At 38.9% G+C, this 142551-nt stretch overlaps 9 protein-coding genes across 22 annotated transcripts in view; 4 read left to right on the top strand and 5 right to left on the bottom strand.

Moving 5' to 3' along the window:
- Positions 1-9215: 9215 nt before the first annotated feature.
- ptgis (prostaglandin I2 (prostacyclin) synthase) lies at positions 9216-16371 on the top strand. Of its 2 annotated transcripts, none has more exons than XM_026167483.1 (10): positions 9216-9393; positions 9806-9929; positions 10070-10245; positions 10344-10490; positions 10628-10740; positions 10854-11032; positions 14564-14729; positions 15040-15221; positions 15577-15728; positions 16094-16371. In XM_026167483.1, exons 1-10 carry the CDS (start codon positions 9323-9325, stop codon positions 16239-16241), a joined length of 1458 nt encoding a protein of 485 aa, XP_026023268.1. In that variant the 5' UTR covers positions 9216-9322; the 3' UTR covers positions 16242-16371. The 2 variants fall into 2 exon arrangements, with proteins under 2 accessions (XP_026023268.1, XP_026023267.1); XM_026167482.1 differs by having other exon boundaries at positions 10851-11032.
- A 480-nt stretch (positions 16372-16851) lies between these two features.
- kcnb1 (potassium voltage-gated channel, Shab-related subfamily, member 1) lies at positions 16852-52190 on the top strand. Of its 2 annotated transcripts, none has more exons than XM_026167481.1 (3): positions 16852-17005; positions 19299-19953; positions 47436-52190. In XM_026167481.1, the coding sequence occupies exons 2-3, from the start codon at positions 19354-19356 to the stop codon at positions 49350-49352; spliced, it is 2517 nt and encodes an 838-aa protein (XP_026023266.1). In that variant the 5' UTR covers positions 16852-17005; positions 19299-19353; the 3' UTR covers positions 49353-52190. The 2 variants fall into 2 exon arrangements, with proteins under 2 accessions (XP_026023266.1, XP_026023265.1); XM_026167480.1 differs by having other exon boundaries at positions 16852-17312.
- A 12597-nt stretch (positions 52191-64787) lies between these two features.
- On the top strand, positions 64788-70450 carry LOC113021672 (retinol dehydrogenase 10-A). The gene is given in 6 exon segments (XM_075410372.1): positions 64788-64846; positions 65229-65622; positions 66447-66543; positions 66791-66938; positions 69505-69636; positions 69767-70450. Coding segments are annotated over 6 exon segments (951 nt in total). The 3' UTR covers positions 69888-70450.
- Positions 70451-72155: 1705 nt separating this feature from the next.
- On the bottom strand, positions 72156-81080 carry stau1 (staufen double-stranded RNA binding protein 1). 2 transcript variants are annotated; one of them, XM_026167478.1, is made up of 15 exons: positions 80863-81080; positions 78026-78309; positions 77645-77766; positions 77405-77561; positions 77140-77296; positions 76861-77032; positions 76654-76749; positions 76293-76505; positions 76063-76206; positions 75790-75936; positions 75620-75695; positions 75222-75541; positions 74987-75109; positions 74382-74461; positions 72156-72959 (listed from the first exon to the last, which is right to left on the bottom strand). In XM_026167478.1, the coding sequence occupies exons 2-15, from the start codon at positions 78207-78209 to the stop codon at positions 72872-72874; spliced, it is 2079 nt and encodes a 692-aa protein (XP_026023263.1). In that variant the 5' UTR covers positions 78210-78309; positions 80863-81080; the 3' UTR covers positions 72156-72871. The 2 variants fall into 2 exon arrangements, with proteins under 2 accessions (XP_026023263.1, XP_026023264.1); XM_026167479.1 differs by having other exon boundaries at positions 77140-77293.
- A 115-nt stretch (positions 81081-81195) lies between these two features.
- LOC113022264 (protein polybromo-1-like) lies at positions 81196-95893 on the bottom strand. Of its 5 annotated transcripts, none has more exons than XM_026167473.1 (30): positions 95767-95893; positions 95298-95474; positions 95027-95124; positions 93434-93581; positions 93119-93265; positions 92730-92846; positions 92453-92521; positions 92258-92356; positions 92094-92179; positions 91869-91960; positions 91566-91782; positions 91316-91457; positions 91069-91154; positions 90654-90933; positions 90446-90551; positions 89197-89836; positions 88537-88751; positions 88262-88447; positions 87951-88108; positions 87633-87869; positions 86844-86989; positions 86560-86717; positions 86068-86251; positions 85336-85543; positions 85046-85244; positions 84793-84948; positions 83873-84034; positions 83458-83522; positions 82961-83174; positions 81196-81621 (listed from the first exon to the last, which is right to left on the bottom strand). In XM_026167473.1, exons 2-30 carry the CDS (start codon positions 95439-95441, stop codon positions 81458-81460), a joined length of 4923 nt encoding a protein of 1640 aa, XP_026023258.1. In that variant the 5' UTR covers positions 95442-95474; positions 95767-95893; the 3' UTR covers positions 81196-81457. The 5 variants fall into 5 exon arrangements, with proteins under 5 accessions (XP_026023258.1, XP_026023260.1, XP_026023259.1 ...); XM_026167475.1 differs by having other exon boundaries at positions 84877-84948; XM_026167474.1 differs by having other exon boundaries at positions 88262-88444.
- A 2967-nt stretch (positions 95894-98860) lies between these two features.
- On the top strand, positions 98861-118172 carry camk1a (calcium/calmodulin-dependent protein kinase Ia). The gene is made up of 12 exons (XM_026167472.1): positions 98861-99034; positions 100222-100340; positions 111364-111495; positions 112499-112573; positions 113030-113168; positions 113292-113418; positions 113697-113772; positions 113863-113975; positions 114075-114153; positions 114612-114699; positions 114867-115035; positions 115538-118172. Exons 2-12 carry the CDS (start codon positions 100255-100257, stop codon positions 115639-115641), a joined length of 1188 nt encoding a protein of 395 aa, XP_026023257.1. The 5' UTR covers positions 98861-99034; positions 100222-100254; the 3' UTR covers positions 115642-118172.
- A 253-nt stretch (positions 118173-118425) lies between these two features.
- On the bottom strand, positions 118426-123528 carry LOC113021671 (protein FAM107B). Its single transcript, XM_026166370.1, has 5 exons — positions 123227-123528; positions 121816-121867; positions 121381-121567; positions 121133-121292; positions 118426-119033 (listed from the first exon to the last, which is right to left on the bottom strand). Exons 1-5 carry the CDS (start codon positions 123248-123250, stop codon positions 118929-118931), a joined length of 528 nt encoding a protein of 175 aa, XP_026022155.1. The 5' UTR covers positions 123251-123528; the 3' UTR covers positions 118426-118928.
- Positions 123529-125494: 1966 nt separating this feature from the next.
- LOC113021670 (protein FAM3C) lies at positions 125495-128539 on the bottom strand. Its single transcript, XM_026166369.1, has 8 exons — positions 128324-128539; positions 128143-128241; positions 127777-127900; positions 127621-127679; positions 126348-126398; positions 126148-126232; positions 125940-126066; positions 125495-125806 (listed from the first exon to the last, which is right to left on the bottom strand). Exons 1-8 carry the CDS (start codon positions 128334-128336, stop codon positions 125714-125716), a joined length of 651 nt encoding a protein of 216 aa, XP_026022154.1. The 5' UTR covers positions 128337-128539; the 3' UTR covers positions 125495-125713.
- A 2017-nt stretch (positions 128540-130556) lies between these two features.
- cfap20dc (CFAP20 domain containing) overlaps positions 130557-142551 on the bottom strand; it is a 38404-nt gene continuing 26409 nt past the window's right edge. For 4 of the 7 annotated variants that reach the window (XM_026167465.1, XM_026167468.1, XM_026167466.1 and 1 more), the window contains exons 14-19: positions 140789-140850; positions 136805-136899; positions 134361-135929; positions 132425-132531; positions 132212-132323; positions 130557-132082 (exon numbers count right to left, since the gene is read on the bottom strand). In XM_026167465.1, the coding sequence (XP_026023250.1) occupies positions 135811-135929; positions 136805-136899; positions 140789-140850 (276 nt within the window). In that variant the 3' untranslated portion in view covers positions 130557-132082; positions 132212-132323; positions 132425-132531; positions 134361-135810. Of the gene's footprint in view, positions 132083-132211; positions 132324-132424; positions 132532-134360; positions 135930-136804; positions 136900-140788; positions 140851-142551 lie in introns of those variants that run through there. The other 3 variants (XM_026167469.1, XM_026167471.1, XM_026167470.1) reach the window with 3 other exon arrangements.

Raw genomic sequence — 142551 nt, 5'->3', positions numbered from 1 at the left:
GTTGCCCGATAGTTTGAGTTTTCTTTCATATTTTGTAAGGTCTTTACCCTACAGTGTAAGATGCCTTGTGAATTGACACTATTTAAATATAAATTGAACTGAAGTGAAAAATTTAATTAGTATACATTAGGCTACCCATTTACATATAAGCAATTAAAATAATCAACAACTAAAAAAACTAAAGACAATATAATATAATACAATGCACTTGATTCTGAAAGGTGGTATTCTATAAGGTATCTTTACTTTTGGCAATTCAGAGATATTGTGATTATACAACTTGTGCACTACTTAAGCTGCTCGAGTACAATTATACATTTTAGCTAAGTAAAAGTATTTATTCTACTTTGCAAAACAATTATCCAACACAAAATTATATTTAGTCTTGTGCACCACTTTTATAACTGATGTAATAGAACATGTTGTGCAGCCTGAAAATCACACCCAGTGTTTGCTACATGTGTGAAAATGTTCTTATGAAATATTCCGACTTCCTGCAACCACAGCCTTTAAAAAAAACCAGGTTCATAGCACTATAATCTCTGAATCTCAGTAAAAAAGAAAAACGAAAGAAAGAAAAAAAAGAAAAGCAAAGCCCTGCGTCATTTTGGAGCAGCTGCAATAAACGTGTCTTTGTTATGAGAAAAACTATATAGAAACAACTATGATAGGATTTCATCAGTTTGAGGGAACTTGGAAATGACAGAGTTAAAAATGTAATGTTGCAAAAGTTCCAACATTTTGCCAAAATACTGACTTTCTACTCGTGCAGCACAACAATATTCTTCTGTTTGGACACATCTCAGTATTAGGAATACTGTTCACTCAGCTCACTGGTTTCTGTTGTGTGGGAGCCACAGTGAGCTCATTGCAATATTTTTGTCATTAGTGTGCACCCATGACATCCATTCGTAGTTATGTAGATACAAGTGTGGGTGTTTTTGACATAAAATATTTGGAGGAGCAAATTTTTGATCTTCTTTCAAACAGTGCCTACAGACTCTGTCACTCAAAATGAAAAAAAATGTCAACATATTTTCCATTTTTATTTAATTCTATCATTTGAGCCAATAAAAACACAACTGCCATGTGAAAAAGTATATTCATACCTCAATATTTTATCACACCTTTAAATCCATAGAATTAGAACCGTGGATCCTTCATTTGGTGCCAGTGACTACAGGCTTCTTAAAGATTGACAGGTGAAACAAGTCTCATAAAATCTTTGACATATAAGGGTTGGTGTTCGTTTTGAAACTGAAGTGTGTAGAATCACCGTGGCACTATCTAAAGAGCTTCAGAGAAAAAATTGGTAACATATAGTTCTGACAAAGTAATAAAAAAAAGTCCAAATGATTTTAAATAAACTGTGCTCTACAATTAAAATAAAACATCTACAAGTAGTGTTCACAGTGGTGTTTCCACCCCAGCAAATTCAACCACAAGAGTGGAGTGTTTGATGCAGAAACAAATTTACAATAACAAGAAAATTCATCACAGGATCAGCAGGTGACTCTTGCAACTGTTGGTGTCAAAGTGATTTTGGCTACAATCAGAAAGCGACTGCAGAAATGTGACCTGCATGGGAGGTGTGCTTGGAAAAATCCTTTGCTGGCTAAAAATATCATCAGAGACCAGCTACAGTTTGCCAATAAACATATCTGTAAAGACCAGGTCTGTTGGAATAATATGCTCGGGACAGACACATCAAAGATAGTGTTGTTTGGCTACAGTAACAGCAAACATGTTTGGGCAACAACCAAAGGCAGATTTTTAGGAGAAGAAGCTCAGTTCACTTGTGAAGCATGGCAGTGACTATGTAACAGTCTGGGTTTGTTCCCCTGCCTCAAAGATTGAGGAGTTGCGGCGCTTGATTTGTATGTCTGAATCACAGCAAAGAGTGCTTAAAGATAATGTGAGGCCATCTGTCCAAAAGATGACGTGGAGCCTTCAATGAGACACTAGTGAATCCACCAAAGAATTGCTCAAAAAGAAGAAGAAATGCTGGATTATGTGGCGAGACTAGTGGCCTAGTCAAAGCCCACATTTGACTCCAGCTGAGATGTTGTGGGAGGAATTGGAAATAAGCTTTAAATGCAAGTAAACCCCCAAACATTTTGCATGTGACAGAATTTAGCATAGAAGAGCTTTCAAAAATTTTAGAACTGATGTCAGAGTATGTGAAATTATGCATACCAGTACGAGCAGTTGTTGTTGCCCAAGGAAATAATACTGTAGTTTCTGAGACCAAGCAGATCTCGTGTTTTCCACTTGAATTCTACACCTATTGTTCCTTATGGTTGTGTTCAAGTGCAACATCTCTATCAGACTCAGAATTTTTATTTATCTGAGTTTAATCAACTCCATCATCTCCATGTGTTGAGCTTTTTTCTTTCTTTCTTTCTTTCTTTCTTTCTTTCTTTCTTTCTTTCTTTCTTTCTTTCTTTCTTTCTTTCTTTCTTTCTTTCTTTCTTTTTGCATTATCAGTCTTGAAGTGTCAACAAAACAAGCTGATTCTTACTTTGTTTGTAATTGGTGAAAGTTGGGCTATAAGAAAAGCCTTCTGGTGTAACTAAACATGGTGTGCACTGCTGCGTTAACAGTGATAAAACACTTCCCCAGAGAAAGTGTGTTGCTCTGCTCTGCATTTCCCCTATGAGAAGTGCATTTCACACAATTTGCTGACACCTTCTGTCAAATGACTTCCTGTATGATCTCAAGTGCAAATGTGTGCAACGTCTTTCATCTTTAGTTCTCCCAAAATGTGTTTTTGTCTCAGAGCAATGTAAAGTGGTGTGTAGGACAGGGATAATCGAGCCTGTGAAAAAATTGCATTTTGGTATGTGACAAGAGATCCCCATCTTCCTTTGCCCTAAATTTTGGGGGAAATCTCTCAGCGAGCTCTTGGTGGAAAGCCCCTGAGAAATCTGCAGTCCCTATCATGCAATCTTAACAATCGCAATTTCTAATTTTTTCTGTGGAAAAGTTACTCACCAACTAACTGTGTACCTGTTAAAAGTTGGGTGGGTTTGAAAATAATGTGGAAAAACTTGTGTGTAACTTTGCTAAGGAAACTTTAATGACATCCAGGTCTTTATGGGCAAAATAATCATCCAGGTCTCCACCAAGGAAAGATTAGGGTCCTTCAGGAAGCTAATAAAGATGCCTAACTTAAATCATTATATGATTAATGCTTAATTAATGCTAAAGTTTCCCCAATCATCCCCCAAAGCAGTTCATAGTATTGGTCATTACAGCTCTGGTACTTTGGTATTACCAAAATCATGTTTTATGTTTCTATAATAGCTAATCCACCAGTATGTGGAAGCTCTTTAACTAAAATGACTATTTTAACGCTCAGCTATAATGTTTGTTTTTATAAATGAATTTCCACATTATTTTTTTTATTAGATTGTCAAACTACACTTGTTTACCTGCACTCCTGAACAGAAAAAAATATTTTTAGTGGCTAAACAATACATGAGATTTGCTCAAATTTGGGGAAAAACAAAAAGTTGAATTCAATTCAGTGAATTCACTATTTTTGTTTTTGTTTGTTTTAAATGTGGTTTTGACAGATTTGTAAAATATTAGTGTTTTCTTGTTATCACTTTAGTTATTACATTGCATCACAGCATTAAGAATCCAATGGCAAGTGTATGCCCACTGTGGGTTTTAATCAAGTTGTAATAGTTAGACCTTTTTACATGGACAAGAGTATTTTGTTGTTTGTTTTTTTGTTTTGTTTTTTTTGTTTCCCTTAATACATTTTGTTGAACATAACTTTATTTTGGTGTATGATAAGGTATTCTGCTGAGGTCATTATGGAAACCTTGATACATTTCGTTCATACATGTTTCTGAAAGGCAAGCAACACGAATGCATATTTGTTTTCATAGCTTAATTCACAGTGATTCAGATCTGCTCATTCGTGGACATTATACTTAAATGTTTGCCAACAGGAACTGAAGCTTTGTGTTGATTCTCCTCCCCTGTATGAGAAGGACGCGCACAATGCTACTGAGGAACGGTAAAGCTATGACTCCCTCTGCTGGTAAACAGTTTAATAAGCAAGCAACAAATTACCAGCTACCAGTGCCATAATTTCTTCATAATTAATTAGGTTCACCAGTTCAAAAATGTCGTGTTTCTTGCTGATTTTATTTTTATTTAATTTGTCATTTAGTAGTAAAATGATAATAACATGATGTCACCGAGAAAAGAAAAAAGAAGAAAAAACATACCTGAGCCATCTAACTCCAAAACAGGTCATCAATAATTAGTTTCGGTACACAAACACGTCATCAACAAAAACCACATGTTTCTATGACTCTTCATAAGTCATCTAAAGGACGCTAAAAATAAACGTTTCTCAATACCAAAGGGAAACTGAACTATGTCGTTGCTGACCTTAACTTTATGACATCCTCTTTAAAGTATGCTTCCTTTGAACCACGACCTGCTTTTTCTCGGTGATGCCACGGCTTCGAAATGTACGGACAAGCTGCTTTTCTTTGAAAGCGACACTGTCACGCTGCAGTCTCTGCGAGGTGTAACTACATTTGAGCCGAGGTGCTCAGAGTAAACATGGTTAATTGTCAGGCTAAATCATTTCTGTCTGTGTGGAGTCGGTGATGTGTGGTTTTTGCAGTGTCTGACACCGCTTATTGTGAGGTAGGCCATTGCGCAAAACTGTTTGTCACCGGCCACACCTTTTCCACACTGGTGTCAAGCCAGCCTCCAATTCGAGACTTGCAGTCAAGCCAGCCTCCAGTTTGTTTTACGTTCCCTGTGTATTCAAAGTATTACGGGAATGGATGTGGAAACCGGATTTCAAAATAAAAGCCAACTTCGAGTGAATTAACAGATATGTTAAGAACATAATAACATATAATTTAGGCTTCTTTTTTTTTTTACAAACTCTAATGTTAGATCTATATGACACAGCCTTGTACCCTAATTGTGCCCTGTCACTATCAAGGCCATCTTATTTTGGATTTCAAAGTAAAAGCCCTGTGAATCTTCATTTTTGAACTACTCTTTCAATGACTTAATAATGCTCTTAAAAGCAAAAGTCGTATTTCCAAATACTATTTGAACTTTATACCAACACTTTCCAACCACAGTCTTTTTACAGTGATACCATATCAATATCAAGTCAGTCTGATTTTGCCTTTCATAGTAATGGCCCTTTGAAATTGTCCATAATTGACTTAATCTTCTAACGATTCAAAATGCTCTAAAATGAAAAATTCTTGTTTCCACAGGGTAATTCCACCTTAGATCAACAGTATACAGCCCCACAGTGATACCATATCAATATCAAGTCATTCTGATTATGCCTTCCAAAATAAAAGCCTTTTTAAATTGTCCATAATTGACCTAACTTTCAGTGATTTCAAAATGTTTTAAAATGGAAATTTCCTGTTTCCACAGGGTAATTCCACTCCAGATCAACAGTATACAACCTCACGATGTTACCATATCAATATCAAAACATTCTGATATTGCTTTAAAAAATAAAAGCATTTTCAAACTGCCCATATCTGAGTTGCTCCTGGAACAATTTCAAAATGCTCTAAAATGGCACATTCCTGTTTCCACAGGGTAATTCCACTTTAGACCAACAGTATACAGCCCCACAGTGATACCATATCAATATCAAGTCATTCTGATTTTGCTCTCAAAAATAAAAGACTTTTCAAATTGCCGATATACGACCTACTCTTTTAAAGAATTCAGAACGCTCTAAAAATGAAACTTGCTCTTTCCACAGGATGAATCCATGTTAGATCAAAAGTGTACATCCACACCATGGTACTACTTCAATTTCAAGTCATTCTGATTTTGCCTTCCAAAATAATGGCCTGTTGAAAATGTCAATAACTTACCTAACTTTCAGTGATTTCGGAATGCTCTAAAAAGGAAATTTTCTGTTTCCACAGAATAATTTCACTTTAAATCAACAGTATACAACCCCACAGAGATACGATGTTAAGATCAAGTCACTCTGATTTTGCCTTCCAAAATAACAGTATTTTCAAATTGCCCGTAGACGACCTACTCGTTTAACGATTTCAAAATGCTCTTAAATTGAAAGATGATGTTTCCACAGGATAATTCCACTTTAGATCAACAGTATCCAACCCGACAGTAAAACCATGTAAATTTCATGTTGGTCTGATTTCGCCTTTCAAATTAATGGCCCGTCGAATTTGTCCATATGTGATATACTCTTTCAATTATTTCAGAATGTTTTAAAAATGAAAATTGCTGTTTCAACACATATTGGGTTTTCATTTTGAAAAGCAAAATCAGACTCAATTGATTATGACAGAATTGAATCATAAAGATGATGTAAAAGGAAGCTGAAATTGCCACTAGGTTGTAATTGATAGTAAGTTTATATTTTAAGTCTGTGGAAAGATGTCATTCTAAATAAAGAAATTACAAAACAGCTTGCAAACCAACCATGACATCTTTCCACAGACTTAAAATATAAACGTACTATCAATTACAACCTAGTGGCAATTTCAGCTTCCTTTTACATCATCTTTATGATTCAATTCTGTCATAATCAATTGAGTCTGATTTTGCTTTTCAAAATGAAAACCCAATATGTGTTGAAACAGCAATTTTCATTTTTAAAAAATTCTGAAATAATTGAAAGAGTATATCACATATGGACAAATTCGACGGGCCATTAATTTGAAAGGCGAAATCAGACCAACACGAAATTTACATGGTTTTACTGTCGGGTTGGATACTGTTGATCTAAAGTGGAATTATCCTGTGGAAACAGCATCTTTCAATTTAAGAGCATTTTGAAATCGTTAAACGAGTAGGTCGTCTACGGGCAATTTGAAAATACTTTTATTTTGGAAGGCAAAATCAGAGTGACTTGATCTTAACATCGTATCTCTGTGGGGTTGTATACTGTTGACCTAAAGTGAAATTATCCTGTGGAAACAGCAAAATTCTTTTTAAGAACATTTTGAAATCGTTAAAAAAGTAGGTCGTATATATGCTCAATTTGAAAGGGCATTTATTTTGGAAGGCATAATCAGAATGACTTGATATTGATATGGTATCACTGTGGGGCTGTATACTGTTGATCTAAGGTGGAATTACCCTGTGGAAACAGGAATTTTCCATTTTAGAGCATTTTGAAATTGTTCCAGGATCAAGTCAGATATGGGCAGTTTGAAAATGCTTTTATTTTTGAAAGCAAAATCAGAATGACTTGATATTGATATGGTAACATCGTGAGGTTGTATACTGTTGAACTGAAGTGAAATTATCCTGTGGAAACAGCAAAATTCTGTTTAAGAACATTTTGAAATCGTCAAAAAAGTAGGCCGTATATGCTCAATTTGAAAGGGCATTTATTTTGGAAGGCATAATCAGAATGACTTGATATTGATATGGTATCACTGTGGGGCTGTATACTGTTGATCTAAGGTGGAATTACCCTGTGGAAACAGGAAATTTCCATTTTAGAGCATTTTGAAATCACTGAAAGTTAGGTCAATTGTGGACAATTTGAAAAGGCTTTTACTTTGGAAGGCAAAATCAGAATGACTTGACATTGATATGGTATCACTGTGGGGCTGTATACTGTTGATCTAAAGTGGAATTACCCTGTGGAAACAGGAAATTTCCATTTTAGAGCATTTTGAAATCACTGAAAGTCAGGTCAATTGTGGACAATTTGAAAAGGCTTTTACTTTGGAAGGCAAAATCAGAATGACTTGACATTGATATGGTATCACTGTGGGGCTGTATACTGTTGATCTAAAGTGGAATTACCCTGTGGAAACAGGAAATTTCCATTTTAGAGCATTTTGAAATCACTGAAAGTTAGGTCAATTATGGACAATTTAAAAAGGCTTTTATTTTGGAAGGCATAATCAGAATGACTTGATATTGATATGGTATCACTGTGGGGCTGTATACTGTTGATCTAAGGTGGAATTACCCTGTGGAAACAGGAATTTTCCTTTTTAGAGCATTTTGAAATCACTGAAAGTTAGGTCAATTATGGACAATTTGAAAAGGCTTTTATTTTTGAGAGCAAAATCAGAATGACTTGATATTGATATGGTATCACTGTGGGGCTGTATACTGTTGATCTAAGGTGGAATTACCCTGTGGAAACAGGAATTTTCCTTTTTAGAGCATTTTGAAATCACTGAAAGTTAGGTCAATTATGGACAATTTGAAAAGGCTTTTATTTTTGAGAGCAAAATCAGAATGACTTGATATTGATATGGTATCACTGTGGGGCTGTATACTGTTGGTCTAAAGTGGAATTACCCTGTGGAAACAGGAATGTGCCATTTTAGAGCATTTTGAAATTGTTCCAGGAGCAACTCAGATATGGGCAGTTTGAAAATGCTTTTATTTTTTAAAGCAATATCAGAATGTTTTGATATTGATATGGTAACATCGTGAGGTTGTATACTGTTGATCTGGAGTGGAATTACCCTGTGGAAACAGGAAATTTCCATTTTAAAACATTTTGAAATCACTGAAAGTTAGGTCAATTATGGACAATTTAAAAAGGCTTTTATTTTGGAAGGCATAATCAGAATGACTTGATATTGATATGGTATCACTGTGGGGCTGTATACTGTTGATCTAAGGTGGAATTACCCTGTGGAAACAAGAATTTTTCATTTTAGAGCATTTTGAATCGTTAGAAGATTAAGTCAATTATGGACAATTTCAAAGGGCCATTACTATGAAAGGCAAAATCAGACTGACTTGATATTGATATGGTATCACTGTAAAAAGACTGTGGTTGGAAAGTGTTGATATAAAGTTCAAATAGTATTTGGAAATACGACTTTTGCTTTTAAGAGCATTATTAAGTCATTGAAAGAGTAGTTCAAAAATGAAGATTCACAGGGCTTTTACTTTGAAATCCAAAATAAGATGGCCTTGATAGTGACAGGGCACAATTAGGGTACAAGGCTGTGTCATATAGATCTAACATTAGAGTTTGTAAAAAAAAAAGCCTAAATTATATGTTATTATGTTCTTAACATATCTGTTAATTCACTCGAAGTTGGCTTTTATTTTGAAATCCGGTTTCCACATCCATTCCCGTAATACTTTGAATACACAGGGAACGTAAAACAAACTGGAGGCTGGCTTGACTGCAAGTCTCGAATTGGAGGCTGGCTTGACACAAGTTTTTCCACGCCTTCCTAAAAAGTGGTAATTACAGTTAAGCCGAGCTTAAACATATAAGCGAGACGCCAGGGGCTATGGACTGCATTGTTCACGGAGCAGCTCGAGTGCCAGACTTTACAGAACCATGTGGTGGACACTATTGTCAGTCATTGCTGGAGTGCTTATACTAGTTCTCCGTTTCTCCACTCGCAGAAGGTAAGATAAGTGTTACAGCATGTTGATTTTGCAGATAATAAATTAGTACTAAGGCTTGTTTACTGTGTAAATGCATATTTTGCAAATGTTATAGCTTTACCGATTACTTATTTATTTTGTTTGGCGCATTTAATCCTAATCAAAATTCATTAAAATAAAGGAAAAGTAGTTGATATTAGATCACTACTTTAACGCTGTATCACTAATTGAATATTTAGCAGTTGGGGTTGCTTTTAACGGCAAAATATAGTGTGATTTATACTGAAGACGACTTGCCAATTGCCTTTTTAACTAAAGAAATCCTCCTTTTGGCATTGCTTAATGCGAATGCAAACCTGTTGTGTCAGATTCATGTAAAGTGAAAGGAAGCAAACGCTAATGCTTTTGCGATATGAATTTCCGTGTATGACAGGCGGAGAAATGAGCCTCCTCTGGACGAAGGTTGGATTCCATGGCTGGGACATGCCATTGAGTTTGGGAAAGATGCCGCAAAGTTTTTGGCCCGGATGAAAGAAAAACATGGAGATATATTCACAGTAAGTTCTGATTAATTAATTTAATACTTACTCTTTGAATCCAAAAGCTTGAATGCAGTTTATTTTTTAATCGTAAAAAATATTATACTGAACATTTCGGGGATAGGTGAGGTGAGCAAACTAACAATCTGTCCTCACAGGTGCGTGTTGCCGGTCTCCGTGTGACAGTGCTGTTGGACCCACACTCATTTGATAGTGTGCTGAATGACAGAGATTCCTTTGACTTTACCCGGATCAGAAGCCAGGTCATACAAAAAGTGTTCAGTCTGCAGCCGACAAACATCGAGCCTACCTTGGAGAGGAAATGGATGGAACAGTAATAAATATGTCTTTATCGATTTTATAAGCAACAAAATTATATGACTGAAATCAGTGTTGCAAATCTTAATGCTATCTTTAATTTGCATTTCTTAGGCATTTTCAAGGTTGCAGCCTTCCCAAGCTCAGCAGCTCCATGAACACTCACCTTCAGACCCTGCTCCTGCATTGCCACAATGGGTCCGCCCCTTCAGAGTGGAAACAAGAAGGACTTTTTGACCTCTGCTATAGTCTTCTTTTTAGGTAAGGCATAATATTTTAACCTAGCAAAAAATACTCTAACATTTTAAAAAAGAACATGATAAACATGGTGGTATTCTTATGCTTTTACCTGTGACAAGCAAAAAGAGAGTTTTTACCGTTTTTGTTGTTGTTATCAGGGCTGGATATCTTACATTCTTTGAGAGGACAGACAACGCGGCTGTTGCTTACCAAGAGTTCCGCAAATTTGACAATCTTCTCACCAAACTGGCTCGTGGCTCACTCAGGCGCGGTAAGTTGCACTGCAGCTTAACAAAAATAAAACAGATGTTCGATGGACATATAAACTAAACTTGCATCTGCGCAGCACCATAATGCAAATGTCTGATGGTTTCATTACAGAAGAACGCAGAACAGTCAGCCACTCGCAGGAGCGACTGTGGGAACTGCTTTCCCCGTGCGGGCTGAGGGGAGGGTCAGAGTCAAGCACCTGGCAACAAAGTTACTGTGACTTCCTACAACAGGAGGGGATAAATGCAGATATGCAGAAAAAAGCACTGCTGTTACAGTTGTGGACCACACAGGTAAGAACGGTTTAATTGTCTGTATTGTTTCCCGTTCACACACAAACCATAAACATCCACAAATTCCTTACAGTGGCATCAATGCATAAAAACTCCTCCGCACCCATCGCTTGAATACCATTTCACACAACAGTGTTCAGCTTGCCAACATGAAATCATAGATGCTAGATTCCCCGTGGCTAAGTCACTCAGAGCTACCTGCTTCAACATGTAACTTGAACTGGAGTTCCCATGAATCAGTTTTCCACGTCACTCTGTATTCCTTGAGTGTGAAGAATTACACATGCAAACACTGAGAATGAGAACAGTGTTAGTCAGTTGAAGTTGCTTCCTCTTTTTCTGACAGTTTCAGGCATCATACCAGGCAGTTGTGCTGTCAGTCTTTTGTTTTTGTTTTTTTCTTTTGTTTTTATGGCTAGAGTCCAATTCCTCTGATAATGTTGTTTAACCGGTGTGCATGGATGAAAATCATTTTAAAAAGACTCACATTGATACTCCCATGGATACTTCCTCTAGTGCAGAACTCTCTTTTACACTATCCAGTAACACCAGTATCTTCCATGAAACCTTGCTGAAATATTATTAATTTTGTTTTATTGGGCTTTAATATAAAGTGTTTCCATTGTTAGCAATATTTACACAGGTGTGACTGTGGGATTTAAGGTTTTTCACTAGTTCAGACAGGTCTCAGTGGTGGAGCAATGAGGTCACTACTCATGCTGCCAGGTGGGGGGGATAGTGAGCTGTATTTGGTCTTTGTTTCTGCTGTTGCTCTATGCTACATTTTAGCTCTAATAGTTTTACATCATCGTTAACCTGTTATTCTCCCTGGAGAAAGCTTTGTTCACCCTTAAACACAGATGTATGTAATTCTAACAATGATGAACCTATCCACACTGCAGGCTCTCACACCTGCTGTGCATGTTTGGGAAAGCCCACCAGTCCCCACGTATATTTCTGCATTATCATGTCTGCTGGGATATTGGAGCACACAGTCTCTGTCTTGAATGGAAACTGGAGCACCACTGCAGTGAATAGAAGGATTAAATGTGAGACTGGCGAGAGGTGCCAGAGTGAAGCTTATACATGTGTTACAGGCAGATTGATGGGTTTTTTTTTTTTTTCAGTGTAAAGTGTAAATGCTAGGATTTCACTGAAGTCGCCTACATCGTCATGAGTCTTGCACAAGCTGGAGGTTGCTGTTCTTTTTCCATTTGCAAGGAATCAATATTATTGACTGAAACATACACCGATCAGCCGCAACATTAAGACCATTGACAAGCGAAGGGAATAACGTCCAGCTTCTCATCACATCGAAATGTTCTGCTGGGAAACCTTGGATCATGTCTTTATCACATACAGTGCACACAAACACTGATGCTGAACAAGCACACCCTATCAACACTCCCAGTCAGTCACTACCTTCTTCTGCCAGGACATTGAATGCAGCAGTAGTGAAAAATTGGGCATGAATAGGTGACGGAACTGTTAGGCGTGGCTGTGTGCAGGCAGGAATAGGACCCAAGGTGCAGACTCCGGAGACAGACGTGAACTCAAAAAAGGCTTTAATTCTGAACGCAACATGACATAACTTGAAAAACTCAAAATAAACTTACACCGGTGGACAGACAAAACACACAGCAAAATAAACGGTAGATCGCGACACGGACACAGAGAAACACAGGGCTTAAATACACAGAGGGAGCAATCAGGGAATGAGTAACAGGAGGGAAACACAGCTGGGACAAATCAGAACTGACGAGACCAAAGAAGCGTAAACTGAACACACTGAGAAAAGACAGAGACCTTCAAAGTAAAACAGGAAACACATAACACAGACTGAACAAAGACACAGCCTCACATGTAGGCACTACAGAGGGAACAGAGACGTGGGACCAGGGCAGACACAAACACTGAGTGGACACGGGGATATAGGAACTAAGGATACACATAGACGCGAACTAGACAAGGGGATGCAGGTGATAGGGGAGACAGAGCAACTAAAGAAGACAGAGACATAAACCATGAGACAGAACTCAAAGAAACCAAAAAACTAGAAAATATGAATAATATCATACACTCAAAAACCCTGGGTCAACGACCCAGGCATCCTAACAGGAACATGACAAAGAACCCAAGAAGCTGAATGAAATTTGCCAGATCCTAACGTGATCACGCATTTATGGGCTGCAGTGAACAAACCTGATCGGTCGCAGCAGATGGCCCCGCCCCTCCCTGAGCCTGGTTCTGCCGGAGGTTTCTTCCTGTTAAAAGGGAGTTTTTCCTTCCCACTGTCGCCAAAGTGCTTGCTCATAGGGAGTCATATGATTGTTGGGTTTTTCTCTGTATCTATGAAGCGCCTTGAGGCGACTTTTGTTGTGATTTGGCGCTATATAAATAAAATTGAATTGAATTGAATTGAATCAATGGCAACCTCACCTCCCCACCAACATCCGTAAAACATACCTCAAGGTCCAGTGTTTATAACCTGGCATGGGTCAGACCTATTTTTGCTGCACAAGTTGGGCCTAAACATTATAGCAACTGTGGTTTTAATGCTGCAGGTTATTCAACACCGCTTTCACATTTAGTCATATAGTCAAAGCCAATAGCTGGCCAGCAAAGCATTTTGGACCGTGAATAGTTGGGAAATGAGTGGTATGGGGGTCGTGCTGGTGAGCACTATTACCTCACAGTTAGAAGGCTCCTAGTTGGAATTTCCTGGGTTGTTGGGCCTTCCTGTGTGAAGTTTGTCTCCAGTAGTTTTCTCTGGATTTCAGTTTCTTCCTATAGTCCAAATCATGTTGATTTTGTATATTCGTTTTCTGCCTTTTCCACTATGTTAGCTGGGGTCTGCTTGAATTCCCTTGCAACCCTATAAGTGGGATAAGTGGTTGAAAAGATTGATGGATAGATTAATGGGAATAGCTATATAACTAAAATGACCTTCTATAACCTTTAATGCAAATTTCCATTTAAAAACTGCACTGTTATACCTGCTTTGTGTGCAAATGGAAATGTTTTTTTTCTTCTCTCTCTTCAGTTATAATTCCCAAAATGACAGGTATTTTTCCTCTAAGAATCTGCAGCTGTTGGGATAGACTCATATTACAACCTGAGGCATTATATAAGGTGATCTGAAGATCTAAGAGGGCAGAAAGACAGTGTGATGTACTTCTAGTCACTTTTGCTCATTTGCCCTGCCTGTCAATGAAAAGTTGACCTGAGATGAGCAGCAGTAAGAACAGCTCCCCTAACCCACAGCAATTACTGTCTGACAGGCTCAGGTGTCTCCCACAGTGGTTGACAGAGGTGCCTACAAAGCATGGGGTGACTTATTGGCTTCTCCTCACATCAGTCATATTCACACAGCAGCAGTACAGAGAAATTAGAGGAAAGCAAATAATAGCCATCATCAGAAGTATCTCTATTTTAGGTATATATTAGCTTTATACGTACAAAATGAATTCTGTTGTTTTTTTTCATCTGAAACTCGTGTAAAGGTTTGTGTGCGTGCAATGTTTGTTTCAGTGTAATGCTGGACCTGCTGCCTTTTGGCTCCTTGGCTTCCTGCTCACTCACCCAGAGGCCATGGAGGCTGTTAAGTCAGAGATCAGAGGCCTTTCCACTCGGCGGGATACTTCCTTTCAGCAGCCCCAGAACAACCCGCTGGAAGCGCACAGCACACCTGTATTTGGTACGTAACAGCTGCTAGCAGCCTTTTCTGTTATTCACTTGAGCCCTTCTACCTTGGGGTTTAATTGCTCCAGTGGGATGGAAACAAAAGCTCATTTTGAGCTGTTAGAAATAACTGCAGTGTATTGAAACAGTGACAGCAGCCATGGCAGTTTGAACTTTGAACCAATTAAATGTTGATTGCCTTTTTCATATAATCGTATCTGTGCAATGTTTGTTCGTCGCCAAATTACGCCTGAGGGCACCGCTGACTTAACTCACACTGACACCCCTCTGACATCATCCACTCTGCTGTCCTTTCAATTCTACAGATAGCATTTTGAGTGAGACCCTACGGCTCACTGCTGCAGTAATGATCAGAAGAGAGGTGGTGCAGGATAAGATCCTGGACATGGCCAATGGAAAGAGGTACCACCTCAGACGAGGGGACAGAGTGTGTCTGTTCCCTTTCCTCAGCCCTCAAATGGACCCACAGATACACCAAGAGCCACAGGTATTTAGTGTGTACATATGAAGTGCATTAATCTAGAATAGGATATATGCATTAACAGCACCAACATGGGCCCCTCTATACTAATTATATTATGGCAAATAAGCTGGCCTCGAGGTGGCATGATTAAACACTGTGATTTAAAACACAGGCATAATACTTCCCCTGGCATAAGCTGGTAAATGCCTACAAATTCTTTGTCAAGGACTAGGGCTTGGTTATTTATTAATGTTCATTCTTATTATTTGTCTTAATTCATTAGAGGTGAAATGTTATTTTATAGCCAAAAAGTCAAGCTTGTTTTCATGATATCATAACACACACAGCTAACGAAGCCCACATGTTTTGCTCTTGACAGACTTTCAAGTACGACCGCTTCCTAAATGATGATATGACAGTGAAGGATGAATTCTACAAGGATGGAAAAAAGCTGAAGTATTGCAGCATGCCTTGGGGTGCAGGGAAAAACAGCTGCGTTGGGAAAGAGTTTGCTATTTCAACTATTAAACAGTGAGTGTTAAAATCATTTGTAACATATTTCCATTATTTATCTGAAGTTGAAAAATAAATAATACTTTCATCATCAAAGAGTTCCATGCAATTTCAACCTGATTACTCGTTCTGGCCATCTTCACATAATATCCCCCCTTTTTATCATTTCAGTCCTGCTTTTATGTTCTCAATCATAAAGTAAGAAGCTGTTATACAGCCATTGCTTATTCTCTGTACGGACCTGTATGACAGAGGTGAAGGATATTAGAGAACAGTCACTCGTAACAGCCAATGTCAGACGTCCTGTACAAATGTTAAAACAGCCTCAGGTGCACTAATATGTGTGAAAAGATGTAAACAGTTTTTACCTCTTTTTTCTTTAGATTTGTCTTTTTGGCCTTGACCCATCTTGATCTGGAGCCGTGTGACCCTGAGGCTAAACTGCCTCCTGTTAATCCCAGTCGTTATGGGTTTGGGATGCTCCAGCCAGACGGAGACCTGCAGGTCCGATACAGACTGAAGAGAACATAGCACCTTACTGTACAAACTACTTACTGACATACTGTAATATTATTTATTGTATCTTATATTTGATCAGTCCACCTTAAATCCTATTTAACTTTTTGAATTTTGTAATTTTGTATGTTAATAAAAAACTAAAGGAAACACTAACCAGCTGATTTTGTCTCATTTTTAATGACTCCGATTTCTTATCTGTGTTCAGAAGTTATTTTCTAAAGGAAATGCAAATACAGAAGATGCAACATTAAAGATCAGTGCAACAGCTCGATTATATTGATTTTGTAATGGGTCAGGATTGATATCAGCTTTGAAATTATTTAAATGCTTGCACTGTAGTGCCGTGTAATATAAAATATTTCACCACACTCTTCATTGGAGGCCTGACCCCCGCCCGCTCCCCACAGGTTATGGTGGACTGCAAAGCAGACTAGTGAAACTGATCAATCTAGAAGTGATCACATCAGTCACACACCATACAACGATGCATCACTAGTGCCTAATAACGTAATAAATAGAGCTACAGTGTGTCTCTCCAGTCAGGTGGGAGCTGCGGGTGTGTTTTCAGATGCTAGGCTTTTGTGCACATGCACATTTACGCGTCTTTTTCTGGAGACATCATAGTCTGACGTACACGTAGCTGTGTGTTTTTGATGATAGATTTGCAGGAGGCGGTGGTGAAAGAGTTAAACAGATGTGAAAGAGAGCGCCGAGCTGCCATGGATCCACCTTCACAGAGATGCGGCGCCTCCTCACACAGCTGACTGGGAACACAGGTAGTCTGTCCGAACGAGCTTGTCGGCGTACTTGTTGATCTTCAGGGTGAATCAGGGAAGCAAGATGCGGAGCAGGAAACCGGCGGGTAGACAGTAGATCGTGCAGAAGATATCTCTGCCATGTCGGAGGCAGAGGAGGGGGAAATGGATTGGTTTAGACCCTGGCAATAGTAAACCAATAACGGCGCCTCAATTTTTTTTATTTTTTTTAAATGCTACTGCTTCCTTTTTGTTTGTGGCAGCGGATTGATTGTTCACAAGGCGGTACGTGCTGGTTTGATTCAGTGTAGGATGACAACTCACGAAGGTATTTTTGAGCTAATTTTCCATTTCTGGACTTTGTGTAATGTGCAACCTATCAATTGTAATAGCTTTCCAGTTGCATGGGGGGGAACACTGTGCGTTTAAGCTTGCACCATTATGGAGCAGGGAGCCTTTGAAAAACACGGGAAAAGATGGAAGATTTGCATTCACTACATTGCACTTTTAGATGGCTAGTACCATTCCCAATGTAGCTACGCAGATTGCCAGTGTGTACAAAGGTGGGGCTGATGTTTGTTTTGTGGTTTGTTTAATCTGTTTTGTCGAAGCTTTGACTTGGATAAAGCAGGAGGAGGGTGGAGGCGGCTTCAAATGAATATTTATTATTATTATTATTATTGTTATTGTTTTATTTATTCCAGCAATATCCACAACACAGATATAACAATATCTACATTTTGAATTCAGCAGTAGACTTTTGTGTTCAGTTTTTTCATTCTTTCTTTTTTCAAAATTTTTTTGCATGCGCATTTTGAAACTAGTCCTCAGGCCTATTCGTGCTTGTGAAAGATTACAAACTTTGTGAGACAGTGATCACATCTGCAGGCCCGATGTGTTGTGGACTTTTCCGTGCCCTCATCACACAACACACAAGCTCAATATATACGTTTCAATGTGAAGCTTGTGCCACGTGTACTGTCATAAATGGTCCATAAAAATATTGGCCTCTTCGTCACAAGAGGATGTAACGTAGGCTATATTTTCTTGTCAGATAGCCTGCCCTCCCAAGGGAGCTCGCCGTGATTCAGGGAGTGAACATTTGCTTCCTGGTGTTTCAGCACCATTGGACTGGACAGCGCTCACTTTGTACGACATTCATCACTGCGTGGTGTTCTGCGTCTCACCCACCCACAGCACTGCATGGGCGTCATACGGGCACAGATCGACCTCTGTGGAGGCAAAATAATAATAATAATATTAATAGTAAGAAAAAATGGGCACGATGACCTCTTTTGCCACCTTGTGCAGCCATCTAAGCCATCACAGCAGAAATAGTTGTTGTCATAAAGATAAATATTTCATCTGTTACCACAGAGGAGAGCTCTCTTCAGAATTGGTCAGCACAAATAGGTTGTGTAAAGTTTTGGGAACTTGTTATCATCAGCATTTTTCCCCCACACTGGCTTAAATTGATGATAGAACAGCATGGATGCATTTTGGTAAAGTTTCCCAAAATATCTTTTAACCCCCCAAAAGAAATGCATGACAGTGTGTGCTGGCTTTAGCCTTTTATCTTTCTGAGCATTTTTTTCTACTATTGGATGAGGAAACAATTTTAAAAAAGAAGATTGGACTGTTTTATTCATTTAAGTCACAACAGCTTTTTAGGTAGATTAGGATGATTTCATTTCTTTATTCTAAATGTATCTGATCTATAGCATCTGAGGCAGTTTTTCTTCTGTTCCTGTTGTTAGAAGTGTCAAAAGTGTTTTGTAAGATTTTAGAACATGAGGCTTTTTGCAGTATCAGTTTTAGATGATTGCAGCACTGGGATTCTGTTTTTTTTTTTTTTTGCCTTGTTTATATGTGAATGAGTCATCTTAATAACCCCCATCTGTTCACCAAGAGATTCTTGTGGTTTTAGGAAGAAATTAAAAAAAAAAATAGAATAATGCTGAAGACAACAAGAACAGCAGTAACTGATTGGGAAATATCATTAGAAATAACTTAATTTTATTGATTTCCAGTATTTTTGCATGAGCAGTTCAACCAGTGAACAGTTAAGAAAGCATTTTATGATTGTTGAACGACATTTTCAGAAGAAATATGGAAGAATTAATGTGAGTGAAATAATTTTGTTTTACTTTTATCATCATTTTAACAATAGTCAGGTTTGCCTTTCTGGGGTAATGTATCCCAGAGCCAGAGCAGCAAGGTGTTACGACTGTTACAACAGAAATCAATGGGCCTCTGACATTTGTATTAAGCTCTGTAACACTAATGGTTTGTTTTTATTTTGTGATTCCTTCAGATACGATAATGAATGAAGAGACAATCAAGTGTAGTCCATAGCCTCAGCGGTCCTCATGCTCTCTTTACCTAAAGTTATCATGGAGAAATCCTTGGCCGAGTTAAATAAAGCCGGCTCTCGGTCAACATCATCGCTGCCACCTGAACCAGTGGACATCGTTCGCAGCAAGTCATGTTTCCGCAGAGTCAGGCTAAACGTTGGAGGGCTCCCGCATGAGGTCTTGTGGCGAACGTTAGACAGGCTACCACGAACGCGTTTGGGAAAGTTAAGAGATTGCAACTCGCACGAATCACTGATGGAAGTGTGCGATGATTACAGTCTGGAGGAGAATGAGTACTTTTTCGACCGGCATCCAGGGGCGTTTACATCTATTCTGAACTTTTACCGCACGGGTAAGCTGCACATGATGGAGGAAATGTGCGCCCTTTCATTTAGTCAAGAACTAGACTACTGGGGCATCGATGAGATCTACCTGGAGTCGTGTTGCCAAGCAAGATATCACCAGAAAAAGGAGCAAATGAATGAAGAACTCAAAAGGGAGGCAGACAACTTAAAAGACAGAGAGGGAGAAGAATTTGACAACACCTGCTGTGCCGAAAAAAGAAAGAAACTTTGGGACCTCCTGGAGAAGCCCAGCTCATCTGTTGCAGCAAAGGTAATGCCACGGGATTTTGGGTGTGAGTTGATCATGGTTATGTTCACTTTGACCCCTGTCGCAGAAATACCTGCGGTGTTGTGCTTGAAATTTCAGTTTATTCAAGAAAAATCAAATAATAGGAAGTGCTCCTGTACCAAATATCAGCACAGCCAGGTGACCTTAGATTACTGCCATTGCACGGAGAGGAAACAGCTTATGATTACACAAAATGTATCAGTCATTACATTTTGATTGTTCAAAAGTTGGAACATGGAGTAAATGCTGGAAATCATAGAAAAAGCCTGTCAATGCCATTTGTTCACATGGGATTTGTGTGCTGTTGTCTGCAGTTATTGTGATTTGAAACCTGGGAACAAAACAGGAAGACGAATTTGGTAACAACATAAATGGCTGCCTTTATTTATCGCTAAAACATCTTTAAAACGTGACATTGGGCTCATTAGCCTTGTGTCCTGTAATGCTGCAGTTACAAAGGACCGTTGCTGTATTATTGCCATCATCATTATCATCAAAACCAAAAACAGACCTTCAAACAAACAGACCAGTGGACCAAATGGACCAGTTGGTAATAACTTGTTATTTCCACAATATTACTTAATTTTTTTCCACCTTATTATCTCACTGTTACCAAGCTGTAATATAAAGTGCAACTACATTAAAATAACTAAAGCACTTGCTTTTTTGTGACCCCCCCCCCCCCCCCCCCCAAAAAAAAAATCATTTTGAGATTAAGAGGTTTGAGATATTGAATTTTAGCTCTGTGCACATGAACAAGAAGCTGGAAATGACATGGAATTCTTTCAACCATAACCCTAACCCGCACCGTTAGTCAATGCATGTTATGCCATCAGCAGGTCTTTCACAGAGCCACACCTGCAACTGCAACCTGGGAGACCACAGCAGTGTTAAACATGAGCAACCTTTGATCACACTCTTCTCAGTTGGATTGGAAGGATCAAAGAGGGGGGCTGTTTCTTTCCAGCTCAGTTTTAAGGGGAGCAGCGTGCCTTGTTTGTCTTGCAGCTATTATTGCATGGGAAATGGAAATGAAACTATTAGCAATTTGTGCCGGCTGATGCTTTGCAGCGAGGATTTGTTAGAACTGTCAGCTCTAATCCACAAACAGAGTGAGATGAGTGCTGTGAGTCTGTCAGTGAAATGTCTTCTTCACAGGAATCAAAGAGATGTAAAATCGATGCTTATTGGGTTAGCGCTAAGAAAGTGCTGTAGCCTACAAAAAGGAGATGACCACTCGGAGTCGACCATAAGTTCTTGTCTCCGTTATCACGCCCCGATACCTGCAATTTATCAAAATATCAGCGACAAACTGTTGTGAAGTGCTCGACGAAGATGGGTACAGCGATTCACTTTGAATAATAACACAGAAAATTGCTTATGCAAAGTGGTTTCGGCGAATCTCTAGCTCTCAATGTCTATATATATCTATTATTCATGTTAAAAGAATTTAACTGAGCTGCTAATTCACATCACCTCCTGGCTTGGCATCATTATATCTTGATAGTGGAGGGTAGGGATAGACAGAAAAAGGAGCAAACTTGACATAGCAAGCAGCAGAGTTTATTAATTCCTAATTAGTTAAAAAAGGACCACATTAAACCACAGACCAAGCTACCAAAACCATTCAAGGGGTTCATGTATTGTCTTAGTTCTTTTATTTATTTATTTAACTGTGGGCTTGTTGAGCAATCCAACTTGAACCACAGACTGATCAGCTGTGCTCTCCTATCCTGGACCAAAAATGTGCAGCAGCCCATAAAAAGATGGTGAATGGTAGCGATTAGCACAAAACAAATGGTTACCAGGCAACAAAAGTACGATTTTATCATCGCCGAAGGAGTGGGTATTGAACAGGAGTGGGCCTGTTTGTGTTTCTGTGTAATTGCACTTCTGTTTAGTTCCTGTTTTAATGTTTGTACAAAACAAAACAAGAAGCTACAATTTTTAGATGTTCAGGGGGAAAATGTTTAAAAACAAAATCTCAGTGTTGCTGCCTGTGTTTTCTCTGCCCTGCCATCCTTCCTGGCTTTCTTTTCTCTGCATTGGCTCATATCTCTCCTCCCTTCCTTCCTTCTTGAGGCTCCTCTGGTATATACTTCTGACTAAATGTCAGGGAAATGTCACATTAATTATTCTCCAGGAGACTCTAGGCCCAATTTGAAGCTTCCCTCTCTCTGTTTACATTCTTTGTCAATGGAAAGTTGACAAAGCATTGTCTGTCTCGCACTCAGATCCCAGATCAGATTCCAGTCACCATAAAATGAGATTGTGTCTGACCGCTGGCAAAGCAGTGCCTAACACCAAGAAAAGCCTTTTTCACCTGCAGTAGCATTTATGTAACATCATGTTAGATCCTGCTGGTTTCTGCTATTCATAATATCACAAATATCTGTTTACAGATTAGGACTTTGACAATATTCTTAAAAATCACAATACTTATATAAATGTTTCAAGTTATAGTTTGAATCCCATAGTATATAAGTTTATATTCAGAGTAAAATTTGTAAGCATTTTCTTTTGTTCATTGCTCAAAACCAATTGTGTCCCACTTCCTCTGAAACCATTACTAAATAATAAAATCTTAAATAGATTTTATTTTGAAGGTTTTATTTAAAATCTGCTATTAATATGGGCTCGCCTTCAGACAATTTACAGAAGAAACCAAAGCCAAACGTGAGTATTGCTGTCATCTTTGTCCTCCATGCATTAATAAATGTGGAATTACCAGTTCCTGCTCCGTCAGTGGGTATTGTGCATCAGATGGCAGGCAACAAATTCCAATAATGCTACTCTCATGTCACAGTTAACATGACAAATAAATGTGGCTTGGCGATATTCCTACTCATAAATCAGTCTGCAGCAGAATCCAATACAAGCACCCAGACTAGAATCGGTCACTGTTTCTGACATCTGGACAGTCACAGCTGGTTAGATGATGTATAAGAAGCCATAAAAAAACAAGACTAGAATTCCTGTCATCAATCATGGGCTGGATCATCCAGAGCCTGCACTAAATATTTCATAGAAGACCAACGAAGGCTGTACAATATCTGTACTTGCCTATGATTGTATACATATGTAGAAATCTCACAAATTTGGAGCATTGTCCATCCTTCTCTATTTCTAGCTGTCGACTGGACAGACAGGGATATCTGAAGAGGGTGAACAAGTTTAGACTGGCCTTTTTGTCCATTTTAAGATGTAGCTTTCGAGTTTTTAACAGTTATTAGATGAGATTCATGAGCTTCCTATGTGACTATAACAGTCCAGGCCAAGATTGCCAATGTCCTTTTGACATCTGGGACTGAATCAACCTTTAAGATTTAATCCTGCTTTTGACAGGATTGATCAGTGTGAATGCTCATGTCATCTAGAAACTTGCGTAAATATAGAGTAGATGTTTTAAACCTGTGAAGTGTTTTTTGTGGTTTCCACTATATGTCCATTGTGAGTATGCTGTTGTTTTCAGTTTATATAATGTTCCCCAGTCAGCAGACAATTTTCCTTATATAATTTTCCTTACTCATTAGATAACAACTATATCCTCATCCTCTAGCTAATGAAATGACTCATGGTTATATGTTCCAGCATGCCTACTAATATAAATTATTCTACTTGCCTCTAATTAAACTCTGTCTATCCCTAAACCTTTTAAAACTTGATGAAGTTAAATTATTTAAACTGAAAGCTGGGCTCTCTGTCTATTCATTTTACATTTGGCAAGATGAAGCAATGCAAGTTTATTTGTAATAATTATGTCATAGATAACTCGTATCAAATAAGTATTTTGATACAAGGCAACCTAAGTTGTGAAAATAATGCATTAAATGAACAGAAGAAAAGCTGAAATATAAAAAAGGGTAAACTAAAATGACTAAAGACAGTTTTAAATCAGAATCTATTGAATAAGTATGAGTGTCAGGATCTTCTTTTCAGTTTCCTGACAGTCTGCTTATTAATCTCCAGTGAGTTTGCGTAGAAATTTGACTGTAGTTGCTCACACAGTATATTTATTGAATCAACTGCTAATGCAATGTTAATGTTACACATATAAATGGACATTTTGATTAAAGGCACTTGAGTAAAGGAGGTATAAATGTTGGGTCTGTGTTTCCACAAGCCCTGCTAGTTTAGAGACTTATTCATCATGAAGAAAACAAGACATAACAGAAGATCTTCAACCCGCTAGCAAGGGAAGTCTTTGGTCAAGAACCAGCTCTTGAAGCTCACGCTCCTAACCTGTCTCCAGCCCAAAGTCCTTCAAAGAGCAGCTCGCTGGCAGCTATTTATTGACAACTGTTACAATACACAATACAACACAAGCACCTCCCCAGCACAAAGTGGCTGGAGAGGTGGTCAGAGACAAAGGAATGTCTTGATCCTATAGATGGAAGAGTTTACAAATTTAAGAAGCACAATGACAACATTCAAAAATTAGACTTAACAGTACCTTTGTGAATATTTCCTTCTATGATGTTCATTAATATCTTAGAAAGATCGCCATCTCAACAGCAATTATACGTTTATCCTTTAAACTGTGTCGTTACTTTGCAAAAGACAAAAACAAAAACAAAACACATTCATACACAGACTGTGAGGCATTTTCCTATTCTCTAAATGCCTCATAACAGTTGCACAGGGCACTGATGAATATTTTAAAGCCCTTTGTCAAATTTGTTTTTATCCAACTTTGAGGAGAGAGTGCTTTGGTGTCTACTTTGAAGTTGCTGCTAGCGGATTGTTAACATCAGAGCACGCGTGGTACAGTCCTAGTGAGAAGTAATGGGCGAGTACCTCCAAACCTTTGATTGGCACTGTATGTGTTGATGAAGCAGCTGTAGAAAGAGAGAAGTAAATGAGAATCACACGCTTCACTGACAGAAAGCTGTTGAGTAACCATGCAGCACTAAAGTTACTAACTGTACTTGAGGAGTAACATCCTTTTCTTGGGTTATTTGTCCATCTTATCTTGGTCTGTTCGGTGCAGAGATTTAGGCTGGGATCATGTGTGCTAGGAGCTTGAGCGCTCCAGAGATTGCTTTCACGGCAGTCGCTCTCTGCCTGTCACACTGTCTCCTCGTCAACATCTTCTGAGTGTCCCTTCTAACTTGCCCTCAAGTCAAAGTCAAAGGCAGCCATTCAAAGTCTACTGCAGCCTCTAAAGGTTAAAGTTGAAATAAACTGAAAACCTCAACCACAGTGCTTAAAATATGGACTTACTAACTACAGGAATTGATTAACCACGCTCACCTATCATCGATTTTGTCATCACTATTTCCTACACAAGCAAATACACACTCATGCTCACATATGACTGTATTTGCATGGTTTCATGTTTAGAATGCAGTAAAACCGTATCTCCAGTGTTCATTATGAATTTTAGAATAAATTTATTTAAATGTAAGAAAACTGACATTTTACTTCCTTTTACTCAAGCTCCACCCTCCCCCATTTTTACACACCTACACACACATCACACACTCACACATATATATATATATTTATATTGAGACAGACAGAAAGCTTCAGGAGGTTAATGCTGACATTTAGAGAAAAATGTTCCTTAGACTATTATAATTAATGGTGTTGCTCTATTTCATTATTGAATGTGTCAGATATGTAGAATGGAAGAACAGAGACAGTAAAAATAACTAACAGATCATGTAAAGGTACACCGAAAGGCCTGAAGGGCAGGAATTGAAGCAACCAATTAAATCATAAGTGAATTGTTTTGACAAAATTCACAAAAACATATTTTTGGCGTTGTTTTTGTTTTGGGCTTTTTTTTTCATCCAGTAAATGGATGATCTTTAATGATTACAGCTGTCAACAGACCATCATGCCATAACTAAGTAATCACAGCTCCATGTGGAAGAAACTGCAGTACAAGATTATATGAATTATATGAACCAGTTTATATGAATCCTGGTATAATTTTATTGGTTTTAAGGAAACTTACACTCATTTGCTACTTTTTTTTAGCTATACCTGTTTAGCTGCTTATTAATGCAAACATGGTGAAGACAGCATGCTGAATTCAAACCAAGCATCAGAATGGGGAAGAAGATTGTTCATTTCAGATGTCAGAGGACAATGGCAAAGCTGTTTTGAACTGATAGGAAGGCAACAGTAACTCAAGTACCCACCTATAGATCCACAGTATGCAGAAGAACATCTTTGAATGTGCAGTATGTTGAACCTTGGCGTAGATGGGTTATAGCAGCTGAAGGCCAAACCTGGTCCCACTTAAGTAAACTAAGAACAGAACACTGATGTTACAAAATACAAGATTGGAAAAATATTGCCTGGTCTGAGAAGCCTCAATGTCTGCTGCAGGGTTAGAATAGGGGTTTCAAACATTTGGCCTGCAGGCCACATCCGGCCGCGATACAATTATATCCGGCCCACGAGATAATTTCATATGTCAATCAATAATGACCCGTCGATATGTCGGAGCCCAGTCTTCAGCCTTTTTGCTGAGAATCCATGCAGGCAGGTGTGGGACTTTAGCGAAAACGTAAAACGAGGAGCATCTGGCTGCACTTCAGTGATATTGGAGACTGAAACGCTGAATGCAGAATTTATACAATTAGGAGCTGGATATTTTCAGCCATTTTCCATTATGGAGGACAAAAGGTTTCTAACTTGTTCAGGCCCTAAACCTCATGTGTGTTCTTCCTAGTAGTAGCTAATGCATAAAAATACGGCTTTTATGAAAACACTGAATAAAAATTGTTTTATTGAAAAAGGCTAGATTTACAGTTCAGTGTTGAATATTATGTAAACTATATGCAAAGTGTCTTTGAATGGTAGAGGTGCAGAAACGTCTGCATGTACCACAGAGCCATGGCTCAGTGCCTGAGTGTCTAAATGAGTCTCACAGGCCTGAGTTTGCGCTTGAAGCCATTTATAATTCTTAACTTGTTTGATCTGCTCACCACAAACAAGCACAAGCATACATTTTGGACTTTTACATGTATTTTCATAAATTTTACAGCTTTTCCTACTGATGAAAACCTCCCTTATGAACATTCATACTACACAAAGTAATTTAGCAATAAACAATTAACCTCTTGAACCCCAATGCCCGTGGTACCGGACGCAAGAGAGGGAGAACATCTGGTTTAACAGGATGTACTCCCAGATCTTTTATTTAAATGTAGACATGCATCATACCCACAGACACGCCAGAATCTCAGCGAAGTGTTCACAAAACCCTTTCAACAGTCACCCAACAGCTAGAGCAGGTAAACAGATTCCACAAAATGATGTAAACACAACACACAACAACAAAAAAGTGGACAGCCTGGCCAATGAGCTACCAGAAGAGTTTCTGTAATTTTACACATAATTGGTTTACGTCCAAAGAGTTTTGTTGCCACATTTCTTTCTTTGTCACAGCAGCTTTTTCTTTGTCAGGTACAAAAACAGTTGAATACGTCACTTCTTTACACAGACAGTTTCACCGGTCCGGGGCTGTATTCGACCCGCGATGTAAAATGAGTTTGACACCCCTGGGTAGAATTTGGTTAAAACAAAAAAAAAGCAGGGACCAAAGCTGCCGTGTATCAGTGGTTCAGGCTGCTGATGGTGTAATGTAGTATGGGATGTTTTCTTGGCACACCTTAGTACCGATTAAGCTTTATTTAAATGCCCCAGCCTACTTGAATATTGTTAATGATCATGAATGTGGCAGTCGGTTCATGATTCTCAAATGTCCCCCACAATCACCAGATCTCAATCCAGTAGTGGGCCTGTGGGAGATTGTGCAAACTGACACCATTGATGTGCGGCGATCTGCAGCAACTGTGCGATGCTATCATGTCAACATAGTCCGAAATATCTGAGAAATGTTTTCAGCATCTCATTGAATCTGTGCCACGAAGAATGAAGACTGTTCTGAAGGCAAAAAGAATTCCAGCTCTGAACTAGCTACACGTAGAAGTGTCCTGTGGGCGTATATATATATATATATATATATATATATATATATATATATATATATATATATATATATATATATATATATATATCTAAATGGTGGGATTCTATCTTTTTGCATCTTATTTGGGCTGATGAAAAGAATAGAAGGAAAGGTCAGTCCTGTTTGGAGACTGAATGTTCTTTGCAAATTTCCTTACATAGTCAGTGGTAAGTGCAGTAGAATTCATTATATAATTATCATGGCATTGGTTGTTTTAATTTTGTGCATTACGGATACATTAGGTTATCTAATTGCTGACCACACAACAAACAAAAGAAAGATAAAGCCGTGCTAAAGATTTTTGAAATTGTAATATATTGATCAGTATTATTAGTTAACAATGAGTATTATTACCGGTAGTTAACTTCTGCAGTAGCTGTTTCAACAATGTGCTGCATATTTCATGTTCATTCACTGTTAATGTGCAGAGGGTCTGGCAGAGTTGTGTTTGTGAGTATTTCATAAGTCATGTCATGCATTTTGTAGTGGATAGATCTGAACTGGTGGTGTCATTTCAGTTCCTCAGGTTTACACCGGGGCATAACAAGTTTTAGTGAAGGTGGTTTGTTGGTTTGCTCAGTTTACTAATTTCAGTGGACATGTTCTGTCTGTTTCTGTGATATAAATTATGTAACTATGGTCATCAGAGTAACAGTTGTGGACCTTATTCTAAATTTTTAATTGTTGTGCAAGGATATGTTTAGAAAAAGTCGATTTTTGTTTTGTTTTGTCAGAAGTGTATTTTTACTGATGAAGAAAAATCATGACTTTCGTAGAATAGTAGAGTGTGAGGAGGTGGTCAGCTGCAAGCGCCTTTCATTCAATTTGGAGTTAAGCTGTTACATGAGCTAGGGAAAGACATTAAGACATCACATTTCCAAAGAGGAATGAAGCCTCAGGGCCAATGGCTGTAAGGGGAAACAAATTAGAGATCAGGAGATCTGGAAAACTGAAGACTGAAACTATGAAAATTATTTGTGTGACATGTAGAAATCGAGTCAGGAAAACAGAATAATAAAGAAGCAGATTTCTCACTTAGGGTAAAAAGAAATCAAGTGCTTCTCTTAGCCTGGGGAAAGAACACTTCAAATTCTGGGTTGTCTCTATATGGCGATGTATTCGTTTAATATCTGCCTCTTACAGATATGGAAATCATGTGGTCATAGCATTGTGTCTGTAGGGCCTCAGATGACAGCAATCTTTCACTTCACAATATAAACAAAACTTCTCTTAACTGAATACGTATAATTAGGGTTAGACCTTCACAACCTTCCCACCACAGATGAAAATTGCTCTATTTATGAAAAGACACCACCTGTCTCTCCTGATGTGGTTGGTGTTCAGTGGGTTAAGCAAACAACTTTCACCTATTAAATGCTGAAATGCTGTGTGAAACCCAGAAGTATCTCTGGTTTATTCTTTAGCCCACCTGTATATGTCTGTGCTTTGTGTCTCCCTTTTTTCTATTCAGGTCAATTTTATTTTATTTGTATAACTCCAGTTCACAACGACAGTTGCCTCTTACAGTCATGCTTTATATTGTAAGGTAAAGACCCTACAATAATACAAAGAAGACAGAGACCCAACAATTATATAACCCCACTTGAGCAAGCACTTTGGCAAAAGTGGGAAGAAAAAAACAGTGGCAAGTTTGAATACAAAAATTTCAGCTACAATGCTCATGCTCAAACATCAAGGTAAGGAGATCTCAGAAAGCTGATCTTTTATCTGGAGTAGGAACCTTCAGGGATATACTCCAAGTAATTTTAAGTAGTGGATAATTTCTGGCAATTTCCATGTTAAACTATAAATATGATGTACTTTTAAGTGAGTGATGGCTGCATTATGTGGTGGTTTAACCTTGCCTTTTTTAATTATTCTGCATAATATTGGCGTGGATCGTACATATTCTACTATTCATTTGTCCTGTTTGAAAATGGGGTATGTCTACAAAGACATATGTATTTACATAGACAGTAAAGACTCAGTTCTTTAACTATTAAGGTAAACCTGGATAACATTACTTGAAAAGCTTCTGATAATCACTTTTATGGAGAGAATTTTATTTTATTATTATTTTTTCCTTTACATTAGATTAGGTTCGAAAGGATGGGGCTTATCCTTTAAAACAAAGCAAAAAATCACAGGAAAATTAGTCAACAATTAACTCTCGTCTAACAGTTCCTCCGTAGATGTAGTTTCCAGAAAAAGTCATTCTGGGACACAGCGGCTCTGGAGAAAACACGTGTGTGGTTGCATTAATCATAAAATATTTAGCACAGCTAGGAAGGAAAAGCATCAACGATTGGCTTCACTCTTTAACATGAAGACATATACACTATAATATGTGTTCCCTACTCTTTAATCTATAAAAAACAAAAAACAGTCTGGTTTATGGTAAATTGAAAGACATTTTTGATTTGGTACTTTCATTATTGCAGTTGGTGTCAAAAAGAGAGTGTACTGTGCACTAAAGTTTTGTCTCACATGTAGATGTAACAGTATGTGTAGTGATTAATATTGAAACTCCTATGTAAGTTATTCCAAGTAAGTACTAGCCCTGAAGGAGCGAGCCCATCAAGGACTGGCACAACTGCTGAATCATGATATTAGTGTGTACGACATGCTGCTTAAGCAACATTGAAAATTTGAAACCTCTGAGCAACAATGTTCCCTTTTTGGAAAAGTGGTGAGAAATTTAAGAAGAATATGCAAGATGTAAAGATTTTGCAACTCTGGAGAGTTAGTGTGGCAGTAATAGTTTTCTCTGTTGTGTAAGTTACCGTGTGTGTAACTTCCAGGTTATACTTGAAGTTGTGCTGGGAAATCCTATTTTTTGCTAGGGCTCCTTTTCCTAGAGGTTTGAAGAATAAAAAGCGTCAAAACGAAGCTGAAGGACTAAAACAAATTGAGCTTATCAAGTCCTGAACATACCAGTCATTCATCTGTACATTTTTTTTTTACCATCCAACATGGGGTCGTAGGCAGGCCATCACTGAGATTTATGCCTGAACTTCAAATAAAATACATTTAGTTGCTTTTACTCTTACCATTTACTAATATCTGAGCAATGTCTGAAAGTCTGAAATAAATCCTAAGAGAATCACTGGTAAATAATAAATTCATACTTGCATATCATATGCTCATATGTATTTAATGTGGAAACTGTCAGTGTCATCTTTCTACACTGCTCACTGTCCAGTGAATGAGGAGCTAATTAATTGGTCAGCTAGCCCTAATGGATTAGATTTATTTCACATTAATACAGATAATATGTACCCTAAGCAGTCCTCACAAGCCTACAAAAAGCCTACAAAACGGGCTGGGATGGTTAAGAGGTGTCAGTAATAAACTTTTCTAGAGTCATTTAGATTTACCCTGCAGATGGAGACAGATTGAGCAGCAGCAAGAGTAGCAAGTGTTTGCATCACTGTTACAGGAGCACAGCAGAGCAGATGAGTTGATGTTGTGGGGCATTGGCAGTGAGATTTAGTTATTGCAAGGGGGCATTAGATATACAGCATCTTGCATCAGGTACAGTTTGTCATGTGCCTTATGCATCAGAACAACTCGGCATGTTTTCCCTGAACTAACTCACAGGCTTTGATCCATTAAATAAAATATGCAGTAAACAGTATTATGTGTTTGCTTAAAAGCTGATGTATACAGCATATCAGCATATCATTGTATGATGGCATTCAGTAATTTATACAAACATTTATTATTACAGATAATATAGAACTGTTTGTTCATTTCCTGTCTTCTTCATTTCTTACACACAATACAGAAAAAAGTAGCATGGCGTCATAGTCTGCTCACGGTCCTTCAGTGAGGCTATTTCTCTATTACCTTTGAATGCAACCTCCCTGCACTTCATATCCAATTCTCAACATAACATATATGTGCTCAGATCAACAGAATCACTATAAAGGTTTCACAGGAACAAGCTGATCTGATTCTGGTGGCTTTTGCTGCTTTCTTCATTGGTGGATTTCACTTCACTGTGCAGGTTATTTTGAAAGGCAACTGAATAGAGTGAAGGCCACTCTACTGTGGTAAAGGAGACATATTTATCAAGGGAATATGGAAAGGAGACTTGACTATTAGTGCAAGAGGCTTTTCACCGAAAATAACACTTTCACTTAAACTTTGTTCTGGTTCCAGGTTACAACATGTAAATCCAAATGAAGAGACACACCGTTTTGTGCAGAAAAAACACAAGTAGTCAGTTTACAGTACTGCTTTTTTCTTCTTCGCAGGCTATGTCTTTTAGACTGTTTGCTTACCCCAAACAGGGATTAACCAGTCACAGTGAATGTAAACAGGCTGTTGCCTTTGTTCAAAATCAAAAGTACAATTTTAAAAAGTGCTATGTAGTGCTATGAAAAAACTTATCACGTTTTGAAATGAAAGCATACTCACTTCCAATGCTAAGGCTTAACATATTAGGATATGGTACTTAGCACATCTTAAAATATGGTAAATAAAACCTGTGCCATTAATTATCTTACAAAGACTTAAATCAAAACACAGAAGCCCTGCACACTTTAAATTAAGAGAGTATATGTTAGTCATTAATTGTTCATCCACAAGTGTGAGCACATCTATAAAAACAGACGTTTTGGCAATTTTCAGGTCTGAAGCATTCAGTGTCATGTGGAGAAATGTGACAAGTGAGGACCTAAAATGCAGGGCACAAAAGGCAGGCAAGGCTCCATGAAATTTTGATTGGGACAAAAGAAATAGCAACAGGGAGAAGGAGAGTTCAAAAAAAGCAATTCTGGGAATTGGCTGGCCATGAGGCTAAACAGAGGAGATGTAGCAGTTTTGGGGGCAGGCCAAGCCACAGAGCTAGATATAGGAGCTGAAGCCAGCAGTGAAGCTGATGCGGCCAGGGATGCAGGCTCAGGCTGAGGGCCATTGTGGACTGTGGCGAGGAATGCCTGCTTCCTCCTGGAGGAAGGACCAGGGAGTGCGCCGCTGGAAGGCCTCTCATCCTCAGACCACCGTTCCAACAAAAAGAAGCACTCGGGTGCTGGGCAGCTGGACTCCCAACAGGCTGGGCTAGTTAGGCTAACGAGGCGTAAGAAGTGAGGACCCAAAATGCCAGCGCGAAGGCAAGCAGAGTTCAGCGAATATCAAGCTGTTTCTTTAGGCTGATGGCCGGTAATCCAAAAAAGACAAAACATAAAGTTAAAAAAGGGAAAACTGAAAACTATAAACTACCAGAAAATACAGTGTGAGCTAAAAAATAAAAACACTAAAGCAAGAGGAAGAGACACTCAAAGAACTAGTGGGAGGACATACAGAAGGACAGTTGGGGAAGTGAACACAGCTGGGGAGAACGAGACACAGGAAACGACTGAAAGTACAAGACTGGACAAGTATGGCTTATTTGAAAGTGTTGTTGGAAGAAAGTCTCCTCTCTCTGAACAAAATATGGCAGCACAAATTAGGAAAACAGGTTAGAGATGTTTAGCCATGCTGCACAGCAACATATTTGGTGGATCACGAAGAAATCTCAACAGAAACACCTCATACCAATGATCAAGGACAGCTGTGGAGGGTGGTAAATTGCTGCTTCTTATATAGCGCTTTTCTACTCATACCACTCTTTATACAGCTTGCATGATTCACACATTCAAAGCTGAAGTGCTTCCTACCTAACATTCACACACATTCATAATCCAAAGTATGCATCGGAGAGCAATTTAGGATACCTGGCATGCAGACTGGAGTACCCAGGGATTGAACCATAAAACTAAATGACTAGTAGATAACCTGCTCTGCCTCTTGAGCTATAGCCACTAGATAATTACAGCCACCCTTTGGGATTGTTTCTAGCCACAGGACCTGTCACGTTGCAACCATTAAGTCAACCACAGAGTTTTCTGTGTACCAAAGTATTTTAAAGGCATATGTGAGGCTATCTGTCCAAGGTTTTCTGGCACTGGGTCATGCAACAGGACGATGATCCCAAGCAGTAGATCTACAATAGAATGGCTAAATAAAAAAAGAATTAGTCATGTTGTAGTGGTTCAGTCAAAGTCCAGGTCTCAACTAAATTGAAATGCTGTGGTGGGATCTCTGCAATGCCTAATGAACTGAAGCAACCTTGTAAAGAAGAGTGGGCCACAATTCCTCCAAAACTTTGAGACTGATAAAGTCATACAGAATGATTACTTCAAGTTACTTCTACTGAAGGTGTATCTGCAAGCTGCTGATGGGGTACACTTAGTTTTTAACACACTGCTTCTGCATTTTGGCTTAATTCGTTTTTATTACATAAATAAGGGCACAGTCTAATGTGTCATGTTCTTCTTCATCTGAGAAGTGTATTTACCTAATTTCAAGTCTGGCTAAGGACCTTTTTTTTTTTTATTATATCCTAATATGTACTAAAGAGTGTGATTTTTTTTCCACCTGAGCTAGTTTGTTAGAACAGGGTGAGTGGTTTGATGTTAATTTAGCAGGTAACCAGTTACACATGTGAATAAATGATTAGATACGGCTACAAAATGTTTTAGGATTTTTTTTGTTTACTATTTTGCCCTGTTGATTGATTCCACAGACTAATGTTTATTCTCTGTTCCAATAAAGTAGTTTGATTAAGATTTGCTGAGGAAATTTGGTTTAATGTTCTATAATAGATCTACTGTAAAAGGATGCATAAAAGCTATTAAACTATTATAATTTAATATGAAATTATGGAAGACATTATTATTGGTGTCCCTTTTATAAACATATTTTTTAATGCAATAACAATATAATAATTGTCAGCTGAATTATGCTAATAGAAACCCTAGGTTGGGTACAGTGTGTATGTATACTGTAAAGATTTACATATTGCAAAGTGTCTTGTTTGGAGGTTAATGAATGGAGCTGACTTCTGTTTTATTAGGTTAAAAAACAAAACAGTAGGCTATTTATTTCATTTTTTACCATTACTGTATTGTTTTACTGCTACTGTTAAATTAGATTAGTCTGTCTGATGCTGTCCTCAACTCCACTGAGCTAACTGAAATCCAGATAAATGGGTGAGGGCGTGCAGATTTTAGAGTAGGAACACTAAAATAAAAGCATTTTAGACAACAGCTAACAGTAGTGTCCTGTAAAGCTTGTACAGCAAAAAAAAAAAAAGCTATTGTTGTGGATTATAGCCCATGCACTGTTAAATTAGAGTTTTGTGCTCTGCCAGTACTTTTTTGTCACTAAACCAAAACATTTGATATTGTGCTCATCCTGGTGGAATGATACATTATTTTACTGGAAATGACACGTGGTTTCGTCACGGTCTGACACTGAGTTGTTGGGACAAATCAAAAGAGATTTTTTTAAGAGCAAAATCAAGTGCTCATAGCTGTCCAATTACCAAAAACTTTAAGGATTTGCATGTTAATTTGAGGGTAACACTCAATGGGATTAACAGCACTCAGACTGAATGGCCGCTGATTTTGGTGCTCTCAAACTGTGAAATAAGGACCGTTATGCTGTTAGCAAGTTGAATATCTGCAGTAAGCGTGTTTGAGTGTAGGATTAAGAGCGATCTTGCTTTATATTGCTCTCGCTCTGCGAATAGAATACATGGCATCCACATCTTGCAGGCTAGGTCATGCATAACTTGCCTTTGTGTCTGTGTTTTTGAGCTTCTTTATTTCACTCTTTCACTACCAGCGCTGAAATGTTTAAGAGTTCACTGTCACTATCACCATGGTAACTGTCATTTCTGTGAAACATGCAGCTGCCTTCTATTCAAGCATCATTGTTGATTGACAATGTGTGTGTGTGTGTGTGTGTGTGTGTGTGTGTGTGTGTGTGTGTGTGTGTGTGTGTGTGTGTGTGTGTGTGTGTGTGTGTGTGTGTGTTGTTGTGTGCATTTCTGTAAGGGAGTTATGTGTGGGTCTTTTGCTGCCTACATCTATCTTTGCGTTTCAAATCAGTGTTTCACTCGCTTTTAACTTTTCCTTCTGTTCTGATGTGTGCGGAGTACTTCATGATGTTCTCTGATTTGGTAATAAATAAATCATTGTAGAATGGCACACTGTGTGAACTGCATTCTATTAGACAATATAGCAGCGAAATATCTCTGAACGATGTAATAACCTTGCCTCTTTGTTTTGTTTTTGTTTTTGATGAGAGAAGTTCTTAAGGTGTTATTTTTATGCATTTCATAGACAGAAGGAACAGGTGAAGCTTCACCACACATTGCATTAATTACCCTTAACTGTCCTGTAAAATCATCAGTCTACACCCATACCCACTGATTAATCTTTTAATTCCCTGTGAATGTTTTAAATGCTTTGTAGTTCACGTTACACTGTTATTTCTGATGAGAACAGCTTTCTTTGGTGTATCAAACCAGACTGTATACTGTTTCTATTTATATAACCACCATGGACCAGTCAGAGTTTAAATATAGATGCTGAGTCTGGATTCTCTTCTTCATCTGAAATGCATGAATAATTGAGAGGGAGAGGCGATGAGGTGGGATTCATTCAGGAGATGGATGGGGCAAGCATAGATTTCCTACCTACTTTAGTGGTTTACTGAATTGGGTTCTGGTGCACTTTGTGCATGTAAGCACTGCATGAGTTGGGGAAAAGTTTGCTGAAGATCCCAAAAATGGCCTGTTTCAGACTTTTCTATTCCCTCAAAGCACATATTTTTAAAAGGCGAAATTATAAAACGGAGAAATAAATACAAGCTCATCACATATACAACCACTCAAAAGTTTGGGGTTGCTCAACAATGATGAGGATTAATGAAATCTTTCACCATCTATAATTTATATGCATACTGTTGTATGGCTTTTTGGGGTATTTCCCACTTAGATAAGTTGTCGTGTACTGCAAATGAGCCTTTCTTAGTCTGAGAATATGCTGATAAATTTCTGAAGAAAGTGCTTTATTTGAAGAGGATTAAGACATTGTAATCAAACATTGGCAAGCTGTGGACCCATTAATAGCCAAATGTATGTGTCTTTAATCAACAGCACAGTTTTTAGCTGTGCTATCATATTAGGTATCAACATTAGGTAACAAGATGCACCACTGGACAAATGGCTGCTTTTATGGTTGCTTATGTAAATATTTTATTAAAAACTATAAATGATGAATGAAAATGATGAATTTCCATTTATAGCATTTCTTAACTTATCTACTAAAAACAACTGTGCTTTTCTTTCAAAAACAAAAGGTTTTTTTGAGTGGTATAGTATAAAGGCGCACAACTGCTATTAAACATAGAGAATCACATAATTACATTCCTACATCTAATCTCGAATCAGTTCAAAAAGGTTACAGTTTGAGCATGAGATGTGATTTCACTACATTTTTTAAAATTAAGTGGTCTGAAGGAAAAATAAATCGCGTGCATGTGATATCCAAACATTCAATAATGTGCTATTCACCTTTGCCTCACTAAGCCACATACAAGAAGGCTAAGAGTACAGTAGAATGAATGTCACGGAAGCAAGGTCACGATACTGGCAGGATCTCCCACGAAGGGCCATGAGATATAAGTTATTCATTTTGGCAAGATGTGGGAGGTTAAGATAAATGAGGCTGTGCTGTTCAAAGTTAAGAAGCGATGTCTGCTGGGGAGACTACAGCTGAGCCACTGCAAATTGTGTGTGCGTATTTCAAGCTATCATGCTGGGGGAAAATGTGGAAGACACAGTCTCCTCCCGTCTCCATGGAAACCCCATCTCTTTCACAGGCAGCGAGGAGGCAGAGCCATTCTATTCGAAACAGGAGTGTGAATTATTCCACATTATTTAGCGCTCACATTATTACTCACATACTACTGACCACTGATAATAACATCCTGAAGAAAACGAAGAACGATGGCTTGGTTTTATGATTCCTGTTCATCCAGTCAAATAGTAGAAGACCTAGCATGTGGCACGTGGTGCAAACATCTGCAAGTAAAGGTGGTGTCTGGCACACTCATGTCTGTTTCCTTTTTAAATAATGATGGGGGCTTTTAGTTTTATTTAAATATTGAGCCACAGTGCCATAGAAAAATATTAACCAACTGCCTATGCTACTGCAGTTGAAGCTCTGCTAAAACGCAAAAAGCGATGTGACACAAATACCAGAGAAACCTGGACACAGAATAGAGACAGAAGCAGATGGTTTAAAGCTTGGTGAGCTCTCAGAAAGGTACAAATCAGGGACAGAGGGAAAGAGAGAGGAAGAGACAGAGAAGGAGACTCTGTCAGACTTGCTTTTCACAAGCAGGTCCACGTAGCCACCTCCTGTCGAGCTTCAAGGGGGTTGTCATGGTGACAGTGGCTGGCAGTCAAGGCTGGGAGAGTGTTGCATGGTTTCCCAGTGGCCTCCAATGTGGCTCATGGGATGATGGGAAAGCAAGTCAGTTGTGAGTGGATCTTAGTGAGCAAGCAAGACCTGAATTTACTCAGCCAAAAATAGAGCCCGCTCACCTACGCTTCAGACCATGCTTGTTCAGGTGTTTAAGTTTAAGGAGAGCGTGTCATTATAATGTAGGTCTAACGTGTTTCCCTGGGTGAGTGCTGGCAAAGGTAACAGACAGGGATGCTGGGACTCACAGGCACACTGTTAAAGCAGAAGAGTCTGTTGCTCCTGTTGCTGCTAATGAGACAAGGTGCCAGCCAGAGCACTGGGAGTCAGGGAGTTCCTTAACTGTCACTTGGGATGCCACCAGACTTAGTGCGGAGTGAGAATACTAACCTGAATTCAGTTGCGTTTAACAGTAATACTATTAATGCAGTAATACATTTCCTCTGCATAATTGCATAGGAGCACCTTTGTAGTAAGAACACAGCTGGAAAGTATGCTTAACTCTTTCTCCCATAAAGATGAAATTTAATGACCTCTCATGTACCTTTGATGAAAAGTTTTGAAACCTCACTAATTTCTGACACACACCCAGTAAATTTGTTTCTGGAAGCAGACCTGAACTGCTCAATTCAGAAAAGACAAACAACAGTTCCTCCTATTTGGTGTCCAAGGGAAAAAGAGTTAAAGAACACAGTTTAACCTTTTTATATATCCTGTAAACAGACTTGTTGGGGTTGGGTAGGTTTCATTTCCAGTTGCTCTATAAAAAGCTTTACTCCACCTGTTTGAAACCTCTTGATACTTTAGTTTCAGGCAATGAGGGAATTGGAAATACAGTAATTTAAAATCATGAATAACAACCTGTTTTTTGTAGCTGTTCATATTCTCTAAGGAAAAAAAGAGGTATGAAATAAAACTACAGTTTTAGAGAATTACTATAACTGTAATTTCAATGTTGCCATGGTTTGTTTCCAGAGCTTTACACATATATATGTATATATATACACATATATATGTGTAAAGTTCAAGGTTCTCTCCTTGCTGTATGAGAACTGGGTTGATAGATGAATGAGCCTGACCCTGGCAAAGCCAATGCAGCGCAAAGAAATGAATCACAGCTGCTGCGACACAGCCAGCATAAAAGCAGGCTGTTGTATCTGAAAGAGAGTGGGTAGTGAAGCACGCCCAGGTACAAGCACAAGAAGATGGGCAAAAATAATTTGACAAGGAGTTTGCCCTGTTTCGAGTCCCAAGTGCTAAGGATAGTGTATGAGACAGTATTCCCTCTGCAGAGAATTCCATTTATAAAAACTTACTCTTTTGGATGACATTTGAGGGCATCCTTCATACCAGTTATGTCCAGGACTTCTTTTTCAAGCACACTAATGAGGGCTGGTGTCACCTTGTCCAAAAAGATGGTGTTGCTGCAGACTATTGTGTCTGCACAAGTGTGCCATGAGGGACCAGTGTGATCTGGCTTTGTTTAGTGTCACGGTGGGATTTCCTGTCACTCTGCACTTGCTCACATGTAGTCTTCTCCTCTCCTCTAGATATTAATATCTCCCTCCCTTTGTCCTTTATCCCCTTTATTAGACCATGGCGCATTCATCGGTAGTTGCTGTCATTTTTTATTTTGGTTAATATAATGAAATCAATTATACAGTATCCACCACAGAAAAATTGCAGGGTAGGATCTCGGGTGTGGCTGCTATTTACATCCGTTTTGTCATGTGGACAACTGAGAGTCTAAAAATAGTCGGTTATGTTTGAGCTCCATTTAACATTTTCCTAACATGCATATGCTTGCGGTCTCTTTTTTCTAGTAAGCTGAAAGGTTTTATCACAGATTTGGGGTTCAGTAATCTTATGAAATTAGCACCCCATGACACTGAACAATTTAAGGAAGTAAGAGATAAAGACAAGTCAGGCAGGGATAGAGAGCGAGCACAGTTTGTAGAGGCAAGGCCATCAGGGACAGAGGCTACTGGGAAATGTTCAGGGTTTCCTAGTGGAACTTAACCTCATAACCATAAGACAGCAGCACCAGTGTGCCTTCATTAGCGACCTTTTTATAGCTTCTCAATCTATTACCTTCTGCCCGTTTTTGTCCTCCTGTTTCTGTATCTTTCCTGACTCGTTACGATTCTACTGTATCGAGTAATAAGTGGGCGAACTTTAATATGTTGTGTTATACTTGTAACACACCCTGTTACAAGTATAACATGTCGAAGTTTTCTCTTTAACGGCATCGTGTTTTTTCACTGCATCATCTCCACCCCTTTACTTTCGTGCTGGCTTTGTCAGCTCCACCCTCACTCTCCAGTCCCAGCACCTCTCTTCTCTTCAAGTGTTTGATTCAAACAGATTTCCTCCAGGGCAGGAGGGAGAGGAGCACAGAGGGAAGAAAATAAACAGATAGGGTCATTATTCATGTCTGCCACGATGCTATGGCAACAGTCTCCTCCTGCTCTGATTGGTCGTAGATAAGGTTGTTTTTTGAGCCGTCACTTTTACTCTTGGGAGTCCGAATTGTTAGACCATGTCAAGGCCCTCGCTGTCAATCATTGCTGTCAGTCACCTTCTAACAACCTTTGTTTTGTTAAAACCCTTCCTTTTTTTGCCTGTAAGTTGTGATTTCTTCTAGATGATTTATACAAAAAACAATATATCAAGTGCTCCATGTGAGGCTTTGGTTCTTTTGTTGATGCATGTATTACCCGCAGATTCAGTTTATCACTGAGGTTTTGATCAAGGAAGGAAGTCACAGTGAAATATTTCACTTTTTACTGTTAGCTATGTTAAACTGCTGGACTGAATAGTATATCTCACCCCCTATGCGGCATTTTGGTCCAACACTGCACTCATTTTTGGAGTATTTTAACTATCCTATGATTGATTTCATCATATAACATCCTAACCTCTTTTGTGTGGGCTATTGCCAAAACAGGCTCAGTGTTCTAGCTGCAGCCTCCTACTCATCCTCCAAGTTGTGCTGTTTGGAGCTGGAGTCATTTAGGGTTAATATAACAAATGCGGACTGAAGTTCATGAAGTAAGGAACTAAAGGAATCAGATGTAACATTACATTCATCTTGAAGCCTCAAATCATTTAATATAGTAATAGACAAAGATGTAAGTCATCAGTAAACAGTATGTGATACAGTCCTGTGCAAAAGTCCTGAGCCACACCTTAATTTTTCATATTTTGCCCAGGAAAGTAGGAAATTGGTTTAGCAATTTATTGAAATGTTTATGTTTTATTGCAATGGCAGTGTGTTTTGGAACCTTTTTTTTTTTTTTGCATATTTTCTGTTTGCCGAGTCTTTGATTTATGATTATAGCCAGCAGATTATTTATTACCAGTTATCGGGCCTGGGAATATTTTGGAGGAAGCATGTCAGCTGCAAACTAGCTTGCAGGTTACCAGGGTAAAGGAGCTGGTGATTTCATGGTCTCCCCATGTTTGTGTGGGTCATTGTTTGTGTTCTCACAGGGCACTCCAGCTTCCACCCACATTCCAAAAACACCCAGTTAGTGGGGTCGGGTTACTTGGTGATTCTAAACTGTCCATAGGTGCAAAAGGATGTCTGTCTGAGTTACCCCACCTCTTGCCCTGTGGCAGCTGGGATAAGCTCCACACCATGGATGGATGGTCTGGCTCCTTGGAAGCAAAATATAAAGAAATGAGGATTGGCTGAAGACCTCTGCACAGTACTGTATATAGTATGTGACATTTTGTATCAGTCACTGTAAACTAAAAAAAAGCAGCATACAGTATATTAGTTTATGATAAATACACAAAATATACACCACTGGATTATGTTGACTCTGTGATTCATCCTCACTCAAGTCAGACAGGGACAGGAGCCCCTCTCTTTTACCTCAGCATTAAGATCACGAGAGACCTGCTGGATTTGTTCCCTTTATTCCCAGTTATAAAGGAAAGCTGGAGAGTTTTTTAAGCTGTTATCACTGAAATGCACACAGGGATAGTCAGTGTCTGACTTGGATATTTTTTTTTATAACAGGTATGAAGTAGAACCATAAAAAAGAATGAGTATATTTTACACATATTCTAAGTCAGTGGTTTTCAAAGTGTTTTGCCTTAGGCAACCAAAGTGTGAGCCAAAATTTCAAAGCATATTTATTTATATCTGTAAAAGATAGCCTCTGTAATTAGATCTTCGTTTGAATTTTATTTTGGATAGTCTATTTGCAGCTTCTAAAACTAGCTTACCACCAGCAATTATACATGTACTGAGTTGCAAAGACCTTGTTAGACACTTTCACATAATCCAGGTCTTTCTGCTTCTGGTTCAGAATAGGTTATCTTCTGCGGAAGGCCAAGTTTCTTTTACAAACGTTTACATGCACCCATTTAGCTTGTTGCATCAAAAACTAAAGCATTAAGATAAGATAAGATAAGATAAGATAAGATAAGATAAGATAAGATAAGATAAGATAAGATAAGATAAGATAAGATAAGATAAGATAAGATAAGATAAGATAAGATAAGATAGAACTTTATTAATCCCTCGGGTGGGTTCCTCTGGGAAATTCGACTTCCAAAAAGCACAGCAACGACCGAAGTTACAGTTACAGAATTGTTATATATATATATATATATATATATATATATATATATATATATATATATATATATATATATATATATATATATATATATATATATATACACACACACACACACACATATATATAAATACAGAGACAAATATAAATAAAATATACAAAGGGGATAAATAGAATAAATAGGAATAAAAAATAAAAATACAAGTGAATTGCACATTTCAAGTATTGAGTCTATTGCACTGTTGACTATTTACAAAAAGTATTGCACAAGGTATTGTACAGTGAGGTGAAGAGGCACTACAGCTTAGTTGTTCCCCCCTCCTTTGTCCTCCTGTTTCCCCTCCCTCTCCCCTCCAGAGAGGAGTTAAACAGTTTGATGGCGTGTGGGACAAAGGAGTTTTTAAGTCTGTTAGTTCTTGTCTTGGGGAGAAGCAACCTGTCACTGAACAGACTCTTCTGATTGTTTATGGCCGTGTGCAGAGGATGCCCAGCATTGTTCATAATGTCCATCAGTTTCTTTAATGTCCTTTTCTCCGCCACTGTCACCAGAGTGTCCAGCTTCATGCCGACCACAGAGCCAGCCCTCCTGATCAGTTTCTCCAGCCTGGATGAGTCCCTCTTTGCTGTGCTGCTCCCCCAGCACACCACAGCATAGAAAAGTACTCCAGCAACCACCGACTGGTAAAACATCCTCAGGAGCTTCCTGCAGATGTTAAAAGACCTCAGCCTCCTGAGGAAGTACAGTCGGCTTTGGGCTTTTTTATACAGGTGCTCTGTGTTGCATGACCAGTCCAGTTTATTGTCCACCCACAGCCCGAGGTACTTGTACTTGTTGACCACCTCCACCTCCTCCCCCTCTATCTGAACTGGCAGTGGACCTTCTCTGGACCTCCCGAAGTCCACAACCAGTTCCTTAGTCTTTGAGGTGTTGAGTTGCAGGTGGTTTGTGTGACTCCATGCGACAAAGTTCCTCACCAGACTTCTGTACTCCTCTTCCTGATCATCCCAGATACACCCCATGATGGCCGTGTCATCTGCAAACTTCTGAATGTGGCATAATTCAGAGTTGTAGCAGAAGTCAGAGGTGTACAGGGTGAAGAGAAGAGGGGACAGCACAGTTCCCTGTGGTGCTCCTGTGCTGCTGACCACAGTGTCAGACGTGATGTCCTTCAGCCTGACGTACTGTGGTCTGTCGGTGAGGTAGTCGGAGATCCAAGCCACCAGGCAGGGGTCCACCTCCATCCTGTTCAGTTTTTCCTGAAGCATACAGGGCCGGATGGTATTAAAGGCACTGGAAAAGTCAAGAAACAGGATCCTGACCGTGCCTTTTCCCTCATCCAGGTGTGAGTGGGCTCTGTGTAGGAGGTACAGGATGGCATCCTCCACTCCGACACCCGCCTTGTATGCAAACTGTAGTGGGTCCTGGGCATGTTGTACCTGTGGTCGGAGGAAGTTGAGGAAGAGCCGCTCTAGAGTCTTCATAAGATGTGACGTCAGTGCCACCGGTCGGAAGTCATTCAGCTCATTGGGCCGGTTCCTTTTAGGCAAAAATATTCATCTACAGTCCTGTTTTATTTCCTGTGCCTCTCACTTGACACCATAGCTTTGTTACAGATCAGCTGGTAAGCTATGCAGCTGCCGTTTTGGTATAGTTTCCTCAGCTTCACTGTTTGCCCTTAAGAGAAAAATGTCAGACACAAATAATCGTGTTATCATCATACAAATGGGCATATTAATGTTATCATTTTATAATTAGCCATAGCTGTTAGCCACTATCTTGTGACAATAACCAAACAAACAGCTAATGTAGATAACTGATTATAGCTAAATGGTTATGTCAATGTGTGCACTGGCCAGGTTAATGCTTATGGTAATTAATACTTAAATTTTGTTGAAACAGGAGTTTTACTGACCTCACAAAATGTTCCATAAAGGCTAAGGTGTCCGTGTTCATCAAGTTTGTTCTGCTGCTCTTCACGTGTTCAGCTGCTAGTGAGGGGAGGGGCGGTGTGTCTGTCTGTCTGTGTGTAAATGTGTGTGCGCTGAAGGAAGTGAAGATGACACTGTTGCAAAAGAGTTTCTAATCTGACAGTAATTTTTAGAATCCATTGGTAGTAGATTATAATTTGTGACAAATCTTTTAGGTTTTTTATGCTGATACATTATTGAAAACCCAAAAACAACGGCCACTGTGTGTGTCAAATGGTACTATAAGTATCAGTTCTGGTGACAACCCTAATCAGACTAAACACTGTTGAATCAATGGTCAATATGTGATCTGCCATTTTTGTTTGACTGCATTAAAGGCGATTTAAGGCAACAGGAAGTTTCCAATGCTATTTACACTATCTACTGTTACTATCATTTTTTTCCTAACATTTAAAAAAATTATTGAAATTCTGTGCTGCTAAATTTTCCAGTTAAAACATCCTTGTAATGGTCAGGTGTTGAGGACAAGTATCTTTCAGCCAGAGAAAAGAACGACAAATAGTGAACTCAGCTGTTTTTCTTCTTCAAAAGGTATAATTTGCCCAGAACTCATTGAACTCATATGCTCTTAAACCTTCTTTTATCAATGTGTTTATTTCCTGTTTTTATGCTTGTCTTTTTTGCTCTGTACAGTATCCTTGGGTGTTTTGAAAGGCGCTTTTAAATAAATTGTATTACTATTATTATTAAAAGTTTTTCTTTTTAGACTAGTTAACAACTAAAGTTCTTTGTGCAACAGATAAATTTAGACATCTGTCTAACTTAGTAGGAAATGAGGTAAAAAAGAGAAAAACTCTTTGCTTTATTTACATCATAGTCCATCTGTCTTTGTTTATCTAACCCCGATATTATTTTTCGGCACAGTGTTCCTTATTAGACCATTTCGGGAGCTACTGTTCCACATGACAGCTCGAGGACTAAAATTTTAAAGTGTCATACTAAATCAAATCAAACCTCAAGATTTCATTCAAGTGATTTTTGCAAACTAACCTTTAATATGAGGCATAACTAAGTTTTTTGTCTTCTACAAAGTTAGATGTAAAATCATTCTAGCTATTTTTGTTTTGTGTGTGTGTGTGTGTGTGTGTGTGTGTGTGTGTGTGTGTGTGTGTGTGTGTGTGTGTGTGTGTGTGTGTGTGTGTGTGTGTGTGTGTGTGTGTGAGAGCTGGACTTGATGGTATATCGCAAGCTGGATGGCACTGCAACATTTTCTCAAGTATTTTTCATACAATATTACGCAGTCATTTACTCAGATCAAACAAACTCAAGAATAACATTCTTCAAAGCAAACGCAACCATTTTTTTGTTTACACAATGAATCCTGGTTGATGGGGGTGCTGTCAGTGCTCAGAGAGGTGTAGTCTGCCACCACGTACGTGCTTGTTAGCATGATTGGTGGAGAGTGGGTGGGGTAGCGTGTGTGTGTGGGTCAGGGTGCTGTTTTTTGACAGACTTCCCAGTTCTGTGTACTGCGTAAAGTGAATCATCAGCATCATCAAGTGCAGTAGATTCTGGGGACATTCTGCTCCTATGTGGTTATTGCAGGTTCATTTTCATTACATGATGGTGTCAAGTGACGGCGAGTGAGAGGTCTCTCCTCAGTAATTCTAGAGAGACCATAATGGGAGAAAACAGTGTAAAACTACATGTGGATTATGTTTTACCTTTATCCTACTTTTAAATAGAGAGCACCGAAGCCTTTCAATTAGTCACTGATTTCGTGGCTAGCAAGTAGGTTCAGCACTCTGTGATAATGGTAGGCTCATCTTAATTATCTTAACATGACAATTTCAGCGCAGGGGTAAGTGCTCAAGAGCCCATTTGAGCTCTCGAGGGCTCTGTCCAACCTCCAGTTTGGAAAATGTCATAAAATATCATTTAAAAAAAACTTTCTACACCAAAAATAAGCATTTACTGTTTTACCCAGTTCCCAGTTTTATGTTTTAGAAAATTATTCAGTGAGTCTGATATGTGTTGCTGTGATACTTTTGTTTTTGTTGATTGGTGCTAAACATAATTGTCCACTCAAGCACACTCACTCATGTGGATCAGCCTGATAAGTGAGTTATGAATAAATAAGTGGTCCAAGTTTGTCTAATCCATTACCTCTCAGGCAGTCACACTGTCAGTCAAGCATTTATAGAAGGTTTATTTAAACTGTTATAGTTTAATTACTTGCATATAGCTTAATTGTGTGATCAGGTAATAAAAGTATGCTAAAGTGCACACTTGACGATGATTTCAATTTCATAGTTCCCACTTAATGCAGCTTTCAACTTCAAGTTTAAGTCATTAAGGCGAAAAAATGTTTTTCATGCAATATCGTACACAAAGCTGTAAATAGAAAAAGGTAAATTATACCAAATTTGTTTTGTCTTTAAAATAGTACCATTTCTTCTAAATACACCTGAGTGCAGTTTTCAAGGTTTTTAGCAGGTTTGCTGTTCCCAACACCTTGAGCTCGCTGAGTGTCTTCAATGTCTGCAACAAAACCTCTCAAGTGACCAAAGTTTTAATTACTGTAAGCCATTCTCTGATGCATAAAATCTCATATTGACTAATTTTGTCTTTCAGATACTTGCCATCATCTCCATCCTCTTCATCGTGCTTTCCACCATTGCCCTGTCTCTGAACACCCTACCAGAGCTACAGGATACAGATGAGTTTGGCCAATCCACAGACAACCCTCAACTTGCCCATGTGGAGGCTGTCTGCATTGCCTGGTTTACCATGGAATACCTGCTCCGTTTCCTCTCCTCCCCGAATAAATGGAAGTTCTTTAAGGGTCCTCTAAATGTTATTGACTTGTTGGCCATCCTGCCCTACTACGTCACCATTTTCCTGACAGAATCCAACAAGAGTGTATTACAGTTTCAAAATGTTCGGCGTGTGGTTCAGATTTTTAGGATCATGCGTATTCTACGTATCTTGAAACTGGCTCGTCACTCTACAGGTCTTCAGTCTCTGGGTTTTACCCTTAGGAGGAGTTACAATGAGTTGGGCCTACTTATTCTTTTCCTTGCCATGGGTATCATGATTTTCTCCAGTCTGGTATTTTTTGCTGAGAAGGATGAAGAGGATACAAAGTTTAAAAGCATTCCAGCTTCTTTCTGGTGGGCTACAATTACTATGACCACAGTGGGCTATGGTGACATCTACCCCAAAACTCTCTTGGGAAAGATTGTCGGGGGGTTATGCTGCATAGCTGGAGTACTTGTGATCGCTCTACCTATTCCTATTATTGTAAATAACTTTTCTGAATTCTATAAGGAACAGAAGAGGCAAGAAAAGGCCCTTAAAAGAAGAGAAGCCTTAGAAAGGGCAAAGAGAAATGGCAGCATTGTCTCAATGAACTTGAAAGAAGCATTTGCACGTAGTGCAGAGCTGATGGATGTGGTGGTGGAGAAGAGTGAGAGGCCTCATGACAACCACCTCTCACCCAGCCGCTGGAAATGGACTCCCAAGAGGGCTGCATCAGAGACAAGCTCAAACCGTTCTTTCAATGCCCAGGAGTTAGGCTCTCCCAGCAAGGCCCGAGCCACCAGTCCCCAGAGGTTAAATGTTCAGAAACTAGAAGAGATGTACAACCAGATGGCAAAGACACAGTCACAACCCAACCTCAATGCTAAAGAAAGGGCCTCCAGAGTTGGTAAACAGAGGGATGAGATAGAGCTGGGGGCTATACATGACCATGGTCAACAAGCCCTAGGAACCAGGGATGGAGTTGGAGACATGAAAAGCTTATCCAGCATTGACAGCTACATTAGTTGTGCAACAGACTTCCAGGAGAATCCACGCTTCTCCCACAGTCCTGCAATAGATCTTGGTCTTCAGGAAAGCAACCGCTTCTCATACAGTCCAGCGACAGCATTGTCCCAGCACACCAATACAAAAACCGGCCAGCAAACAACAGGGGACCGTGAGCCCATGCTGACCCCTGTGTCTGTCACAAAGACGGACAGCACAAGGAAATTTTTCTTTTCTGGAATCTCCTCAAAAAGCCTTATTCCCAAAGGAGGCTGCCGCAGTGACGGGGAATCAGGACTTTCCCCACTTTCAGACAGCTCAGTTGTGTCAGATCACTCTCTGTTAAGCCCCGAAACCTCTGCGTACACTACTGCCAGCAGCAGGACCCCACCAAAGTCTCCAGAAGGCACTCCCCTGGCCCCAACTGTCTTCACCTTCCATGACTCCTCCATCAGCAAGTACATTGATGCCGATACAGACGATGATGAGCACCTCCGTGACATGTCTGACACCAGTCCCTCTGAGCGTCTCCTGGCTGATGCAAGCCCGAAACGCAGCATTAATATAAATTACCAGAGGGGCACTAACCATTTAGAAGCAGCCCAGAAAATGCTGGGTCAGAATTGTCTGTTCCCGCTAGAAGGGATTCGTGGGCTAGCTCATGAAAATCACATAGGACCAGAGATGACACGTAGACCAAAGGCTGAGAGGGGACGTCAAAATACTTTGGATAAAGGCCTCTGAGGTGCAAGTGAAGCAAAAACTAACAGCAAGTTTGGGACAGAGTGTTTTTGGTAGAGACACCTTAAAGGCTAAAACACTCCAAGCCAGAGACAAAGGAAGGCGAGACAACCGGTCTCGCTAAAACATTTCACAAATTACCTGAGCATGCCACTGGGCAATAAGCCTTGGGTGAACATGTGTAGTGAATACTCTGGGAGAAAAACATTTCTTAATTGAAGAATGTCACTGCCCCTCCTTCAGCTCATTCCTATAAGGAGATATTCCACACACACAACAAAAGAGCAATCCCAAGTAGCCAATGGGTCTGTTCAGAGATGTAGAGTCATCAGAGAAATAAAGCTGTAGTTATAAGTGCGAAACCCAGCTAAATGATGGTTTTAGTCGCAGGGGGTTATCTCTAAAAAAATCCCCGCAGCCACTTTCCAGAACTAAGTCCCGATTGATTTTGTAGTCTTGAAGATACAGGAGAGGACCTAGAAGCCTATAAGCTACTTACTTGTGCCCTCCATTCCCAAACCTGGCCTTAGTCATTTACATTCGTAGGGGTGTGTATGTCTGCTTATATGTGTGCCTGTGTCTATAAGAGACAGAGCAAGAGAGAGTGAACAGTAATGAATGGCCAAATGATAATTCATGTACACACACTCTTGAGATTGTCTAGCCTGATTTATTTTTCTATAGATAAGAGAAAGTTCCTATTAGAAATAAGTACATTTCTGGTCTGCTGTGTCATAATCACATGTGAAGAGTTATCTCGTATGAGGTTCAGTGTTTTGGCACAGACGCTGCTCCAGCTCATCATGCATTATAATGACCACTTTTCCTGTTAACAGTGTTTTGCTAACTCATGTTAACCTGTCTTGGTGAGAGTGAATGATCGAATGACGGATAGATTTCCTAGCACATTAGAATCTTTTTTTTGGATCAAGAGGTTTCTTTTTGACATGGGCTAACAAAAGAAAGAATTATGCGGATTGCTGCATAAAATGCACATTATGAAAGCATGCGTGTACCCAGTCTCATAACATAAAATAACATGATGATTTGCTTGTCCATCATCTCTAAATAAAAAAAAACATATATAAGGAAATCCTCCTAGCCTACTGACATGATGTTTAGAGCAGTTGTTCAGCATGCATCAGCCTTCGTTTGACCAACATAAAAGCAGCCAAATTGTTCACAAATGCATGAACGATATGTGTATAAAACAGCAAAAGCAGGGGAGTTATCCAACCCCTATTTTGTTTCTTAAATGATAAAAAAAATATATATATATATATAAAACAGTCCGCAATCTACCCAGCTTACCATTAATCGGGTGCAAATGCCAGAATTGATAAAACTCATGCATGAGTGCACACACACACACACCGGCAAACTATACATCCAGGTACTGGAGACAATTTTCAGGATACCATAGATATGTTTAGTTTCCATGGTGATAGCTGTTTCCCTCAAATGTTGGCAACAGCTAAGCAGTGATTTGTTAATTGGAGTGGCGAAGGTCGACTTACATGTAACATATGCTCACACACTTTTACGAATCACACACGGAGACACGTGAACCCATAAAGCGACAGTAGTTGCATGTTAGCTGAGCCACTCCTCACTGTGCATATTCATGAGTACTGTGTAAATCTAACATTATAATATAAGGACTTTGTACTTTATTATTTATGTTCATGAATTCAGTTTTAATATATGTTCTGTTATCCCCTGGATTGGCAGACACAATTCTCCGTATGCCTGTGTGATTACACTGCTACATAGTATAGTGAGGACCAGTTGCTTAACAAGAATTGCTGCACTCTTCATACAGATTGTAAATGGTGAGAGAGGCAAAACAGAAGTGGTCCTCGTGATCTTAAAAATATATTAAGTGCTGCTTTACACGCCAGATTGTATATGAAACATGGACTTAGCCAATGTGAAATCAGCCACTGGTGCCTGGAGCATTTTAGCCTCTGTTCCACTAGTACCTAGTTAGTTTGACTCGACTCAGTGGTTCCTGTTATCAGGTACTTTTTACCCTTCAACCGTAAAAGGCTGATATGGTATTGATGTCACTGGCGGGCGAGCAGTGTGGTCACCTAAGTTGTGAATGCGACCACTCAAAACGAGGCGATGTTGACATTCATACCGTAGGTGCACCTAGCAAAAATCTCAGACGAGTTGGAATGTCATGACCTCAATGTCAAGGTCAAGTTTAGAGATTAAGTTTTCTGAAAATCTTATGAATGTGATAACTCCAGACAGACCCCACCTAAGATATTCCAGTTTATACCATATCTGGATCTACTGGCTGAGGGGTGTCCACCAGTATTTTTAGTACGTTCCCAAGTGAGCTGAGTTGAGCTGAAAATCTGACGTCAACAGACTGCATGCCACTGATTAGGCAGGTAGTGATGTCACTGGATGAGTCATGAGAGCGACTCCTTCACGAGAATCAACCAAGAGTCCACCACAGGATTATCACCCTGTCCCTAGCATTCTTTTCTGCCACGCCAACTCTTCTCATGTCCTTCTTTACTACATCTATGAATCTTCTCTGTGGTCTTCTTCATTTTTCCTCCTGCCTGACCTGTCCATCCTGGTCACTCCCAATGCTTCCACACTTCTCTTTCACATTTTGCTGTCACAAATCACCCATGTTACTCACCTTCACCCTGCCTGCACTCTTCTCTTCTTCACCATCCATTGCTGTGAATGGTTGACGCCAGGTATTAGAACTCATCCACCTTCACTGCTTCTGCTCGTTGTACCTTCACTGTTACGCCTGTCTCCATCGCATTCACACACATGTATTTTGTCTTGCTTCTACTGATTTTCATTCCTCTTCTCTCCAGCGCATACCTCCACCTCTCCAGGCTCTCTTTCACCTGCTTCCTATAAAAAGAAAAAAACATGGTTAATAAGACTTAGAAGACGGGATTGCAAACATGAACTCAACAGAAAAGTATTTACCATGGTCCTAAACTAAGAGAGCAATGGAATAACTTTCTGAAAGACTTTCTCTTTTGCAGCCATTGGACATCAGAAATATTAAATGTTTCAGCACTTATGTAAGGGATTTACTTTAAAGCTAAGTCCATCTTTTATATACAAGATTTCCACTCATTAACATAAGCTGAGTTACAGTATCAAGAGTCCTTCCACAATCTCTTGAAATCTAATTTCTAGTGCAAAAGTACAAGGTTTTTGTAACGTCTTTAAAAGTCTTTTGAGTAGGTACAGTACGCCTTCTGTCATCACATCTTTCACAAATGTTAACAAGATGAGCAAAGAACCTCAGTGCCAACAAAATATACTGTCAAAAGAAAAAAGAATAACTTTAAAATCTTTCTCAGTCTTTTCCTGACACAAATATACTGGCAAATGATGCACGCAAATAAGAGCATTGCACTATTATAAATCTATTTTTTCAGAATTTATCCAACCTAAGTTGATTGACACATATCGTTTTAGTGTTGTAGTTTAGAGTCTAATCACAAATCCTGATTTCACTTCCTGTTTTAATCACAGAGTTGGACCATTTCATATTGCTCTCCCATAGTGAGAGGAGCTGAGGTGTGAAAGGAATACCAACGACTGCGAGAAGCAGAGGGAACTGTGTGTATGTGTGTGTGTGTGAGAGAGAGAAAGGGAGACTGCTGTAAAGCTGGGGCATTATAGCAGTGTGGCTGCTGCTTAATGGAAAAGAATGAACTGTTTCCAATATGAATGTGCGGGCTGGGGGAATCCTGCCTTTTGTTTTCTCTCTATTCCATCTACAGTCCTGACTGTAACATGCAGCAGTAATGCAGATTGCAACACAAAGAAAATATTAGAGTTGTGTGAGAAAATAGGATTATTTTTAGTCGATGTTTTTGAAGTGCAGCTTTATTTATAGCTGGGAAACGAGATACGGGAGGAGCATTTTATGAATCATGTTTAGTATAATTAAGCAGATAACTGTACTGAGAATAGCTTCATCTCATTGACTCACGTTGTATTACACCTTTACATTTTTCCTGTGTGTGTAGATATTTTTTTTTATTTAATGTCTTTCTTTATTTGAAGTACCAAAAAAACAAAAACAAAAAAATCCCCCACAATGATAAAAAATTACAATAATTACCCACAAACAGCTGTTAAATAGATTTTTGTTATAAGAAAATATCCTGTTGCACAACAGTTGACTGTGGGTATTGAAAACGATCCAGATGGTCTCTGGTAATGTTCTTTGGTTACGTTCCTACATGTATACTGTCCAGTAAATGTCTGTAATTCTTCACATTTTCCTGAGGTTGAAGTCACAGGTTAAATCCCAAAGGAATTCATGACAAATTTAGTCAAACAGATTTTATTTTCTTCAGTTTCAACAAGAAAAAATACAGTTCAACTTATTTCACCTGATTATACCTTACTGTCCATTTTGATTTTGTTACTTGAGTCAAGAAAAAACAAAAAGCAGCCAGACAAATATTTTAGGGTGAACTAAGAGATAAATATGAAATATGAAGGGCATTGAGCTCACACAACCCCTCCTTAAGCACCACGTGAGCTTCTGTCCTATCATTTCGGTTTTCTATATTATTGTAGTCAGGGACCATTTTTCACTGAAATATCTCTCAACAATGATGACAATCAATATATCACGAATGGGCAGCAAGCACTAGTGTAGAGACCTGAGATTTATCTTGGAAAAATATTACGCAAATGCACAACCATGTGCGCACACACTTACAAGTACTGAAATCCTGACACTAGCATTCTTAGAATTAAGCTTTTAGAAAGGAGAGAGCAAAGAAACATCAAGTATGATGTTTGATTTCATATTTAGACTGTGATACTGTGACACAATACCACCATAATAATAATAGTAAAAAAAAAGTGTCTTTCATTTCTACATTTAGCTTCATTTCATTTTATTTGGACGCTTAAATCCACTCCATTTTCAAGGGAGCCATTCAAATTAATTGAATCTAATAGTATAGCAGACCTTTTAATTTCACCGAGGTTCCCTGTGGAGCAATCCGATGTGAATCAAAGGACTAAACCATGACTCTTTATCAAGACAACACAATCTAGTGACTTCTTTTACCTCTTCTTTATTGATACCAATTAAAATTAAGAGCACAAGTTCTCTAAGATTTTTATAAATACAATTCCTAATCATCCCATATGACTCCCAGCTGTACAGTATTAGGCATTTAGTTAAAATCTAAAAGAGAATTGAATTGTTTAGCTAGCTGCTAAATTTTAAAAAGAGGTTAAAGGAGTTTCCGTTCTTTTGTTTTCTTATTTCTTTAATTTATTCTTCAAACCCCACAGGACTTTTTCAAGGACGTGATAGTTTCCAAAACCTGGTGAGAACTACTGCTTTAGCAAGTAGTCCAATTCCACATTCTTTGAATCTAACACTGTATTACAGGGTTGGGGTCGATTCAAGGTGGTGCACAAGACACATCACACGTGGCGCTATAATAAAAAGCAGTATTAAAGCATGAGAAACGGACAAATTCAAACATAAACTATTTTTTCCCTATATTTTAACCTCTCAGTGGAATTGACCCCAACCTTGCCTAAGCCATCAGTCTTTGTAAAGTACACTGTTTCCAGGGAATTGAAAAAAGATATTTGAATGACCTTAGCCAGCTCTTATACAATGTTGTTTGTAGGTCCCGAGGCTGTCTGTTTTGTAAAACAAAAACAAAAAGAGAAAAACATTTTTACCTGTTGACTTTCTATGCTGTTGTTTCTGTATAAATGTTCTATTGTTCAGTGCATGTTGTAACTTTGGCGTTGTAACTGGTTGTGATTCACACAGAGCCAGTACTTTACATGTTAAAAGAAAGTGTCTCAATGTCCCAAGATATTTTTATTTCTTAATAAAAAGCAACGTTTCCCTTAAATGAATCAAAAATGAAATAAATCAGATCACTTTACATTTTGATTAAGAATTGTTGGCTTTGATTTCACTGTTTCCAGCACATAATAGTTCAACTAATGTTATTTTCTGACATATCGAAATTTATACTAAGCTGTTTGAGAAAGCTACAGTTGTGCATTGATCAGCACTATTCATATAAACAGGTTTAGTAACCATTATTCTGGCTGGGTGGATCAGGTGACCTCTTTTAGTCACGCTGCAGTAGACTGCTAGGGGCTTCCCATGATGCACTGAGTGCTTCTTCTTCACTCACTCACTCTTTCACTGTGTGTTTATACAGGCTCAGGCCCCTCCCTGAGCCTGCTGGAGGTTTCTTCCTGTTAAAAGGGAGTTTTTCCTTCCCAATGTCGCCAAGTGCTTGTTCAAAAGGGGTCGTTTGATTGTAGGGTCTTTACCTTACAATATAAAGAGCCTTGAGGCAATTACTGTTGTAATTTGGTGCTATGTGAATAAAACTGTAAATTTATGTAAGTAAAAATCACATGAAAAGTGATCATTGTATGTACAGAATGCAGGCCATCAGAAGAAAGCAGGACGAGGTTAGATGAAGAGGAAGCTGTTGACTGTTGAGCTGGAACAAGCTTCCAGCCTCCCCACACGTCTCCACACTCCCCTGCATCTAGGGTTTCCCACTGCCTGCCACTGGAGAGACTGCCTTCTGCAGGGGGGGAAGGGAGAAATTATTTAGTGGTCACAGGTCTTTGCCTTAAACTCAAGTGATAAGCAATGTTGCCATCTAGTGGCAGTGGTCACTGTTAACCAATTAGGCTGAAACGATAAGTTTCAGATCAGAAATCTGAGATGAAAAACAAAACAAAGAAACAAAAAACCTGTGTTATTACAGTACAGCTGCACTTAAGCTAACCCTGAACCTCTCAAAATGCAGACGTGCAGATCAGCAGATGCACACGTATTGGCTCAGATACATGTATAACTATGTGCTCCAGCAGGTATGGACAGGATCCTGTATGCACAATAACTGTTAGCCAGGTTTACAGTAAGTATGTTCACTGGTATGTTAAATTAAGGAATATTTGTGTTTTTGGAAGACTTTTTAAAATTATGTTTTATGCAATATACCAATATTTGTATTGTCTTGTCTTTATGTTATTAGGGCTGATCCTAAATAAGATTTGAAAACATTTACCGGGTTCTTAAATCATAATTTTAGTTAATGTATTTTAATTACTTTTTAAAATTACTTTTGGCATTAGTAAACTGCCCCCTCATTCCCCACAGCAGATTAATCTCCTTATTTGTTTTCACACCAGATGCAACCCTCCCATCTATCCAGCTTTGGGACCAGCAGTGGTTGTTCACTAGCAACAAATGGACCAAATAAAAATAGATATGGACTAGTGCAGTGTGACTCAAATAGAAATTAGATCAGGGGTATTTAAGATAACTCTGCAGTGGCAGAAAGGTCACATTGGTGTAGTGAACTTAAATTTTTCTCCTTCACATCAAAATGATTAGTTTCTGTGCTGCATCAACCAGAAGGTAGCCACGACCAGAAGAACACTCGGTTTCATTCATCAATTTGACCCTACACCGGATCTTAGTTTAGAGATTAACTATCATGCTGTATTCAGTCAAATTTGAAATGCAGGTTTAGGGCACCTAATAGCTTTATCTGGAACCTGTAAGTCCATCTCTTATATACAGTCTATGGGTCAAGGTATGCTTGAATACCAGAGGTGTGGACTCGAGTCACATGACTTGGACTCGAGTCAGACTCGAGTCATTAATTTTATGACTTTAGACTTGACTTGAAAAAATGTTCTAAGACTTGTGACTTGACTTGGACTTTTACACCAATGACTTGGGACTTGAATTGGACTTGAACCGGTTTACTTGAAAAGACTTGATATTTTACCCCAAATATAAAATTTAACATGCATATTATATAGAGATTGAAAATGTGATGTCATTCACGGGTAGAACCGCAAAGGATTCTGGGAACTCGTGGCAAGCGGTACTAGGCTTTCAATTAAAATCAGTTATACAGCGATAAAAAGAAACACAAAAATGTCAAGAAGCTGTTGTGTTATTAACTGCAATAGCCGGTCGCATGACAGCCACGGGAAGCCGACGGGTAAAGAGATCGGTTGTTATCGGATTACGTCGTTGAAGAGAAATTGTTCGAGCCATGTTTTCAAAGTAACAAAGAGGCGACAGGTGTCCTGGATTGCAGCCATTCAAAGACCAAATATAACGTCCCAGAACCCTCCAGCTCACAGGTTAGTCTGCTCCAAGCATTTACACAAAGGTCAGTCTGCTGTTGTAGTTAACATAATTGGTGATATAGGTTACAAGCAAGTCTGGCGCTGAACAGAAATTGTCGTGCTATGCTCCTTTATTTATTGTGCATAAATAGTGAATTGTCCTGACACAATATTGCGTTTCGCTTCTGTTATTATGGTACATTGACAAAAACATATACTTTTATTCACAGGATAAAACAGGTTTTTTGTATCACTAATTGCCCAGTACGATTACAGCATACAGTATTATTGTCACTGCTACATTTCTGTGATGGGTACCAGAAATTATTTCCACTACTAATTAATTACCGTTGAGCTCAAAGGTCCTATTAATAAACGGTTAAGGAATGTGTATTTATGACGACAATTTGTGAGACTGGTAAACTTATGATATGTACGATGGTCTTTTGTTCTACACGGTGCATTTCAAGGTCCTGCACCCATCCGTCGGTAATCTGTACCTGGGCTTGTTGCAGTGACCTGAAGTTACTAAACTTCATGAGTGTATGCACTCACTCCAACAACCGTATGATTATAAATATGCATATAAATATGCTACGATGAGATAGCTGACTTCATCTAACTAGCAAATGTTGTCCAGGCTACGTTGGTGATACAGTTTTTTTTAATATGTATGATATTTTTGTCATGCGATTTTAAAGCTGGTCCTACAACCGCATCCAAGAATAACATGCAGCTTATCTCAGAACTGTCGGTGAAAATTATTCTTGGAGCTAGGTTTAATTGAGCTGCATTTTAAAGAGGTGCAATTTTACAATTTGTGTATATTTTCTAAGTTCACTATTTTGTCATGTGTTGAGAAAAACACAGATTTTAAAATTACATGGTCTAATATTTACATTTAGCATAACTGCAACATGCTTTTTTTTTTTTTTTTTTTAAAGACTCGAAAGGACTTGAAATTCAAAGTTTCAGACTTGAGACTTGACTCGGACTTTTACACCAGTGACTTGAGACTCGACTCTGACTTGCCTGACATTACTTGAGACTTGACTTGAGACTTGAGGATAAAGACTTGAGACTTACTTGAGACTTGCAAAACAATGACTTGGTCCCACCTCTGTTGAATACCTTACCTATCTCACTTGATTATTGATATTTTCTGAACAACTCAAATCTAAATTCAGTGTTGCTGACTGTCAAGCACATCCTGGTGAAACAAAGCAGATAATTAGCTTTGATGTTTCCATGCAAAATACTTAAACTGTCTTCAGCCTATCCGTGTTGTTTTCCTCTTCGTGTTTCGTCCGGCAGCACCAGCAGGTGGCTGGCACACGACACACACAGTGCCCCTCCTTCAAGTGCTACATCCACCTGGTATGTGGGCCCTTACTCTGCTGGCAGCCTTCTGTTAGAAAGGTCAACCGAAAGTGGACACATTGCCTATTTTATACAAACAGACATAGACATGCACACAGGTCCGCACATGTGCACGCAGTTAACAAAAAAATATACAGTGAAAAAGCTAAAGAGTATAATTTCACATTTTTCTAGGTTGTCTCTAAGTGTTAACCTATCACATTGCTGCTGTGAGGGACACCTCTCTCTTGCCAGCGTTGCCATAGTCACACAGGGTAATAACTGCTGGAACTACAGCAAAAGCATTTATGATAAGAACATTAGTAGCACCATATGTTCAAATACGCTTTTAACCCTTTTACATTGTGCTAGGAAATTTTACATGAGTGGACCTGCAAATGAAGTAATTTCTGTTTCATTGTTTTGACTTGTACACGCCATTGTCTGTCATTTATACTACTTGCAGTATACTGAAACTAGGCTATAAAACAAATCCTGCACTATGTAGTAGCTTCTTCCCACTTTTCCTTTCCAATATGATGATAACCAAAAATGTTTCTCATATGAGTGCTTTAATGCTATGTAGCATATATAAAATGACTACAGTCTGTAATTTGCAAGACTTTTACTGATACATATGAAATGACAATACACATAATAATAAACATATAGATCATACCTTACGTTTGATGTGTTAGGTATTATCTTGGTCAGATATAATTCTTCAAAGGGAACTGGTGATATTTTGTTTTTCATTACAGACACTACAGAATGGTTGTCACAAACACCAGCTGTTGCAGTTTACCCCTGAAAACGTCTTTATTTTGGCAAATTTCAAAAATTGCCTTTTTTTCACCCTACATCCAGATAAGTGTTAACTCTGTACAGAGTGTACCATGAAATAATTACAGGAATTTGACATTTGTTTTTAAAAAGAAAGTAAAAATGAACATTTGACTTTAAAGGGTTAAGTAGCACACCCTCAATTTGGATATTAACTTTGGGATAATGGAGATGGGTTGTTCCACATCAAATGCATATGTTTTTATTCAAAATACGTACATGCTGTGGAGAACAAGAAGAAAACATTATTTGTAAAGCACTTTAAAACGTTACAAAGTGCTACATGTTCAAGCATGAAGTCAAACATATGGTCATACATTAATTCCAACATGCACACTTTGAATTTTAAAGCATGGCCAAAAATAATGGGAGTGAGATCAAGGAAGACCTATCCTATAAAAATGAACAAGCTTCCAGCCAAACTTGTAGTCTGAGGAAACCCAAGTTTATGTGTTACAACCTCAAAAGTGTTGTCATTTCTGGATGTAAGATAAGAGACAGTAACAGTTAGAAGACCCAGTCTGAAGGCCAAAGCAAGCCATCAAAGATTTCCTAAAAACAGGTAGCTTGTTATGGTCTTAGCAGTATCAGCCCCCTTATCCATCTGTCAGGATCCCCTCTTTCTGTCTTTTCCCTCCATACTTCTCTTTCCTCTCAGGTGGGTAAGTCCCGCTGTTCCTCTGGGACTGGCAATCTCCTCAGTCAAACGCCAACTGAGCTTCATGAAGCACACCTAACCATTTCCTCATCAAGCTTGCTGTGTATTTAACAATCCATTCTTCCACCGATTCCTTTCCAGGCTGTACAGCTACTCAGTGGCAACACAATGATCTAGGTAGACAAGATTTTTTTTTATGCAATATGTTCTTGCTTACCTTTTTGACTCACCTCTTCTCCTAGTTTTGCTCTCAGTGTGTTGTTTCTATATATCGCACTCATTTCCCTGTGTCTCAGTAGGTGGGTTGGAAAAATTATCTTGTCAAAATATCTCTGCTCAGTACAATTAAAATTATGTCTGCAATAAAGCTTCTAAACCCGCCAACTGTCTCTGAGTCAAAATTTGCTAATTTGGGAATTTATGACACAACTTCTCAAATTTTGCCTGTTGTGAGATTATTAGATATGAATCAAAAGGAGGCCTCACACTTACAGATGCTCCTTTTTTCTTAAGAAGTAAATTAAAAAATGTATGACCCCCCCCCCCCCCCCCCCCCCCCACCCCACACACACACACACACTTGTACTAAGTAGGTTTTTACAGTGTCCTTGCTTGGAACAGCACTCTGCACAGAAAGTGCCCTTCTCAAAACTGGGACAGGGATTGCATAAACTGAGTGGCTCCTACAGGATTGTCCTGCTCCTGCTGCAGACCTCAGCACAGCCTGACCACTCTGTCTACTCACTCGGCACACGGGACACTGCTGAGGTAAAGAGTATATTGCTGAAAGCGGCAAAGACCAAAACGAGTGTATTTAGAGAATCGTGCATCTGCAGGTCAAGTTGCAATTTGAGTGTCATAAAATCCAAACATTATAAATGAAACAGGCACATAAAGGTGATTTTTGGATACACAGTACTATGTACTGCACACCATAATGTACTGGGGTCAGACACTTCATTGCCTTCTGGCTTTGTAATAATGTAAAACATTCACAAACCCTAAAATTTAGACATTAGTCTCATAAATACTGAGAAAATAATATTCCTCTTTTGAAAAATACCTACCTGGAGATGCAGTTTGAAAGTCCTGGCAACAGTCTGCAGTGATCACAGTAGTATAATCGGTCAGATCTCCATCCTGTACTAATTCATGATGGATCCTGGCCGATGCATCTCAGACCTCCATTAGGACAACCCACTTGGCATACGAGAAATAAATACGCTTGAAGAGAAAAATCAGTGACACACAGTGTTTATGGGAAATGACATCACAACTCCACCCAACACAGCAACAAATTTAAAAAGTTTAATGTACTATGCAATACTTTGAATGACTTTGAAAAAAGGCCAGTCGCTGTTATTCACTCGGGTAGCGTAAAGTAGGACTATTGTCCTGTCAGACTTCTTATCGTTAAACTCAGATTTCCAATTTGCTGCTACAGCGAGAGAAGAAGGAAGGGGTAATGTGTGGACATGAAATATTGGTTATAATCACAACCCCACAACTTTAAGACTCGCCCTGCACTGAAACAGGAAACGTAATGAAAAACAAAGACATGACAGCGTGGCTCATTTTTCTTCTTTTCTTGACTCTAACTTCCTCTATATGTATCCATAAAACTCCAGAGCTCTCAGAGGTATGACCTCATTTATTTGCTGCTCGAGTAAACAGAGAGACAACTCTCGCAGAGTACAGCACCAGGCCAAATAAGTATTATTATCGTTGCAATGCATGTCATAAAAAACACACATTACAGAACTAAAAGATTTTCAAAAGAATATGTTTTATTTTCTAAAGAATGCTTCTCAGACCAAAAGGTCAGATTCACAATGAAATAAGAGGAAATGATATCCATTTGGGAACAAGAGCAGATTTCAGTCAGTTACAATTTCTCCAGTTAGTTTATGATTTTATTGACACAGTGCTGTGAAAAAGCGTTTGCTCCCTTCTTGATTTTTTTCACTTTTTTTGGCTTAGTTATCACATTTAGATGTTTCGAGTAATCAAACAATTAATAATATGAGACGAAGATAACATGAGTGAAAACAAAATGCAGTTTTTAAATGATTATTTTATTTGTTATAGGGGAAAAAGCTATTCAAACCTACCTGGCTCTATGTGGAAAACCATTTGCTCCCTAAACCTATTAAATGGTCATTGCAGCAAGAACTACAGTCAAGTGTTTCCGATAGCTGTCAATGAGTCTTTTACATCACTGTGAGGGAATTTTGGCCCACTCTTCTTTGCAGAATTGTTTTAATTCTTACACATTGGAGATTTTTTTAGCATAAAAAATCCATTTAAAATTAAACTAATGTGCTCTTGGAGGTCATTTTTTGTAGGTCGGCCACAATCCAGGTAGGCTTGGATATCTTTTTTCTCATAAGAAATTAAATCATCATTTAAAAACAGCATTTTGTGTTTATTCCGGTTATCTTTGTCTAATATTAAATTGGTTTGGTGTGAAAGATCTAAGTGTGATAAATATGCAAAAAAAAAAAGAAATCACAAAGGAGGAAAGTACTTTGCTCTGATCATTTTAATAAATTATTGATAAATTATTTTCATAGTGATTTTTATATTACTCTACTTATTAGGATAGTAATTATGAAATAAACAACATCTCAATGTTGCCACCCTGTAAAAACCCGACTGGTCATCATTTCCAGTTTTGAAATGTGCTCTGTAAATATACTGACTTGACTCAACCTGTCTAACGTCTGCATGGAGAAACCCATGAAACAGGTTTTGCTTGTTATGGTCATTCATCCTGTCCATGCCAACCGGTTATTACTTCATTATATTTGTCTCCATTTCACAACAGGGAACAAAATCTGCTTTACTCAGTTTGTGCTAAAATATATTATATTCAAAGGTTTATTTGCAGTTCACAAAATATTGAAACAGCCCAGTTTTAAATGGCTCACAACAGTAAGGATGCTGAATACTGTTAGAAAATGTATCGTTATCCATGCATGTCCACCAGAGGAAGCAAGCAATGATACACAGCTCTGTACTGGATTGCTAAACCAGCACACTTGACAGAATTTAACATGTTAAATGCTTGTTAGACACAAACTAGTACCAGCTTAAAAAGCAGATTTGCTGTTTAAAAAAGAATTTGATGTAGAAACACATGCACATGGATTTTATCTTACCTTAATTTTGTTTCATAATTTACCCCCCACCACCTCTTTAATTCACATTTCAATATGAGAGCAAATTATGCATAGATTCAAACTGGGGCCATCCATCACAACTAAAGCACTGCTGTGGGATATGCATTGCCTCATGGTAAGTAAATGTTCTTTGTAAATCCTATAAAAATACATATATTAACATTACCTATAAAAAAATGACAAGAAATGGGTTAAAATGGCTATTGGTTGATAAAAGTGGCTCACATGCCAATGCTGAAAGTAAACAAGGCTTGCACTGCTCACCTAGAAAACAAGAACGTGATACACAGCAAGCAGGCTTCATGGGATATAAGTAAGAGTGCAGAGATTTATAGTTCATAGACATTATCTCCTTATGTTCACATTTAATATGATTCTTGCTGCTCTACTGAGCAGCTGTAGAGCTGGGACCAAATCTTATCACTGAATCGTATCCCTTCACTGAACCAAATTAAGATCTATCTTGCGAGGTAACTGTAACTAACCCTCAGAGCCACTGCTGTCCTTTTGTCTAAGATCTGTGGGAGTTTAGAGGGTTTAGAATATGTTCCTGGACTTTCAGTAAGCTCTTCTTTCTTGTTTGACTAAATCTGTATTATTTCAAAAATGCTAACTACGCCGCACTAATCTTTCGGGTTGCTTGACTCGGGTACAGGTGGAACTGAAAAGTTTATTAACCGAGCTTCTTGTTTCCCCATCACAAATATTTATTAGGATACAATTTAATTACTGATCACTTTGCCTGAAAGCTATATTAATGGAGCTCTGTATTAATGTGAACTAATGATGAAAAATCACCTGTCTCTATTATCCATTTAATAATTTGTCTCCATCATTTAAAGCAGTGCCTCACCACCTCTCACTTTCAGCCAATGTTACTGTATGCATACATAAAAAAAAGATATTTTACATAAAGTATTCAAAGTATTTACTGAGGTGCATCTGTTAGTATTTGTCAGCTGTGAACTTTAAAAGGTTAAACCTGAACTCGCTGCAAAGCTGTTGGTCCACATTTTTCATCTATAATAATTCATACATTTACAGCTTAGGAGCTCAAGTTATTTCCTCTAATCTGGGAGGAGAGTATTTAGCCACAGTTGAAGACTGAGGGTCACAGGAGGAGGAAAGCACCAACTTGGTTGTAGGACAGGTAGGAAAATACACCTTTTCAGGTAACAGGGGTAAAGTCTGAGCTTCTGTAGGGTAAAAAAACAACAAAAAAACAAACAAACCAAAATGATCTTTCTAATGGACCTCCAGATGATGCTGCTGGATGTCATTTACTTCATCCTGAGAAATTCAAATTCAAATTCAAATTCAAATTTTATTTGTCACGTACACAGTCATACACAGTACGATATGTAGTGAAATGCTTGGACAACTACTCGTGACCTAAAGAAAACAAAAAAAGGAAAGGCTATGAATAAGATAGGAAATAAATATGAAAAATTATAAAGGGTAAATTTAACTAGGAAGGAATAAAATATAAATTAAGGTTAAAAATGAAATAACTGTACAACACAAATTAGAATGAAGGGTAAATTTAACTGGGAAGAATAAGATAAAATATATAAATTAAAGTTGAAAATAAAATAACTGTACAACAAAATACACAATACACAATATAGAACTATATAAGAATGTATGAAGAAATCTAAATATAAATAAATATATACACAATTCTTTGCGGGTTATCTTGCCTCCATGCACCAAGCCCATTGATGGCGAGCTGGTGCTCATAACCGGATCAGGCAGTGGCCTGGGCCGTCTCTTTGCTCTGGAATTCACCAAGCAAGGGGCAGAAGTGGTGCTGTGGGACATTAATAGCAATTCCAATGAGCAGACAGCCAAGCTGGTGCATGAGATGGGGGGAAAGGCGTACACCTACGCAGTGGACTTAACCAGCCGGGAAGATGTGTACCGCAACGCAGAGCTTATGAGAAAGGACCTTGGCCGGGACGTTACAATACTAGTGAACAATGCTGGAGTGGTGGCTGGGAAGCGCATCCTAGACTGTCCTGATGAGCTGATTGAGAGGACTATGAAAGTCAACTGTCATGCTCTGTTCTAGGTGAGAACTCAATGTTTAAAATCAAATGTATAGAAGACATTTCCCCAGTCACATCTGAAGCAATGAAGCTTCTTATTTGAGTGGTTTAACAGTCCAGATTTACTTCATCTTTCCAACTTTCTTGTTAGCTGGATATACTTGTAGATGCCAGTGTATCACAAAATTTTAGATGCTAAGCTTTGGGGCTTATCATAGCTTCTTTTCTTTTCTTTTTTCTAACTTGATTATCCAGAGCAATACTGTGTTTTTTATGAGTATGGTCAAAAGAAAATGTGTTCCTGTCTAAATATGCAACTATCATTGCAAACTACTGATCAGAAATCAATCAAGGTCACTAACCATGCACATCCAGAAGATAAATGCTGAAAGTTAATCAGCTGTGAAAATGCCAAACGCTGGAACAAAAGGCAGAATGGTTTAGCAGCACATCACAGACAATACGCATTACACAATCAAATCATAGCACATCTTTGGCCAGTAACTTTTACCGACTAAGAATCAGAGAGCTGGAATTCTTTCTTTTGGATTTCATACTGGATAATCTTTTTACAGTCGGCTGTACACAGAGCATGTTATTGAGGGACACTTGAAATGTAAAATTGCTTTGCGTCAAGAGCATTATCCCATTCACCCTATGGACTAGCAACTTTGACGTCAATCCTCTTATTAACAAGGTGCTTGTGCAACGTAAGCTACACATAATAACCTACACATCGAACAGTATTTAAGTCACATTTAACAACACTGCACAGTTTGTTGCCTCATTCCATTTTGCTGCTATGACAATGCATGTTTGTCTGGTTGTTCCTATGTGTGGGCCTCAGACAGTGAAGGCTTTCCTCCCCCAAATGAAGGCCCTGAATCACGGACACATCGTGACCATTGCCAGCGTCCTCTGTCTCTTCAGCACAGCTTGTGTGGAGATGAGCCAATGCAGGAGAAATACCGCTACAATAAGTCTATATGAGAATATAACTAATAAGAATATGGCAGCTTTATTATTGTGTTTTACACTGTTCTCTCACAAAGTCCCAAAATCAAGTAACACATTAAAATGCATATAACGGCACTGGCAGTCAAAGCAGGGCTGGCAAATCACAAATAATGAATATTCAGCATCTTTAAAAGCAGCGTGAATAAGCTCTGATGGATAGATTTTCTTTGTGGTAGGATTACTGTGCCAGCAAGTTTGCTGCAGTGGGCTTCCATGAGTCTCTGGCCCACGAGCTGCTGTCTGAGGAGGTAGAAGGAGTGAAGACAACCCTTGTGTGTCCCTACATCGTGGACACGGGCATGTTTGAAGGCTGCAAGATAAGGTATGCCAACATAATAATCATATACAGTTAAGGTCCAAAAACTATGGTGAGTGAAACAATTTTCATAAATTTGGCTCTCTTTCATGAAACAGTGACAATGTGACAAGAGTGCAGACTCAACCTTAAATCAAGGCATTTAACTAAAACATTGCATTAACTGTTGAGGAATTACTGCCATTTTTATCCAGAGTCCCCTATTTTCTGTTAATTGGAAATATCACTGAAGACAACAAGGCTATTTTTCTGTAATTCTTTATTTCTTTTCCTTTTTTCCCATTAATTAGATGGTAAAAGGTCTAGCGTTGACTCTCGAGGTAGTATTTTGAATCTAGAAGCTATATATGTGAACAAGTAAAAGAGAAATTAAAAACAAAACAAAAATCCATCACAGGCCAACTCAACAGTTTGGTACACTCAGGAACATTAAAATAAGATAAAACACACACAGGTTTATTTTTTAGGTTTATCTCTATCCATCTATGTAGAAGACTACAGCAAAGAGATATGAGAGACCATATGATTGTTGGGGTTTTCCCTGTTTTCTTTGTATTACTGTAAGGTCTTTACCTTAGAATATAAAAGTAAAGGGTGTTGTGATTTGGTGCTATATAAATAAAACAGGACTCATTTGAACTGAAAATTGAATTGAACTGAGAATTTAATTGGTTATTAAAAATTAAAGGTCTGTATTTCAGTTGTAGCTTGCCATGTGAAAAATTATGAAAACTGTGTCACTGACAATCCTAACATGTTTACTCCTAACTCTAAATTTGTTTTGAGTGTCATAGTTTAGACACAAACAAGGAGAGTTTAGTCTGTAGACCTGAATATACCTCACTCACATACACATACAGACTGATCATTCTTTGAGGGTCCATCATACAGGAAGTGCAGAATTATTAGGCAAATGAGTATTTTGTCCATATCATCCTCTTCATGCATGTTGTCTTACTCCAAGCTGTATAGGCTCGAAAGCCTACTACCAATTAAGCATATTAGGTGATGTGCATCTCTGTAATGAGAAGGGGTGTGGTCTAATGACATCAACACCCTATATCAGGTGTGCATAATTATTAGGCAACGTCCTTTCTTTTGGCAAAATGGGTCAAAAGAAGGACTTGACAGGCTCAGAAAAGTCAAAAATAGTGAGATATCTTGCAGAGGGATGCAGCAGTCTCAAAATTGCAAAGCTTCTGAAGCTTGATCATCGAACAATCAAGCGTTTCATTCAAAATAGTCAACAGGGTCGCAAGAAGCGTGTGGAAAAACCAAGGCGCAAAATAACTGCCCATGAACTGAGAAAAGTCAAGCGTGCAGCTGCCAAGATGCCACTTGCCACCAGTTTGGCCATATTTCAGAGCTGCAACATCACTGGAGTGCCCAAAAGCACAAGGTGTGCAATACTCAGAGACATGGCCAAGGTAAGAAAGGCTGAAAGACGACCACCACTGAACAAGACACACAAGCTGAAACGTCAAGACTGGGCCAAGAAATATCTCAAGACTGATTTTTCTAAGGTTTTATGGACTGATGAAATGAGAGTGAGTCTTGATGGGCCAGATGGATGGGCCCGTGGCTGGATTGGTAAAGGGCAGAGAGCTCCAGTCCGACTCAGACGCCAGCAAGGTGGAGGTGGAGTACTGGTTTGGGCTGGTATCATCAAAGATGAGCTTGTGGGGCCTTTTCGGGTCGAGGATGGAGTCAAGCTCAACTCCCAGTCCTACTGCCAGTTTCTGGAAGACACCTTCTTCAAGCAGTGGTACAGGAAGAAGTCTGCATCCTTCAAGAAAAACATGATTTTCATGCAGGACAATGCTCCATCACACGCGTCCAAGTACTCCACAGCGTGGCTGGCAAGAAAGGGTATAAAAGAAGAAAAACTAATGACATGGCCTCCTTGTTCACCTGATCTGAACCCCATTGAGAACCTGTGGTCCATCATCAAATGTGAGATTTACAAGGAGGGAAAACAGTACACCTCTCTGAACAGTGTCTGGGAGGCTGTGGTTGCTGCTGCACGCAATGTTGATGGTGAACAGATCAAAACACTGACAGAATCCATGGATGGCAGGCTTTTGAGTGTCCTTGCAAAGAAAGGTGGCTATATTGGTCGCTGATTTGTTTTTGTTTTGTTTTTGAATGTCAGAAATGTATATTTGTGAATGTGGAGATGTTATATTGGTTTCACTGGTAAAAATAAATAATTGAAATGGGTATATATTTGTTTTTTGTTAAGTTGTCTAATAATTATGCACAGTAATAGTCACCTGCACACACAGATATCCCCCTAAAATAGCTAAAACTAAAAACAACTTCCAAAAACATTCAGCTTTGATATTAATGAGTTTTTTGGGTTCATTGAGAACATGGTTGTTGTTCAATAATAAAATTATTCCTCAAAAATACAACTTGCCTAATAATTCTGCACTCCCTGTAGAAGGCTAAATCCAATTTTGCTCTTAAACGGACAAAAAAATGTCCTCAAATACTCAATGACACAACCTATGTATGAGTCTATTGCTAATGTTTCATGTTGCTTGATATTTTAAATGTTCCTTGATGTTAGGGAGGAAGTGGAACTGCTCCTGCCCCCTCTGGAGCCCCAGCATTGTGTTGAGCAGGCTATGAACGCTATCCTGGTAAACCAGCCATTAGTGTGTATCCCTCGCCTCACCTACCTGCCTGTTCTTTTCAGAGCGTGAGTCTCACAACCTTCACATTTTCCAGATACTAAATAAAGATGAATGCTTTTCGAAAATGTCCTTTTCTATCCATTTTCAACAGCTGATTACGGTATTTAAGCTTCTACTGTCTTTGTTCTTTTTCAGGTTGTTGCCATGGGAATCTAACGTGACCACTTATCGCTTCATGGGTTCTGACAAGTGCATGTACCCCTTTATTGAAACCACGAAAAAACAAGTGACAAATGGCTCTGTTGCAGTCGCCTAGTCATACATTTTTACACAAAGAAACAACTTTAGGAGTACAAATGTTAACAATACCTTCAAAGGTATTTCAAAGGGTCCACAATACATCAGACAGGACAAAAAAAAAGAAAGAAAAAAATGTGGGTTTTGTGAACAACAGGCCAAATTGTCCATCTGCAGCCATGACTCAGTCAAATGGATATAATAAAACAGACTTTACATTTTCAGGCTGATCATTTGGAAGTCTGTACTGGATGACAACTCAGCCAAGTAGTCATCAGCCTCCAAGAAGATTTCAATAATGCTCATATGAAATGTAAAGTGCCCTTGAAATGTTTTCACCATAAATCTGTGAAATGCCCAAACAGTGATTAAATCCTACACTGATCCAAATGGGAAAGCTTCTTTAATAGCTGTTATGCAATCCTCTATACTCTGTTATATTCACATATAATAAAATGACCTAAAACAACACCTACAAATGCTGTTAGAACACAGCAAGCGACGCGTCTGGTGCATTGTTTTCCTGTAAAGATCATAAACTGTAAGCAAGAAAAAGTAAGTAACACTGCAAAAGGGGAATTTTATTAATCTTTCTCTATGTAGACCAAGAATAATAACTTTAATAATAATGTGTCTAGTATTTATGACGTTTAACTTACATATAAAAATATGTAATCAGAATCAGAATCAGAATTGTCAGAATAAGAACTGTCCCTTCTAGAAAAAAGATGCTTAGCTCCACTGACTGAATGCTAATATGGACTTTTGAGTGGAAAATTCTGGACAAACTGCACTTGCAGATCATGCATGTATGAGTGCACGTGTAGTTTACGTAGCAGAAGAAGGCTAAAAAGTATTGCTAATCTCACAAGACAGAAGTGACACTTCTGTCTTGTGAGATTAGCAATACTAATCACAGTCACTGGACAAACATTCTCTAATTTTATGCAAGGGAACGAGTATGACTAACGATGAAACATTTCCTGCAGCACAATGTGGTGTTGTAAATGTCTCTGGTCATAATTCCCAGAATGAGCTCTTGTTTGTGCACTCAAGGAAGAACAACTGAAAAGTCTTGGATGAGAAGATTCAGATCATACACGTTTGTTTTTATGAAGCAAATATTTGGTTATAACGCAACAAACGATTGCGTACGATACTGTAAAACTAACCCTGAATTCAATTAGCAGAATCAATATTTATTCAGATATAGATTTACTGTAATGATACCTTCAACCACTGAATGGGACATTAAAGGTGCAATAAAAGCAATTTTAAGTATTTTCTATAAAAATGTTAGCAAGCTATAGCCATGTTTATTGTAACCTCAGTTTCCTGCTCATAGTGTCTTAGTCTTCTGTTGTCGTAGCCCATCTGCTTCAGTGCTCCATGTGCTGTGTATTCAGAGGTGTCTTTGACGCATGCAGAGCGATCCAGCGTTTTCAATGGAGCAAATGTTTCATCAGTCATCCAAGTGACTTCTTCAGTCTCAGCAGCGTACAGGTTGCCGAGAACTTATTTGCACAAGCTTAGTTTCTTGATTTGCATATTAACAATCATGAAACTAAGCCCATGGCTCATTGTTATGCAATGGTGCTAGTTTTGGTCATTATGCAAATGCACTGTTTATAAGGTTTGGGAAACCTGCAGTCAGCTGGGACTCAAGATGTCATTTGGATGAGTGATTAAACGCTCCTCTGACTGAAAACGCTCTGTTGTCATGAACAGAATCAACTTTCAGGCAATATGTTCAGACATGATCATCTGCATGTGGTTATTTGAGTTACTTCCGCTGGCCTATCAGCTCCGAGAAGTCTGGCCATTTTCACCTGACCTCTGGTATCAAAAAGGCTTTTTCACCCAGAAAACTGCCCCTTACTGGATATTTTCTCTTTTTCAGTAAACAACTTGCTACGAAATAGTTATTTGCTGCAGATGATGTTGACAGTATCATAAACAGTTGAATATTGAGTCAATTTTATGTTCTACCTAAATAAACTGTCCAATCAGGGCATATTAGACAATATATACCCCCTTGATACCAGTTTATGAAATGTTCACTCCGTGCGTGCTTGCTGCAGGGGCTTTATTTACATTTTTTTAAACATCAAAAAAAATGAATCACCAAAATATGCAATCTGCCCAGAGATTCACAAGATTTAGCATATGTGAAGGATATTAAAGAGTTAGTATATCTGTAACAACTCTTAAATTGGCCAACATCAGTGCAAAATCATAATCGAGCACACCTCTATACATTACAAAGAAAGAGACAAAATGGCAAATCTTAGTTTTGTGCATGTAAGCACATTTAATTACCATGGGGAGCAGAAAGAGTAGGGAGAGTTTGACATAAGGGAGGAAAAGGGATTTTCAAGGAAACTGGTGCAACAGGGAAACATCCCTGCCATACACAGATTCGACAAGATCACATTACAACACGCTACATTTAGTCACAGATTCTTCCCAGCCCTACATGGTAATGTTGATAACACTTCACTTGTGGTTGTTGATATAAAGCACTCTAGGAAAATCAGAGGTTCGCCAGCTGCACCCTAGACAAAGATCTAAACCATATTGAGAATATTCTTTAATGAACTACCTCTGCAGGGGACAAAACGTAAAACACTTAAAAACAAGAGTTAGCAGTTCTCACAAAGAGTAAACAAGTTCTATGCAAAATAAAGAGTTCACAGTAAATCACTTCTTCCTTTTTCTCCTCCCCTTATCAAGCACCCCTCCTCCCAATTGATTGGCTAGGATGCAGCTACTTTTTTTTCCCTACAAAGCAACAGAAAAATAATGTGTACAATTAAACAACATCAAGGAGGATAGTCTATTTTTCCTATTAATCTTGTTTAACTGTGAACATTTTGTAACGGTGAATATGAACAGTGATGGTTTAGAGTCTACAGAGTCCAAAGTTTCCTGTAGCCTTCTAAATCTGACTAAGAACACAGTGTCTGAGTTTTCTCTAGTGCTTTTACAACCAAACCTCATAATCTAAACAGTGCCATCCAGGGTCTGTGCCAATGTGCTTGAGTTAGCCTGTTTGATGTGCAAGTCCCCTTCAATTTCTTGTTTGCCACACCTGCGGAAAATAAAAAATTATTAACTTAGCTGAGCTCTCACAAAACACTCTTTTTTTTGTCTCCATACACAAGTGTTTATTGAAGTGGAATATATTCACTTCATTTTTAAAAATAACATGGAAGAATTTACATGTGACAATTCTGTTGTGTTTACAGAGCCCCGCATCATTTAACATCTAACAAGATGTGGCGTTTACTTCTTTCTACACCCCTTATAAGCTCAGTAACACAATAAAAGACAGAAACCTCTTTGTGACTTGCATTTGCTGCACAACTAGCAGTTGCGGCACCACTTTCGATCAGAGGGTATCGGCACAGGTTGCCTGATGAGAGGCAACCTGTCTCCAAAAATTTGTGGTGTGATTTTGACTGTGGTCACTCTCAGAGAGATGTATTATTTGTTATTTGTCACCAAAGCCTAATTTAAAAACATAGAAAGATTGCTAACATGTTGCAATCAGAGTCAGTCTGCACCGACTGGACTTAACTACTTGCCAGTTGGTGTATTCTGGTTATACTCTGATCTAAAAGCAAAGTTGCTGAGCGTCTATGTAAGTTTGCATTTAAATCCCCATCCAAGTTATTTCTGCATTTCTATTTCAAATTTATAAGGTTCGGGCTGAATATAGACAGTTAATGTCAATTTCTATGCATGTATAAAGGGATAGAGTTGCAAACATTTTCCATTTTCACCAATTTATCACAGTTAATATTGTATTATCACAGACAGATTGCACGTAATTGCCAGCTTGACCCTGTTCAACTGAAAACTGATCGCAGACTGACTCCATACTCACACACCAAAATTGCTTTGAAGACCGCAGCTGACTAACAAGTGGCTCAAACCTGGTCCTGGGTTTCAAACCAATCATTTCCAAGGTAACAAGGTCACAAGTTCATCACACATAATCTTTGGTTGCATCTCCAACCACTGTTTAGTGTCACTATTAGCATAAAAAAAGCATCAGACGTCCAGATTTTCTTCTTCTTTTTTTTTTGAACCATCCCACACACACTCTTCCTCCTTGAACAATCTAAATACACGAACCCCAAGGATGTATTCTCGTGCCATCTCAAACTTCAACCTCACATCATCTACAATGCAACTCAACTTAATCAGAGAATCAGGTGTGTTATATTGTTAGTCCAATATGTAGATATAGGTAAAGTTCCCTTCTCTATAACACTACACCACCAAAACCTCTTTTCACTCTCATTTTTACTTTTCAGATCTAACAGACATCTATGCAAACTGACATCACTGTATGTGATTCATCAGATTTTGGACAGCTGCATTTGTCTGAAGGTTTTATTTAACTCTTTCCTGACTGGAACAAGAGAAAATGAGGTTTTTAAAGACGTAACAGCAATGAAAATGTAAATGTTTTACAAGTTGAAAGGCAGTGTTTCTCATAGCTTACCCAGAAACTGGTCCATTTCCTGTCCTTTCGTTTGACTGCTGGTCCAACTCTGAGAGCAACTTCAATATGTTCAGTGCAGCCTAAAAAAATAAGCAACAGTATGCGTTATCTGAGCTGTAACCTGAAAAGTATGAGTCTTGGAAGTCTTACTGTCTTGGAAGAAGCAACAAAAAGGAATGGGAGTGCATGAAGCAGCTGGCTTATACAGCCCCTATTTTGGAAACGGCTGGCCTAAAGCCTTTGTAATGTGTCATCATGACATTAACAGCAATCGTGTGCCTTTTGGTCACACTTGCACGACTCCACACAAGATTTATTCCAAATCCTCTTCATGGAAAGTTGCTGGGATAAAGTTAGGAATTATTAAACGTGTTTTTCTGTTAGTAGCAAGGGCTCGGGACTTGCACACTGAGAAAGAAACCCGTATTACCTTTGAAAGCTCCCTCTTCCACTCACGAAATAAATATTTAACAAATGATTATTATACATCAACAGCTGACTATACCCCCCATCACTGAAAATATATTTCCCTGATCACTATTGTGGCTCACTCACAAAGGGCGTCAATGAGTGTTAAATCTGTAGTTTCTGAAATAAATACTCACCATATCATGACAGGATTCTACATCTTTCCCAATCCCATGACTGATGAGCGGTGGCTGGGAGGAGCAGTTAATCAGTGACACAAACTCATTCTTATTGTTTTTGGGAAAATCCTTGTATTCCACCTGCAAGCAGATGATACATTTTAAATTATTTATACTAATTTGTACCATAAAAAACAATTTATACAATTCAAACTGAATAATTAAGCTCATGAAAGTCAAACCCATTGTTTACCTGTAGACCCTGCACAGATGCCAGATAGCCGAGCTGTTCCGAGGGCCTGGTTAGGGGGCCGTGGGGCAGTTGATTCATGTTATTTTTAGTCTTCAGGATAGTCTCTGCAGTCAGTGATGTCCCAGCATAAAGCAGCTCGTTGGCAATCATGGCAGTGATCGTGGTCTTGCCTGGGTTGGGTATACTTCGACTGTAGTCCTTGGCCTGGGATCCTTGGCAGGCCCCAACTGCTTGTGCCACCTCAGGCATCATGGGCAGGATCCCTGCAGGCAGCTGCTGGTGGCTCAGGTAAGGCAGGCGGAAGTCCTCCTCCTTGGAACCTTTTGAACAAAAGGCTCCAAGGTTAATGATTTTCTTCATGATTGTTAATAGTTTTTTATTTTCCCATCAAGTCTTACCCAGTGTCCCCTCCTCTACAGAACCAGGTTCGTAGAAGGTCACTTTGCGCCCATCACCTGGCTTTTTCACTGGGGTCTAAATATAACAACAATTTTACTATATAAATATAATATAAACATTGGCCACCTAACTTATTTATGAGACTTTCCTGAGAAGGTCTAAGCAGTACCTTTTCATCAGTTTTGAGTGCCGGTTTTGGGGGTTGAGGCTGAGGCACTTTATACCCCAAGAGCTCCAGCATTTTCTCTGCTGCGTTCCTCTTGGCCACCTTCTTGCTGGGTCCCATTCCCTCTGCAGACTGCCCACACACAGTAACCTGGACCAGAATAAACAGATGGAAAAGATGAACGAAATGAGAAATTAACAAGCGGAGACAGAGGAAAGCAGAGACAGATGTTGCATAAGTGCTGCTGCCAGCATGCCTCGGCTGCAGCTGACTCACCTGCATGACAAACTCCCTGCGCCGTGGCAGCCCTCTCTCTGTCACCATGCTATACTCCGGCTCCTTCTCCTTCTTGGCCTGCTGGATCTGAGCCAAGCGGCTGATGGGATTCATTCCCTGTCCATATTCTGGACTGGTCTGCAGCTGTTGGCACGACAGGTTAATGATTGCTTAAGGAAGCCGTTAGGTGTGTAATCACTATCCCAACTCTAGTATAAAACTTGCACTACCTTGATGATAGATTTGGTTTTCTTTTTGATGCGGGGCTGCGTCTTTTCTACACTGGGTATATGGGGTAGTCTCTTCAACTCTCCCAGCACAGCTGCTGCTGCTAGCTTCTTTGCAATCTTTTTACTTTTTCCCTCGCCCTCTCCTGTGAACTCGCCAACTGTAACACGCACTACAAAAGTCTTCATGTGTGGAGGGCCCTCTTCTTTTAAAACCTGAAAAGCAAAAGTGGAAACACCTGATGTAGGGGAGCATTTATTCTATTAAACTCAATAGATTATGGGCAGAAGGAACATGCAGTGGAGTACAAATTGGTGAATGACATAAATCCCCCCCTAAATGATAAATAAAATCCATTTAAACCTCAAAGCTGACAGGTAAGTTGCGTTTAAGTGCAATTTCAAAGACTTGACTGATTTCTGATTTGTTCAGGTTCTCCTCCTCGGGCTCTCCATTCACCTGTCAAAAAAGAGGACATGTTTTAAAAAAAAAACAAAACAAACAACAACGACAAAAAAAACCCAGAAGCAATAAATATCACAGATGCCGAGTGTGGGCTTCTTTCCTCACCACTGGCAACTGTTGCAGTATTGGCTCCTTCTGCAGTACTTTCAAGGCCTTGGCAGCAGCATCGTGTTTGGCTAACTGCCGCGTTCGTCCTTTCCCAAAAAACTGCTGGCCTCCAATAGAAAGCTCCACATGATATATCATTGGTCCCACAGGAGGAAATGGGTAGTAGTACCTGGATGACAATTGAAGTTAAATACAACCCATTTCCCCCCCATTTCCTCAAAAAAGAGAGAGAGACAATAAGATTTCTGCTCAGATTTCTAAATGATGCAAACTCACTGTTGCATAGAGCGCTGGTAAGGCCCTGGAGCCCGCACATTGTAGTTGAAGTTTGGTGGTCTCATCCCCGTATATGCGTCGATGGGTTTATAGAGAGGCTTTTTACCAAGTTTGATGCATAGTGCACTCAGCTCTGTAATATGCGTCATGCCATCTGCTTTGAGATAAACAAAAAAAACCAAAAATGAATTCACTGCTTCTATTTTACAAGGTGTTAGCAACAATTAGAAAAGAGAATACAATAAAACCAGTGGGAAGAGCGTACCTTGGTGCTTTCCTGTGCTGCGGGGTGTCCTCACAGTGGGTTTAGGGAGTGTAGTCTCAGCGAGGGCTGATGCAGCAGCGGAATGCTGAGCTTTCTTGATACTGGTCCCCTCTGCCTCCCAATGCTGATCTCCCAGCGTGAGCCTCACTGAGAAAATCTAAAATTGATTCTCCATCATTAGCACAAAGTTGCAGCAGAACAGGACAACCGTAATAATAAAATGATGTGAGCAACTCGTACCTTTGAGTGAGCTGGCCCTTGCTCACAAAGCAGCTTATATTCAGGTTGAATCTTGTTAAAACGGGCTAACTCATTCACCAAACACATAGGGGTCTTCTCTTTAGGGTTTGCCATGTTAGATACTGTTTATGGAAAAGAAAGATCCAAAATTCTCTTTATAACTATCTACAGGAACCATCATAAAGTCTCACAATCTCATACACATACTATCTGGCAAAAGCATTCCAGGTTCTAACAAATTTTTTAACAAAACATTGCAATAAAAGGGGTGTGAGATGCATAATGTGATCATAAAAACTAAACAATAAATCCCAAACTAATTAATTTAAATGCCATCACCGATAAGTAAGCTTTTTGACCAAACAAAATCAGAAAACCTACCTGTGGTGCTATTGTAGGGAGTGGCTGACCCTGCGGGGAGAGCGGAGCTCCTGATGGGCTGGCTGGCGCTCTCTGACGGTAGGGTGCCTGAGGCACAAGGGATGCTGTAGCTAGGCTGTGGCTGCAGGGGGGCAGAAGCAGCGGGCATGGGGCTAGCTGGACACTGAAACTGGAGCTGAGACATCCTCGCTGCTATAGCTAAGTTAACAGTAAGATGAGGTCAAGAATATAAATTTACAGTGGGGGAGGACTGCTGATTGAGGTGATCTGAATGTAGGGTCTACCTGGAAAAAGAGGACATAAGTTTTCAAATAATAAATAACTAGAATATAAGAAAATCTTCATTTTGAAAAAATAAAGCAGCATCAAAACCTTCACAAGAGCAGAAATCCTAGAAGTCAAAGATAAAAGGTGTCAATTGCAGGACTGTTAAACAAAGACTTAAACACCTGAACAATTTACTTACAAGTGCAACAAAAACAGATAAGGGAACCAAGAGTAGCACCGTCCAGCAGTCAATCAGCACTGCTGTACACTAAGCTTAAGTCAACCTAATATTATCAGCTACACTAAAAAAGTAAACAGCACTATGTGAATTTACTATTTATTTTTCTGCATTTTGAAGTTGCCAAAAACAAAATGTTCTTTCTAGCACATTCAATCAGTCAGGAATGCAATGAAGAAAGCCTGGCTTTTTTACAAAACAATTTTTCTTTTTATTCAAGATGTAGAAGAATGTGTTTTCTTTTGATTCAAACTAATGTTTCAATACAGTCCACAGATCTCAAATGTAATGGTAGTGCATTCCATAGTTTGAAGCTGCAACTTTGAAAGCACAGTCTCTCTTTTTTTTAGTCTGGCAATAGGTGTCGAGCAGAAAGACTTGAATTATCTGCACGTTATATAAGGACGAAAGAGTTCACGAATGTAAGCAGGCATTTGATAATGCACATCTCTGAAAGTGATCGCCAAGATTAAAAAAGCAGGATCGCACAAGACTATTAATACTTTCCCCATAAAGACATCATTTGAAAACTTTCCCTGTACCATTAATGACAAGTTTTGAATCTCTGTATATATCAATAAAGATGTGATCTTGGGGCCTTAAGAATAGTTTCGGTAGCTGCCCAGGTAGAGACCACCTGCACCGACTTCTGCCAAACACGCACAGTCATTTTGTTCCATAAGTACGCCTGAAATATGACACAAACTGCTCAGTTCAGAAGAGCTTCAATGGTTACTTCCAGTAATAACTAAAATGTAATCAGCAGCCATGCAGTGCTTTGTGGCATCATTAAAGTCATGAAGGATAGATATTTTTGGAACATTGTGAGGTGAAGAAAAAGAAATTTACAATCAAATATCATCTGCATAACAATATGAAACCCATTTAAGGTGGTTTAAGGGTATAAATACATTTCATTGTAAGTAACAGACATTTGACAGCATAGCATGAAAAAAAAAAATCACTCTGGTAGTTAAATACAAATTTTGTGTTCATTTGAGCACTACAGACAATTTGCCAATTTAAAGAAAAGCAGGACAGAAACAGTAATATGTGTTGGTCCCAGCACAGGTCACCCAGTTTGTCTATACTGGGGAGATAACTTTATCAATCAGCCTATAAGAACAGTGTTGTGCCCAAAACGGATTAACAGCCTTTGCCAAAAAGCGATTGGCTGTATTTAAACTGCTAAAAATAACTTGTTGGCCTATACTGTGTAAAACATATGTCAAATGTATCCCTCATGAATGATATCAAGTTATCTTGAGCCACAAACAACATTCCTATCACATGGTAGAATCAGTTTATGGCTATTATATATCCATTTTTAACAAGTTAAAAAGTTTCATTGACAAAACAAAAATGGCTTTTTAAGAGTAATCTGGCCAAGAGGACACCAGAAACTTCAAGAAATATAAAAATAGTTATTTAAAGGTATTTTAAATGGCCAAAAAGGACTGGAAACATGGGAAACAAAAACGCATGGAATCACTGGAAATCACTTTTTGTGCCAAAAAGTGATAATCTGCCAAGTGACCAAGGGAACACTGTAGCCATATAGTGCCTATAATAATACAGCACAGTAATGTTTATTAACAGCATTTTCGCTGCCTTGATCTCACAGTAAGGATGCTGCTGATAAAAACTCAAATCACTTTTTGTTCTCATTCAAACCACAGCTGGGAGGGTCCGTGCTGTCAAAGGGGCCCTGGGAGCCTTCACTAACTGTGATAGAGCAGAACCACCATTTACATGCAACGACTGTAACCTGCATCTCATGCTAAGCATGGTTAAATACAAAAATAATACTAATAATAACTAATTTGTTTAAGAAAAAATGTTTACTATTAGCTCGATTTACAACACGAAAAACTGAGGCTAGGTGGTTAGCTGATACAGCCGCTTGCAAACAACCACGATTACTAACTGGTAGGCTTTCTGGACCTGTATATTCGTCAATGATTTGACTAGCTGTGAGCAGCACAAGCTACTGGCAGATAATTCCTAATTAAAATCAGGCCGCCGGGTGGATGTACAAGCTTTACAGGGGAAACATGCTCGCTAACTAGCATATTCGCTACGAAAGGCAGGGGTGGACATGATAGGACAATCTTTGCAAAAAAACAAGACTCGTTGCTGAACAGGTGCTGAGAACAGCAAGACAACGCCCACAACTCACTGACAACAGCACTTGACATGTGTTTATTAAATTAATACATCAGAAAAAAGGGGAGGAAACATCTTGTGTTTAATTCAAAGCGAGTCTGGGAGCACCCGGTGTCACCGCTAGCTAGCTAACGCCGACAAAGTCTGAGCACAAAGTAAAGCTCACCTCGTCGCTCCTTCTGTGCGGTTTTTAGTTACTCCATATGACACGCTGATTTACGGTCGTTTGCTTTTGTTAATGGCCAGTTTGGAGAATCACAGTGCGTTATTTTGATATCGAAATGCGAGCGGTGAGGAGGTGGACATTGGGAAGACAGGGCAAACACTAAAGAGAATGGCACTATCTCGCTTCACTCTGCAGGAAGTGACATCGACTAGGAGGAAGTACTTCCACGATCTCAAATATTATCATTCAGGACCGAGAGGCTTGTGAAGCACAAAGGAGTAAAACAAACATGTTGAGGTCAATCACATTTAAAAAAAAACCAAAACAAACACCATCAACAAAAAGAGGACACAGTCTATTTGGGGTATTGACAAATTTATTTGCACCAATAAGCCAAAAATCACAGGTTTAGCAGAACTATTCATCCAAATGGTATAAAAAAAAATGAAATGCAGCACACAATTAACTGTTAGCTAATAAATATAAAATTGCTCATGATTCACTATAAAATATTACTTCTAGGGTCTACAAGCTAAACTCTGTGACTTGAGGATAAGAGCAGTGACTGAGCAGAGCGGTCTGTAAGTTCAACAGGTTACAGGTTGTGAGCCTGACAGATGTTCAGAGAGTCTCTTAACATCAGGTCACGCAGACGCCACAGTGCATCCACCATGGTGGTGTGGGCTCCTTTGCTCTTCAGCCAGTGAGCTGGCAGCCGACTCTCTTGTTCTTTGGTCAGGTGAGAATCTCGCCTTTGCGCTGTTAATGGAAACGCATATTTCTCCTTAAGTGTGATTATTCAAAAGGCAAATAATGTTCACTATTGCCTTTGAAAGCAAACAAAAACAAAGATATGCACACACTCAAACTGGTAAACATGCTGGGAAATGACAATTTGGGCTTAATGCAAAAATTAAGGCAACACAGTCAACATTTTAGAAATATATTCCTATCATGTAAGGCCAGCATCACATATGGGGGGAAAAAAGTATTGTGTAAGCTCCTGCTTGAATGCCTCAGAGCTAATTAGGCTGATTGGAAGGAGGTCAGCAACATGACTGGCTCTAAAATAAGCTCCCCATAGAGGTCAAATCTTTGAAAGGTGGAACAATTCATAATATCATCAATGTAAAATGTAAAAAAAAAAAAAAAGGATTTGTGGATTTCATCATCTACAGTGCATCAGAAGCTATCATTTAGCTATTTCCCCTAAATGTACCCATGAAAGGGTTGATACTGGTAGCATGTAATCATTTACAATTACTGATAAGCAGAAATATCACTTATCAGTAAATAGCACTGGAGAGTAGCTGATTTTTTTTTCTTGGTTGAAAGAACTTTATAAAAGTTATACTATAGTAAAAATATGAATAGGTTAAACATACAATACAAAATGAAAGCATTTGTATGAGAGTATTAACATATTAAAAGTGTGCCATTTAAGTGTGTTGGTCAATAAGACAGGAAAAAAAACTGCTCGGTTAATTAAATGTTGCCCATTTGAACCCATATGAAGGAAAGCTGGCAGCAATGTAGGACTGAGAGAAGTTACCATACTTATAATCACAACTCTTCTCATTAAGACATGACTGAGTCTGATAATTATAATTGAACTTTTAATTTAAATATTGTTTTTACTGCGTGTCTTTCCCCACTCTCTCTCCCCTCTTGATTTCATACATGTTGACCTCTAATCAGGAACCTAACCTAAGTTACCATGGCGCTCTACCCCGGTAGGAGGTGATCCACCTTCGTTGCACTGAAAACCCAGTGTCAACCCTCAAGTTTCTCAGACAAGCCGAAATCCTGCTTTGTATTACAGGAATCTGGTCCTCTCAGTTTTCCAACCTCTTACAGAGGGGTGTTATTATGTTGCTTTAATTTTTGTGACAATGACTTAGACATAATTTTAACATAAGAAAAAAAAAAAACTTCAGAGCAAAATGCAGTCTTTACAGTTGTTGCAATAACTCTTCAGAGCTTAAAAATACAAAAATGTTAAAAAAAAAAAAAAAAAAAAAAAGACAAAGCAACTGAAAAAAAAAAAAAGCAGTGATGGAGAGTTTTCTAGAAATAAAAGTAAAAACAAAGAACCTACCTTTGAGTGCTTGGTCCCACTTGCTAACAGTGCTGGAGTCTGAATTTAAGCCCTCTATGTACTTCAGGTAGGCCTCTGAGTGAAGCACTCTCTGAGTCTTTGGTGGTGGAGCCACAAACATGGGAGTGGTGGGCTGCAAATGTGAGGGTTGGCCTAACTGTCCTTGTCCAGGGTAGGGTGGAGGAGCATGCTGTCCTGGGCTAAACATCCCAGGCTAAGGTCACACAATGACAACATTTTGTTAGTATGTAGATGATACATAGAATGCATAATTTAAATTATCATTTTGATTATCATTATTTGCAAACAAAAAAAAAAAAAAAAAAAAATAGGCCTATATATACACTTGCTAGTAAAACTGAAGCAGGTGATGTCTGATTATGCAGGAAACAAAACAAAATCCATATTTTCTTGAACAGTTAAAAACACCAATATAAACTATATAGAAATATGAAATAACACCTATACAGCCAGGGTTTTTCTGCACTCAGGCTCACCTGCTGAATAAAGTTTCCTTGTGCAGGACTTCCCGCCATGCCATTCATACCAGTGCCCATCATCCCTGTTGTAAATGAAAATATTTAGCTTGTGTGCATTTTGTAACTGTGGTAAACTCTTGTTTTTGTTCATTTTATGTTAAGCTTTATAATGACTCATGGAAATGTTAGTTTTTTTAACTACCAGTTGAACGTTAGTGGTTTGGTATCAGTTTTGCATGCATTCCATGTGTGAATTTCATATATTTGTTTGTATATTTTAAGTGTGAAATGTGAGAGCACTTTAGAAGAGACTGCTTTGACTGCTCAGTGTGTAGATCAGGCTTTGCAGCCTGTGGACCAGGTAAACCCCCTCCAGCAGGAGAGACACGACTGGATGTGACTGAGCAGGTGCGGCTAGGACAGTGGCCCTTACCCTGATGAGGCATGCCAGGGTACCCGGGCATACCTTGCTGGAGATGGTGAGGAGGCAGGTGAGGACCCCCTGTAGGGTGAGGTGGCATTGGGGCCACACTCAGCAAACCCTCATGGGGGCCCTGCATTGGCATGTAAGGTGGACCGTAAGCTCCCATCATGCCTTTGGGAAAAGTGTGAGGAGAGGACAACATATCCATGCATAAGTGACATGCAGCTGACACCAAAATAACATGCACTACTACTGCACACAGTGGCCCCTTTCACACAAGTACCTTAAACCACAAGGGCTGTTAATTTAAAAGTTTTCGCATGTCTGCAGACTTTCTACCATTCATGCAACTACATTTTTTCCTCATTTGTGAGCTCCAAACGGCAAAGATGACCGTATGGGAGATAAAATTCCACCACTGTGTGAAATGTTGTTGTTAGCATGGGAATTCCTGAGATAAGATCACAGTGACCTTAGACCACTGAAATCTAGTCAGCTCATTCTTGCACTGATTACATTTCCAAAAAAAGAAATGTTGGCCTCCAGCCACACATGGTCATCGGCAAAGATAAATAGACACAGTTGATGGTTGATATTGAAGGTTTCGTGTGAAAGGGGCAGACAATACATATGGGTTTGAGAATGTTAGCAAAACAAGCATGAATGGGAAATGAAATATTAACAAAAGGCATTCATAGTTAAAAAAAATAATATTCATGCAATTCACGTCATGCAATATAAAATATGAAGGTTGATGACAAAACTACAAACAAATAGCAGCAAATAAAGAGGAAAAACTGCAATAACAACATCGTTTTGAGATAAACTTCTTTTCAAGTGTTAGAAAATTACAGGATTACTGTCTTTAATTCAGTCCAGCCTCATTTTTCCTGCTGTCAAACACTCGTGCTGTCTCTGAGAGGGGTTACCTGACACAGGTGTCATGGTCTGGTTTATCATTCCCATAGTGCTAGGCGAAGGTACCACCCCCATCAGTGCCCCTACAGGGGTACCTGCTCTTGGGGAAGCTTGCTTCTGAGGTGGCCTCTCACGCTCTTGCTGTTCCACTATTTTGGCTGCACGCTCTGAAACATCCAAAGATGTGATTTTATTTTTTTTTGGTTTTGCTAGCACAAGTTCAAATAGATTCATATTTGTATTCATTTAATTATTTTATCTGACCTTCATACTCTGCCTTCTTGGAAGCTTCGAGGTTCCTCCACTCGGTGCCTACCAGTCGACTCAGCTCCCCGAAGGAAAAGTCTGGGTGACGAGCTTTTATCACTGCTCTCATTTCACTGCTGAAGAGGATATAACCACTCATGTTGATCTTTCTCTTGGCCCCTTCCTTCTTTGACAAGCCTTTAACCTTAGGAGTGGTCTAAATGGAAAAGCAAAGACACAAGTTTATATATATAAAAAAAAACATCAACATTTTCAAACAAGGAACAGATGGTTTAAAAAAATTAGACCTGCGAGGGTGTGTATGGCATGACATCCATGTCGTTTGTAAGTGGGGTTTGCATCTGAGGCAAAGAAGGTGTCTCTGGAGCTTCCTCATCCTCATCCATGTCTTCCATGTCATCATCTGCATCCTCCATATCTGCCAGTTTAACCTCAAGCTCATCTATCTTCTTGTCCAAAATTGGTGATGCTTCCTTCTGTGGCACTATTAATTTTCTACATGGAATAAAATAAGCAGACATCATAGCACCTCAGTGCTAATCGTTAAATTTAAATCAGAATCATAGAGAGCATAAAAGATGGCTGTGGCTTCAGGTCTGAAAAGAGAAGCCCATGTGCCTCAAAGCTAACGTTCTACTCAATTCCCAGCAGGGGGCAACTTCACCAGTGCAGTTTCAGGTCATCCTGAGTAAAACATAAAGTCCATTATGATCGTTATTCGTGTCAGAAACGAGAATCAGCCAATGAGATCAGACCGCCCCTCACTCATCAGCTCCAGTTTTACAAGAACAGCTTTACTGAATGGGGCAAAATAGAGTAAGTTCAATCCCCACACAGTGCTCAGAGGTTTGGTTAGTTTTAAAGTTGATCCAAAAGGTTGGACTGTTTTCTAACTATAGGTGTAGTCAGTTAATTTCAATATCAAGCACAAAAAAAAGCTTATTGGCAACTTCCTGTTGGCTACATCCATCCTTTATACCATCTATGATCCTAATAAGTGCTCTGTTTAACCAACAGACCTGAAGTAGAAGATCTCATCCTCGACCACTTTGGAAGAGTACGAGAAGCGTTTCAGACCCTTGAACTTTTTCATCATCTTCTCACTCTCAATGTAACGGCTCTCGCACAGCAGTACATCGTCTTCTGAAAGCTCGGTGGGTCTGCATGACAGGTAGTCCTTAAAGGAAGACACTACACATTTGCCTGGAGAGCAGACAGGCAGAATAAAAGATTAGAAAAGACTGCTGATGAAAAACTTGTTCTGAGGTGACTCAAATGTTTAAAATTATAGCTTTAATGTTCATTTAAACATTAATACACGAAATGGCCTTCTGGGAAATGCACTTTTGTCTGTCTTATCTAAACCTATTTCTCAAGTCCATTTAACCAATTTGTTTTCTGCTAGAAAAACAAAATTATTTTTTTCTTTAGTGCACAATTCATTTAAATGCATTACACGAGGAGTAAATGAGCTGACTCAAGAAATCTTTGGTAAGTTTTCAAAATCATACCTATGACACAAGTCATGGGCAGCGTCTCCTCCAAATGACTCAGAAACACCTCCCTCTTGTAAAACATCTTCGTGGGCTCGTGCTCCGTTTCCTCAGGGTGAATGAAGATGGGTCCAAAGAAGAATGTAGTTCCATTCTGTAGCCACAGCTTCTCTATCCTATAGCCCAGCACAGGAAGTCATGTTACTAACAGCTAATAACTCCATCTTATCTAAACACCCCCAATCAACACATAAGGCCCTATTTCAAAAGGTGTCAATGTAGCATAATATATGTCAACCAACCTGGCAACCCTAGGTTTTGATAATCCATGAGACTGAATGTAAACACAGTCTCCCACTTTAAACCACATGTTTTTGTAGCATAACTGTTCATAGTACTGGCAGCCGGGCTCAGCTCCACTCATCTCCGTAGGGACATCCTCTCTCTCCTAAACAAACACAGACAGAGGATTCAGGTGTTTATTATATGGAAAACAATCAACAGGCTCCTTATCAGTGTGCTAATAGTTTATGAGTTCATGCTTTCAAATTAACGCCAACTGTTTCGTTTTTTTGGAGTAGTGAACATAGGGCGGGGCGGGTAAAGCTGGGCTGGCTTCCTCCGAGGACTAAGTTTTTATATCTATTATCCGTTATTATTATTATATATAATAATAACGGATTGCATTTATATAGTGCCTTTCGAGACCCTCAAAGCACTTAACAATTCCACTATTCATTCACTCTCACATTCACACAATGGTGGAGGGAAGCTACAGTTGTAGCCACAGCTGCCTTGGAGCAGACTGACAGAAGCAAGGCTGCCATATCGCTCCATCGGCCATCGGTGTCTTGCCCAAGGACACAACGACCAAGATAGACAGAGCTGGGGATCGAACCGGCAACCTTCTGGTTACAAGATGAGCTTCCCAACCCCCTGAACCACGGTCACCCTGATAAATATATCTATATAGATATATTTGAAATATATCTATATAGATATATCTATAGAGATATATCTCTATAGATATATATTCTTCTAAAAGCAACATTATATATGTTCAAAGCCTAGAATATACAATCTCACCTTACCTTCTCTACAAAGCCATTGACTGTATATGCCACCGGTTTTTCCTGGTCAGGCTTCACAAACATTGAGGCTACACGAACAACAGGAAGAGGCGCCTCCCGAGGGACTAATTTAAAGGAACTCTCCGGCATGGCCCAAATCTTGATCTTTTTGAAAAACTTGTTCCTGGCAGTGTAGCGGGATTCACACACATAAACGTCCTCAGGTCTGAAGCCCTCGGGTTGCATTCTGAAATAATCCTACAGAAAGATTCGTAATTAGACAATGGACTTTTGGCGGCTTAAATTAAACCATTTTCAATATGTGGTTCACTTTCTCACCTTCACAAAAATGACCACACATTTGCCCAAAACCTTACTGATGGACACTTTGTTGTAGTAGTCACTCTTGAAGACTTCTTTTTCCAGAAACTTGCGTGTGGCCAAGTGAAAGGTTTCACTGGGTCTGTAGAACCAGCAGCCATAGAGCCACTTCTCACCTGCATATATAAAACACAATCTATTTTTAGCAAAATATACTGACTAAATGGAAACAAAATCAAGATGTTGAATCAGCTAACTTGCAGAAACAGAAGTATTTAAAATCATGATGTAATTCTATAATTCTTCCTATAATTTTCAAGTTAGGCTACCTGCTTCATCCTCCCAAAGACGTTCTATACAGACAATGTGGGGCTGGAGGTTTGGTTCTGACGGCTCCACATAGACGAAGTCCCCCACGTGGTAGGTACTGTTTTCAAATCTGCAGTCTTGACTGTACACATGCTCTGGCTTTGACTGCCACGCCTCTCCCGCCAGGTCCTCGGGCTTCTCGTCTTCTTATGGTGAGAAACATGTCATGATTCAATGCCACAACCACATTTAATATTCTTCACACCTCCTGCATGTCTTCTATAAGTTTACACACCTTGGTTTTCATCCTCATCCTTCTTTTGTTTGTCCTCTTCAATCTCTTTGGGAATTTTCTCCCTCTTTTCCTGGTCTACGTCACTGTGGAGGTGTTTTAACGTGTAGTTGAGTGCAACGGACAGTAAAATCTCGCCATTCTTGCACAGCTCATCCCTGATTTTGATGAAAAACTGTTGTAGCTCCACTGCATCCTCAAATATCTCAGAGTCAGTCCTGTCAACATGAAAAACATTCATCATAAGAAAACACTGGCACACATTTGAGTTGTATCACCTAGTGTAGCAAAGCAAGTAAAAACAGGACTCATTTATTAGGAAGAGCCACATATTTAACAATAAACATTGATTTGCTTACAATAAAATTGATTACATTTAATGCATATACATTTTTTTTATTTCTCCTGAAGAGCAGCACACAAACAAAATGTTTGATCTTTACAAAATGGAAAATATAACAAAGGCAATGTTTCAAGGTAAAAATGTTCTAACCACTTAGCATTGTCAGACATTTATTTATGTTGTGAACACCCATTTTCATTTGCCATTTCTCTGGTTTTTGAAGCCTTGGTGAACCGCTCAAAGCAAATGCACTTTACTTTAATGGATAAACAATTAAAGAAAAAAAAAAAATACACCAAGCTCATAATAATTTCCCATACCTGTGTAACCTTCTTGCCTTCTCTAGCACTTCAAACGTGTGTTCCTGGAAGACATCGAGTCTCCTGTAGCGACCGCGCTCCACATTCATTCTGATGACATCAAAATTAAGCGGCGGCTTTTCAGGGGCAGCTGGATCAACAGCAGGAATCTCAGCCAGTGAGTCACTATAGCAGCGACCCTCTTCATCCTGGTGACCCATCACGGATACAAACAGGTTCCTGATCAGTTCTCGCACCAGAAGACCCACAGCTGGAGGGCCAAACTCCTCCCCTCCCTCTTGCTGTTTCCGTGTCTCCAACAACACTCGGTGCAACACTAAAGCATCCCGATAAATCAGAGACTCAGGCTCGTTGTATATGCAGGCATTATTGAACATCAAAGCAAAGTCCTCCACCAGGGCGTCGACATCTTGGTAACGGCCTGCAGCCATGTGGCTTCGCACACGTTCCATGTCGATTGGTCTCTTGATTGTAGCGTAGTAGTCAGGCAACTCGGCACGAGAGGGTAGACGGAGGAAGATTGTGCTTAGGCGCCGACCTCGGCGGTCAGTGAAGTTTCGCACAGCATCATACAGCTCATTTAACCTCTGCTGAAGAGGGGTGAGGTATTTGGACTTCTTTGGAGAAACACCACTCTTTCCTTATCATAAAAAATGTATGTTAGTTTTAAAAAGCTTTTAAAAGAAGAAAAAAAATGTGAAACAGAAGCTAAAAAGAGCCAGAAAACAAAAGAGCAATACAGCTCAAACTGTCCGAAATACTTAAAAATGCCTTTCTTGTTCTTTTTTTTTAAGTTGATTTTTGAACATTTTTGCGCTATTAGATAGTCACAGCAGATACAGACAAGATGCAGGAGAATAATATGCAGCTACAGTCCGACTGGCTGGGAAATGAAACAACTCGTTACTAATGGCATTTGTTCACATACTGTGCAAGTCCAACCACTAAGCCATGTAACTTTCCAGCCAGCCCTGATTTCCACAGCTGCTGTTTTAAGCGAGACAGGCAGCGCTTTGGCTGATAATAATTTAAGAGGAACAACTATATAGTAGGTTTAGTAGGTTACACCCCCCCCCCCCAAAAAAAGTGCAAAGAAGTAGTTCAACAAATTAATTAATTTTTGAAAATTAAAGACTAACCAATTAGTGAAAAACGGGTCAAGGACACACAGACCTCAGTGTTATTACATGGTAATATTTTACAAGTGCAGAAGTATTTTCAACCAACATGCACAAGCATTCCCACTTACTTAGTTTCAGTTTGGGAGATCCCACATCCTCCTCCTCAGGTGGAGGACCCATCTCCTTGCGCTTATCTTTCAGTATCTTTTCCAAAATGTCAGCATCATTATATACCTACATAAACCAGAAATTGGGGAGTCAGAAGACTTAAAATCGTTATAAATTTGACTATAAGAAAAATTTAAGTTTTATCACAGAAGGAGTCAAAGTCCCAACCTGAGATCCCTCTTCGTTGTAATGCCGGGCATTGCGGAACATTAGCTTCATGTCTTCCATCAGAGCTTCCTCTGTGGCATAGCGCTCATTGCGAATGTTATGTTCAATTGTTTTCAGGTCCATCGGTTCAAGGATGACGTTATAGTAGTCAGGGTAATCCTTCTTGGATGGTTTAACCATAAAGAGATCACACAGACGTCGATTTGTGCCTGCCTCCCTGGCCTCGGTCACGGCAGCATAAAAGGCTTTCATTCGGTTCTTTTTCACATTTTTTTTGTGGCTGGACAAAAATTAAAAATAGATAAAAGTATGACAACACTGAGACATTGAGAAAACATAAACAAATTATAAACAACGTTTGCAATTTTAATACTTTATATTTCAAAAGCATTAGTATCAATAGAAATAATAATACCTTTTTCTCTTAACGCTCCCTGCATCAGAAGACAGAATGCTGTCCCCATCTTCGTCATCTCTCCTTAGAAGTTCCCTCTTTTTTGCCTACACAGAACAGGCAGATGGGTACATTGCCTTGCCTATTATTATCCATTATCTACAGTCTGCTTCAAATATTGTGCTTTTATAATGTGCTCTTTGACTTTTAAATGTACAGGTAAAACTGTTTTAAGCACAACCTGACAGAATGATTGACAAGGTGCTACCTGCATGATCTGCTGAAGCCTGAAAGCCCGTTTATAGATGCTTGAGTTAGGCATGTTGTAGCGCTTTGCATTCTCAAACATCAGATTGAGGTCAGCCTCAATTTGTTCCACGCTTTCATACTCGCCATTCTTCATCTTTGCCCTAAGAAGGAGAAAGAAAAAACTTTTTTTAAACTCCCCCCAGGAATGTAATTTGGTGGGAAAAGGGTTCATTTTTAAATACCATATGGTATGAATATCTGGTTCTTGCCTGATTTGCTGGAGAGAAGTGGGTTGTTTTATCTGCTGATAATAGTCAGGGTATTCCCTGCGAGAGGGCAGCTGCTGAAAGGGTTCAGAGAACATCTGGCCCTGGTTATTTCTGGCACCCCTCACAGCTTCGTACAGTTGGAAGATTGGGTTGCTCATCTCCATACTTGAACTCTGACTCTCAGCTTCTGACTCTCCCTCATCATAGCATACAGAACCTGCAAACATCGACAACACAAAGTGTTACTTTTTTCTGCACAGCCACAAAGTAAATTTGTCTGCTACATGAATTGATAAGAATTACCTGAGAGCACAGGATCGTCCTCACTCTCAGAGCCATACTGTAGAGCTACGCTGACACCAGAAATTCGATCTCCCTGACCAGACCTGCGATTTCTAAATAGTAACACAAGATACACAATTCACCATATATATCTTAAAGGTATGAGATTTTTCTGTTGGTATAACAAGCATATTTAATTTGACACAAAGACAACGCTAAGAGCAATGTTATACTGTTGTTTAATACCTGATACGAAGACTAGATTTAGTAGGTTCTGCGTGCTCAAGCTCTGTCTTACGTTGGATGAAGACTTTCTTTATGGTGTTGGCGTCCTATAGAATAAAAGAGCAATTGTTAATATTCAGAGTATTAAAACTCATAAAGAAGAAAACTGAGAAAAGGACTTTTACCTTAAAAACCTGAGATCCTGGCTCATTGTAAGTTTTAGCATTTTTGGTCATCAGTTCAACATCCTTGGCCATAGCATTGACATTTTTATAGTATCCAATCTATGCAAATTAAATTACATTTTGATGGTTAGAAATGCAACACACTGAAGCTGTAAAATTAACAAATGGTTAAAGGTCAGGAAGCAAAATGACTACCTGTATTCTTTGAGCGATTGTTCTCAGATCTATCGGCTCCTTTATAATGGCATAGTAGTCTGGGTAATGCTAAAAAAGAAAGAACAATTCTATAACGGACTGGAGTTGGTACACAAAACCACAAACACAGGAAAACAACTGGACTTTACACTCCTAAAGTGGCTTGAATAAAAAAAACCTATATGTAAGAAAATCGCAAAGTGAAGCTTTGTTCAACCTGTCTTATATTATTATGCTTTGTGTGAAGAACAGTTAATCAATTTCAAGTGCAACTTACCACTTTGGAAGGCAATTTCTGGAACAGTTCACTGACCAGACGCCCTGAGGGATCAGCATGTGAGACTATAGCCTCCAAAAGTTGCTCCAGCACTTCCTTCAAACTTCCAGCTGAAGTCTAAAAGACAAATATGTATAAATAAGTTCTGACCCCACACAGTGGTGCTATTTCTTCATAATACAAAGGCAATATCCTGAAACAGATTTTAATATTTTTAAATTCAATAAAGAAATATGAACCCTTTCTTATTATTGAGCTAATAATAATTGACAAAACAAATTTCCCACGTGTGGGACTAATAAAGGTTATCTTATCTTATCTTATCTTATCTTAATAACTGGCAATCATACACACAGGGCAACTCAGTCTTACATGTAATGAGGACTTACCTCCTCTTCAGTTGCCATTCCTGGGTTATCCATATCATCACCATCTTCATCATCCTCATCTCTGTCTCCAGGTTGCACAAACTCATTCCTTGTTTGAAAATACACTTCCCAAAGCTTGCATGCAGCTTGATACTCCTCACTGTCCCTCTGAATCATTAAACATGAGGCAAAATAAACAATCACATAAGGTTTACATTAGGAGATGCATACCTAAGTAAAAGCTTATATAATGAAGCTGAAGTAATAGTGTATTTATTATAACCTTAGAGGCTACCTGTAGGAAAAAAGAAAGCACTGTCGTTCTCCAAAACCTACCTTGTAGAATGATCTGGCATTGTTGAACAGGAGCTGAAAATCTGCAGTAAGCTGCTCAACATCATTATAATCCTCAGACTTCAGTTTATACTGAATCTTCGTCATATCAATTGGCTGGGACACCACTTCATAATAATCAGGCTGATTCCTGAAAAAGAAAAAAAACAGGCTAATTGAAACACTTTCACATTATCCAACATTATTGAGTATGTTCAATAAACATTATTCATTCATTTTACAAAAGTGTGAAAACATTTCTTTTTTTTCCTGCATATTTGTCACATTAACACATTTCACATCAATTTAATTTTAAAAATAGGCATAATAACATAAAATAAATATATAATAATCAGAGTAAATACAAAATTCAGTTTTTACATGAAAATGTCATTTATTAGGGGAAAAAACTGTCCAAACCCATCTCTGGCCCTGTGTGTGAATCAAGAAATTATGGGGAGAAATTTGGCTCAAAAGGGTTGCAAATGCCAATCAAATAATCCACAAGCATAACTAATTCTTGCAAATGTGCACAACGAGTACAATGATCAGTATTTATTCAGGTTTGAATGTATGAATGTGTATAATTGTTTTACATGTGGTCAGAGTGCTTTGTATTTGTGTGTGGATTAAAACACATGTTTGTGAGTCCTCAAACGTTACACACAAATCATTGTACACATTTGTAAATCTTAGTTTATGCTTGTGGATCATATTTTAGGCACTTTTGAGGTAAATTTCTCTCCATAAGTAGTCAATCAAACTGAACCAAATTGAGTAGGAAAAGATGTCAAAAACCAACATTTCATGCCACAAACTAAACAAACAGATGAAAAACAAAGTCATTGACATCTATCAGTCTGAAAAGAGTTACAAAAGCATTTCTAAGGTTTTGATAATCTAGCAAACAACAGTGAGAGTCATTATCCACAAATGGCAGAAACTTGGAAGAGCATTGAACCTTCCCCGGAGTTGCTGACCTACCAATATTACTTAGAGAAACAACTCGTCCAGGAAGTCACAAGTTCATGATGACTTCATGATTCAACAATAAAAAAGAGACTACAAAAATGGGAGAATTCCAAGCTGGAAACCATTGCTGTATAAAAAGAACATAAAGGCTCACATTTACCAAAAAACATCTTGACAATCCCCGAGACGTTTGGGAACACTTGATTGCGTTTCCCACAGCTTGCAGCTAACCGTTGCTGCCAAGGGTGGCACAACCAGGTTTTAATTTTTTTTTTTTACAATATTAAAAGTTTAATTCGTGTTTTAACAAAGGGTGACCAGTTATTTTTTTCTAACCTTCTTCCCCATAATAAATGAAATCTTCATTTTTTTATTTACTCAGGCTTTCTTTACCTAATATTAAATATCAAACAATGTAATTGTGACAGATATTTAAAAAGAATAAAACAACAAAGGGGTAAATACTTTTTTCATAGCAACGTCCATTATTCCATATATTCAGTACACATTTTGTGTGTTTGTCTTTTGCAGCTTCTAAACATTACTATGTAGGGAAGCTTTAGCTTTTCTGCAAAGATTACCTTAACTCCTCTTCAGTATTGTAATATCAAACAGATACAGTACCTCCTCTTTGGCACCCTTTGGAAGACTTCACTAAGCTGCCTCCCTTGATCATCCTTGTAGTCTCTGATAGTGTTGAACAATTCATGGCATACAGCAATCTAAGAGGGGGTGGGAAAGCATTTAAAACTCCAATATACTTTTACTATGGTTTCAAAGGCACGTACAGATCACATCGGCCTTGCTAAAGTCAGGTCATGTAAAATATACACACACACACACACACACACACACACACACACACACACACACACACACACACAGGCGCATTTACCGTATCCACAGGAGGGACATTGGAGACTCTTTTTCTTTTTCTGCCACTTCCAGGAGTAGAGGAAGAGACATCATCGAGGTCTCCCCCTCCGCTCACACTGCTGGAGGGAGAAGTAGCTCGTCTCCGCTTGGAGCTCGCTGACATCGCTGGCTGGTTAAACAACAGGCTAGCCCACGGCTACAAAAACAGAGAAAGAAATAATAACGCCACTGTAAATTTATTTTCAATCAACTTAGTATAAAGAGGACAGTCGGTTTTTTATTCATTTATAAAGTCTAAAATGGAAAGTAGTACTTAATCAGATAACGTTAGCGTCGCTTGGATGTATGAAACAAAGCAAACAAACGAGCGGCAGTTAGCATGCTACTGCAACACGAGTAAATTAAAAACGATAAAGTTCTCCCCCAATAAAATACGCGCAAGCTGGGGGAAAATAACAAATAATTTAAATTTCAAAAACAAGTCTTACCAAAATCTCAGAAAAGTTAGCCGTAATTCCCTGAGCAAAAATGTTTAGCGGCTAACCGGCTAGCCAGTGTTGTTTGAAAACTCCTGCCCGGATGTTGAGGTTGTGTTTGGAAGGCAGAGGCAAAAGTGCCAACCGATGCAGTGCTGACCCCTAGAGTCCAGCTGTAATACTGCACCGTGTACTATATTCAACGAACATTTTTACACGAATATGATTCATTGATTGACTGATTTCTAGTTCACGCCGATTTAAATCACAAGCCATACATTTATATGAATCAACACTGAAATACTAAAAGAAATTTCATATGGATCAAGTGGTTTTTCATAGTGGAGCTTCTGGAAGCATTACATAACAAGAAGCACATTCATGGGAAACAAATAACATTTAAAACAATCACAGAATTTATATTAAAAAAAATTGAATAAGAAATCACAATTGACCCAGGTGGGGGGTACACCCAGGACAGGTCACCAGTCTTTCACGGAGACAGACAACCATTTACACTTAGAATCATAAATTAACCTAACTCATGTCTTTGGACCGTGGGAGAAAGCCAGAGTACCCAGAAGCAACCCATGCAAACAGGCCCCAGCCAGTTAGGGATTCGAACTCAGTACTTTCTTGGTGTCAGGCAACAATGGTATCCACACCACTTCTTTGTGTTTTGACCTAAAGATTTGGTCAGGTTGAACCTTTTTCATGACTTTTTTTTTGGGGGGGGGGGGGGGGGGTGTCAGAGACTGCAAACCCACCCAGTTGTGTTTCATCACAAACTTGGCAACCAAAAAAATTAAAGAAGATTAAAGAAATGCACAGAAATAAAACCAGGCAATGTGGTGATTTATGTGGAGAGGACACCTCCACTCCAATCAAAGTCACCTGAATCACCAGAGTACAAACATCATAACATGGAGTGGTAATGAGAACTAATATCTCAGAAGTCCCAAGCCCAAGAACCAGTGGACACAATGCATTCTGAGCTAGAACCATTGAGCAGAGTCTTCACCCTGTATGTTGTCCCTGTATTTTAACAAACATATGACATCAACTACAGAGGGATCAAGTTGATGAGCCATACTGTGGAGACAGAAGGGAAAGAGTTGTTAAAGCTAGGTTAGGAAGAGAGGTGATGATCAGCATGCATATATATATATATATATATATATATATATATATATATATATGCTTGCTTATATGCTTCATGCTAAGAAAGAGCAATCCAATGTTTGCTTTGAGAGTGTTGATACAGAAGAATAGAGAACGTCAGAACGTCAGAGGAGAGTCTTGATAGGTGGAGGTATCCTCTGGTGAGAAGAAGAATGAAAATCCATAGAAGAAAAACAGAAAATGTGTGTGAATAAGAAGGAGACAGGCTTAACAGTAAAGCTGTAAAAAGCAGATGTAGCGAAGGTAGATCATTTAAATACATGGGGAGAATGATCCAAAGCAAAGGGCAGTCCACAAGAGAGGTGAAGAAGAGAGTGCAAGTAGGTTGGAGTAGGTGAAGACAAGTCTCAGGGGTGATCTGTGACTGAAGGATAGCAACAAGAGTGAAAAGAAAGGTTTATATGTTTGATTGCAAAACCTGCTATGATGTTTGGTTTGGAGATGGTGGGATGTGAAAGAGCTAAAGATGCTAAGATTTTCATTAGGAGTGACCAGAGTGGACAAGCTTAAATATGAGAACACCAGAGGGACAGCTCGGGTTCAGACAAAGTTAGGGAGGGAAGGCTGAGATGTTTGGACATGTGCAGGGAAGGGAGAATGGATTTATGGGGTAAAGGATGTTGAAGATGGAGCTGCCAGATTCATGGATGTAGTGAAGGAGGACATGAAGAGGGCTGGTGTGACAGAGGAGGATGCGGGGGATACAGTGAGATGGAGTCAGATAATCTGCTGTGGTGAAGAGCTGAAAGAAGAAGCGTAACATATGACAAATCACATCTATGGTTACTGTATCCACAAGAAACTGAAAAAAAAAACTGTACAAAAGTATAATGTAGTAGTTTGTTGTGAAAATTATAAATGGGAGTTAAAGAAGAGTTTTTTTCATTATGGTAATTATGATTACTATAAGAAGTTGTGGTAATGGCATATTACTTGTACTTCAGCATCACTTTGTTTGAAAAGCACATTTAAACAAGTGCTTAAGACAAAAGAAAGGAAATAAAAAACACATAAAGGAACGGCACTCAGTGATGGTTTTTATAGTATTGGAGTAAGTGTTCAGACACTAGAGCTTTTTATGAGAGAGAATTTCACTTAGCTTTTCTGTGTTATTAAGGACATTTGTATTATAATGTATTGTGCTTGGATTTACAATGTTGGCTATGCAGTACGCCCAACCAACATTTATTTACAATGATACACTGAGAAGGACAACTCCCTGCCTTTTCCCAGAAATGGCGGGCTGTGTGCTACCATCCCTGTGGAGCTTTTTCTCCCTGTGATGTTCCATGGAGACTGGTTGGTGGAGTTCTCCGTATACGTTTACCAAGAATATACATTTAGATACTCAGTGATTGTCTTCTTAGTATGTGGACAGTATCCTGCAAGTGGTGATAAAAATAAAGGAATAACAAGCACTGAATTACGACATAAATATTAAACTAAAAAAGAAACAATAATCAAACTTCATTCAAGGGGGAACGATAAACTTTTAATGAGTGAGTGAGACATTTTATTTCTTCCCGGATCTTCTCACCTGCTTTTTGTTTGTCCACACCTTTGCATGTCACTTGGCTGCCAGGAAATGGTTTAAGTGTGAGAGTGCACAGAGCTGCAAAAGAAAGATGCTTGGTGCGGAAGGGAGATTTAATCCTCTGATAATTCATGCGTAAAATAATAATTCATCCTGGGGCCATTTTGCGTTTAAAATGTTTAGTCTGCTGTAGCTAAACCGGCTTCTCTGGCTGTGATTGATAATTTATTCAAACTGGGTTGTTATGACTTTCAAAAACTCTTGAAAATTTGCCTGAATCTAACTCGCACAGTGCTTAAGGAGGAGAATTATCTGCGCTATAGTATCGCCAAAAATAAAAACTCTTCAGCTGTAACAGACAGTCGCTCGACAGTCATAAGGTGAATCGCAGATCGCGTTGTTGAGGGAACAGATAGTGATTTTATGGTGCACTACGTCCATAGACGTCTGGCTTTCTTGACGTCAGGAGAAGTCGGAGCGGACCCAGCGCTGCGCACAAGCACAGCAAGCACACTCGCTCCCAGAGGGAAGAAGAACGCATCACAGCCACAGATCGCCATTTAGGTACGTTCCCTTTTCAGTTCAACATTCATTGCAGGCTTGTTTGCGTTGTGTTATTTTTATCTGTGAGACAAAGTGCCTTTGCTCCACTTCCTTGTCGCATGTCCGCAGCCTCCTGCTTAAACCTTAAGATGCTGTCTTGATTTGACTGCCGTACCCTTGAGCACTGCAGTATGGTTCGCACACCCACATCGTCTATTCTTCCTGTAGTCTATGATAGTTGCATGTTCACCACGACCCACGAAAAACGAGCTCGCTGTGGCATTAGAAGCATATCGCATCGTTTTTAATTTCCATTCAAACTCCTTGCTTGCTTGCCATTCACGCCCTGCAGCCCTGCAGCCTCTATTGTCAAACCCTAATCACTGGAATAGCCTACACTTTCCACTTCAAAGATCTCCAAGGATTTGTATATTTGTAGATACTCATTCTTCAGAGAAACCCAATTGTTTCAAGCGAAGTGTTAAATATAGCACAGGTCCCCCAGCTAGTGTCTGCCTACAACCTACTGACCATGCGTTTGTTTTTGCCACGGTATATGGTCGCTTTCTTGTGACAGCCTCTGCTGCACTGTTTGCCCTACTTTATTAGTGGTTTTTAGAACTGGAGAACTGTCATTTTTAGTGGTTTGTGGTTTCTGTTTGTAAACTTGTCCTAGGTTTGTTGCTAAAGGTTTGTTTTGTCGTGATTTATTTCTATTTCTTATCTCATTAATGTCTACATCTTAATAAGACATACCTTGGTCATCTAATTTGTCCTGTTTAATAAATTCAAACACAAGAGCTGTTGTAATTTTGTATTTTGTCATCATGCGCTTACTTCCAGCTTTTTTTCTTGTCATTCAGTGCAGCACACCATATAACCAGAGTGTAATCTAAAACAATTAAAAAACACTGAATATTTTTGTTTAATTTTCAATATTAAACACTGTAGGAATGCACAGATTGTATACAAATTCCTAAACATGTATATCTCCACTTTGCATTTAAATCTTTGCAAACATAAAAGTAGAAGAGAAAAAGTGGATGTTTTTTCCTTAAGAATTAAAAAAAAAAAGTCTTAGAATGTAACCAAGTCACTAATTCCCCGAATTGATCATTTAATTTGTTTCTCTATTGAAAATCAATGCAGTTGATCTGAACTTAATTGTGTATACTCTGAGTCTTTTCCTTGATTATTTTTTTCCACAGCTGTAGTGTGGCGTTTCCCATCAGCATTGTAGGATGCCTCTTGGAGAGGATGGAAATGGATGGAAAAAGAAGACATCAGACATCAAAGAACATTACGACTTCAAAGAAGTGCTGGGAACGTAAGTAGTACTTACTGTTTAGTTGACAGATTTCGACTCGATGGCTGACTGGCCGAAACTTGCAAAGGCACTTCCACACCTTTTGGGAATATTTGGATGTCACGCTCCTTTTTGCTGTGTCTGCATTACACCAATACTGCTGAAATCTCAGCAACGGGAATGCCTCTATAACACTATGGATAACTAGATACAAAAACAACCATGTATGTTTAGAATTTGAATTAAATTTCCCTTCATTATTGGAGAGTCTATCATCACAAAGATAAAACCCATACAAGTACTGGTAGGTTTGTAAAGTCTGAGACATCATATAGTGAAGCTGGCATTTGTTGTCCATGCGCATTGTAACTTATGAGTACTTGCAGGTGACAGAGTGCATACGCATGTTGCATGATTTAATGTGGTGAAAGCAAAATAATGAGGATTAACACAGCCTGACATAGCCATTCTACCATATATTTCCACACCATTTAACGACTGTGTAGCACCTATCACTGATCTAAACCATGCTCTCAGGAAGGCAGCTACCATGGCATCACCAACTGATTTGCAACTGCAAGCTTCAGTGTTTTTACTATCCTCATTTTTTGCTGTTGTTGTTGTTGTTATTTGTTTGTTTTGTTTAGGTAGCAATGACCATATTTCAGCAAGAGGGTGGAGTTGTCATGGTAACAAGTAAACCATGTTAGTGCATTTGTTAGTTGTCAGATAATTCAATTAAAATGCTTCAAAAGGTATCAAAAGCAGAAGCACAGTGTAGTGGTCCAGTTCAGTGACTCCAACTAGTGGAGAAAGGGACCAGCAGATACCAATCGACTGCAGCTGCCTGTGTAAAAAATACAATTAAATGCAATAAAAAAAGCAAAAAGCAAATGTACTCTCTCGAATTGTTATGAAGGGAGAAACTATCCATAGAGATGAAAACACTTTTCGTACCAGAATGTAAAACAGACTGTTTAGTGCTTTAAATTTTGTCATTTTAACATGGAGTCTAATGGGACTGATTTGTTTTGGGAACTTGCCTCCAGTGGTCAGCAGAAGAACTGCAGTTTTCAACACAAACGTAAAAAAAACTTTTGGCTCCAGAGGTTAGTGCTTGAGGAGGATGTGAAATACTTGTAGGCTGTTTGTTCTGGGTTTCCTCTTTCCTACAGTATACATAATACATTTTCTCCTTTTATGAAAACTCTAAAGTAAAAAAAAGAAAGAATAAGAACACATTTCATACTAACATAAAATCAATGTAACTGGATAGATCCCTTTTATTTAAACCAGTTATGAAATTGTAATTTTCAGTATGACTTGTTACTCTTTATCCTTTTCATATGTGTCTGTGGAAGCTACTCCATCATGGCTGACAGGAGGATATAAGACTGTTGTATGAACTCCAAACTTGGGTAATCAGGAGAAGTTGGCTGTAACTGCTGACTGCAGTTTGCCAGAAAATCTGTTGAAGCTTGAGTCCAACCAGTCATGTAAAATCTGGCGGTGAATCATATTTCCCGCTGCCCTCATATTGACCCTGATTACATTTTGTTATTGCCTCATAGTCTGGAATTTGAAATACATTTTAAATCTTGATTTAATAAGTCTACCAAATTAATCTTCAACCAGCTGGGTTCAGGTTGCCTTGCAGTCTGTGATGGTGAAGCATGGGTTCATGCAGACCTGCATCTGCACCCTCCAGGGGGACAGGACTGAGCCCAGATGGTCAGGTGGGCACCTCTCCACCCCTAAACTGAGTACAAGTGACCTAGCACACATCCACCTGTGATGACACGGGTGTGCCATATGTAGTGTGGCTGTTTTCTCTCCTCTTGGAATCACACCTGCTTCCCCAGAGAGGCAACACAGAATCAGATATTAATGACTGCACAACTCTGGTCCCCATCCAAAACTGTGAGATAGCAGTGGGTAGATGACACTGTCTCGTTATCTAAAACACTGTAAGAGACAGAAAATCTGTCTCTCAGAGCTGTGCATGCTGTCTGTAATGCACTTTGACTGTATGTTTCAGATTTCATGACTGCTGCTTAATGCTCATAACTCCTGAAATGATTCTACCAGGACTCCACAGCAACTTAAAACAGTGACTGTTAAAGTATGATATTAAAGGTTATATAACTTGGATTGAAGTGAGTAAAATGCCAGGATGCCATGCTCTCTTATTCCAGAAAAAAACGAGAAAAAGAAAATGCTGTAGTAATATTCTTTCCCTCCTGTCACTATAGCTGGACCTAGCAGAGGGTAGAATTAATGTGTTGACGGAAAGCTCCTTATGCTCAGAGAAAAGATTACTGGGGAGCTTTATCCAGGAATTCAGTGTGTGAAGTTAATTGATTTATGTTGAAATATTATATTCAGATCCGAATAATCCTCACAGTTCTACCTCTGTTTGAAGTCCACTGGAGAACAAATTGTCCTCATGGTAGTGTTAGCAGATGGGGGAAAAGAAATCCCCCCTCTACAATTAATATACCTGCCTTGCTTTGGAGACTGTTTTTCACTTTTGTTATTGTCATGCTTTTCTCCTTCAACACTGTGAATTACCAAGAATGAAATGAATGAGACAGAGTTGTAGGGCACTATAGAGTCTTGGGATTCTGTTAGTGTAATGAAATTGTACACAAAATTGTACTTTTCCCAAAACAGAATATTTGGGTGTCATGCTCTTAAAAATTTGCCACTTTTTAGCCTCTTGGTGTGTTAAACTATTCATCGGTTTATTTAGGACACCTCCTGAAAACAGACAACTTGTTTCTGTCCAGAGGTAATGCGTTCAATCTACCAGTTTCTCCAGAGCACATTCACTCTAATCCTCAACACACTTTTTTTTTCATTTATTGACAAAACCCAAGTGTCATCGGATGATTAGATAAATTGTGTCAGGCAACCAAGTGAGACTCCATCAAGATACAGTTTTTAACACCTACTTAATCGGGGCTGGTTGGGGCTCATGTGGTGGCACGCTCTATCCCCCTCCCTGTTCCTAATGTATGACTGTGAGCCTAATTTATTTATGGGTCAATATTATCAGCTATTATTAGATATTTGATGATCTATTGGAATGTGTATTCATAACAGTTGATAAATTAAAATGTAAAAAGTGAGAAGAGACATGAGAAACAACTTTCAACCCTGTGATGAATGCTGACGTTGTGTTCTCATTGGCTCCATTTTTAGTCACCACCATGATTTGTATATGCACCAGCATATACAAAGACACTACATTTGTGCAAATTAATTGCATGCTGTGTGTTCAAATGTTTGTGCATGTTGGATGTTTTTCCCCCAGAGTTGGGGTCATTACTCAAAAAAGTAATGTATTACACATATCACACAGAATATTTTTAAATAAAGCAGTATGTTACTTAATTACTCCAACATGAACAGGTAAAAACGAAGCCTGCTGCCTGACTGCTCAGCAGTTTGTTTCCTGTTGAAGTTCAGGGTCTGGCTGCTGGGGTGGGATCAGCATTCACTCAGCTTTAACATCACTCTGGGGTCTTCGCTAGCTTACCGTTAGCATGCTGTCTGTGCAGGTGATTTCTAAGAGCAAAAGGTGCGTTAGCAGCATAATGTAGTTGTTTGCAATTTATACTTTACCATTGCACTCTTCTCCTTTTGTGCAGTCAAAACAAAATGTCCATAGCTCCACTTTAGACTGCACAACAACGTCCCTCCTCCAGCACACAAACTGAAATCAACTGATTGTAGCGTATTTGCTAGTAGGACAGATAGAAAAGCCGACAATGCATTCCAAGGAATCAAACTACTCAAACTGGTTCTTCATTCCCATCTCTAGATATATCAGAGTATCACATTTATAAATCATAAAGTGTCATGAAGTATCGATATCCATCTTAAAGAGCTTATATCAGTCAACCTTTACTTTGTGGAACTACTAATGTTAAAAGGAAGTACATGAATGCAGAACGTGTTACCAAAGGGTCAAGGGTCAATCTCAAAGGGTCAAGGGTAAATCTTTCATCATGAAAAATGCAGTAAACAAATACAGATAGAATCTTTTTTGTTTGTTTGTTTGTTCCTGGAATTAATAGTCATAACTAGTAGACAAAAGTTCAGATTATATTTTGATACTTGTTATGGAGGTGTAACATGCGATGACAGTCTAGCTGACTCAAGTTTCTTCTGTGTTGGCCCTCTTTACCGAGAGTGTTTGTTTAAGACTTTAAGATGGAAGGAGAGTCCAGGGACCGAGGCATTGCTGTAGTTACTGTGGTTTATTACTGCCATTAATACTGAAAGCCTTCGCTTTTCTGTATCTCAGTTGTCCAAATAGATGTCTTTTTGTTTTACAGTGTGGATAAATGTCCTCTGAAATCACTTAATTTACTGTGTTTATTTACAAAACAGAACGCTGCAGCTTGACTTTAATCATGAACAGTGATAGTGTGCAGGAACATAAGTTCAGTTTATGAGTGCTGTGGACAGGGATTATACCCATGAGCTGGTAGCTTGTCTAACAGAAATGAGCTACACAGAGGCTACTTAACAAATCATTTAAACCACAAAACAGTAGTAAAATCAGTCTTAAGCTTCCACAGCAGAGTGATTCTGAAGTTTACTGCTGATGCCTGATTCTTCTTTTAGAGCCCCCGGTTAAGGAACAAGGTAATTACATGATACAGGTTTTAGAGGAATAATGCAATAAGTTCACAATCATAGTTTACACCTAAGCGATGGTATCTGACTCACTTTTGGAATACCCTTTGTTTCAATTAGTTTTAACATCAAGACCTAACTGACATTTTAAAAGGGAAGCTATTTGGCATAAAGTATGACTCATAAAGACAGGATAACAATAAAATGAGCCTTAATTTCAAATAAAACAAAGAGATGAGGCAGGTCAGCTTTAAGAACTACTTGTGCTGTAAAGGTGGATGATGAGTATAAATATTGTGACTGTGCAGTACTCAGAATCACTGGAAAGCACTTGTGCTGGTTAGTTTGTTTGAAGAGAATAGGAGAGGAGTGAAGAGGTTCGACTTACACATAACTCTAGCAGTGTGAAGGGAGAACGTACAGTTGTACAATTGTTGGTGAATAGTCCACTCCACTCCCAAGCTTTGGTGGTGTGAATGTATAAAGATATTTTTGCAATGCGAAAAATGGATCTAGAGATAATTTTGAATTGGATTGTACTATATATCCACAGAGATGCAGTCTTCTTTTACACTCTCTCAAGCCCACACACACACACACACACACACACACACACACACACACACACACATTATGGATTGGACTAAAACGGGAATGGTTTTTTTGGGACTTGGAGGCGTGTTGGGTTTGAAGTGAGTATTTTGTATCAGGTGAGATCGATAGGCTTACGGGTCCTTGTAGATGTTTTCAAAAAGGGCAACAGTTTTTACTGATTGTGAAGCTATCACCTAAAATAAAAAAAGAACCTGATAAAAGTAATTGCCACAAAAAATTATATTTTTGAACTAAGGAACTCTCAGAACTTAGAAAAAGTATTCATTCTTAAGTAGCAAATACTTAGACCCGTATGTGACAACCTGTGTTCAGTGAATATATAGTGTTAGGGTTACCATCTATGATACTTAGAACCCAGGGGGTTAAGGCTGCAACTTTATGTTGCAACTGTATGAAGTCACTGGCTTAAGACTAAAACGGTGCAAATACACTCACTGGCCACTTCATTAGATACAGCTTGTTAGAAGCCTTGGTTTTAACAAGGGATTATTTGAGTTATAGTTACCTGCATATCAGTTCTGCCCATTGTCCTCTGACCTCTGGAAACAACAAGGCATTTTCACACAGAGAACTGAGGGTCACTGGATATTTTATTTTTCCTGACCAGTCTCTGGAAACTCTGTTTTCAGATTGTTGTGTGAGAAAATCCAACTAGATCAGAAGTTTTTGAAATATTCAGATCAATCAATCACCATCAATTAGACCATGTTCAAAGACACCTTTCTCCTCCTTTCTGATGCTCGATTTGAACTCCTGCAGGTCTATATGCTGCCTATGACATTTGTGTTAACAAAGTATTGAAAAGGTGTACCTAATGAAGTGGCCAATGGGTGTATATATGTGCAAAAGCCTTCTCTTGAAACCTGTGTAAAAATACATAGAAATAGCATGTAAGGCAATGACAGAGTTTGTACCGTGTTAATGCCTCTACAGATGGCTACAGACATTCACTGTGCTTCCTCTCTTATTATCTGCAACCAATCACCAACGGAAAATTTTGATCCGACCACTTTAAAAAATTAACAAAAAAATGAGGGGTGGCTCAAGACTTTTGCACAGTACTGTATATGTACAAAAATGAAAGCATGTGTGTGTGTGTGTGTTGTACAGTACAGTGATACCACTAATTAGAGTGAAAGCAATGCGAGACATTGATATGAGAATGTGTGAATCAATATTTGTCCATTTAGACAGCTGGGCTGATAGTGTCATCACCAACTTGTGTTTTTTTTTGTGTGTGTGTCTATCTATCTATCTATCTATCTATCTATCTATCTATCTATCTATCTATCTATCTATCTATCTATCTATCTATCTATCTATCTATCTATCTATCTATCTATCTATCTATCTATCTATCTATCTATCTATCTATCTATCTATCTATCTTCTTTTACAAGATGTCTTATTCTAACTGCCAAGATGACAGATGCATCAGTTATGAGTCTTGAGTCCAGTGACTCATGTGAAATGTATTTATTTTAGTTTCTTAACAGCGAGTTGATGCACATGCCAGGATTATTTACTGGCATTAAATACATTTCCATTGTATGTTACCAATTGCTGGTTAGATACAGAAACAATGTTTTAATCAGAGACTGAAAAAAAGAAAACCTTACAGCTGGATGAGAACATACAGCCCCATTTTTGCGCCTGTCCAGGGTTAAAATACACAGCACTCCACATATTCTCATTAGTTTAGAGCAACAGCTACAGTAGCTTCCTCTGTGTTCCTCTCCAAAACCCATTGAGAGTCCACCCCTACTATGTCTCCAAGGAGAAATGAGCAACTGGATGGTTAATTACAGTGTGTCTCATGGCAACAGTGGGGAAGTGTGTACATGTGTGTGTATGTGCGTGTTTATATGTACATCTATGATGATCCTTTTCTGGCTCTGTCGTCTGCTCTGTCATTCTGTCACTCACAGATCTGTGCTGAAATCACGCAGTCATATTGTTTTAAGAACACTTTCGACCATTATACAGCCTCATAGTTCTGTTACAGCTAATGATATTTTATGTTTACACATGTTAAATTACATTTTGGATAATATATTTTTATATTCTTTTATGTATATTCTTTTTCCATTCTTGTCTCAGCCTTTACTGTAGTACTAAGAGACTGACTTTTTTCAGTCACATGACATTGTTTAGAGCAAAGTGAATAAACTGTGGGATTGAACTCTCAATTAGGCAATAGTGATGAGAGGTGGGCGATACAGCTTGAAAATTATATCATTATATATCAAGGAAATCTGTGACTATGAAATCTATGTTAATATAGAAAAAAACCTCAACAATGTTTCATCAGTAATTGCAGCTTGCAGGCAGCAGTATTTATCAGTGCAAACACAATGAAGAGCACTTCCCATCCTTCTTTTCCAATGAGGTACTGTCACTGATGACAGACTACCTAATTCAAAATGTGAATCTATTCCCACAAGGTGCTTGCAGTAGATGCACCATTATAGTACAATAGTGGTGACACAGCATTATTTCCAGTGACACAGCATAAATCCCATGTAAGCACAAAAAGTAGCCTAGGTCATGTTTTTCACTGAAATTTTAAAGTAAACGTACTAAAAAAAACTGCTTGACAGAATACCTAGCAACCTAGCATTGTAACTGTTTAGTAGTCAGTAAAATATTGTTACATAATAAACCTGAAATCGAAAAATATTTTCTACTGGAGATGATAGTTAGGTTGACATTGTTGCTATCTGCTAGAATCACCTCCTCATGAATCTTTAAAGCTTGTTTTTTTTTTTTTTTTCCACCTCAAATGGTGGAACAAGTTTTTTTCCGCTTTTAGTGGGAACAGTTGTTTTTGTTTTGTTTGTTTGCATATTTTGCAAAGCATTGCATTTTATGTACTTAGTCTTCACTGGGGACTGACTCCATGCTCTCACTCTCGGACATGCCTGTGCTAGTGCCATTGTTGTTTGCTCCCTACTGTGAGAGGGTGTTTTTAAATGTACTCCAGTAATATTGTATGATAAGGCACAGCCCTAATGGTCCAGATGGTAGCTATAACTGCTAAAAAAAACTGATAACATTTTAAACCCAAACCTGAGCTGGCACGTTTTTCTGTTCAGGAAAGTAAAACTTCAAACTTAAAAAGTAAAATTTTAATTTGCAAAGTAATAAAAAATATCGATCTTCTTTACTGTTTTTTCCTTTCCTTTTTTGTAAAACAGTAAATGAGAAAATTCATAGATAATAACAATAATTACATTTTTCCATTAAAATGTTTCACATAAAAACGTGAAAAAATATATTTTTGTAATTACCAGTAACTTTAATTTACAGCGGCTGTGGCATTAACCTTACCTTTGGTGGGATCTAATAATTTGTTAAGCACTATATGTATTTATGTCTTTTAATCTTCATTTGTTGTTTATTGTTTTTTATGGCTATTGTATTGTGCTGATATTTTGCTGTCTGATATTATAGCATTTTGAACAGTACAGATTTGCACTCTGCACCTATAAAAAGTGATGGTTTTTCTTTCTTGTTGTTTCACTGTTTTGTCAGTCACTTTGGTGCATATCTCAAATCACTGCAGAACAATTACTGGTGGTGTTTCTTATCAAAAACACACAGTAGTCTGCACACTCAAAATCTTTATCAGTACAAAGTAAACAGACTTTAGCTGTCAGTGTAACAGTGAATTCTGTGTTTTGTGACGTAAACTGCACTGTGGGTTTAAAGGCAATGATTGAAAATCCACAAGGTCACACTTTTCCAGTACAACAGTACACATTACAGCATATGGGTGACTGGACAAGATTCACATTTATACCTGTGTAATTTGTACTGCAATTTGCTAACAGATCCTATTATTTTGATATGGAAAATAAAAAGATAAGACTCTTTCACAGCCCTTTATCAGAATCGGTCACAATGAAATTCTGTTATTTCGGCATGTTTTAACTTGTTCAAAAGGATTGACACCTGGGTGCTTTAGAGTTAGTATAGAAGGAGCTGTTCTATACAATTTGAGCTGCATTACACAAGCATTTAATAATGTGGGCAGTTAGTATTAATGTCCACAAATGTGCCAAAGCTTTAAAAGGAATGAGCCCTATGATGTGTGCGGTAATGTGGAAGTTGAACAGGTAGTTCTAAGAATTTCAGAGAAATGTATCAAAGCAAGGAAGTGTGTAAATGCCATTTATAAAGTTGATGAGGCAGTTCTTATACAATGTAACAGTACATTTCAGACACATGTTAAAATGAGATAATACTGCCTACATTTCCATGAGAAAGACACGTGATCAAATTAGGATTTCCATAGGTCTCTCTCCCCCCTGAGGTGTTGATTGCCTTACTTTCAATAATCCCCATAAAGTTAGACAGAGTTTTACTGACCGATAGTGTAAGTTTAGCACTCTTGACCCTCTGATGAAAGCCTATGTAGCTACAAATGCTGCAGGCTTAAACATATTAAAATGCTTTCAGGGGTCGATGAGAAATGGACGTTTATGCAATTTTGCTCTGAGACTATTTTAAGGACGTTTTAAAAATGAAACCAGAGATGTGTGTTAGAATTGGTTGCTTTCTTGTGCATCAGCTTCACTATGCAAATGTTTCCAGTGCTTTGGTTCGCTGAGCACAAGATGGCCACGGTGCAAAGCCATCTCAAGGATTACCACGGATTCAGGCAGAGCATTTATTATGGAGAGATGACAGAAAAAATAGAAGAAGAAGAACATTACATCAGCTTTGTAATTACATATTAATTAACTTTAAAAGCAGAAGGAATATAAAGCGAGCAATTATTATTTAAGATTTTTATTAAAATCCAAACATTTTCAGTTTTGGCTCAAAAGATGACGTATTCTAAAACTTGAACATCAAACATCCGTTTGTGTTTTGAGTGACAGTGTTGCTTCGCACACATGGAAAGGATCCCTGTGGTTGCTAACAATGTTGGTGCATTCAGGTCTCCTCCTGAGCTCCCTCCCACGCTCCTGTGGGGAGACTGTGTAAATACAAACTATTCTGCCTCTCATCATCACCAGACCGTAATCTATAATGCAGTCTAGTCTCCCTCAGATACAGCTACACTACATTTACTCTATCTATTATTGAACATCGTTTCCTTTTTTAAAACAACTTCTCTTCCCATCTTTCTACGTGACTGTTGCATCACCTCCCGAGCCTTTTCTCGGCCCCCCAAAATCCTCTTGGTAATGCCACCGTTGTGAATTATTCATCTAAACATCGCTCTCTCACGCGCACACCTTTGCAACACAAACACAAACCCTGATGGTTTGAATGCAGTGTATGAGGTCTGGTGTGGTTAAGTGGTAAATTAAACATTGGTGTTTTCATAGCACTTTTCCAGGCCTATTGACCGCTCATGCATTAATGCACAAATACAGTGCCTCATTCAGTGCGTGCAGCCCTTTATCAATCACACTCTCAGAGAGGGAAATTCATTTTCATTATTTTGCACAAGGACGGAACAACATGCACACCAGAGGAGCTGGGGTTCAAACCACCAACCTTCCAGTTAGCAGAACATATAAGAAGAAATAAGAAGATTGCACCAAAAACCTGTATATTCAAACATATATAGTTATTTTTTATTTATTAGAGCTTATAAGCATGAATGTTTTGTTAAAAAAACAAAACAAAAAACAACTCTTCATGTGTTATTCTTTCATGTCACACTCTCTAGGCATCGTGGCACAAAGCTTTCTGATTTTGTCCGTTTCAGTCCACACGTCTCTCAATTACTGTCTGATTGGTGCATGTACGCTTGTGTGTGTTTTAGGGGTGCTTTCTCCGAGGTGGTTCTAGCAGAGGAAAAGAGGACTCAGAGGCTCGTGGCCATTAAGTGCATTCCCAAGAAAGCGTTGGAAGGCAAAGAGAACAATATCGAAAATGAGATCGCAGTACTACACAGGTGAGGCCGCTGGAGTTGCTCGCGATGCATCGGCTGCTGCTTTGTGTCCAGCTGGAAGGATCAATCAGTGCAGCCTGGTACTACAGTGCATATACATCACTCCAAAATATATGCAAGGGGTCAATTGAATGGGTGACTAAATGCATGGTGTCAGTTGAAACAGTAGGATTGTGCACCGGAAATGTCAGGAGTAAAGAAGATAGACCTATTTTTAGTGTCCCTGTTGCCAGGGCAACAGCACACAGAGGCGGAGATGGTGTGGAGTTCCCCGCAGCAGTGTACTGAAGAAAGAGAAAGAGACATAGAGGGAGGAGAAGTGGAGAGGGTGGGGTGGGGGGAGTATTATAGAGGGAGAATGATATGAAAGAATGGGAGGAGTGGACAGAATATTTAAGTCAGAATGAAATAAATAAGAGAGACATGAGAGTGAGGGAGATGAGGGAAGTTTGAAAAAAATGATCTGAGAAAAGACAGAGGGATTCTCTCACCCTACGAAAAGTCACATTAGCCCTTCTCAGCTGCTGTTGTGTTAGTGATGCCTCATATGCTTTCAACTTGACTCAGCAGCCGAGAGAGATGCTCAACCTTCTGTTGGCTGGTTCATAACAATAAGCAATCCAAATCAATGTTTTAAGAGACTAACATTTGTTATAACCATGCTATTAGGCCCTATAAGTGTTTTTCGTTCATTTCTGCAGGTGCAGAAAAGAGTCAAGAGGTAATCTGTCTAAAACTTAGCTGTGATTTTTCTGGGAGGCTGTCACATTTTCTATTTTTAGGGAGCAGTGTAAATACCTTGTTTTAACCTGAGTTCACCATTGTACACATCAGGGAAAAGAGAGAGCAGCGCTCACTAAAATGGGAATTATGCAGCAAGAATGCCATCTGGTGACCAATTAAATATAAACGTTTGGTGTTTGGTGAAATGTGACTTGTTTAAAAAAGAAAATGAATGAATAAAAAAAAAACAGATTTCTGATGATTTCTGTTTGTGAATTTTCAGAATCAAGCACCCCAATATTGTTTCGCTGGAGGACATCTTTGAAAGTACATCCCACCTTTATCTTGTCATGCAGCTGTGAGTTCTCCTTCCTCATTGCTTTCACACTGCCAACTGCACAACACAAGATACACATGCCTCTCATATTTTTCTTTAAAATAGCCTGGAAACATTTGATTTTGTTCTGTTAATTTAGAGAAAACAAATCAGGAAAAAGCTTCTTTTTAAAAAAAATCTGTTACATATGGCATTATGTAACACCTCAAATTTGACAGTGTATCATATTCGTATTAATATATGTCATTTCAAATGTTCAAACTCATGAAATCACTAGCAGGATGAAGCAGTCTTACGTAATTCGGACAATTTGCTAAAATTCAGTAAACCGTTGGAAACGACAGTAATAATCATAAAAGAATAAGATAATAGATTTTTTTTAATTTAAACAAATTTAAGCTCATGTTGAAGAGAAAATCACTTCTAATATTTGCAGTACTGTAGAGACTCTTTTCCCTGATTTTGTTTTACTGACAGGGTGTCTGGAGGTGAGCTTTTTGACAGAATTGTGGAGAAAGGTTTCTACACGGAGAGAGATGCCAGCCAGCTCATCCATCAAATCTTGGATGCAGTCAAATACCTCCATGATATGGGGATAGTCCACAGAGACTTGAAGGTATCTTAATTCAGCAAAAGACAGAGATATAAAAGCTCAACCTGTCTTGCAGTTGGCTTGTTTTTCTTTCTTTTCTCTTTTTTTTCTAACCTTCCTCTTTGATCTTTCTTCTTGTCTCTGCAGCCGGAGAATTTGCTGTATTACAGTATGGATGAAGACTCGAAGATTATGATCAGTGACTTTGGACTGTCAAAAATTGAGGGGGCGGGCAGCGTCATGTCCACAGCCTGTGGTACTCCTGGATATGTGGGTGAGGCATTCAATTTTCTGGTCTTCTCACGTCCCCCCTTCTCTTTCATGTGAGCTTAGCACTAGCTGTTTCAGCTGATATCCCCTCTTTATACTCTGCATTGTGAGAGGCTCTTTCATCCACTATTGAGTCAACTGCAAGTGTTTCAGAAGTGCTCTCTACCTGTTTAACATGACCTGGCAGATCACATAGTATTACTGAAAGGTCAAGATTACTTGAATTCATCCTCACCGCTGCTCTGTCTCTATACTTTCTCACTCTGTGAATGTTGACTGCAGCTCCTGAGGTGCTCGCTCAGAAGCCATACAGTAAAGCAGTGGATTGCTGGTCCATAGGAGTAATTTCTTATATTCTGTAAGTCACAGTTTATTTATCCCTGAGAAGTATAGAGAGCGTTTGGAGGGGGTTTCTTGCATTAAATAAAATCCAATGTCGTTTCTACAGCTTATGTGGCTATCCTCCGTTTTACGATGAGAATGACGCCAAGTTGTTTGAGCAGATTCTGAAAGCAGAATATGAATTTGACTCTCCATACTGGGATGACATCTCAGATTCAGGTAACCATGAAATGTCTACTACAAATACAGATTAAAAAAATACATAAATAGCAACAAATGAGATTATTATTTGTACACGAACTTAAATTTCGTTGGCAGCCAAAGACTTCATCTGTCACCTGATGGAAAAAGACCCTTTGAAAAGATACACATGTGAGCAGGCGCTCCAGCATCCATGGTAGGAAAGCTAAAATACTGGATCTATATGTAGCTGCTATAATGTCATAAGCAGCAGTCTGAAAATGTTTTCAAGTTTTTATTTATATATTTGTTATATTTTATTTTTTAAATTTTTCTGGTTTCTCAGGGGTGACATTTCGGCTTCTTTAATATCGCAAGATACAACAATCAATCAGTTATTGACTGCAATATTGTTTATTGTTTTTTCTTACTGTCAGTGTGCATATAACTGATTGCTTTAGCTGACTCATCTCTTTGATTGTGCATTGTCAGATGTTTGGGAAAAGCCCAAAGAAACATTTCTACATTGCAGATCAGCAGATCAGTGTTCTACAGATTGGCTTATGCTTCAGTGAAGTAATGCTTAGCCATGAATGATGCTAATTGTTTACAATATGATGTCTCAGTCATGTGCCTAAAATTCCTGTAATTTCTCCAATTCTTGGTGACTTTCAGGATATGTGGTGACACAGCTCTGGATAAGAATATCCACGAATCTGTCAGCGCACAAATCAAGAAGAACTTTGCCAAAAGTAAATGGAAGGTCAGTTCCTCGGCTGAATCACGCAGCACCCTGTGGGAAGAGGTGTATTAAGATTGCCAGGAGTTTCATTTTGTACGGCTTAACTGTTTTCCTCCTTCAGTAGCTGTCAGACACAGAAGGTTCTTACTATTTTTTTTCCCCTTCCACTCTTCCCTCTCTCCATGTAGCAAGCATTTAATGCCACAGCAGTGGTGCGCCACATGCGGAAGTTGCAGCTGGGCACTAGTCTCGAGGGACCCAGTCAGATTACTCCCACCAGCCCCTGCCATGGACATCTGCTCCCAGAGGAAGAGGAGGAGGAGGATGACGATTTGGGGAATGGCGAGGAGGAGAGCTGTAAGTTAGCAGTTCACAGTGAATGAACATATGGAAATTCAATTTTTTCCCAGGAAAATTTAGGTGATTCAAGGTGTATGTTTTTAGAAATTGTGTGAATTTTCATGTCAAAGGAGATGAGTTTAACATGTATATAATAATATCATAGTTACTGTAATTATCAGCTGCAATTAAACCAAAAACAAACTATTTTATTTTAGACAAAATTTCTTCCTTATTTAGGATAGCCCTAAAATGTAAGTTCACAATAATTTATGATGTTTGCGGTAAGGTTTTCAGTCATACAACCACACTGATTTGTCATGAGATGTGAATCTGGTACAATTGGAAATCTTGCCTATTTCTATCATCAGCCCAATATGATGTGGGTGTAGAATTAGGAAGAGGAGCTAGCTGGATTAGGCCAATTTACACTTACTTTGAACAGACAGACTCAAGCTCTTACACCAACCATGGATAATCTCAGACCCCAGAATAATCCGTGCTCTGCTCTAACATCCAGTGTCTAACTACGAGGATGGCCGTCGTGGAAGCAATGAGGGCAGCACGGATCGGGACAGCCTGAGAAGCTGCACCTACTGCTGCAGGCCAACTAGTCGGATCTGAGCACAACCTAATAGTGTTGTCATGTCACATCGAATCCCTGGAGCGCCCAGAGCCCGCCGACCCGCTGACCCGCCGACCCGCCCAGTCTGGCCAGGAATGCAGAGCAGCTATCAGGCACGGTCCACCAGAGTACATCCACAGCCAGCAGGTCACTGTTACAGTGCAGACAAAACATACATTTCCTTTGCCTGGGAAAAAAAAGAAAAAGAAAAGATAAATAATAATTTTTAAAAAAGAAAAAACTTCATGAGTGAAGATTTACAAGTTTTAACTGCATTGCATTAATGGTAAACAAAGCTGCTTCAAGTAGGCATGGCTCTTTTAAAGGATCTTGCAATATGTTGGTCCAGAAACCCTCCGCCAATACTCCTCCACCACCACCATTAAAGCACGCTGCTGAAAAAATCTAGGTGAATGTGGCCATTGACATTTTGCTAGTACTATAAGTGGTTGGCTTCAGGAAGGGCCTAGAGTTTTAATCTGTGATGAGATAAAGGTATTCTCTTTGATTACGTATCTCTTATATTATCTGACATCTGCAGTACCTCTAATCGCAGTTACAATGGGCGTCCATCTGGACCACATGCTAGACATTTCTCGCAGCCTTCTCCAAAAATCTGGCCAGACAGGGGGGGAAAAAAGCTAATGAAAAGAGTACTGAAAGCTCCTTCTGCATGTCTTTATACTCTTCACCCCTCAATATGACTCAGTCTAGTCATCGACCAAGTAGCTGTTTAGTTAAATCTCAAGCTGTGTCTTCACTGCTGATTTCACCTGCCTATCTATTTCTGTTTGGTTAACCCCTTTTTCCCCCTCACATTGTCACTATTTAGTGTTTCTGTCTTTAAAAAAAAATAAGTATTCACTTCTTTTGTTTAAAGCCTATTTGCAAAGGAGATAATTGAAAGTGAAGGGTGATTCTGGGGTTATGGACTCTATTCTGGCTCAGACTGGGTTTGTGAAGGGTCATTCTGACCTGAAGTGTCTGCATGCTTTTTGTTAGGGAAAACACTGAAATGTACGAATATCAAAAGGAGACTTCTTTGTTTTTTTTTTCTTTGTTTGTTTGTTTGTTTTATGGCTGTTCTGTTATCTGAGGCTCAAACTGAGATCCCCAAAAGTCTGGAAATCACAGTAATCTCACCTTCCTCCATTGGCATTCGTCATGTTAGAAAAAGCATACAGAGAATCCACAACAAGTGGGAAGAAAACAAACATAACCATATCATGTTCATCCTCCCTGTTTTGTTTCTGACAAAGTGTCTAAATGTCCGCCGGCTGTCAGTCTCGAGGTCTGGCTCCAGAGGGATCTCAGTCTGCGCGCTCCGCCTGCTTTGTGCTGTGCACCTCTAGTGGAAGAAGTTTTGGTCTACTGTTTGCATGACCTGGTTCAATATGTTTACATGAATGATGATCAATTAGTATAAACACACATGATTATTATTACTCTGTTGTACTGAAAAAAAAAAGATGTAATACTGTAATTTTGAGATATATAATGTGAAGTGAGTAACACCAGAAGTAATGTTGTTAACAGAATACAACACAGCACAGTGGACTTATCATTTGCATTGACTGTGATGGTCAAGTCTCTACCTGAGTGACAATTCTCCTGTACTATGTTTATTTCCATCTGGACTCTCTTTTAATCGTTCTGGTTTTTTTTTGCTTTTATTACTTATGTTGAATCTCTCCAACAAATCATTACTAGCTGATATCTAGACAGTGATAGGGGAAAAAACACATCAGTGCCATTGTGTGCATCACCTGTCTGCCAGTGTACAAGCTTTGTTCCTCCAGAGCAAAAGGCCCAAAATACTAAAGCCATACAGGGAAATTGGAATGCTTTACTAAAGATACAGATCAAGCATGTCATCATTTTTTAAATGTATGACTCAGGTGAAGGACGGCCTTCGAGAGATTTAAAACAGAAAAGGAGTGTGACAAAGCATTTTCCCTCCAACAGCTTGCTAGAATTACTTAAATCCTGACACTTGTTGTGTTGTGTTACATTAGTACGCAAGCAGTCCACTTTAGTTGAATTTAAACCTGTTTATTTCCCCCACTCGTATTATTATTTCCCCTCATTTTGTTATTGATACATATAGTACAGTAAAAGAAGGCTATCACTCTGGATTTACATGACTGTAATTGTGGAAAATATGCAAACTGTGTTTGAAGGGCTTAATGTTAACTGTAAGATAGCCAGTGTTGATGACTTTGAGAAACTGGCTATTATATGTTTGGTAATGACCTTCTGTTCAACCTTTCCTGGGATTTGTTTCCACTTGGCTGTGTTTTTTAAAGCTTATATTACCCATTACAAACACATCTAAATTCATAAAGAAACACGTGTATATTATATATATAAATATAAATATAAGTATATATTGTATATCCTTTTTTGTAAAAGCTGTTTTGAGCTACAAATGTATGGATGCAATGCATCATGGGTTATTGAACAAGATGTAAGAAAATAAGATTTGTACCCACAGAGATATGATTGCTGAAACTGAAATAAAACTTCCTTGTCTATGCATTGTGTGTTCTGTCATAATATAATAACCAGGTTTATGAAAGATTTCAGGTGAAACTGTAGAAATGTAAAGTGTGCTGATTCCAAATAGTCTGCAAAAGGCAATGCATTCACTTTTTTAAATGCGGTGCTTCTTAACTCGCCAATCTCAATACTACAAAATTACAACTTTTAAAATAACCACGATCAAATTCGTTTGATTAAAAAGTATTTAAAGTATATTTCATATCTACAGATCTAGAGTAATTGTCAGTGGTAACATTAATCACAAATGTACATGTTTGCTCGTCTAGTATACAGTATGTATGGTATGAGGTTCTTCTTTCAGATAATAATATGAATGTCAAAAATTCTGCACACAGTAAGAATGTAGATAGAAAGCATGTAAAAAATGTTTTATTATGGATTAAATGGACAAAATAAACACCTAATAAATTGTGCTGCTGGAGAAAAAAGAATCAACAATGTCTGTATACAATACAATTTTTTATAGTTTTCTTTTTTTACTGAACGTTTTGCTCTAAGTCACATTTAACCAAAGTATTGAGAAGAAAAACAAAAACACAAAAGACACTATTCACAGTGATGACGTGTCTCCACTTGACCAGAAGGTGTCGCCTCGATCATGAGCATTGAGCTGTATTATCTATCTATTCTATTTATAGCAGAAGAATCCTTCACCAGGTCAGTTATTCCCAACAGTCAATTGCACCGACTGTGAATACAAAACACACACGTAGTTATAAAACGGTCACACTTCTTTTGCCCTTGTACAGGGCACTGCAGTCTTCCTCAGTCTCTCTTTGACTTGGATGAACTCTGGTTCTTCTTGTTTAACTTTCTGATTTTTTTCCAGCTGTGGAGAAAAGAGAAAACAACTTAGAAATGACACAAATCATATAAACTGTAGTGAATTACCTAAATACATTCATGGAATTAAGCTTAAGTACATTTAACTGAGTGCAGACATAATGTACACAGTGTATGTGCTCTCATTGTTTCCTTCTTATGCATGAATTTAGTAGAATTCAGAGGCGAAGCCTTTACTCAGTATGTTGACTTTACACAATTACATTTATTTGACAGGCAGAGATTCTATATATTTTACAGATTTCATGAACTGTACTGAAAAATAACCTCCATCTCTTCTGGCTGAAAGAATTACATTTACACATTTAAAAGTGCCTCGTTATTGTAACACCAAGACTATAATACACCCACTGTGTCTATTTCTTTTTTCTTATTTTCCTTTTGCAACTGAGTCCTTTGTTTAAACCTTTTGCAGGATCTTTTATTTGTGACAAAATATTTAAAAAAGGTCATATTGATATTTATATTGCATAACATTGCATAGATATGACATATTTGAAATCATCAGTGATTACTGATTCACTGTTAGGCCATGTAGCTAGAAGCTAATGCTAAACAAAGGTAAACTGTCCAGCAGAGAAACAGATTTGTTGCGCTATTGGACTCCAGAGTGGACTAGACTGCCCTCAACTGGCTGTATGCAGAACAACTTAATGTTCTGTTTCTTTATATTTCCATGATTACAGAAAACATTATTGTTAGGTACACCTTGCTAGCACTGGGTTGGACCCTCTTTTGCCTTCTGAACTACCTTAGTCCATCATGGCACAGACTCAACAAGGTGCTGTAAACATTCCTCAGAGATTTGGCTTCCTATTGACATGATAGCATCACACAGTAGCTGCAGATTTGTCACATCCATGATATGACTTTTTCCATTCCACCACATCCCAAAGGTGCTATATTGGACTGAGATATGGTGACTGTGGAGGTCATTTGAGTACAGTGAAGTCGATGTCAATGTTCAAGAAACCAGTTTGTGATGATTTGAGTTTTATGACATGGTGTGTTATCCTGTTGGAATTAGGGCATCAGAAGATGAGCACACTGTGGTCATAAAAGAATGATTATGGTCAGTAACAGCACTTAGATAGTCTGTGTTGCTTAAATGATGCTCAAAGTGTGCCGAGAAAATCATCTGCACTCCATTACACCACCATCAGCGGGCTGAATCATTGATACAAGGCAGGATGGATCCCTGCTATCATGTTGTTTATGCCAAATCTGACCCTATGACCAAAATGTTGTAGCAGAAACCAAGATTTTCTGTTGAGTACATGGAAATTGTAGCCTCAGTTTCCTGTTCTTTGCTTGATAGGAGTGGCACCCACCATGGTCTTCTGCTGCTGAAGCCCACCTGCTCCAAGGTTTGATGCATTCAGTTATGCTCTTCTCCATACCTTGGTTGTTTGAGTAACTGTTGCCCACTCTAAGCTCGAAGCAGTCCACCCATTCTCCCCTGACCTCTCTTTTTCATTCTCTGCAAACCTTAGAGTTGTGCAAGAACATCTGAGCAGATTAGCAGTTTCTGAAATACTCAGACCACTCTGCCTGGCACCACCCACCACACCACATTCAACGTCACTTGAATCAGCCTTCTTCCCTGTGCTGATGCACGTCATCAGGTTGTCTTGATATCTACATGCCTAAATGTACTGAGTAGCTGCAATAAGAAGGTGTACCTAACAAAGTAGCTGGTGAGTGTGATATACCTGTGTATGTGTACCTGTTTAGACATCTTTGTGAGGACCAAAAATTGGAGTGTTGCCATAGTTGTGGGGACCAACAGTAACGTGAGGACAAAAGTGGCTGTCCTCACAAGGTTGAAGCCATTTTTGAGACTCAAAATGTGGTTTTAGTGTCAGGGTTACAATTAGGTTATGTTTAGCTTTAGGCTAAGGGTTAGGTTTAGGCATTCATTTTTGATGGTTAGGGTTAGGGTAAGTGGCAGCTAGGGAGAGCATTATGTCAATGGGATGTCCCCACGAGGATAGCAAAGCAGACATGCTTGTGTGTGTGTATGTGTAACAAGAATATTCATGAGTAAATGTATAAAAGAAAAAATGCTGTGTGTCCTGTGCTCACATTTTCAAGCCTCTGTTGTCTTTTCAGCAGCTCTTGGTGTAGCTCTGATGTCTTCTTCTTTGCCTCCTCTTGATCCCTGCTCGCTTTCAATCTTTGTTCCCATTTCCTTTTTTCCAGAACTCGCTGGAGTTCAGTCTTTCCTTCTTGAGACACTCTCTTCCTTTCAGGCACACAGACACACTTAATGGTTTATGCACGCAATGACACTGGAGTATGAGCATTTCTGACCTTTAATCTCTCTGCCCAACCTCTTGTGGGTCATCTGCAGTTCCTTATGCAGCTCCCGGTGGCTCTCCAGGGCAGTTATCGCACTAGTAGCTTTTAGGGGTCTGATTAGATTACTGCTCTCCTCCTCACTCTGCATTTGGGATGGAAAAGCCTGAAGCTCTGAAAATCGGCCTTCAAGTTTGGTTTGATGAGTCTGCATCATGGAGGCTAAAGGGAACAAACAGTTTACATAAATATGTTTTCCTATCAAGATGATTTCTGGGTGGAATTCTGCCTCAGATTTGTAAGATTCAGTTTTACATACCAAACTCACTCTAAGGTTTGCCAGACACATTTACAACAAGCTTTAATGAGGTAAAAATGTTTTACTGTTAAAACAACAAATTTATAATCTATATATTACAACAGTATTTCAACTAGACAGGATATACAACATCACTCTGATATTTCCTCACCATACAAATGAAACTGTGTCTCATCTCTACCTGGAAAATGCTGAAGATCTCTCTGTCAACAGAAAAAGGTGGGGGGGAAAGGAAATAATACATCCTAGAGATACCAACATCCCCCAGACAAATATTGCTGTTTTATAGATACGTACATGCAAAAATAAAAGCAGCACAGAGAAAAGGAAACAAATAGAAATCTCCAAGTCGAGTCAACACTGCATCTTATTGGAAATAGCACAAACACAAAGCTGCATTATGATGCTGACAGACAAATGAAGTGTCAGCTCCTTACACATGTCCAGTGAAGCGAGAACCCTTACTGTTGAGGTGGAAGGCTGCCACCTCATTAATGACAGGATCAAACAAAACACAGTTAATTCCCACTGAGTTATTTGCTTGCTGGAATTTAAGCAGAATTAATAGCTGGGACAAGAATCATTATCCTCTGTGAATCAGTCTGGACAGCTGAATAAACAGTTCTTTCAGCTCTGAACTGTTTTTGTTGCTTACTGAAGTATTTCATAAATATGCAGGAAAAGCATGCATGGTAGCATAAAACCTTTTTTGTTTGAAAACTGTCTGCTACTTCGGAGCTTTCCAGCTTGCCATAGTGACATTTGAGCTACATTTAAACAGGCAAAAAAAAAAAAGAATTTGAATGCTCAATGTGATCAAATTCCAGCAACAATATCCAAATAAATGGAAAAAATACAAGATGACAGTAAATTGTCAGAATGAGAGGGAATCTAGATGAGGAATGAATACATTTTAATGACAAATTGCTGCTAGCCACTGTTTTTTTCAGGGGGGGGGGTCTTGTTTTGTAAAGCTCACACAGTGGATATTGTAGGGAGAAGAATTAATAGGACATGACAGGATAAACAGTCTCCAAGGGCAGCTTCTCAGAGTGCATTTTTCAGAGTGCATTTTTTCAGTTGGATATAAAAACCAATATTTGTTTAAGCATTCACTGCCTTTGAGCAATGGGTAACAAAAACGAGAGATGTCAGTAAGAGAAAAATCTGCCACAGGAAAAATGGTACTGTAGGACAAAAGCTGTGAGCACTTCATGTCAAGCTCAGTAATAACACAATGATACTAAAGTACAGTGACGAGGTAATAACTAAGCAAAACAAAGTTATAACCAGGTAATAGCAAAGTATATATCGAGTATTACAGACGGAACTTTATTTTAAAAGCAAAAGGAAAACCAATTTAAGGATAGCAGTAAAGTTATACTTTGGTAAATATAAATAACTTACAGTATTGTAAGTGACAGGTTGTGTCACTTACAACATTTGAATTCTGAAAATACCACTTACACACACAAACACACACACACACATGCACGCGCGCACACCTCCTGATGCTCCCAAAGTACTTTAAATGAAAATTAGGACGATAACGACAAACTTACCTTCTTCCCATGAGTGACTCCCATGTCTTCAGAGTGAGTCCAGATTTGGTGCTTGCACAGATTCCGTTAGTTCACACTTTACGGGGTTTCAGCAATAATTTGAGGTTACCCCCTCTCTCTCTGCTCCAGCAGCCAAGAATGCCACAGAGGGAGGAAAGTGCCCTGTGTTTGGACCAGAGGGAAGCCTCTACCGAGAAAAGCTCCTGTTGAGCAGACTAAAGGTGTTCAGCAAAAAAAGCCAAAACATTTAACTCTATACCTACTCATTAAGTGCTGTATTTAAGTAAATTTGTATACACGCATTTTATTGGACTGTTTATTTTAAAGCACTGCCATAGGCCGGCTAAATGGATGAATGGATGGCTGGATGGATTTAGCTAAAAAGATTTAAGATTTTAAATTAACCACACAAGGCTCGGGGAAAAGTCTATAAAATTACAAGAGAACAGAACTACTTCTTCTCTGTCCCATTAATCATTTTCTAATCTGTCACATTTAAACTTGTGACCCCCTTACAGGAGCCGTCGCTGTATGCTTTGAACCACTGGACCAAAGTAATTAGTCTAGTGGTAAAGCAGCTTTGTTGTAAAGGAACAAAAGTGTTTCAAGGCCATTAGTAAGAGATATGTGCACAGTACTCAGTAACTTGACTTCTACTATTTGAACATTTACTATACAGCCCACAATCACTAATCTATACTTGGAGCTTTCATTAGGATAAAAATATCAAGGAATATCAACGGGGGAAGAAATACTAATCCTTGAAGGATTGGACTGGCAGGCCATTATAGTACAGTGAACTTACTGTCAAGGTCAAAAAACCATGACAGTGAGTTCTGAGCTTTGTGACATGGTGCGTTATTCTGCTGGAAGCAGCCATCAGAAGATGGAGGCACCGCGGTCATAAAGGGATGGACACGGTCGACAATTCTTAGGTGGGCTGTGGTGTTTAAGGAGCCCAAAGTGTGACAACAAAATAAACACCATTACACCAGCAGCAGCCTGAGCCACTGAAACAAGACAGGATGGACCCATGCTTTCATGTTATTTAGGTCAAATTCTCACGCTCCCATCTGCAGGTTTCAGCAGAAATTGATACTCATGCATAGTATTACATAAGCAAACTGCAGCTTCAGTTTCCAGGTCTTAGTTGACAGCAGCTGGTGTGGTCTTCTTCTGCTGCTGCAGCCCATCTGTTTCTGGATTCAATGCACTGTGTATTTTTGTGCATATCTTGACTATAATGGATGGTTATTTGAGCTCCTATCACCTCAAAGCAGTTTGGCCATTCATAATTTTTCTTTTTTGGAGCATTCTCTGGATCAACGCCAGATCAACGCCAGTAAAACCAAGGAGCTGGTGGTAGACTTCCGCAGGCACAAGCATTCTCCACTGCAACCACTGAACATCCAGGGTATGGACATTGAGGCTGTGGACAGCTACAGGTACGTTGGTGTTCATCTGAACAACAGACTGGACTGGACTCATAACTCAGACGCCCTCTACAGGAAAGGGCAGAGCAGGCTGTACCTGCTGCGGAGACTCAGGTCGTTTGGGGTGGAGGGCCCACTCCTGAAGACCTTCTATGACTCTGTGGTGGCTTCTGCTATCTTTTATGGTGTGGTCTGCTGGGGCGGCAGCATCTCTGCTGGGGACAGGAAGAGACTGAATAGGGTGATCCGAAGGGCCAGCTCTGTTCTAGGATGCCCTCTGGACCCAGTGGAGGTGGTGAGTGACAGGAGAATGGCGGCTAAGCTGTCATCCCTGTTGGACAACGTCTCCCACCCCATGCAGCAGACTGTGACAGCACTGCGCAGCTCCTTCAGTGGGAGACTGCGGCACCCACGGTGTGGGACGGAGAGATTTCGCAGGTCTTTCCTCCCCACTGCTGTCAGACTCCACAACAAAGACTTTAACTGAACAAGCACACACATCCACACATGTGAAATAACACTAAGTGCAATAATCTTTTCTGGCATCGTTGTATTTTTACTCAGTTGTATATAGCATTCGTATTCTATTTTTATCTTATTGTATATTTTTATTCTATTTTATTCTACTGTATATAGTATATTATTTTATTCTATTCTGTACAGCTGTGTACTGTATTTATTCTTATTGTATTCTAATTTTTGCGTCATAACTTTTGCACTGTCCACTTCCTGCTGTGACAAAACAAATTTCCCACGTGTGGGACTAATAAAGGTTATCTTATCTTATCTTATCTTAAACCCTAGAGATGGTTGTGTGGGAAAATCCCAGTAGATCAGCAGTTTCTGAAATAGACCAACAACCATGCCATCTTCAAAGTCACGTAATCATCTTTCCTCGCCGATGATCCACAGGTGATCTCTACCATGTGATGTAGGGAAAATATTAATATGTGCTTTTGCTGAAATTATAGACAGGTATGTTTTGCCATTAAAAAAAATGCAGTCACTTTTTACAGTTCATGTTAATTAATGTTTATGTAAGTCAGTCAGTCAGTCAGTCGCTGAAGACTCTTGGGAAACAGCCGCCCACCTCCACCATCTCTGGCCATCCTCCATAAATGTTGTTTTTTTCATCATTAACAGCTTGCTGACAGATGAACAGAGGAGAAGAGAACGGTTGTTTTTATCATTTTTCCCCTTCCAGGCAGCAGATTTTAAAATAGATGGTCTTTTCTGACACAAATAGAACAAATGAAACTGCACTTAACAGGTTCACTAACCTTCTCAAAGAGGCTTTTGATTTTTGTGCCTGCTCTTCCAGCAAACACCCAGCTGTCTCTGCGCTTCACAGACCTGATCAAAGTGCTTCCCATTTCACTGAATATCTCCCTCATTTCATTTGTCATTCTGCCACAAAGTAGTAGAGCGGGTCACATTTTGTGACATTAAATTTGTTTTAAATGTTGAATAACTTAGATATGGACTTACTTTTGTGTGACATCATCAAAGGAGGCCACCAAAACGATCATTCCACGTTTTATCTTCTTCAGGTGTGCAAGGATGTCTTTTGGGTCTTTTGTCAGAGTATAAAATTGAAGAAAAAAAAAAAAAAAAAAGAAAGTCAAAGCTCCCTTACAAGATTAAATCAAAAACTTGATTAGAAGATTTAAAGAAAGAAAAGCGCTTACCTCCTGTTTTCATGTTAAGACAGACAGATTTTTCTACAACTCCAGTTTCACCTATGATTAAAAAATTGCATTGATCAAAATAATTATAATAATAACAGACAGAAGAATATTATGCATGCAGTTCTGCACAAAATCTAGAGTCACAATGCAATTCTTCCTATTTTGCAAGGAAGAATGGAAATAGATGCAGTGATGTGTTGAGTTCTGTGAAAAAAAAAACAGATGGCCAGTCCATGACTGATAGTGTTTTTCTATCCAGGTATGCTTTTTATGTATCGCCAGTGTGTTTGGGATCATTGTCACTGTGGGACACTTTTCAGACAGTATTGCGCAGTAGATCGCTTTTTTTCTGGGTTAAGAATTCCACAAATCTTGACATGATCTCTCCAACGCCATTGACCGAAACGCAGCTCCAAATCAAAACAGAGCCTCCGTCTTGTTTTAAAAATGGCTGTTGGCATTCACTATTGTACCTCTCTCCTGACTTCCTCTGTACTTACTGACAATGATTTGAATCACATATTTCAAATTTGGATTCATCTCCACAGCCACACATTCAGATCTGTCTGATGAAGGCGTAGATGCATCTATCAGGTCCTGTGTCAGATTTTTATCTCTTATAAAATCTCTTTCTTCCTTTCTCCTCCACTTGTCCAAAAACCCTTAAAGCACACGCTGCACACTATGCCAAGATATGCCACAGTTTCTACTAATAGTGTTTTGCTAATGACTTTGCAGATGCAAAAATACAGGTTTTTTTGTGGGTGTTTTTTCATTATTGACTGATTTTTTTGCAACAGGCTGCTAGTAACAAAGTCCCCAAAGTTATCATTTAAAATTGTTTCCTCGCTAAGTTGTCTGTTATGTTAGGTGCCTTTTTTTATGCTTGAATGAATCATAGGTCGGTGCTTAACAAACAAACATTCCTCTGAAAATGCTCAGGTACAAAGTCTAGACTGTTGATAAATGATAAACTTTGAAAAATCTTCAGAAATCCTGGAAAACTATTGCTCAAGAGCACTTTTAAAAGTTTAAAGAATGTTTGATTCGCTGGAAGATATAAAGAAATAAGAGAATGTGCAAGACTTTTGCATGGCACATAAAAACACTAAGACTCCAGACCAGCTATTTCCAAGTTAGAATTATGGTATTATTATTAATATTATTATTAAGCTACTATTATTGGTTATTACGAATCTTTAAAAGACTATTTTACCAGTTCATTTTTTCAATGTTTATGCATGTTTATGAGAGGTCTGAGTATTATACTCACCATTTATCACTGCAATGTTTAGCCCTGGTCCCACGTTATTCAGTGCATGACTCATTATGCTGTTGAAGCACTGACAGGGTTCAGTTTCACTGCAGAATCTTGTTGTTTTTTTTTAAAGTACTCTGTTAATTCAGGTGTTACCAAATGAATACATACATTTTGCCAGCAAAACAGACTGTTGGCCCGACAATATCAGCGGCGCCGCTCCTGATACGTAAAGCAATATGGTTGGGTGGACACACTCTTGAGAGGCTGCACTTTGGCACAGACGTAGGTGGAGCTAAAAAGGCACAGAAAAGATTTTACAGCAGGAATTTTACCATATTTAAACTCAGATAATGACATGTGAGAAATAAATACTTTGTACAATGTTGCTAAAAAGACATTGTTTGAGATTCGCTTTGACTTGATCTGCGTTATAAAACCCTAAGTTGAAAGAAATGAGACAGTATGGTGGAGACAGCAGGCATAAACTGTCACTAAAAAGCTGTAGCTCCGGATTTAATAAGCAAAACATCTCACCGAGAGTATTCCTTTCTCTCTCCTGTGCTACGGATGAATTGATGGATATTCCCCATGTGATTAGGAGGACAATAATTACAGCAGCAAGGGGCAAAACAGCTGTCAACAGTAAAAAGATAGTAGATCAAATCTGCAGTCACACAACTAAAAGCAGCTGTTGCGAAATGAAGGAAAAGCTTACCTCGATATTTCATATCTGCAACAGATCAGAGAGCTTTTTTTTCAGTCCTGAGGGGAAGAGTTGAGACCTTTCAAACTCACCCGAAGAACTGAGAAAAGAAAGACATGCTAGCAGAGCTTTGGTGTCATCTCATCTGTGAAAACGCATCCTGATAATTCCTATAACCCATCACTTGTGGGGAAAACCCTTCTTTCTGTGATACATGTATATAGCTACTGAAAACTAGATGATTAAGTTTCTCCTTTTCACAATGTCAAACAAAGGAAGGTGTCCACAAGTAACAGATACTATTTGTAGTCAACAACAAGGCTTGCAAACAGCCGATTGTGTGTTGCAGGTGTATAAACGAGCCTCTGAAACCTAGAGAGAGAAAAGACACTGAGGATGGCCCAAAAGCCTCATATTTCAAATGGGATGAGTAAGAGAAAAAGGGATTTAAAGAATCATTGTACCAGCTGTCAGAGTTTTCCATTTGTATGTAAATTTGGGTAAAAACCCATATGATGTGTGGAAGGATCTGCATAAAGCAGCTCATACACAGAAAAAAAACATGCTAGAAACTAGAAAAGAAAAAAAAATCAAAAGATTTTACTCAGAACTAAAAAATAACTATGGGAAAGGGCAAAGACAGCGTTGCTGAAAAGAAACATAGCAGAATCAAATGGGAAAGTAACTCACAAAACCTGGAAAGCTGACCACGGCGGAGAACGAGAAGTCAATTATCTAGAATAAAAAACACAACGACAGGGCAATAGAGCTGGTGTTTTTTAAGGCATTTAAGACAAACGCGTTGTTGGCACAGGAATAAGCCATTAGTCACATTTAGATGGTGAAAGACGTGGTAATCCCCAAGGAGGAGGTCAAGCCTGTCTGTCACAAAGCATCTGCCCTGCTGATCCTTCAGCAGTAGCTGAGCTCAAGCCTTTCCTGCCTGGAGAGCTCGTAAACAAAAACAGCATCTCCTTGTATCATATTCTGGCAAATTGAGCGCACAGATGAACACAATGATCATTTTCTCTAACAGACTGATTTCGCTCTGCTGCCACGTGGATGGATACAGATCTTTACAACCTCGTCCAATAACAACAACCGGCACATCTATCATGGAGATAATACTATAGTCTCATTTTATGGGCTTTATTTCAAACTGCACTGTTTGCTACACTTTTATCTCACCGTTTATTTCCTATTACACGTAGTGATCTGTTTTTATTTTTTGTTTAATTTTATTGAGCTCTTACACTCATCGAGCCATTTTATTTTATTGCCTTTAGTTTTTTTTCTAGCTACTCAATTTTGTTTTATTTTGTTGAGCTCTTTTCTGCTTGAGCTGTTTCCCCCTCATCAAGCTATTGTACCAATTTATCTAAAATGTTGCAAAGGTGTTGTTTTCCTCCAGGACAGCATCAGCATCAGATCTTCCCGGCATAAATTCCTCAAAACAGTATGAAGGGATGTACTCTTTTCTTCTAAATTTGTGTTTCGTTTTCTTCTTATGACAACAGTGTGAAGCACTTCTACAGATTCAGCAAAACAACCAAACAGACTTGTTGAGCTGAAAAATTACCAATTATTTTTCCATATTTGTAGCCAAATGAAGTTTAACAGATTTACTACTTAACTTTACATGATTTTACCACAGAATCATCAACTAAACTCCAATAAATGGATTTTGACTCCCTTGTACAAAGCATGGCTTTTGGATTAAAATCGTCTTGCCTTAACACCCTTGAATAAGACAGAAGGTATCACACAAGGAGCCTGGGATGTTGAAGAGTGCTGTTGTGTTTCTGCTTTGTTTGAACTCACCAACTGAATTCCTATCAGAACTTTTAAGATTGTTTAAAACCTTGAAAGGCTGAAGAATTACAAACAAAGCACAAAACTATTTAGTATCAAGGATTTCACATTATGTTCACACCAATTTCAGGTGACGATGGTGTATTACTAAAGGTGACCAGCAGGTGGTATTTGTGTACTGCCGTTTACTGATCAGCGGTAACACAAAGCACACAGTGAGGGGATCGCTTTCCTTTTGTATGATTATCGACATTCTGCAGACAGCAATCAAATGAACGCCGGCAATATTTTTCAACATTTGACTCCATAGCTCCTGGATTTTTTATTCCAGAGCTACATTTAATAAAACATTCCCTTTATATAAGGACACAAATCATCAAGGTAACAAACTGGGGGGAAAATAAGTACATACAGAGCACACTTAACCAGTCCACATGATTAATATGTTTAATAACCAGCAGATTTAGATCCCAGATGTCCACAAAATAAATAAAAAGATACAGTAGGTTTTATAAATACTGATCCACATCAACATCAGTAACTACACAGCAAAAGATGATTGGAAAACACAAGAATCGGGTCTCGGTGTCTGATTTGTTGATCACACGAATAACCTAAAATGAACCAGTCGTTAGTTTGAGCTGTGACACTGACGTTCACGTCAGAATGTTCACTTGCAGCTCCCAACCAGGTAAGTAGCTTTTTTTCTATCTGTGACAAGTATGGCTGTCAGAGAGATCAGGGTACATCATTCAGCCCAGCGCTACATTAAAGACCCAGTGGACTAAACTGCAAATTGCCTTTAAGTGGAACGATGAAACAGCAAATCCTTTCAAAGGGAAACTGCCCAACTGGCAGACAGCTGAAGTCCTATTTTGACTACCTTTGCACATCATTTGGGGTGTGCGAAACATCACATCTCCATGTGCGACTTTGTAACAACCGCTTAATTCATAGCATTGCACATTTACATGTTCTGTGGCAGACAGACAAACATTGAGCGAATGTGAGTGCGTCTGCCCTTTCAATGTCCCACTGACATTTATTGCACTGCCAGTAAATAATACAGGAAATAATGTTCCGCTTTAGATTTTATATTTCAGGTATAAATTTAAATTTAAAGTTAAATAGTGGAAATAATGGAGTAAATAGTGGAGTGTTGACTCTCCATATGATCAGCAGCATTAGCATCCAAATCACATACCCACAAGTCTTATCAAACGCATAGGTCTCAGAGCTCCATTCGTCCAAAAAACAACAACAAAATAAATGCAGCTGAAAGATGTGCAGATAGCTCAGTAGTTATCAGGCTTTCCAAAATAAAAGAATAATTTAAAAAGGCTGCATGAATTGCTGCTTTAATACACTGACCGTATCGCCAAATAACACATTCAATTTTGTTGACAATTCATTACGACTCTTATCTACCACAGCTAACACTGAATGTTTTGTTGGTTGTTTTATTGTAGCATATTTTAGCAGAATATTGATTGTGAGAAATAAGGATTAAATGAGTTTTATGCTGGAAAAAAAGAACACCTTTTTTAAGCCCTGAGCTGTGCCTGCGGGAACAACCTCCACCCATCAGAGGGTTGGGTAGTAGCCAAAGACATCAAATGTCATGTGTTATGTGTAAAAAAGGAAAAAAAAGAAAAGAAAATGTCAGTGATGATTCAAATGAAGGTCATTATTTCACATCTAAGAGTATGAAGCTGCACAAATAGAAATCACATTTAATCTCAGAATTACAGTTTAAGATATAACTGCAAATATGGAATACTATTTCCTCACTTATTTTATCTGTAATTGTATATTTTTGGTTTTCACATTCTTGGCTCGCTTTTTATCCCCGCTACGAAAACAATCCTCCATTTCATTCGTACACCACACAGTTTATAGAATAAACTCCATTGCAGTCAGTCCAGCAGCTTCCCAGTTGGAGATTTATTCCAAAAGATCCTGTAAGGGGAGAGAAAAGGAAGTTGAAATTGACTTGTGATGTGATTAGGAAGGATACAGTGGTGCTGGCTTGTACTGGAAGAGAGATGACAGCGAAAGCTACAATCAGAGAAGCCACGATGCACTGACCTCGTCTGAATCCTCTCCCACTGTGCGCGACCTCCTGTCGCCATCCTCCTCTGCCGCTGCTGAATGCCCCTCCTCCATCTGTCTCAGCACTGAGTATCTGTAAGTTGCCTCACTGATAAGAAAGTTATGTGGCAAAACCAGGGTGAGTTGTTTTTACTGCAATCTAAGTGTTTAAAATAAACACATTAAGGCTCATTAATAAATTTTCATTACTTGACTGGGAAGCAGTATTTTCGGATGATCAATACGGCAGCAGCTACCGCCACCGCAGACACCAAGATCACTGATGCAATAATCCCGGGGTGAAGCCTTAACCCGGCCTAAAAAGACAAATGAATCCAATAAGATCTAACAGTGGGGTAGTTAAAGAGCCCATAAACCTAACAGCTCAGTTCATGAAGTGTGGCAAAGATAAAAAGGAAATACAGCAGGAGATATGACAGCTGAACAGCGGTGCATTATAAATCATAGTGGTGGGGTACATCCCAAAAGCTCAGCAGCAGGGCTGCAAGTCTCTGGCCAAGAGGAGAAACTGATGCAATCCGGATGACATTTCGTCACATCGTACTGCAGATCACTATAATATCTTTAAGTCGGGCCTGTCCATTACATGATTTGGAACAAAGTACGACAAAATTAATCTCTGTAGCAATAATTCAGATGGAGCGTGACCAAAATGTGACATTGAACACGAACAATTTTGTTTGGTGGTGCCAAACAAAATCACAATCACAATCAACCAAACAGAGATGGGTGGGGTTTGATGGTTATGAAGCTCATTTTTTCTCTTTTGTTTACTACTGGCAGCATTTACACATGGAGACATGATAAAGGTATTGAAGTACAAACTAAGCATTAGAACAGAGAAGATGATTTAAGCGACTTTGAATGTGGCGTGGTTGTTGGTGCCAGATGGGCCGGTCTGAGTATTTCACAAACTTCACCTACTGGGATTTTCCTACACCATCTCTAGAGTTTACAGAAAATGGTCTGAAAAAGAGAACATATCCAGTGAGTGGCAGTTCTCTGGGAGAAAATGTCTTGTTGATGCCAGAGGTCAGAAGAGAATGGCCAGACTGCTTCGAGCTATTAGAAAGGCAGCAGTAACTCAAATAACCACTTGTTACGTTATGCAGAAGAGCCAGGTACCACTCCTGTCAGCTAAGAACAGGAAACCGAAGCTACAATTTTCACAGGTTACCCAAAAATGAACAATAGGAGATCTGAAAAATAATGCCTGCTCTGATGAGTCTTGATTTCTGCAGCAACATTCAGATCAGTATTTGATGTAAACATGAAAGCACGGCTCCATCCCGCCTTGCATCAACGGTTCAGGCTGGTGGCGGTGCTGTTGTAATGATGTGGGGGATACTTTCTCGGCACAGTTGTTGCTGACCATGCCCCTTCCTTTATGACTAAAGTGTACCAATGTTCTTATGGCTGCTTCCAGCAGGATAATGCAACATGTCACAAAGCTCAAATTATCTCAAATTCATGACAGTGACCAGATCACAATCCAACAAGCATCTTTGGGATGTGGTAGAATAGGATGAATCATAGATGTGCAGCAACTCTGTGATTATATCTTTTCAATAAGAACTACAATCTCTGAGGAACGGTTCCAGCTCTTTGTTGAATCTATGCAACAAAGAATTAAAGCAGCGGTGAAGGCAAAAATGGGGTTCAAGTCAGTACTGGCAATGTCTACATAATAAAACGCATGTGTAGATATGCAGTAATACACACACACTGGAACAGGAACCCTAACCCATCTGTGGTTCCAGATAAATTTGAAAAACAGCAACGTCTGCAACACAAAGATGACGAGGTGCACAGTAACACTGAGTGAATTCAGAGGGGTATAAATATGCTTTAGGAAATGGAGTACTGTTCCTCCAAAATGCATCAGTCTCAGTCATATATCAGCTTGTGCTTTTAGACTTCCAAGAAGTGCTTCAGGCTATTTCACTACAAGTCAACAAGCTGAGACCAGAGATACGAAAACTTAATCTCCATCTAAATTAAAGTAAGTCCACTGCACTATGGGTATAAATGGTTACATCGCCATAAATTAGGGACCGTGTTTGTAAACTAATTTAACTTTTACCTCGAGTTTATCGGATCTCATTACTCATGCGGCCTTACATACCTGTTCAGACATCCTTGTTACCTTTAAAGCCCGGCTAACTTATTTTCATTATGCAGCCTCGAACTGTGAACATTATAGCCTGCAAGGATCCAAACTGAAGCGATTTAAAAGCATTTAAACGTTGTTGTTTTTTTTGGTCCGAGTATAGTCGTAAGATCTACAGCTGTTTACTTCCTGCTTCTGCTTTTTTCACCTGTTTCCCCGCCCCTGTTAAAGCACACCATGTGACATAAAGTTATGTGTCACGTGACCTTCCGATGGCCTATTTAAAACTTATTTTCAGACCTGTCGTTTTTGCTGCAAACGATCCGCTCTTAAAGTGTGATAGTACTTACAAATGGTGACGTATGTGTCTGATTACTTTAGAGAGGAAGTCAGTTTTAACTAATGATCCTTTGGCATGTTTTTTATTGGGTCCTGTACTATATAAAGCACTGAGATCATGCTTGAAATGCGAGACAGTTCCTTATGTAACATTCAGTGCCTTTTCGAGGCTGTCACACAGTTCCTGGGACCAGTTTTGTGAGTCATAAGCGCATTAAAATTCAGAAATGTTGATTTTTCTCTGTCCAAGGTCTTGTTTTGGCAGCTTGTAACTGTTAATTGGAAACAATACATTGTGAAATTGAACATTTGTCACTCTGCTATTGTTTCCTGAATTTCTACAAATAATAAAGCATTTCCCAGGATGTGATTTTCTTTTCTGCCATTTTTTTCTTCATGGTTAGGCAACAGTTTATATCAGGCTGAAAATAATGATTCAAGCTGGTATCAGGCGCTCATCAGGTGTGATGAGTGATTTGGCGAGACTGACGAAAAGACTTGCCAGCCTCATGAGCAACCCGCCTGTTGTACTCCCAGTTACAGTTGCAGGCCATGAGATCCTAATTTTGAAGATTTTTACATGCATTGAGTATATTAAAAAAAAATCATCTTCCTTTATCCTTGTCCCAATTCTGTCAAATTACTCATTTTAAATCCAGATAAACACAAGAAATTCAAACCACTGCTATTTCAAATTTAATTTAATTCACATTACACATACGCACAGCATGGTTTTATGATTTTGTGACACCATAAATTATCTGTATTGTAACATGTAAAACTGAAATATCACAGATTCAGTACGTTCTTTCAGGAAGCCCGATAAGAGTTTGCCAGCCAAGCTTCATGAACAGACTCTTTTTAGCATCACATGTGCGAATGAATAAGCAAGAACTTTCAAAAAGCAAGTATCTGTATTACATTCCCAGGCTCTTACTGGCTTACATGACACTACATATGGTGACACAAAGCTCCTGTTAGCTTCCACAAACGAACGGATAGACAGAAAGTGATTTTTTTCTGAATTGGGAATTCAATACCGATCAATAAGCTCAGCTGATAAATCCTGAAGCCATTCATCCACTTTCAATTTGATTTATTATTTTTGGCTCTAATTGACTTCAAGTTATGCCAGTTCATAGTACTTTCCTGTCTTTGGATCAAAATAGCAGTTCAGGCAAGGATCATAGAGCAGATTCAAATACTCATCCTCGTTCTCCTCTTCCTTCACTGACTCATCTCCTCCTGCAATAAAGCCAGAGAACCATTAAGCGGCACTGGGTATAGCTGTTCAAAAAGTACATAACTAACAGTACAACAGCGATCCATAATGGAATTTGCACAAATAAAATGTATAAGTGTAAGACATCATGTTTTTAATGCACACCGGAATAGCCATAGCAGATATGAATAAGAGCCTACTCTGTCAGCTGTTACTGGAATAAAATGAGAAGTCTGGATGGTGGGGTGACCTTCAGACTCAGGTGGATTTAAGTTTTCTGCCGCCGCCATTTTTTTCTTCATCAATCAAGACCCAAGACACCCAGGCCCAGTACCACATTATGAAGCTGTAAAGAGATTCCCTGTAATCCCCACGACTTTAAAGCATGAGAATTTAGCTGTTAAATTGACGGGCAGTTAAACACTAAAAAGGTTATGGAATGCTCCGGGACGAACATTTTATCTTATCAGAACTCGGGCAACAATAATGAAAACTAATTATAAGACACATTGTGTAAGAGCTTTAAAAATGATGTTGTAAACTGGAAAGGTTTCATCAATTAACCTTGTCCATGTGTCTAGGGGGTACAGACCTGTAATGAGCCTGTCTCTTGTGACCTTTGGCATAATGTGGAGGACACAGACCTTCACTCTTTTTTTTTTTATTCTTAATTAGATACAGTTTCACCTGCTTTCCCACCATGTTGTGTGTAGTCTTTGGTGGATTTCTGTACCCTAACATTTCTGCAAGCTCTGACATCAGTGAATGTTTCCATTAGCTGTATCCATTTATGCCATTAGTGTTAATGCTACAGCACTGGATTGTTTTCTGTCTTCCTGACTTTCACATACAAAAAGGCAGTCTGCAGGCAAAGGGACTAATATGAAGGTTTCTGTACCTCTGACTAGACTTCCCCCATTGTTCCATGTGTTGCCTGACCTTCTCTGCTGGCTGGGAGGCATAATAGGAGGGCTGAGCACATCCATCCATTCCCTAGGGAAAAGACCATAAAAGCAGACAGACATGACAACACATACCATTACACTTACCAACCTACTCTATGACATTTTAACAATGAAGTCCCATCATCGTGGGTTCTGAGAAGCCCATCTAAGCTCCCACTGTCCTTGAGCCACTTCTCCTGCAGCTCCACAGTTTTACTTGAAGGATCACTTATTAGATTTTGACTCAAGCTGTGACTTCCAAGTGTCCACATTTGGGCACGGAGTAGGGGTCTTAACCTTGCCTGCTTCAGAGAGAGCATGACTTCATTTCTCTCTAAATGAGTTTATCCTCCCTGTCTGCGATGTACTCAGGCTACAACTATACATCAGTCATTTTCCACTAAATGAAAACACTGCTCTGTTTTAGTATGGCGTAACAGATTACAGCCAGAGGAGAAAATATCACAAGATGAATTCTTTTACTTGGAGGCAATGCAACATTCATTTGTTAAACAGCATCCATAATCATTTTTGGCTATACATCAGTTGTGCAATTATGCATTAACATCTTCTGCCTTTGGACAAAACCTCTCATGAGAACACATCATAGCATATTTAATGAGGAATTACAGTATAATCGTCTTATGCACAATATTCTCTGCTAAGCCCGCCTCACCATCATCAAGTGCAGCGATTGATAATGTCACTCTTTCTCAAAACAAAGTATTTTACCTAAACTAGAAAACCATTCATGCTATCTCTACAGTGTGATCCTTTACACCATGGTGTACTTAATACTACTACTTTTTATTTTCACTGGCTCTACTCTTGTGTCCATGTTTTTAATGGGAAATCTTTACTGGGAAATATTAAAATACAGAAATTACTTATGAGCAGTCCTCTTTAGTGATGTGGTCTTCTGATAATAGCTAATAAAAAAACCCTCCTATGATCAAGAGTAAATTATATGATACATTAAACCTACAGAAAGAAGGTTTCCTTTTTTATCTGATCTTCCCATACATTTAAGCGTACATTCATTTCATATTCTTTATGTCTTTAAGTGATAAAGTGCATTATCTCTGTTGAGGCTCTGATTTTTCTTTCTAACAAAAGCATCCGCCTCTTCTTTTCAACACCCATTTGACTGCGTGATAGGCAGGAACATTGTACAAAAGTTAATGGAAGCAATTTTCAAGGACAAAAGCCTCTGCTACTGAACTGTAAATTGAACTTCAAATTGTTAAGTGGGACTTGGCAAGAGTGATTAAACTCTTAGATTTTCAAGTCATTATAATCCAAATATAGACCAGAGATAAAGGGAATAAATTGGTTTTATTCAATTAGAGAAAGCACACTGCTTTTGCACAGTGGTTGAGTGTACTGAAAATGAGCTTTCTAAATATCTCGAAAAGAAACAGTATCAAGAAACTCTGTTTGTCTCACACGGTGGTAACAAAAGTTCACAATAGTATGTAATGTACAACTGTATTTCTAGTCAAAGTCTCACTGACAGCCTTATTTGCTGTTTCAACTTTAGCATTCTAGCCAAAGGCAGACACAATTATTACGTGCAAAGAAGCATGTTAAAATGCCAGAAAAGCCCTGGCAACATTAAGCACAGCAATCGGGGCATTTTAGCTGTCAGGGAAGCTGTTGCTCTCAACAGCAAGAAAGCCTTGCAGTGGTGCCAGGATGCTCAAAAAACACCATGATAGAATTCTCTGTAAGGGTGTCTCAGAATGCAATGCCTAAAAGAAATGAAAGAAAACAACGACAAATCCTGTGCAGCTGCTATTCAGTATGTAAATCGAGGCTTACTTCGAAGTCTCATTTCAGGACTACAGCTGTGGAAGCTGCAGAGCTCCGTCAGTGTTTGTGAACAGTAATATTAATTTCAGTGGTTATTCAATCAAACAGCATCGCTTAACTAGATATTTGCCAGTCGGCTGGATGGATAAATTTGAAATCTTTAAATCTGCATGATACAGTAATGCAAATACAAAGATTTCAGCTCAAGGAAGTCTACACATGTCCACACCATGCTACCTTGGTTTTCATCAACAAATCAAATGTGTTTGAGAGATGGGGGTTGCGTAATTTCAGTAGTGAAACCGTGATGCAATTCTTTTGTCTTCTTTTGTAACCTACAACATGGTTGTGTAACAGACCACATGGTTGTCTATATTCACAAAGAGATGGAGGTGTGCAGGGACGCGGCTCTATAACTGCCAGCTGTGGGGCTACAGGATTTCTCCAGAACCTTCCAAGGTGAACTGGATCTATTCGTACCCTGCCGCAGTTTGTTTTTTTGTGTTTTTTAGATGCATAAAAACACCTGAAAGCGAGTTTGAAATAATGGTATTCAGTGTTGTGAAGTGGGCAGTAATATCCTCCTAGTGTTAATCTGTTAAATTGAAAGTATTTGAGCTGTATTTCTGAGACTCTTTCACCTTGTGCTCTAAATCAACACACTGAATCTGTTCCAAGAGGTGTTTGACTCAAGCCTTAATTCTGAGCTATTTTCCCCTTCAAGGAACATTAGAAGAAAACACACACACACACACACACACACTTACACACACAAAAATGATGGTTATAGAAAACATTTTACTTCATCTTGCCTTGACAATGACAAATCCTATTTAACTTACGAGTACGAGAGGGGCCGGGGGGGGGGGGGGGGGATCTAGTCATTCTCCTTTCACTGCTACATAATGACAATCTGTAATTCTCAACACATGTCAAAGGATGTTTTCAGAAGTCTTTGAAAGCTTGCAAAATTTCTTTACCTTTACTTGATAAACCTCTGGTGGTTATTTACTTTTTTGGGGGGAGGGATGCGTTTCTCCAACTTCTAAAATATCTTTTCTGTTATTCTGTTTCACACTTTATAAGCCTTAAGTTGATACTGGATATAACACTTTTTTTTCTTTCGCCCTCAGCAATACAAAGCCATCCATCAATATTCTTTCTTTTTGAAGAGAATTTTATTTGGTTTTAAGCTGTAGGTAGGCAAAGCAAGGTGGAACGTGTCTTATGGCTGTTTTGCATTATGAATTACTGAACCGAAGCCCCTGCTGTGCAGAAAATCTAACACGTGCATTTTGAATTCAGGTGAATCTGAAAGCTGATGTCTACTGTATAGCAAACAAACAAATGCTTTAACAACTTCTGACAAGTCTGACAAGCACAATGACACATCTTCGGACTGCTTTCTTTTACCTTTGCTCTGGGCAGCTAATCAGAGGCACCACTATCAGAAGGAAATGAACACGATCAAACTCTGAAAGCCCCACAGATGTATATCTTGTATATGAAATAATACCTTGAAGCCTCTATTTGGAGGGTGGGGATGGAACAGTACTATTCTCCTCTATTAGCTTCTCTATTACTATTACCCTTATCAATTTTGTGTTACGAGAATAAAAGAACTGTACCTACCACACCTCCAGGTTATTTGCACTCATGTGAGTAAGGTTAGCCCCATTCAGAAAATCTACCTGACAGCTGACATTTAGCAACAAATATTGCACTGACTCATAACCATCCAATCTAGATGATGGAGCCAATTATAAATAGAGGCTTGAAGGTACACACCAGCAGGACTTTAAAAATTATATTCTACTTGCCGAAGTTATCAACAATTTAAAATATGTGTCCATTCATTTTAAATAAAGGGTCTCTTAACCCTCTCAAGGCAGGCGTTGCCGATTTGCAACAGTTAAAAACTAACAACCTGATTACCCCACATACATATTTTATGAGTTTTTTTTACTCAGAAGTACCACTGCAGAACTTGGTTGTGCATTAGCAACAAAAAGTTTAATTTGAGCCTGAGAGGGTTAATAGTCAGACTTCCATGTATAATACACTGGAATGCTAAAAAATAATGTGTAAAAAAAAAAATAGTGTGTGTAATAACACACACTTCTTACCTGGGGTTTGATTGCAGGAAGGGGTTCATTTCCGTCTGATAGTGGTGTCCCTGATTAGTTGGCTAGAGCAGAAGTAGAGGAAAGCTGTGTTAAAATGTCACCAGATGCTCCAATGCAAATCATTTTTCCCAAGAATTCTCATTAGGTTCAGTTGAAAAGACCACCAAGTACTCGATTAAGGCGCAAAAAGGAAAAAGATTTACTTGTGCAGCACATCAAAATCGAAAATATTTTTTGGTTCAGAGTGACCTGTTTCATTCAGTAAGGCAGTAATGAAGGTCGCCGCCATTTGACTCCTTTTTAAGCCCAGTCGCCCTGTCTCTCTATGAAAATTGTGCCACAACACTTACCTGTAACTGATAAGTGTCACTGGGCCTTTTGCTACTGTTGTGCACATCGTGTCGTTGAGTCAAAGGCAACTGCTGCAATGTGCTTTGATATTTCACTACTTTTGCAATACAGGTTGAGTCCTTCAGGATCAAGAGATAAATTTATAATTTTTCCTGTGCAGATTCATGAATTAATGCATTTAATGCAGTCTTGCCAGAGAATTAAACTGTGCCATGTCGTGCTGTGAGGTGTCACTCAGATATAAATAAAGCATGAGGAGCAACATTTTGTGGAGACACAGCTGTTCAGGACATCCACAAAGTTGCCCGTTCAAGGCTCCCTGAAATTACACATAAAGAACATCACCTGAGAAAATTAAGCTAAGTGAACATTTTTCTTTGTTAACAAAAGCTTTAGTCCAACCACAAATTAGCCTTTACTCTTCTTCTTCTTTTTCTTCTTTACAAATTAACAGTTGATGAAAATCTTTGTACTGCAAAAACCTAATTCTATGTTTTGTGCCTTGGCATAAAAATCAAGTATGACAAATCTGAGCAGCAAGGAACAGGAGGGATGGGTGAGCAATAAAGGGTGAACAAACCGTGATCAAGTAATCCGTGGAATCTAATAATGTGTTCAAAACTTTAGATGTCCCTATACTCTGTAAGTATGAAGGACCTAAAGCATAGGTAGAATTACAGGTAGAAGACAGCAATGATTTCCTTTTTAATATATACTCATTTTCAGCTGCATGAAACACAAGCACATTACCCTCTCCATCTTGTCAAAGTTAAAGACCATATTATAGCCTCAGGAGGATTTTTAAGCGTAGTGGCTGTTAAAGGCTATTACATTACATGACTTTGATGAAGAAGCACTCATGTTGAAGCTGCAGTCCTTACAGTTCTTGAGTTTATTTTAGCTATCTGTATGCTTCCGTACCTTCTTTATCTAATCACCTTCTTAGAATAAGACAGGACCTAAAATTGCAGCCAGCCTGTGGAATTCTGCTGGTAATATGGACCGAGGATGATGATGATGATGATGAGTTACTTGCCTGTCAAGGGATGGAGAAACTCTGGGGATCTAGGAAATAGCAACCATTTCTATATTCCAACTGTAACATTAAACCCAGTACCTCACATGGTCGATCGCACCTGCATGAACTCCAGTTTCAAAGAGAGCACTAAGTACATCTGCTGCCAACAGAAGTGCATCACTTATTTTGAACAAACATCACCTCGTGACCAAACAGCAAAATGTGGTGAGGATGTTCAATATAGCAGCGCTGGCTGTCAGTAGCTTGGGAGTCAATGTGATGACTTGCCTGGCACACTATCTGCTGTGTGTCTGCGAAGCCCACACACTTCTCATTTGCTCTTGGAGCTGACATCTATAATGTTTGTATTGTCTCCCTGGTGGAAACACCTTGG

Source organism: Astatotilapia calliptera, chromosome 5, assembly GCF_900246225.1.
Source record: "Astatotilapia calliptera chromosome 5, fAstCal1.2, whole genome shotgun sequence".
Lineage (NCBI taxonomy): Eukaryota > Metazoa > Chordata > Actinopteri > Cichliformes > Cichlidae > Astatotilapia > Astatotilapia calliptera.
This window is presented reverse-complemented; position numbering and strand designations above follow the sequence as displayed.

Excerpts from the sequence above, each read along its gene's own strand:
- ptgis (XM_026167482.1), top strand. The coding sequence starts at position 9,323 with ATGTGGTGGACACTATTGTCAGTCATTGCTGGAGTGCTTATACTAGTT. Across the intron at positions 9,930-10,069 it reads AACATGGAGATATATTCACA|GTGCGTGTTGCCGGTCTCCG; the intron begins GTAAGTTCTGAT and ends CTGTCCTCACAG. Across the intron at positions 11,033-14,563 it reads TACAGTTGTGGACCACACAG|TGTAATGCTGGACCTGCTGC; the intron begins GTAAGAACGGTT and ends TGTTTGTTTCAG.
- kcnb1 (XM_026167481.1), top strand. The coding sequence starts at position 19,354 with ATGCTCTCTTTACCTAAAGTTATCATGGAGAAATCCTTGGCCGAGTTA. Across the intron at positions 19,954-47,435 it reads GCTCATCTGTTGCAGCAAAG|ATACTTGCCATCATCTCCAT; the intron begins GTAATGCCACGG and ends TTTGTCTTTCAG.
- stau1 (XM_026167478.1), bottom strand. The coding sequence starts at position 78,209 with ATGTCTCAGCTCCAGTTTCAGTGTCCAGCTAGCCCCATGCCCGCTGCT. Across the intron at positions 76,506-76,653 it reads ACTTACCTGTCAGCTTTGAG|GTTTTAAAAGAAGAGGGCCC; the intron begins GTTTAAATGGAT and ends TTTGCTTTTCAG. Across the intron at positions 75,110-75,221 it reads CATCTGTGCAGGGTCTACAG|GTGGAATACAAGGATTTTCC; the intron begins GTAAACAATGGG and ends ATCTGCTTGCAG.
- LOC113022264 (XM_026167473.1), bottom strand. The coding sequence starts at position 95,441 with ATGTCAGCGAGCTCCAAGCGGAGACGAGCTACTTCTCCCTCCAGCAGT. Across the intron at positions 88,109-88,261 it reads TCTTTGGGAGGATGAAGCAG|GTGAGAAGTGGCTCTATGGC; the intron begins GTAGCCTAACTT and ends TTATATATGCAG. Across the intron at positions 83,175-83,457 it reads AAGGAAACTTTATTCAGCAG|CCTGGGATGTTTAGCCCAGG; the intron begins GTGAGCCTGAGT and ends GTGTGACCTTAG.
- camk1a (XM_026167472.1), top strand. The coding sequence starts at position 100,255 with ATGCCTCTTGGAGAGGATGGAAATGGATGGAAAAAGAAGACATCAGAC. Across the intron at positions 111,496-112,498 it reads GAGATCGCAGTACTACACAG|AATCAAGCACCCCAATATTG; the intron begins GTGAGGCCGCTG and ends GTGAATTTTCAG. Across the intron at positions 113,419-113,696 it reads TGGTACTCCTGGATATGTGG|CTCCTGAGGTGCTCGCTCAG; the intron begins GTGAGGCATTCA and ends TGTTGACTGCAG.
- LOC113021671 (XM_026166370.1), bottom strand. The coding sequence starts at position 123,250 with ATGGGAGTCACTCATGGGAAGAAG. Across the intron at positions 121,868-123,226 it reads GAGTCACTCATGGGAAGAAG|AGAGATCTTCAGCATTTTCC; the intron begins GTAAGTTTGTCG and ends TTCTGTTGACAG. Across the intron at positions 121,293-121,380 it reads CTGCAGATGACCCACAAGAG|GAAGAGAGTGTCTCAAGAAG; the intron begins GTTGGGCAGAGA and ends TGTGCCTGAAAG.
- LOC113021670 (XM_026166369.1), bottom strand. Across the intron at positions 126,399-127,620 it reads AAACATTGCAGTGATAAATG|GTGAAACTGGAGTTGTAGAA; the intron begins GTGAGTATAATA and ends TTTTAATCATAG. Across the intron at positions 126,233-126,347 it reads TCTTAACATGAAAACAGGAG|ACCCAAAAGACATCCTTGCA; the intron begins GTAAGCGCTTTT and ends CTCTGACAAAAG.